Source organism: Prenolepis imparis, unplaced genomic scaffold (genome assembly GCF_030444845.1).
Source record: "Prenolepis imparis isolate NDT839.2.m4 unplaced genomic scaffold, iyPreImpa1.0 SCAF_7, whole genome shotgun sequence".
Taxonomy (NCBI): domain Eukaryota; kingdom Metazoa; phylum Arthropoda; class Insecta; order Hymenoptera; family Formicidae; genus Prenolepis; species Prenolepis imparis.
In genome coordinates this window covers 2,279,560-2,392,874 of record NW_028141165.1, presented here as the reverse complement: position 1 = coordinate 2,392,874, position 113,315 = coordinate 2,279,560, and the positions used below count along the sequence as shown (strand labels likewise).

Sequence of the window (113,315 nt, the reverse complement as noted above, 5' to 3'; positions counted from 1 at the left end):
CCTTATGCTGATAAAAAATTGTCTTTGTATAAATTGTTGCTCTTACTTTGCTAGAGAAATATATGTACATTATTATTCTTATTTATAGTCTTATAAATATGCTAAGTGTAGTGGTTCATTAGTATTATATAACGGAATGTAAAATAATGTAAATTTTAAATATCGAATAAATTACAAAAAATGTATAACGCTATTATTATTATACAAACATATATATTTGTTTAAAATACACAATTATAAATATATATATTTGTTCAAATATTTTTAAATAAAAAGATTTATCGCATTATGTTACATAAATTGTCAGAAAGATCTATTTTTTGAATCGGACATACTTCTTTTATACGAACTTTTTTATTTGTTAGATATATCCATATACATACATACATGCATACATACATACATACATACATACATACATACATACATACATATATATATATATAATATAATGCATATATTTTTATATGCTATTATTATTTATATATGTATATAATATATTTTTGTTAATTTTATATACATATATAATTTTTCAGTTTATATATATATTAATTATGCGATTTCTCACTGTATTAAAAGAAGTAGACAAATTCTGAAAATTGAAATACGTTTCGATTTGCGAAATATAGTCAGTATAAAATTCATATTTTGATATAAAAATATATGAATAAATTCACATTCTTTCTCAGCAACATTAAAAATGGCAATTGATACATTGTAAAATGTTCACGTCAAACGTTACCTTCCAACGTCATAAATAGTTATGAGCAATTTTCGTAATATTATGTGCAAAGTAATAAACATGATCCATCAGCTAGAAAATTACATGCAATTTTTTAAAATATAAAGAGTATGTCGAACTGTAGAAACTGAGAAAATAGAAAAAAAGAGAACGAAGATATGCACAGAAAATAATAATCTATTTTTTGACAATTACTAGATTATTGTTTTCCTTTTCTCCACTTCCCTTCTTATCTTCATTTTTTCTTCTTTTCTATCTTTATTATATGTTATTCTTTATAACGTACATTTAACGTAAATTTGATATGTATGTGCAAAATTTGTTAAAATGCATACGAAATTGTATACGATATATAGTTGAAAATATTGTTTGTTAATCTATGTACATACAAGGCTTTATAAATAAATATGTTTATATTTTATTTTATTGCTATCAGTTGTCAAAACTGTGCTTTGAATTTAAAAATAAATATATTTATTATAATAAAATAATTTATTGTCAAATGTCAAATTATAAAATGTCAAAACTGTGCTATAAATTTAAAAATAAATATATTTATTATAATAAAATAATTTATTATAATAAATATATTTATTTTTAAATTCAAAGCACAGTTTTGACAATTGATAGCAATAAAAGTCTGCGATCGATCATTTCTTTGCAGAAGCTCAAAGTACATGATTTTGAAATTTATTGTTTATTCTATAATGGCGACGAAGGTTCCGGTTCATTCATCGATTAACATTTCTTCCATTAAACATTTATCAGTAAAGGCATTAGAAATTTCTATGCTATGTCTCATTTCAAACTTTAGTAACCAAATTATATCGGCTTTTTTATTTATATTCCATATAGAAGGATATATTTTATTATGTTTTTTGGCATACTGATAAGCTAAAGTGGATAGGTATGTCAATGCGCATTTTTGACATTTGCACTTCTGCTCTTCAGTTTTTGTAACATTTTTTTGTAATTTTTTCAATAACTGAAATTCTTCAGGAAATGTAAAAACTCCATTATCTATTGTATGTGCTTCATACACATATACACCGCTTTCTGAATTTTGCCATTTTTTTAATTGCCAAGCTACAGTATATTCATTTACTTTATATTTTGCTGCAGCATCGGATACAGATATTTTATTATATATTATATTATTTACTGAATTTTCAAGTTTAGTTCTTTTTTCAAAATGCGTGTTTGTTAATTTTGATATATATACTTTTTGATGGAGGAGCCAAGGATCAAGTTTATAGTATTGTGCAATACTTACTATATCTTCGTTTTGATTTATAACTTTTTTGGCTGCTTTGTCGAGCTTTTTGCTCAATGGTAGATGTCGTTCAATCTTCAGTCTTATGCTGAGATCTTCCATTTCAGCAGGCTAACGAAATAAAACAAATAACTGAAGTATTCTATGTAATATGATAGAAAAAGGAGATATATATTGTAAGATAAAAATCGGAAAGTTTGTTATCACGATTTTCGTCTTACGATATTACGAATCGTTTTATTCACATCTTTATCTATCGATATTCAAGGCATATATTCTTTCTTGAAACATTTTTTCAGAACATTATATGAAATAACATTAATTTGCACATTGCTCAAAGTTAATCAGAATTTCTCTTTATTCTAAAAAATCTTTAAAATAATTCTGAAATATGATTTACACAAAATGATACTTACGTTGATATATTGCTCTGGTTCATAATCTTTTTGCACATAAACAGATGAAATACTTGGTTTTGAAGTACTTGGTTCTGAAGGACTTGGTTCTGAAGTGTCTTGTTTATTCAATGTTTTCGATGTTTCTTGAGTGACTTCGATTGCAGATTCATGCATACAAGGGCTCTTGTTTGCAGATTTGTTAATTTCGGCTGTATGTTTCATCTCGAAATCATACAGCCATATTTCGTCTGCTTTTTCATTGGTTTTCCATTGAAGAGGATATTCTCTTTTAAGTCTAATAGCGTACTCCAACGCTTTTTCTTGCAGGCATAATAATTTGCAAACTTTACAAGAGCATCCATTCTTTGTCCATGATGTTAAACTATCCAATAACACTCTATCCTCAGCAGATGTAAAAACTCCATAAGGTATTATACTTCTGTCGTACTGGTATGGATTGGCACGTATTTGTGAATATTTTGTATACTCTTTTTTTAATTTATCTTCATCAATGCCATAACTTGTTGCAATGTCGGATAAATTATCTGGTTGTTCCGAAACTTTATTTACGGCCTCGTTAAATTTAAATTGTAAAGACGAATAATCACGTTTCCACTGTAATATCTGTACTTTTCGATAGCAAATCCATAAATCAAGGTCAAATTCTGATGCAACATTTATTATATTTTTATTTGACTGTATAATTTGTTCCGCTGCCATTTCGAGCCGTTTGCTTATATTAATATGCTTTCTAATATTTTCTTTGATATCCGATCTTTTTTCAATCTAACGAAATAAAGCAAATAATTAAACAATTAAAACTTGCTATGTGATATAATCGATAAAAGAAGTACATTGTAAAATAAAAATTATAAGATTGTTTGCGCGATTTTTGATATTTTAAACGTTTTATTCAATTCTATTGACATTCAAGACTATATATTTTCTTGAAATAAGTTCTTCAAAACAATACGAAGTCTGTCAGAAAAGTATTTTGTAGCGCACTAATGTGCACTGAAAAACAATACTGAAAAAATCGTAATCACGCGAAATGTAAAGTTTTCGTTCGATTGTGTTAATGTTCTATTATCCCATTTTTCGTAAATACATATAATGAATAGACCTCGTTATTATACCTTTCTCGTTAGGAAACGACAATATATTGAACAAAGATGATTATGTTTCATTATGTGCTTATGTTTTTATCAGGATGCGATTCATCTTCAACACTTTCGCAACCTTCCGAAAACATTTTGTGTCGGAAAATGTAAGTATATGATTAAACATGATCACTAAATGTCTTTTTTAATTGTTATCATATATCTTTGTTCAATATTTTGTCGCTCCATGACGATCATGAAAACGGTGACGAGGTATACTAATACATACTTACGAGAAATATGTTGTGAACGCAACCGAATGAATTGAAACTTGTACTGCTTTTAAAGGAAAGATTATACTTTATATTCTGCGCGATTTTACGATTTTTCAGTATTTTCACTATGTGCTTTACAAATTTAATCTCATTATATTTCTGACAGATTTGGTAAATGGAATAACAGAAAACATTATACAGAATCTCATATCTGTATTTGAATTTCTCTTTCTAAAAAATTTTTAAATAATTATGAAATAATATGATTAACACAAAATAATAACTTACGCTGGAAGATTGCGCGCATGACGATGAAGATGCTCCGAAACCTATTTCGCAATTATTAGCAGTCTTGAGTTTAGAAATTTTGTCATGATATCTCATTTCAAATTCATAGATCCACTTTAAATCAGCTCTTTTTAAGTCGTGCCATGTATCAGGACACTTTGTTGGTTTTTTATTGTTAGCAAAATTGTAAGCATATGTAACTAAATGTGTCAATGCACATGCTTGACACTTGCATATAGATTTAAATCGTTTCCAATAAGATAAAAATTCGTCCAGTAATGAAGCTTCTTCTACAAAGGTAAAAATTTGTTCATCTTTGTTGTTGCTTGGATATATGTCGTACTCGTATGATTTGCCTATTTCTAATCGCTTATTAACTTCTTCTCGCAGTACATTCACGTCAATATCATATTTTTCAACAACGTCACTTTCATCTATATTATTCATTACATCTATAACTGCCTCATTAAGATTTATTTTTGATCGTTTATAACTTCTTTTTCTCTTTAAAATGTCTACATTTAACTTCAAATTATCTTGTAAATCAAAAATATCATGATTACGTGCAACAGTTTCTATATCTACTGTTTTTCTTTTCAAAATTTTATTCACCACAGGATGAATCTTATAGCTTATATTTAAATGCTTTTTAATTTCTTTTCTTATTTCATCCTCTGTTATGGACATGGTAACCTAACCTAACGAAATAAAGCAAATAATTAAAACATGCTATGTAATGTGATGGATAAATGCGATACATTGTAAGATAAAAATCACAATATTATTCTCGTGATTTTCACTTTACGACGTTTGAAACGTTTTGTTCAAACATACCTATCGAGGATATATGTATATTTTCTTAAAACAATATTTCTCAAAACAAATTATATAGAAGAGCATTAATATTATAGATTCTCACAGTGTATTTCAATTTTTATTTATTCTAAAAATTTTTTTAAATAATTATGAAATCATTAAAATTATCATTAAAATGATAGCTTTAAAATAATACAAAATAATGCTTATAAATAAATTCAAATTTTATTGGAAATATCAAGCAATTAACAGACTCTCTATTTAACTGAATAATAAACAAAAGCGGACGGACAATAAAGTACAATTTCACGAAAGTAAATAATTAAAATGTTTTATGTAATGTGATGGATAAAAGAGATATATTGTAATGTAAAAGATACATATACATAATATAAAGATACATATATGTATATTTTCTTAAATAAAGTTTTTCGAAATATTATATGGAAAAATTTAAATATTGCACAGAATTTGACAATATGTTAGAATTTTTCTTTATTCTAAAATTTTTAAATAATTATGAAATAATTAAAATATTAATTAACACAAAATAATTACAAATAAATTCAAATTTTATTGAAAATATCAAGCTGATTAACGGATCCTTCGTTTATTTGTCAGTAAATAGAATCGGACTAACAAAGAATACAATGTCACGAAAGCAAAATAACTAAAGCATGCTATGTGTGCGGTATGATGGATAACAGCAATACATTGTAATATGAAAGTCGTAAGATTATTCTCGCGATTTTCACCTTACGACGTTTGAAATATTTTGTCCGAATGCACCTATCGTCATACAAATATATATATATTTTTTAAATAATGTATTTTAATTACATTATAGGTACATACAAACATTATATGGAATAACATTAACATTGCACAGAGAATCTCACAGTACGTTAGAATTTCTCTTTCTTCTAAAAGTCTTTTAGATTATGAAATAATTAATTATAAAATAATATCATTAATAATAAATATTAAAATAATACTTACAAAATAATGCTTAATAAATTCAACTTTTACTGGAAATATCAAGCCAACTGACTAACGGACTCTCTATTTATCTGCCGGTAAATAGAAGCGAATTGACAATGAGGTACAATGTCACGAATCGACGAAACCAGAAAATTCCAAAATATTGGCAAAAGAGAGGGGGAGAGAGAGAGAGAGGGGGGGAGAGAGAGTGAGTGTGTGTGTGTGTTTGCAATTATTGTTTATGGAGTATTTAAATTATATTTTTCGTTTATACTTAATAATTTGTGTGTGATTACTAACATTTAAAATAATTTATTTCCAAAATATTTTTATAATACTTATGGCCTTTCAGTAAAACAAAATTAATAGTATTTGATAAAAAAAACTATGTGCAAGAGTCTTCGTTTTCTGATATTAATTGTAGTCACCTGTTTTTTATTCAGATTGAAAAATAATACATCGCATATCCTACGAAATATACATACATGCTTGTGTGCAGCCCGTAAACATTCAAATATCTGCCAGCAACATACATAATTGTATACTCGGTTTTAAGACTTTAAAGCGTCTTAAGAACATTTTATTTCCAGATAATATATATATCTTATTATTAAAATATGTACTTAATTAGAAAAATGAAAGAGATACCGTTTAAAAAGATTTTATATGTAATTGAGTGATTTATCACACAAATTTATCTGTGGCCATTCTCTTTTATTTTCTAAACTAAATAAGATAGATCATAACAAATATGTAGCTAAATATGTATCTAAAATGGTATAATCTGAATTATATTACGAGCTTTTAGTTTAACATGAATTTCAATTAAAAAATAACTTCTTTTAAACTATTTAGGTTAGATAATGGAAAAATTAACATAAATGAGTTACAGTAATGTGTATGTTTTGAAATGAGTACAATAATGTAAAATGAATTAAACTTAGTTAACAAATTATATATAAATTTTATCATTTTACAAATTATACAATTCTTAAAATTTTGCAACTTTGTGTTCTTTTCTCATTTTTGGTTTGTGATCTAAACAATTTTCCACTCCTATATTAATTAACTAATTTAATACAATTTGATCTCTTTCTCTTTTGGTTTTCTAACATTTATAGCTTGTATGAATTATGATTATATTTACAATAAAGTGCAGTTTGTTTCATTTAATTTGATATGTAGTTATTATACGGAATATCTATTTTAGCACAAAAAATAAAGGGGAATAATTATATTATTTATAGCGAGACATTTTGTACATTTAATATGTAAATTATAATTTTTATATGACATTACAACAAACATTTTATACAAAGAAATAGAATATTATATAAATGGATAATCAACATGACGAGTAAAACATGTAATCTATTATTTTGTTTTTAATAAAATTGGAAATATAAAATATGAATCTACTAATATTTGATATATTATAAAACTATGCATTCTAAAAAGATATAGTAGTATTATTTTACAGTAAATATATGTAAATATGTATGTATATTATATGTACGAGGGGGTACCCAAAAGAAACCGAACTTATTTTTTTTTAATTTATTTATTTAATTTTTAAACAACAAACCTTCAATCCCCTTCGAAGTACTCTCCACTGGCACTAATACACTTGTCTAATCTTTTATAGGGGGGATGGGGCACAGGGGTCATGCCATTTTTGGTAAAAAATTGTCCCAAAAAAGCTCGTCAAGTGAAATCAAACGTCAAAACAATGCTGATTTGTTTTTTTGATGTGAGAGGAGTCGTCCATTCAGAGTTTGTTCTACAGGGTCAGACAGTTAACCAGGCTTTCTACCTGGAAGTTTTGAAAAGATTGCGCAACAGTTTGCGGCGGAAGAGGCCTGATTTGTGGCAGTCGGGCGACTGATTTTTCCACCACGATAACGCCCCTGCTCACACAGCCCTGTCTGTGCGCCAATTTTTGACCAAAAATGGCATGACCCCTGTGCCCCATCCCCCCTATTCAACCGACCTTACCCCCTGCGACTTTTTTTTATTACCCCGAATGAAAAGGGACATGAAAGGAAAGCGTTTTGCCCACGTTGCTGAGGTGAAGAAAAAAACGACGGAGGAGCTGTCGAGCATTACAGAAGACGAATTTAAAAAATGTTTTGAACAATGGAATAACAGATTAGACAAGTGTATTAGTGCCAGTGGAGAGTATTTCGAAGGGGATTGAAGGTTTTTTGTTTAAAAATTAAATAAATAAATTTAAAAAAAATAAATTCGGTTTCTTTTGGGTACCCCCTCGTATATAAAATTATTCGAAAATTGGAAAATCGATATACGTTCAAATTCGCGAAATATAGTCGATATTTCGAAATACAAATACCTATATGAATAAGTTTACATTCTCATTCGGCGACATTAAAATTGGCCATTTATACATCGTAAAAAAATTTACATTAAACGTCACATTCGAATGTCACAATAGTTATGAGCAAGTTTTTGTAATATTATCTGCAAAGTTATAAGTGATCCATTTCAAGTAATAAAAGTTACATGCAATTTTTTAATAATACTAGAACACTACAAAGCGCGCGCTTCGCGCGCGCCATTTATTTCCTTCAATTATACAATATAAGCTGCGGTCGAGAATGTGCTACTAATATGGAACAAAGATAGAAAGATGTTTCGAATTATTCGTAGCGCATTCTCGATCCACAGCTTGTACGTTAATTACATATTATACAACAATTATAATATTTATCTTTTCATTTTTGGTACCATGCAGACACCAGCGTACAAATTTTTTAATATGATAAACATAAAATAAGGATGCGTCGACAGGGTCCGCGTCAAAAAAGTATCAATATCTAATATTTTAAGACGAGCCAAAAATTCATCGATTATACATTTTAATAGTACATTGATTACAGAATTTTTTGGTACCAAGCAGACAACAGCGTACAAACTTTTTCATTTGCTATACATAAATAAAGGATGCGTCGCATAGGGTCAGCGGTAAAAAGTATCGATTTACAATATTTTAAGGCGAGCCAAAAATTCATCGATTATACATTTTAATAGTACATTGATTACAGAATCATTTGGTACCAAACAGACACCAGCGTACAAATTTTTTAACTTGATATACATAAAATAAGCTTGCGTCGCATGTGGTCAGCGGTAAAAGAGTATCGATTTCTAATATTTAAAAACGAGCCAAAAATTCATCGATTATACATTTTAATAGTACATTGAATACAGAATCTTTTGGTACCATGCAGACATCAGCGTACAAATTTTTTAATACGATAAACATAAATTAAGGATGCGTCGCATAGGGTCAGCGGCATAAATGTATCAATTTCTAATATTTTAAGACGAGCCAAAAATTCATCGATTATACATTTTAATAGTACATTGAATACAGAATCTTTTGGTGCCATGCAGACACCAGCGTACAAATTTTTTAATACGATAAACATAAAATAAGGATGCGTCGCACAGGGTCCGCGTCAAAAAAGTATCAATTTCTAATATTTTAAGACGAGCCAAAAATTCATCGATTATACATTTTAATAGTACATTAATTACAGAATCTTTTGGTACCATGCAGACACCAGCGTACAAATTTTTTAATCTGATAAACATAAAATAAGGATGCGTCGACAGGGTCCGCGTCAAAAAAGTATCGATTTCTAATATTTTAAGACGAGCCAAAAATTCATCGATTATACATTTTAATAGTACATTGAATACAGAATCTTTTGGTACCATGCAGACATCAGCGTACAAATTTTTTAATACGATAAACATAAAATATATATGCCTCGCACAGGGTCCGCGTCAAAAAAGTATCAATTTCTAATATTTTAAGACGAGCCAAAAATTCATCGATTATACATTTTAATAGTACATTGAATACAGAATCTTTTGGTACCATGCAGACATCAGCGTACAAATTTTTTAATACGATAAACATAAAATAAGGATGCGTCGACAGGGTCCGCGTCAAAAAAGTATCAATATCTAATATTTTAAGACGAGCCAAAAATTCATCGATTATACATTTTAATAGTACATTGATTATAGAATCATTTGGTACCAAACAGACACCAGCGTACAAATTTTTTAACTTGATATACATAAAATAATGTTGCGTCGCATATGGTCAGCGGTAATAAAGTATCGATTTCTAATATTTTAAGACGAGCCAAAAATTCATCGATTATACATTTTAATAGTACATTGATTACAGAATCTTTTGGTACCAAACAGACACCAGCGTACAAATTTTTTAACTTGATATACATAAAATAAGCTTGCTCGCATGTGGTCAGCGGTAAAAGAGTATCGATTTCTAATATTTTAAGACGAGCCAAAAATTCATCGATTATACATTTTAATAGTACATTGATTACAAAATCTTTTGGTACCAAGCAGACAGCAGCGTACAAACTTTTTCATTTGCTATACATAAATTAAGGATGCGTCGCATAGGGTCAGCGGCATAAATGTATCAATTTCTAATATTTTAAGACGAGCCAAAAATTCATCGATTATACATTTTAATAGTACATTGATTACAGAATCTTTTGGTACCATGCAGACACCAGCGTACAAATTTTTTAACTTGATATACATAAAATAATGTTGCGTCGCATAGGGTCAGCGGTAATAAAGTATCAATTTCTAATATTTTAAGACGAGCCAAAAATTCATCGATTATACATTTTAATAGTACATTAATTACAGAATCTTTTGGTACCATGCAGACACCAGCGTACAAATTTTTTAATACGATAAACATAAAATAAGGATGCGTCGCACAGGGTCCGCGTCAAAAAAGTATCAATTTCTAATATTTTAAGAAGAGCCAAAAATTCATCGATTATACATTTTAATAGTACATTGAATACAGAATCTTTTGGTACCATGCAGACATCAGCGTACAAATTTTTTAATACGATAAACAAAAAATAAGGATGCCTCGCACAGGGTCCGCGTCAAAAAAGTATCGATTTCTAATATTTTAAGACGAGCCAAAAATTCATCGATTATACATTTTAATAGTACATTGATTACAGAATCTTTTGATACCAAGCAGACAACAGCGTACAAACTTTTTCGTTTGCTATACATAAATTAAGGATGCGTCGCATAGGGTCAGCGGTAAAAAAGTATAAATTTTTAATATTTTAAGACGAGCCAAAAATTCATCGATTATACATTTTAATAGTACATTGAATACAGAATCTTTTGGTACCATGCAGACATCAGCGTACAAATTTTTTAATACGATAAACATAAAATAAGGATGCCTCGCACAGGGTCCGCGTCAAAAAAGTATCGATTTCTAATATTTTAAGACGAGCCAAAAATTCATCGATTATACATTTTAATAGTACATTAATTACAGAATCTTTTGGTACCATGCAGACACCAGCGTACAAATTTTTTAATACGATAAACATAAAATAAGGATGCGTCGCACAGGGTCCGCGTCAAAAAAGTATCGATTTCTAATATTTTAAGACGAGCCAAAAATTCATCGATTATACATTTTAATAGTACATTGATTATAGAATCATTTGGTACCAAACAGACACCAGCGTACAAATTTTTTAACTTGATATACATAAAATAATGTTGCGTCGCATAGGGTCAGCGGTAATAAAGTATCAATTTCTAATATTTTAAGACGAGCCAAAAATTCATCGATTATACATTTTAATAGTACATTAATTACAGAATCTTTTGGTACCATGCAGACACCAGCGTACAAATTTTTTAATCTGATAAACATAAAATAAGGATGCGTCGACAGGGTCCGCGTCAAAAAAGTATCGATTTCTAATATTTTAAGACGAGCCAAAAATTCATCGATTATACATTTTAATAGTACATTGAATACAGAATCTTTTGGTACCATGCAGACATCAGCGTACAAATTTTTTAATACGATAAACATAAAATATATATGCCTCGCACAGGGTCCGCGTCAAAAAAGTATCAATTTCTAATATTTTAAGACGAGCCAAAAATTCATCGATTATACATTTTAATAGTACATTGAATACAGAATCTTTTGGTACCATGCAGACATCAGCGTACAAATTTTTTAATACGATAAACATAAAATAAGGATGCGTCGACAGGGTCCGCGTCAAAAAAGTATCAATATCTAATATTTTAAGACGAGCCAAAAATTCATCGATTATACATTTTAATAGTACATTGATTATAGAATCATTTGGTACCAAACAGACACCAGCGTACAAATTTTTTAACTTGATATACATAAAATAATGTTGCGTCGCATATGGTCAGCGGTAATAAAGTATCGATTTCTAATATTTTAAGACGAGCCAAAAATTCATCGATTATACATTTTAATAGTACATTGATTACAAAATCTTTTGGTACCAAGCAGACAGCAGCGTACAAACTTTTTCATTTGCTATACATAAATTAAGGATGCGTCGCATAGGGTCAGCGGCATAAATGTATCAATTTCTAATATTTTAAGACGAGCCAAAAATTCATCGATTATACATTTTAATAGTACATTGATTACAGAATCTTTTGGTACCATGCAGACACCAGCGTACAAATTTTTTAACTTGATATACATAAAATAATGTTACGTCGCATAGGGTCAGCGGTAATAAAGTATCAATTTCTAATATTTTAAGACGAGCCAAAAATTCATCGATTATACATTTTAATAGTACATTAATTACAGAATCTTTTGGTACCATGCAGACACCAGCGTACAAATTTTTTAATACGATAAACATAAAATAAGGATGCGTCGCACAGGGTCCGCGTCAAAAAAGTATCAATTTCTAATATTTTAAGAAGAGCCAAAAATTCATCGATTATACATTTTAATAGTACATTGAATACAGAATCTTTTGGTACCATGCAGACATCAGCGTACAAATTTTTTAATACGATAAACAAAAAATAAGGATGCCTCGCACAGGGTCCGCGTCAAAAAAGTATCGATTTCTAATATTTTAAGACGAGCCAAAAATTCATCGATTATACATTTTAATAGTACATTGATTACAGAATCTTTTGGTACCAAACAGACACCAGCGTACAAATTTTTTAACTTGATATACATAAAATAAGCTTGCTCGCATGTGGTCAGCGGTAAAAGAGTATCGATTTCTAATATTTTAAGACGAGCCAAAAATTCATCGATTATACATTTTAATAGTACATTGAATACAGAATCTTTTGGTACCATGCAGACATCAGCGTACAAATTTTTTAATACGATAAACATAAAATAAGTATGCCTCGCACAGGATCCGCGTCAAAAAAGTATCAATTTCTAATATTTTAAGACGAGCCAAAAATTCATCGATTATACATTTTAATAGTACATTGATTACAGAATCTTTTGGTACCAAACAGACACCAGCGTACAAATTTTTTAACTTGATATACATAAAATAAGCTTGCTCGCATGTGGTCAGCGGTAAAAGAGTATCGATTTCTAATATTTTAAGACGAGCCAAAAATTCATCGATTATACATTTTAATAGTACATTGATTACAAAATCTTTTGGTACCAAGCAGACAGCAGCGTACAAACTTTTTCATTTGCTATACATAAATTAAGGATGCGTCGCATAGGGTCAGCGGCATAAATGTATCAATTTCTAATATTTTAAGACGAGCCAAAAATTCATCGATTATACATTTTAATAGTACATTGATTACAGAATCTTTTGGTACCATGCAGACACCAGCGTACAAATTTTTTAACTTGATATACATAAAATAATGTTGCGTCGCATAGGGTCAGCGGTAATAAAGTATCAATTTCTAATATTTTAAGACGAGCCAAAAATTCATCGATTATACATTTTAATAGTACATTAATTACAGAATCTTTTGGTACCATGCAGACACCAGCGTACAAATTTTTTAATACGATAAACATAAAATAAGGATGCGTCGCACAGGGTCCGCGTCAAAAAAGTATCAATTTCTAATATTTTAAGAAGAGCCAAAAATTCATCGATTATACATTTTAATAGTACATTGATTACAGAATCTTTTGGTACCATGCAGACATCAGCGTACAAATTTTTTAATACGATAAACAAAAAATAAGGATGCCTCGCACAGGGTCCGCGTCAAAAAAGTATCGATTTCTAATATTTTAAGACGAGCCAAAAATTCATCGATTATACATTTTAATGGTACATTGATTATAGAATCATTTGGTACCAAACAGACACCAGCGTACAAATTTTTTAACTTGATATACATAAAATAATGTTGCGTCGCATAGGGTCAGCGGTAATAAAGTATCAATTTCTAATATTTTTAGACGAGCCAAAAATTCATCGATTATACATTTTAATAGTACATTAATTACAGAATCTTTTGGTACCATGCAGACACCAGCGTACAAATTTTTTAATCTGATAAACATAAAATAAGGATGCGTCGACAGGGTCCGCGTCAAAAAAGTATCGATTTCTAATATTTTAAGACGAGCCAAAAATTCATCGATTATACATTTTAATAGTACATTGATTACAAAATCTTTTGGTACCAAGCAGACAACAGCGTACAAACTTTTTCATTTGCTATACATAAATTAAGGATGCGTCGCATAGGGTCAGCGGCATAAATGTATCAATTTCTAATATTTTAAGACGAGCCAAAAATTCATCGATTATACATTTTAATAGTACATTAATTACAGAATCTTTTGGTACCATGCAGACACCAGCGTACAAATTTTTTAATACGATAAACATAAAATAACGATGCGTCGCACAGGGTCCGCGTCAAAAAAGTATTAATTTCTAATATTTTAAGACGAGCCAAAAATTCATCGATTATACATTTTAGTAGTACATTAATTACAGAATCTTTTGGTACCATGCAGACACCAGCGTACAAATTTTTTAACTTGATATACATAAAATAATGTTGCGTCGCATAGGGTCAGCGGTAATAAAGTATTAATTTCTAATATTTTAAGACGAGCCAAAAATTCATCGATTATACATTTTAATAGTACATTAATTACAGAATCTTTTGGTACCATGCAGACATCAGCGTACAAATTTTTTAATACGATAAACATAAAATAAGTATGCCTCGCACAGGATCCGCGTCAAAAAAGTATCAATTTCTAATATTTTAAGACGAGCCAAAAATTCATCGATTATACATTTTAATAGTACATTGATTACAGAATCTTTTGGTACCAAACAGACACCAGCGTACAAATTTTTTAACTTGATATACATAAAATAAGCTTGCTCGCATGTGGTCAGCGGTAAAAGAGTATCGATTTCTAATATTTTAAGACGAGCCAAAAATTCATCGATTATACATTTTAATAGTACATTGAATACAGAATCTTTTGGTACCATGCAGACATCAGCGTACAAATTTTTTAATACGATAAACATAAAATAAGTATGCCTCGCACAGGGTCCGCGTCAAAAAAGTATCGATTTCTAATATTTTAAGACGAGCCAAAAATTCATCGATTATACATTTTAATAGTACATTGATTACAAAATCTTTTGGTACCAAGCAGACAGCAGCGTACAAACTTTTTCATTTGCTATACATAAATTAAGGATGCGTCGCATAGGGTCAGCGGCATAAATGTATCAATTTCTAATATTTTAAGACGAGCCAAAAATTCATCGATTATACATTTTAATAGTACATTGATTACAGAATCTTTTGGTACCATGCAGACACCAGCGTACAAATTTTTTAACTTGATATACATAAAATAATGTTACGTCGCATAGGGTCAGCGGTAATAAAGTATCAATTTCTAATATTTTAAGACGAGCCAAAAATTCATCGATTATACATTTTAATAGTACATTAATTACAGAATCTTTTGGTACCATGCAGACACCAGCGTACAAATTTTTTAATACGATAAACATAAAATAAGGATGCGTCGCACAGGGTCCGCGTCAAAAAAGTATCAATTTCTAATATTTTAAGAAGAGCCAAAAATTCATCGATTATACATTTTAATAGTACATTGAATACAGAATCTTTTGGTACCATGCAGACATCAGCGTACAAATTTTTTAATACGATAAACAAAAAATAAGGATGCCTCGCACAGGGTCCGCGTCTAAAAAGTATCGATTTCTAATATTTTAAGACGAGCCAAAAATTCATCGATTATACATTTTAATAGTACATTGATTACAGAATCTTTTGGTACCAAACAGACACCAGCGTACAAATTTTTTAACTTGATATACATAAAATAAGCTTGCTCGCATGTGGTCAGCGGTAAAAGAGTATCGATTTCTAATATTTTAAGACGAGCCAAAAATTCATCGATTATACATTTTAATAGTACATTGATTACAGAATCTTTTGGTACCAAACAGACACCAGCGTACAAATTTTTTAACTTGATATACATAAAATAAGCTTGCGTCGCATGTGGTCAGCGGTAAAAGAGTATCGATTTCTAATATTTAAAAACGAGCCAAAAATTCATCTATTATACATTTTAATAGTACATTGATTACAGAATCTTTTGGTACCATGCAGACACCAGCGTACAAATTTTTTAATATGATAAACATAAAATAAGGATGCGTCGACAGGGTCCGCGATATACATAAAATAAGCTTGCGTCGCATGTGGTCAGCGGTAAAAAAGTATCAATATCTAATATTTTAAGACGAGCCAAAAATTTATCGATTATACATTTTAATAGTACATTGATTACAAAATCTTTTGGTACCAAGCAGACAACAGCGTACAAACTTTTTCATTTGCTATACATAAATTAAGGATGCGTCGCATAGGGTCAGCGGCATAAATGTATCAATTTCTAATATTTTAAGACGAGCCAAAAATTCATCGATTATACATTTTAATAGTACATTGAATACAGAATCTTTTGGTGCCATGCAGACACCAGCGTACAAATTTTTTAATACGATAAACATAAAATAAGGATGCGTCGCACAGGGTCCGCGTCAAAAAAGTATCAATTTCTAATATTTTAAGACGAGCCAAAAATTCATCGATTATACATTTTAATAGTACATTGAATACAGAATCTTTTGGTACCATGCAGACATCAGCGTACAAATTTTTTAATACGATAAACATAAAATAAGGATGCCTCGCACAGGGTCCGCGTCAAAAAAGTATCGATTTCTAATATTTTAAGACGAGCCAAAAATTCATCGATTATACATTTTAATAGTACATTAATTACAGAATCTTTTGGTACCATGCAGACACCAGCGTACAAATTTTTTAATACGATAAACATAAAATAAGGATGCGTCGCACAGGGTCCGCGTCAAAAAAGTATCGATTTCTAATATTTTAAGACGAGCCAAAAATTCATCGATTATACATTTTAATAGTACATTGATTATAGAATCATTTGGTACCAAACAGACACCAGCGTACAAATTTTTTAACTTGATATACATAAAATAATGTTGCGTCGCATAGGGTCAGCGGTAATAAAGTATCAATTTCTAATATTTTAAGACGAGCCAAAAATTCATCGATTATACATTTTAATAGTACATTAATTACAGAATCTTTTGGTACCATGCAGACACCAGCGTACAAATTTTTTAATCTGATAAACATAAAATAAGGATGCGTCGACAGGGTCCGCGTCAAAAAAGTATCGATTTCTAATATTTTAAGACGAGCCAAAAATTCATCGATTATACATTTTAATAGTACATTGAATACAGAATCTTTTGGTACCATGCAGACATCAGCGTACAAATTTTTTAATACGATAAACATAAAATATATATGCCTCGCACAGGGTCCGCGTCAAAAAAGTATCAATTTCTAATATTTTAAGACGAGCCAAAAATTCATCGATTATACATTTTAATAGTACATTGAATACAGAATCTTTTGGTACCATGCAGACATCAGCGTACAAATTTTTTAATACGATAAACATAAAATAAGGATGCGTCGACAGGGTCCGCGTCAAAAAAGTATCAATATCTAATATTTTAAGACGAGCCAAAAATTCATCGATTATACATTTTAATAGTACATTGATTATAGAATCATTTGGTACCAAACAGACACCAGCGTACAAATTTTTTAACTTGATATACATAAAATAATGTTGCGTCGCATATGGTCAGCGGTAATAAAGTATCAATTTCTAATATTTTAAGACGAGCCAAAAATTCATCGATTATACATTTTAATAGTACATTAATTACAGAATCTTTTGGTACCATGCAGACACCAGCGTACAAATTTTTTAATACGATAAACATAAAATAAGGATGCGTCGCACAGGGTCCGCGTCAAAAAAGTATCAATTTCTAATATTTTAAGAAGAGCCAAAAATTCATCGATTATACATTTTAATAGTACATTGAATACAGAATCTTTTGGTACCATGCAGACATCAGCGTACAAATTTTTTAATACGATAAACAAAAAATAAGGATGCCTCGCACAGGGTCCGCGTCAAAAAAGTATCGATTTCTAATATTTTAAGACGAGCCAAAAATTCATCGATTATACATTTTAATAGTACATTGATTACAGAATCTTTTGATACCAAGCAGACAACAGCGTACAAACTTTTTCGTTTGCTATACATAAATTAAGGATGCGTCGCATAGGGTCAGCGGTAAAAAAGTATAAATTTTTAATATTTTAAGACGAGCCAAAAATTCATCGATTATACATTTTAATAGTACATTGATTATAGAATCATTTGGTACCAAACAGACACCAGCGTACAAATTTTTTAACTTGATATACATAAAATAAGCTTGCTCGCATGTGGTCAGCGGTAAAAGAGTATCGATTTCTAATATTTTAAGACGAGCCAAAAATTCATCGATTATACATTTTAATAGTACATTGAATCTTTTGGTACCATGCAGACATCAGCGTACAAATTTTTTAATACGATAAACATAAAATAAGTATGCCTCGCACAGGGTCCGCGTCAAAAAAGTATCGATTTCTAATATTTTAAGACGAGCCAAAAATTCATCGATTATACATTTTAATAGTACATTGATTACAAAATCTTTTGGTACCAAGCAGACAGCAGCGTACAAACTTTTTCATTTGCTATACATAAATTAAGGATGCGTCGTATAGGGTCAGCGGCATAAATGTATCAATTTCTAATATTTTAAGACGAGCCAAAAATTCATCGATTATACATTTTAATAGTACATTGATTACAGAATCTTTTGGTACCATGCAGACACCAGCGTACAAATTTTTTAACTTGATATACATAAAATAATGTTGCGTCGCATAGGGTCAGCGGTAATAAAGTATCAATTTCTAATATTTTAAGACGAGCCAAAAATTCATCGATTATACATTTTAATAGTACATTAATTACAGAATCTTTTGGTACCATGCAGACACCAGCGTACAAATTTTTTAATACGATAAACATAAAATAAGGATGCGTCGCACAGGGTCCGCGTCAAAAAAGTATCAATTTCTAATATTTTAAGAAGAGCCAAAAATTCATCGATTATACATTTTAATAGTACATTGAATACAGAATCTTTTGGTACCATGCAGACATCAGCGTACAAATTTTTTAATACGATAAACAAAAAATATGGATGCCTCGCACAGGGTCCGCGTCAAAAAAGTATCGATTTCTAATATTTTAAGACGAGCCAAAAATTCATCGATTATACATTTTAATAGTACATTGATTACAGAATCTTTTGGTACCAAACAGACACCAGCGTACAAATTTTTTAACTTGATATATATAAAATAAGCTTGCTCGCATGTGGTCAGCGGTAAAAGAGTATCGATTTCTAATATTTTAAGACGAGCCAAAAATTCATCGATTATACATTTTAATAGTACATTGAATACAGAATCTTTTGGTACCATGCAGACATCAGCGTACAAATTTTTTAATACGATAAACATAAAATAAGTATGCCTCGCACAGGATCCGCGTCAAAAAAGTATCAATTTCTAATATTTTAAGACGAGCCAAAAATTCATCGATTATACATTTTAATAGTACATTGATTACAGAATCTTTTGGTACCATGCAGACACCAGCGTACAAATTTTTTAACTTGATATACATAAAATAATGTTGCGTCGCATAGGGTCAGCGGTAATAAAGTATCAATTTCTAATATTTTAAGACGAGCCAAAAATTCATCGATTATACATTTTAATAGTACATTAATTACAGAATCTTTTGGTACCATGCAGACACCAGCGTACAAATTTTTTAATACGATAAACATAAAATAAGGATGCGTCGCACAGGGTCCGCGTCAAAAAAGTATCAATTTCTAATATTTTAAGAAGAGCCAAAAATTCATCGATTATACATTTTAATAGTACATTGAATACAGAATCTTTTGGTACCATGCAGACATCAGCGTACAAATTTTTTAATACGATAAACAAAAAATAAGGATGCCTCGCACAGGGTCCGCGTCAAAAAAGTATCGATTTCTAATATTTTAAGACGAGCCAAAAATTCATCGATTATACATTTTAATAGTACATTGATTACAGAATCTTTTGATACCAAGCAGACAACAGCGTACAAACTTTTTCGTTTGCTATACATAAATTAAGGATGCGTCGCATAGGGTCAGCGGTAAAAAAGTATAAATTTTTAATATTTTAAGACGAGCCAAAAATTCATCGATTATACATTTTAATAGTACATTGATTATAGAATCATTTGGTACCAAACAGACACCAGCGTACAAATTTTTTAACTTGATATACATAAAATAATGTTGCGTCGCATAGGGTCAGCGGTAATAAAGTATCAATTTCTAATATTTTTAGACGAGCCAAAAATTCATCGATTATACATTTTAATAGTACATTAATTACAGAATCTTTTGGTACCATGCAGACACCAGCGTACAAATTTTTTAATCTGATAAACATAAAATAAGGATGCGTCGACAGGGTCCGCGTCAAAAAAGTATCGATTTCTAATATTTTAAGACGAGCCAAAAATTCATCGATTATACATTTTAATAGTACATTGATTACAAAATCTTTTGGTACCAAGCAGACAACAGCGTACAAACTTTTTCATTTGCTATACATAAATTAAGGATGCGTCGCATAGGGTCAGCGGCATAAATGTATCAATTTCTAATATTTTAAGACGAGCCAAAAATTCATCGATTATACATTTTAATAGTACATTAATTACAGAATCTTTTGGTACCATGCAGACACCAGCGTACAAATTTTTTAATACGATAAACATAAAATAACGATGCGTCGCACAGGGTCCGCGTCAAAAAAGTATTAATTTCTAATATTTTAAGACGAGCCAAAAATTCATCGATTATACATTTTAGTAGTACATTAATTACAGAATCTTTTGGTACCATGCAGACACCAGCGTACAAATTTTTTAACTTGATATACATAAAATAATGTTGCGTCGCATAGGGTCAGCGGTAATAAAGTATCAATTTCTAATATTTTAAGACGAGCCAAAAATTCATCGATTATACATTTTAATAGTACATTAATTACAGAATCTTTTGGTACCATGCAGACATCAGCGTACAAATTTTTTAATACGATAAACATAAAATAAGTATGCCTCGCACAGGATCCGCGTCAAAAAAGTATCAATTTCTAATATTTTAAGACGAGCCAAAAATTCATCGATTATACATTTTAATAGTACATTGATTACAGAATCTTTTGGTACCAAACAGACACCAGCGTACAAATTTTTTAACTTGATATACATAAAATAAGCTTGCTCGCATGTGGTCAGCGGTAAAAGAGTATCGATTTCTAATATTTTAAGACGAGCCAAAAATTCATCGATTATACATTTTAATAGTACATTGAATACAGAATCTTTTGGTACCATGCAGACATCAGCGTACAAATTTTTTAATACGATAAACATAAAATAAGTATGCCTCGCACAGGGTCCGCGTCAAAAAAGTATCGATTTCTAATATTTTAAGACGAGCCAAAAATTCATCGATTATACATTTTAATAGTACATTGATTACAAAATCTTTTGGTACCAAGCAGACAGCAGCGTACAAACTTTTTCATTTGCTATACATAAATTAAGGATGCGTCGCATAGGGTCAGCGGCATAAATGTATCAATTTCTAATATTTTAAGACGAGCCAAAAATTCATCGATTATACATTTTAATAGTACATTGATTACAGAATCTTTTGGTACCATGCAGACACCAGCGTACAAATTTTTTAACTTGATATACATAAAATAATGTTACGTCGCATAGGGTCAGCGGTAATAAAGTATCAATTTCTAATATTTTAAGACGAGCCAAAAATTCATCGATTATACATTTTAATAGTACATTAATTACAGAATCTTTTGGTACCATGCAGACACCAGCGTACAAATTTTTTAATACGATAAACATAAAATAAGGATGCGTCGCACAGGGTCCGCGTCAAAAAAGTATCAATTTCTAATATTTTAAGAAGAGCCAAAAATTCATCGATTATACATTTTAATAGTACATTGAATACAGAATCTTTTGGTACCATGCAGACATCAGCGTACAAATTTTTTAATACGATAAACAAAAAATAAGGATGCCTCGCACAGGGTCCGCGTCAAAAAAGTATCGATTTCTAATATTTTAAGACGAGCCAAAAATTCATCGATTATACATTTTAATAGTACATTGATTACAGAATCTTTTGGTACCAAACAGACACCAGCGTACAAATTTTTTAACTTGATATACATAAAATAAGCTTGCTCGCATGTGGTCAGCGGTAAAAGAGTATCGATTTCTAATATTTTAAGACGAGCCAAAAATTCATCGATTATACATTTTAATAGTACATTGAATACAGAATCTTTTGGTACCATGCAGACATCAGCGTACAAATTTTTTAATACGATAAACATAAAATAAGTATGCCTCGCACAGGATCCGCGTCAAAAAAGTATCAATTTCTAATATTTTAAGACGAGCCAAAAATTCATCGATTATACATTTTAATAGTACATTGATTACAGAATCTTTTGGTACCAAACAGACACCAGCGTACAAATTTTTTAACTTGATATACATAAAATAAGCTTGCTCGCATGTGGTCAGCGGTAAAAGAGTATCGATTTCTAATATTTTAAGACGAGCCAAAAATTCATCGATTATACATTTTAATAGTACATTGATTACAAAATCTTTTGGTACCAAGCAGACAGCAGCGTACAAACTTTTTCATTTGCTATACATAAATTAAGGATGCGTCGCATAGGGTCAGCGGCATAAATGTATCAATTTCTAATATTTTAAGACGAGCCAAAAATTCATCGATTATACATTTTAATAGTACATTGATTACAGAATCTTTTGGTACCATGCAGACACCAGCGTACAAATTTTTTAACTTGATATACATAAAATAATGTTGCGTCGCATAGGGTCAGCGGTAATAAAGTATCAATTTCTAATATTTTAAGACGAGCCAAAAATTCATCGATTATACATTTTAATAGTACATTAATTACAGAATCTTTTGGTACCATGCAGACACCAGCGTACAAATTTTTTAATACGATAAACATAAAATAAGGATGCGTCGCACAGGGTCCGCGTCAAAAAAGTATCAATTTCTAATATTTTAAGAAGAGCCAAAAATTCATCGATTATACATTTTAATAGTACATTGAATACAGAATCTTTTGGTACCATGCAGACATCAGCGTACAAATTTTTTAATACGATAAACAAAAAATAAGGATGCCTCGCACAGGGTCCGCGTCAAAAAAGTATCGATTTCTAATATTTTAAGACGAGCCAAAAATTCATCGATTATACATTTTAATAGTACATTGATTACAGAATCTTTTGATACCAAGCAGACAACAGCGTACAAACTTTTTCGTTTGCTATACATAAATTAAGGATGCGTCGCATAGGGTCAGCGGTAAAAAAGTATAAATTGCTAATATTTTAAGACGAGCCAAAAATTCATCGATTATACATTTTAATAGTACATTGATTACAGAATCTTTTGGTACCATGCAGACACCAGCGTACAAATTTTTTAACTTGATATACATAAAATAATGTTGCGTCGCATAGGGTCAGCGGTAATAAAGTATCAATTTCTAATATTTTAAGACGAGCCAAAAATTCATCGATTATACATTTTAATAGTACATTAATTACAGAATCTTTTGGTACCATGCAGACACCAGCGTACAAATTTTTTAATACGATAAACATAAAATAAAGATGCGTCGCACAGGGTCCGCGTCAAAAAAGTATCAATTTCTAATATTTTAAGAAGAGCCAAAAATTCATCGATTATACATTTTAATAGTACATTGAATACAGAATCTTTTGGTACCATGCAGACATCAGCGTACAAATTTTTTAATACGATAAACAAAAAATAAGGATGCCTCGCACAGGGTCCGCGTCAAAAAAGTATCGATTTCTAATATTTTAAGACGAGCCAAAAATTCATCGATTATACATTTTAATAGTACATTGATTACAGAATCTTTTGGTACCAAACAGACACCAGCGTACAAATTTTTTAACTTGATATACATAAAATAAGCTTGCTCGCATGTGGTCAGCGGTAAAAGAGTATCGATTTCTAATATTTTAAGACGAGCCAAAAATTCATCGATTATACATTTTAATAGAACATTGAATACAGAATCTTTTGGTACCATGCAGACATCAGCGTACAAATTTTTTAATACGATAAACATAAAATAAGTATGCCTCGCACAGGATCTGCGTCAAAAAAGTATCAATTTCTAATATTTTAAGACGAGCCAAAAATTCATCGATTATACATTTTAATAGTACATTGATTACAGAATCTTTTGGTACCAAACAGACACCAGCGTACAAATTTTTTAACTTGATATACATAAAATAAGCTTGCTCGCATGTGGTCAGCGGTAAAAGAGTATCGATTTCTAATATTTTAAGACGAGCCAAAAATTCATCGATTATACATTTTAATAGTACATTGATTACAAAATCTTTTGGTACCAAGCAGACAGCAGCGTACAAACTTTTTCATTTGCTATACATAAATTAAGGATGCGTCGCATAGGGTCAGCGGCATAAATGTATCCATTTCTAATATTTTAAGACGAGCCAAAAATTCATCGATTATACATTTTAATAGTACATTGATTACAGAATCTTTTGGTACCATGCAGACACCAGCGTACAAATTTTTTAACTTGATATACATAAAATAATGTTGCGTCGCATAGGGTCAGCGGTAATAAAGTATCAATTTCTAATATTTTAAGACGAGCCAAAAATTCATCGATTATACATTTTAATAGTACATTAATTACAGAATCTTTTGGTACCATGCAGACACCAGCGTACAAATTTTTTAATACGATAAACATAAAATAAGGATGCGTCGCACAGGGTCCGCGTCAAAAAAGTATCGATTTCTAATATTTTAAGACGAGCCAAAAATTCATCGATTATACATTTTAATAGTACATTGATTACAGAATCTTTTGATACCAAGCAGACAACAGCGTACAAACTTTTTCGTTTGCTATACATAAATTAAGGATGCGTCGCATAGGGTCAGCGGTAAAAAAGTATAAATTTTTAATATTTTAAGACGAGCCAAAAATTCATCGATTATACATGTTAATAGTACATTGATTATAGAATCATTTGGTACCAAACAGACACCAGCGTACAAATTTTTTAACTTGATATACATAAAATAATGTTGCGTCGCATAGGGTCAGCGGTAATAAAGTATCAATTTCTAATATTTTTAGACGAGCCAAAAATTCATCGATTATACATTTTAATAGTACATTAATTACAGAATCTTTTGGTACCATGCAGACACCAGCGTACAAATTTTTTAATCTGATAAACATAAAATAAGGATGCGTCGACAGGGTCCGCGTCAAAAAAGTATCGATTTCTAATATTTTAAGACGAGCCAAAAATTCATCGATTATACATTTTAATAGTACATTGATTACAAAATCTTTTGGTACCAAGCAGACAACAGCGTACAAACTTTTTCATTTGCTATACATAAATTAAGGATGCGTCGCATAGGGTCAGCGGCATAAATGTATCAATTTCTAATATTTTAAGACGAGCCAAAAATTCATCGATTATACATTTTAATAGTACATTAATTACAGAATCTTTTGGTACCATGCAGACACCAGCGTACAAATTTTTTAATACGATAAACATAAAATAACGATGCGTCGCACAGGGTCCGCGTCAAAAAAGTATTAATTTCTAATATTTTAAGACGAGCCAAAAATTCATCGATTATACATTTTAGTAGTACATTAATTACAGAATCTTTTGGTACCATGCAGACACCAGCGTACAAATTTTTTAACTTGATATACATAAAATAATGTTGCGTCGCATAGGGTCAGCGGTAATAAAGTATCAATTTCTAATATTTTAAGACGAGCCAAAAATTCATCGATTATACATTTTAATAGTACATTAATTACAGAATCTTTTGGTACCATGCAGACATCAGCGTACAAATTTTTTAATACGATAAACATAAAATAAGTATGCCTCGCACAGGATCCGCGTCAAAAAAGTATCAATTTCTAATATTTTAAGACGAGCCAAAAATTCATCGATTATACATTTTAATAGTACATTGATTACAGAATCTTTTGGTACCAAACAGACACCAGCGTACAAATTTTTTAACTTGATATACATAAAATAAGCTTGCTCGCATGTGGTCAGCGGTAAAAGAGTATCGATTTCTAATATTTTAAGACGAGCCAAAAATTCATCGATTATACATTTTAATAGTACATTGAATACAGAATCTTTTGGTACCATGCAGACATCAGCGTACAAATTTTTTAATACGATAAACATAAAATAAGTATGCCTCGCACAGGGTCCGCGTCAAAAAAGTATCGATTTCTAATATTTTAAGACGAGCCAAAAATTCATCGATTATACATTTTAATAGTACATTGATTACAAAATCTTTTGGTACCAAGCAGACAGCAGCGTACAAACTTTTTCATTTGCTATACATAAATTAAGGATGCGTCGCATAGGGTCAGCGGCATAAATGTATCAATTTCTAATATTTTAAGACGAGCCAAAAATTCATCGATTATACATTTTAATAGTACATTGATTACAGAATCTTTTGGTACCATGCAGACACCAGCGTACAAATTTTTTAACTTGATATACATAAAATAATGTTGCGTCGCATAGGGTCAGCGGTAATAAAGTATCAATTTCTAATATTTTAAGACGAGCCAAAAATTCATCGATTATACATTTTAATAGTACATTAATTACAGAATCTTTTGGTACCATGCAGACACCAGCGTACAAATTTTTTAATACGATAAACATAAAATAAGGATGCGTCGCACAGGGTCCGCGTCAAAAAAGTATCAATTTCTAATATTTTAAGAAGAGCCAAAAATTCATCGATTATACATTTTAATAGTACATTGATTACAGAATCTTTTGGTACCATGCAGACATCAGCGTACAAATTTTTTAATACGATAAACATAAAATAAGGATGCGTCGCACAGGGTCCGCGTCAAAAAAGTATCAATTTCTAATATTTTAAGACGAGCCAAAAATTCATCGATTATACATTTTAATAGTACATTGATTATAGAATCATTTGGTACCAAACAGACACCAGCGTACAAATTTTTTAACTTGATATACATAAAATAAGCTTGCTCGCATGTGGTCAGCGGTAAAAGAGTATCGATTTCTAATATTTTAAGACGAGCCAAAAATTCATCGATTATACATTTTAATAGTACATTGAATCTTTTGGTACCATGCAGACATCAGCGTACAAATTTTTTAATACGATAAACATAAAATAAGTATGCCTCGCACAGGGTCCGCGTCAAAAAAGTATCGATTTCTAATATTTTAAGACGAGCCAAAAATTCATCGATTATACATTTTAATAGTACATTGATTACAAAATCTTTTGGTACCAAGCAGACAGCAGCGTACAAACTTTTTCATTTGCTATACATAAATTAAGGATGCGTCGCATAGGGTCAGCGGCATAAATGTATCAATTTCTAATATTTTAAGACGAGCCAAAAATTCATCGATTATACATTTTAATAGTACATTGATTACAGAATCTTTTGGTACCATGCAGACACCAGCGTACAAATTTTTTAACTTGATATACATAAAATAATGTTGCGTCGCATAGGGTCAGCGGTAATAAAGTATCAATTTCTCATATTTTAAGACGAGCCAAAAATTCATCGATTATACATTTTAATAGTACATTAATTACAGAATCTTTTGGTACCATGCAGACACCAGCGTACAAATTTTTTAATACGATAAACATAAAATAAGGATGCGTCGCACAGGGTCCGCGTCAAAAAAGTATCAATTTCTAATATTTTAAGAAGAGCCAAAAATTCATCGATTATACATTTTAATAGTACATTGAATACAGAATCTTTTGGTACCATGCAGACATCAGCGTACAAATTTTTTAATACGATAAACAAAAAATAAGGATGCCTCGCACAGGGTCCGCGTCAAAAAAGTATCGATTTCTAATATTTTAAGACGAGCCAAAAATTCATCGATTATACATTTTAATAGTACATTGATTACAGAATCTTTTGGTACCAAACAGACACCAGCGTACAAATTTTTTAACTTGATATACATAAAATAAGCTTGCTCGCATGTGGTCAGCGGTAAAAGAGTATCGATTTCTAATATTTTAAGACGAGCCAAAAATTCATCGATTATACATTTTAATAGTACATTGAATACAGAATCTTTTGGTACCATGCAGACATCAGCGTACAAATTTTTTAATACGATAAACATAAAATAAGTATGCCTCGCACAGGATCCGCGTCAAAAAAGTATCAATTTCTAATATTTTAAGACGAGCCAAAAATTCATCGATTATACATTTTAATAGTACATTGATTACAGAATCTTTTGGTACCAAACAGACACCAGCGTACAAATTTTTTAACTTGATATACATAAAATAAGCTTGCTCGCATGTGGTCAGCGGTAAAAGAGTATCGATTTCTAATATTTTAAGACGAGCCAAAAATTCATCGATTATACATTTTAATAGTACATTGATTACAAAATCTTTTGGTACCAAGCAGACAGCAGCGTACAAACTTTTTCATTTGCTATACATAAATTAAGGATGCGTCGCATAGGGTCAGCGGCATAAATGTATCAATTTCTAATATTTTAAGACGAGCCAAAAATTCATCGATTATACATTTTAATAGTACATTGATTACAGAATCTTTTGGTACCATGCAGACACCAGCGTACAAATTTTTTAACTTGATATACATAAAATAATGTTGCGTCGCATAGGGTCAGCGGTAATAAAGTATCAATTTCTAATATTTTAAGACGAGCCAAAAATTCATCGATTATACATTTTAATAGTACATTAATTACAGAATCTTTTGGTACCATGCAGACACCAGCGTACAAATTTTTTAATACGATAAACAAAATAAGGATGCGTCGCACAGGGTCCGCGTCAAAAAAGTATCAATTTCTAATATTTTAAGAAGAGCCAAAAATTCATCGATTATACATTTTAATAGTACATTGAATACAGAATCTTTTGGTACCATGCAGATATCAGCGTACAAATTTTTTAATACGATAAACAAAAAATAAGGATGCCTCGCACAGGGTCCGCGTCAAAAAAGTATCGATTTCTAATATTTTAAGACGAGCCAAAAATTCATCGATTATACATTTTAATAGTACATTGATTACAGAATCTTTTGATACCAAGCAGACAACAGCGTACAAACTTTTTCGTTTGCTATACATAAATTAAGGATGCGTCGCATAGGGTCAGCGGTAAAAAAGTATAAATTTTTAATATTTTAAGACGAGCCAAAAATTCATCGATTATACATTTTAATAGTACATTGATTATAGAATCATTTGGTACCAAACAGACACCAGCGTACAAATTTTTTAACTTGATATACATAAAATAATGTTGCGTCGCATAGGGTCAGCGGTAATAAAGTATCAATTTCTAATATTTTTAGACGAGCCAAAAATTCATCGATTATACATTTTAATAGTACATTAATTACAGAATCTTTTGGTACCATGCAGACACCAGCGTACAAATTTTTTAATCTGATAAACATAAAATAAGGATGCGTCGACAGGGTCCGCGTCAAAAAAGTATCGATTTCTAATATTTTAAGACGAGCCAAAAATTCATCGATTATACATTTTAATAGTACATTGATTACAAAATCTTTTGGTACCAAGCAGACAACAGCGTACAAACTTTTTCATTTGCTATACATAAATTAAGGATGCGTCGCATAGGGTCAGCGGCATAAATGTATCAATTTCTAATATTTTAAGACGAGCCAAAAATTCATCGATTATACATTTTAATAGTACATTAATTACAGAATCTTTTGGTACCATGCAGACACCAGCGTACAAATTTTTTAATACGATAAACATAAAATAACGATGCGTCGCACAGGGTCCGCGTCAAAAAAGTATTAATTTCTAATATTTTAAGACGAGCCAAAAATTCATCGATTATACATTTTAGTAGTACATTAATTACAGAATCTTTTGGTACCATGCAGACACCAGCGTACAAATTTTTTAACTTGATATACTTAAAATAATGTTGCGTCGCATAGGGTCAGCGGTAATAAAGTATCAATTTCTAATATTTTAAGACGAGCCAAAAATTCATCGATTATACATTTTAATAGTACATTAATTACAGAATCTTTTGGTACCATGCAGACATCAGCGTACAAATTTGTTAATACGATAAACATAAAATAAGTATGCCTCGCACAGGATCCGCGTCAAAAAAGTATCAATTTCTAATATTTTAAGACGAGCCAAAAATTCATCGATTATACATTTTAATAGTACATTGATTACAGAATCTTTTGGTACCAAACAGACACCAGCGTACAAATTTTTTAACTTGATATACATAAAATAAGCTTGCTCGCATGTGGTCAGCGGTAAAAGAGTATCGATTTCTAATATTTTAAGACGAGCCAAAAATTCATCGATTATACATTTTAATAGTACATTGAATACAGAATCTTTTGGTACCATGCAGACATCAGCGTACAAATTTTTTAATACGATAAACATAAAATAAGTATGCCTCGCACAGGGTCCGCGTCAAAAAAGTATCGATTTCTAATATTTTAAGACGAGCCAAAAATTCATCGATTATACATTTTAATAGTACATTGATTACAGAATCTTTTGGTACCATGCAGACACCAGCGTACAAATTTTTTAATATGATAAACATAAAATAAGGATGCGTCGACAGGGTCCGCGATATTCATAAAATAAGCTTGCGTCGCATGTGGTCAGCGGTAAAAAAGTATCAATATCTAATATTTTAAGACGAGCCAAAAATTATCGATTATACATTTTAATAGTACATTGATTACAAAATCTTTTGGTACCAAGCAGACAACAGCGTACAAACTTTTTCATTTGCTATACATAAATTAAGGATGCGTCGCATAGGGTCAGCGGCATAAATGTATCAATTTCTAATATTTTAAGACGAGCCAAAAATTCATCGATTATACATTTTAATAGTACATTGAATACAGAATCTTTTGGTGCCATGCAGACACCAGCGTACAAATTTTTTAATACGATAAACATAAAATAAGGATGCGTCGCACAGGGTCCGCGTCAAAAAAGTATCAATTTCTAATATTTTAAGACGAGCCAAAAATTCATCGATTATACATTTTAATAGTACATTGAATACAGAATCTTTTGGTACCATGCAGACATCAGCGTACAAATTTTTTAATACGATAAACATAAAATAAGGATGCCTCGCACAGGGTCCGCGTCAAAAAAGTATCGATTTCTAATATTTTAAGACGAGCCAAAAATTCATCGATTATACATTTTAATAGTACATTAATTACAGAATCTTTTGGTACCATGCAGACACCAGCGTACAAATTTTTTAATACGATAAACATAAAATAAGGATGCGTCGCACAGGGTCCGCGTCAAAAAAGTATCGATTTCTAATATTTTAAGACGAGCCAAAAATTCATCGATTATACATTTTAATAGTACATTGATTACAGAATCTTTTGATACCAAGCAGACAACAGCGTACAAACTTTTTCGTTTGCTATACATAAATTAAGGATGCGTCGCATAGGGTCAGCGGTAAAAAAGTATAAATTTTTAATATTTTAAGACGAGCCAAAAATTCATCGATTATACATTTTAATAGTACATTGATTATAGAATCATTTGGTACCAAACAGACACCAGCGTACAAATTTTTTAACTTGATATACATAAAATAATGTTGCGTCGCATAGGGTCAGCGGTAATAAAGTATCAATTTCTAATATTTTTAGACGAGCCAAAAATTCATCGATTATACATTTTAATAGTACATTAATTACAGAATCTTTTGGTACCATGCAGACATCAGCGTACAAATTTTTTAATACGATAAACATAAAATAAGTATGCCTCGCACAGGATCCGCGTCAAAAAAGTATCAATTTCTAATATTTTAAGACGAGCCAAAAATTCATCGATTATACATTTTAATAGTACATTGATTACAGAATCTTTTGGTACCAAACAGACACCAGCGTACAAATTTTTTAACTTGATATACATAAAATAAGCTTGCTCGCATGTGGTCAGCGGTAAAAGAGTATCGATTTCTAATATTTTAAGACGAGCCAAAAATTCATCGATTATACATTTTAATAGTACATTGAATACAGAATCTTTTGGTACCATGCAGACATCAGCGTACAAATTTTTTAATACGATAAACATAAAATAAGTATGCCTCGCACAGGGTCCGCGTCAAAAAAGTATCGATTTCTAATATTTTAAGACGAGCCAAAAATTCATCGATTATACATTTTAATAGTACATTGATTACAAAATCTTTTGGTACCAAGCAGACAGCAGCGTACAAACTTTTTCATTTGCTATACATAAATTAAGGATGCGTCGCATAGGGTCAGCGGCATAAATGTATCAATTTCTAATATTTTAAGACGAGCCAAAAATTCATCGATTATACATTTTAATAGTACATTGAATACAGAATCTTTTGGTACCATGCAGACATCAGCGTACAAATTTTTTAATACGATAAACATAAAATAAGTATGCCTCGCACAGGATCCGCGTCAAAAAAGTATCAATTTCTAATATTTTAAGACGAGCCAAAAATTCATCGATTATACATTTTAATAGTACATTGATTACAGAATCTTTTGGTACCAAACAGACACCAGCGTACAAATTTTTTAACTTGATATACATAAAATAAGCTTGCTCGCATGTGGTCAGCGGTAAAAGAGTATCGATTTCTAATATTTTAAGACGAGCCAAAAATTCATCGATTATACATTTTAATAGTACATTGATTACAAAATCTTTTGGTACCAAGCAGACAGCAGCGTACAAACTTTTTCATTTGCTATACATAAATTAAGGATGCGTCGCATAGGGTCAGCGGCATAAATGTATCAATTTCTAATATTTTAAGACGAGCCAAAAATTCATCGATTATACATTTTAATAGTACATTGATTACAGAATCTTTTGGTACCATGCAGACACCAGCGTACAAATTTTTTAACTTGATATACATAAAATAATGTTGCGTCGCATAGGGTCAGCGGTAATAAAGTATCAATTTCTAATATTTTAAGACGAGCCAAAAATTCATCGATTATACATTTTAATAGTACATTAATTACAGAATCTTTTGGTACCATGCAGACACCAGCGTACAAATTTTTTAATACGATAAACATAAAATAAAGATGCGTCGCACAGGGTCCGCGTCAAAAAAGTATCAATTTCTAATATTTTAAGAAGAGCCAAAAATTCATCGATTATACATTTTAATAGTACATTGAATCCAGAATCTTTTGGTACCATGCAGACATCAGCGTACAAATTTTTTAATACGATAAACAAAAAATAAGGATGCCTCGCACAGGGTCCGCGTCAAAAAAGTATCGATTTCTAATATTTTAAGACGAGCCAAAAATTCATCGATTATACATTTTAATAGTACATTGATTACAGAATCTTTTGGTACCAAACAGACACCAGCGTACAAATTTTTTAACTTGATATACATAAAATAAGCTTGCTCGCATGTGGTCAGCGGTAAAAGAGTATCGATTTCTAATATTTTAAGACGAGCCAAAAATTCATCGATTATACATTTTAATAGTACATTGAATACAGAATCTTTTGGTACCATGCAGACATCAGCGTACAAATTTTTTAATACGATAAACTTAAAATAAGTATGCCTCGCACAGGATCCGCGTCAAAAAAGTATCAATTTCTAATATTTTAAGACGAGCCAAAAATTCATCGATTATACATTTTAATAGTACATTGATTACAGAATCTTTTGGTACCAAACAGACATTAGCGTACAAATTTTTTAACTTGATATACATAAAATAAGCTTGCTCGCATGTGGTCAGCGGTAAAAGAGTATCGATTTCTAATATTTTAAGACGAGCCAAAAATTCATCGATTATACATTTTAATAGTACATTGATTACAAAATCTTTTGGTACCAAGCAGACAGCAGCGTACAAACTTTTTCATTTGCTATACATAAATTAAGGATGCGTCGCATAGGGTCAGCGGCATAAATGTATCCATTTCTAATATTTTAAGACGAGCCAAAAATTCATCGATTATACATTTTAATAGTACATTGATTACAGAATCTTTTGGTACCATGCAGACACCAGCGTACAAATTTTTTAACTTGATATACATAAAATAATGTTGCGTCGCATAGGGTCAGCGGTAATAAAGTATCAATTTCTAATATTTTAAGACGAGCCAAAAATTCATCGATTATACATTTTAATAGTACATTAATTACAGAATCTTTTGGTACCATGCAGACACCAGCGTACAAATTTTTTAATACGATAAACATAAAATAAGGATGCGTCGCACAGGGTCCGCGTCAAAAAAGTATCAATTTCTAATATTTTAAGAAGAGCCAAAAATTCATCGATTATACATTTTAATAGTACATTGATTACAGAATCTTTTGGTACCATGCAGACATCAGCGTACAAATTTTTTAATACGATAAACAAAAAATAAGGATGCCTCGCACAGGGTCCGCGTCAAAAAAGTATCGATTTCTAATATTTTAAGACGAGCCAAAAATTCATCGATTATACATTTTAATAGTACATTGATTACAGAATCTTTTGATACCAAGCAGACAACAGCGTACAAACTTTTTCGTTTGCTATACATAAATTAAGGATGCGTCGCATAGGGTCAGCGGTAAAAAAGTATAAATTTTTAATATTTTAAGACGAGCCAAAAATTCATCGATTATACATTTTAATAGTACATTGATTATAGAATCATTTGGTACCAAACAGACACCAGCGTACAAATTTTTTAACTTGATATACATAAAATAATGTTGCGTCGCATAGGGTCAGCGGTAATAAAGTATCAATTTCTAATATTTTTAGACGAGCCAAAAATTCATCGATTATACATTTTAATAGTACATTAATTACAGAATCTTTTGGTACCATGCAGACACCAGCGTACAAATTTTTTAATCTGATAAACATAAAATAAGGATGCGTCGACAGGGTCCGCGTCAAAAAAGTATCGATTTCTAATATTTTAAGACGAGCCAAAAATTCATCGATTATACATTTTAATAGTACATTGATTACAAAATCTTTTGGTACCAAGCAGACAACAGCGTACAAACTTTTTCATTTGCTATACATAAATTAAGGATGCGTCGCATAGGGTCAGCGGCATAAATGTATCAATTTCTAATATTTTAAGACGAGCCAAAAATTCATCGATTATACATTTTAATAGTACATTAATTACAGAATCTTTTGGTACCATGCAGACACCAGCGTACAAATTTTTTAATACGATAAACATAAAATAACGATGCGTCGCACAGGGTCCGCGTCAAAAAAGTATTAATTTCTAATATTTTAAGACGAGCCAAAAATTCATCGATTATACATTTTAGTAGTACATTAATTACAGAATCTTTTGGTACCATGCAGACACCAGCGTACAAATTTTTTAACTTGATATACATAAAATAATGTTGCGTCGCATAGGGTCAGCGGTAATAAAGTATCAATTTCTAATATTTTAAGACGAGCCAAAAATTCATCGATTATACATTTTAATAGTACATTAATTACAGAATCTTTTGGTACCATGCAGACATCAGCGTACAAATTTTTTAATACGATAAACATAAAATAAGTATGCCTCGCACAGGATCCGCGTCAAAAAAGTATCAATTTCTAATATTTTAAGACGAGCCAAAAATTCATCGATTATACATTTTAATAGTACATTGATTACAGAATCTTTTGGTACCAAACAGACACCAGCGTACAAATTTTTTAACTTGATATACATAAAATAAGCTTGCTCGCATGTGGTCAGCGGTAAAAGAGTATCGATTTCTAATATTTTAAGACGAGCCAAAAATTCATCGATTATACATTTTAATAGTACATTGAATACAGAATCTTTTGGTACCATGCAGACATCAGCGTACAAATTTTTTAATACGATAAACATAAAATAAGTATGCCTCGCACAGGGTCCGCGTCAAAAAAGTATCGATTTCTAATATTTTAAGACGAGCCAAAAATTCATCGATTATACATTTTAATAGTACATTGATTACAAAATCTTTTGGTACCAAGCAGACAGCAGCGTACAAACTTTTTCATTTGCTATACATAAATTAAGGATGCGTCGCATAGGGTCAGCGGCATAAATGTATCAATTTCTAATATTTTAAGACGAGCCAAAAATTCATCGATTATACATTTTAATAGTACATTGATTACAGAATCTTTTGGTAGCATGCAGACACCAGCGTACAAATTTTTTAACTTGATATACATAAAATAATGTTACGTCGCATAGGGTCAGCGGTAATAAAGTATCAATTTCTAATATTTTAAGACGAGCCAAAAATTCATCGATTATACATTTTAATAGTACATTAATTACAGAATCTTTTGGTACCATGCAGACACCAGCGTACAAATTTTTTAATACGATAAACATAAAATAAGGATGCGTCGCACAGGGTCCGCGTCAAAAAAGTATCAATTTCTAATATTTTAAGAAGAGCCAAAAATTCATCGATTATACATTTTAATAGTACATTGAATACAGAATCTTTTGGTACCATGCAGACATCAGCGTACAAATTTTTTAATACGATAAACAAAAAATAAGGATGCCTCGCACAGGGTCCGCGTCAAAAAAGTATCGATTTCTAATATTTTAAGACGAGCCAAAAATTCATCGATTATACATTTTAATAGTACATTGATTACAGAATCTTTTGGTACCAAACAGACACCAGCGTACAAATTTTTTAACTTGATATACATAAAATAAGCTTGCTCGCATGTGGTCAGCGGTAAAAGAGTATCGATTTCTAATATTTTAAGACGAGCCAAAAATTCATCGATTATACATTTTAATAGTACATTGATTATAGAATCATTTGGTACCAAACAGACACCAGCGTACAAATTTTTTAACTTGATATACATAAAATAATGTTGCGTCGCATAGGGTCAGCGGTAATAAAGTATCAATTTCTAATATTTTTAGACGAGCCAAAAATTCATCGATTATACATTTTAATAGTACATTAATTACAGAATCTTTTGGTACCATGCAGACACCAGCGTACAAATTTTTTAATCTGATAAACATAAAATAAGGATGCGTCGACAGGGTCCGCGTCAAAAAAGTATCGATTTCTAATATTTTAAGACGAGCCAAAAATTCATCGATTATACATTTTAATAGTACATTGATTACAAAATCTTTTGGTACCAAGCAGACAACAGCGTACAAACTTTTTCATTTGCTATACATAAATTAAGGATGCGTCGCATAGGGTCAGCGGCATAAATGTATCAATTTCTAATATTTTAAGACGAGCCAAAAATTCATCGATTATACATTTTAATAGTACATTAATTACAGAATCTTTTGGTACCATGCAGACACCAGCGTACAAATTTTTTAATACGATAAACATAAAATAACGATGCGTCGCACAGGGTCCGCGTCAAAAAAGTATTAATTTCTAATATTTTAAGACGAGCCAAAAATTCATCGATTATACATTTTAGTAGTACATTAATTACAGAATCTTTTGGTACCATGCAGACACCAGCGTACAAATTTTTTAACTTGATATACATAAAATAATGTTGCGTCGCATAGGGTCAGCGGTAATAAAGTATTAATTTCTAATATTTTAAGACGAGCCAAAAATTCATCGATTATACATTTTAATAGTACATTAATTACAGAATCTTTTGGTACCATGCAGACATCAGCGTACAAATTTTTTAATACGATAAACATAAAATAAGTATGCCTCGCACAGGATCCGCGTCAAAAAAGTATCAATTTCTAATATTTTAAGACGAGCCAAAAATTCATCGATTATACATTTTAATAGTACATTGATTACAGAATCTTTTGGTACCAAACAGACACCAGCGTACAAATTTTTTAACTTGATATACATAAAATAAGCTTGCTCGCATGTGGTCAGCGGTAAAAGAGTATCGATTTCTAATATTTTAAGACGAGCCAAAAATTCATCGATTATACATTTTAATAGTACATTGAATACAGAATCTTTTGGTACCATGCAGACATCAGCGTACAAATTTTTTAATACGATAAACATAAAATAAGTATGCCTCGCACAGGGTCCGCGTCAAAAAAGTATCGATTTCTAATATTTTAAGACGAGCCAAAAATTCATCGATTATACATTTTAATAGTACATTGATTACAAAATCTTTTGGTACCAAGCAGACAGCAGCGTACAAACTTTTTCATTTGCTATACATAAATTAAGGATGCGTCGCATAGGGTCAGCGGCATAAATGTATCAATTTCTAATATTTTAAGACGAGCCAAAAATTCATCGATTATACATTTTAATAGTACATTGATTACAGAATCTTTTGGTACCATGCAGACACCAGCGTACAAATTTTTTAACTTGATATACATAAAATAATGTTACGTCGCATAGGGTCAGCGGTAATAAAGTATCAATTTCTAATATTTTAAGACGAGCCAAAAATTCATCGATTATACATTTTAATAGTACATTAATTACAGAATCTTTTGGTACCATGCAGACACCAGCGTACAAATTTTTTAATACGATAAACATAAAATAAGGATGCGTCGCACAGGGTCCGCGTCAAAAAAGTATCAATTTCTAATATTTTAAGAAGAGCCAAAAATTCATCGATTATACATTTTAATAGTACATTGAATACAGAATCTTTTGGTACCATGCAGACATCAGCGTACAAATTTTTTAATACGATAAACAAAAAATAAGGATGCCTCGCACAGGGTCCGCGTCAAAAAAGTATCGATTTCTAATATTTTAAGACGAGCCAAAAATTCATCGATTATACATTTTAATAGTACATTAATTACAGAATCTTTTGGTACCATGCAGACACCAGCGTACAAATTTTTTAATACGATAAACATAAAATAAGGATGCGTCGCACAGGGTCCGCGTCAAAAAAGTATCAATTTCTAATATTTTAAGAAGAGCCAAAAATTCATCGATTATACATTTTAATAGTACATTGAATACAGAATCTTTTGGTACCATGCAGACATCAGCGTACAAATTTTTTAATACGATAAACAAAAAATAAGGATGCCTCGCACAGGGTCCGCGTCAAAAAAGTATCGATTTCTAATATTTTAAGACGAGCCAAAAATTCATCGATTATACATTTTAATAGTACATTGATTACAGAATCTTTTGGTACCAAACAGACACCAGCGTACAAATTTTTTAACTTGATATACATAAAATAAGCTTGCTCGCATGTGGTCAGCGGTAAAAGAGTATCGATTTCTAATATTTTAAGACGAGCCAAAAATTCATCGATTATACATTTTAATAGTACATTGAATACAGAATCTTTTGGTACCATGCAGACATCAGCGTACAAATTTTTTAATACGATAAACATAAAATAAGTATGCCTCGCACAGGATCCGCGTCAAAAAAGTATCAATTTCTAATATTTTAAGACGAGCCAAAAATTCATCGATTATACATTTTAATAGTACATTGATTACAGAATCTTTTGGTACCAAACAGACACCAGCGTACAAATTTTTTAACTTGATATATAAATAAAATAAGCTTGCTCGCATGTGGTCAGCGGTAAAAGAGTATCGATTTCCAATATTTTAAGACGAGCCAAAAATTCATCGATTATACATTTTAATAGTACATTGATTACAAAATCTTTTGGTACCAAGCAGACAGCAGCGTACAAACTTTTTCATTTGCTATACATAAATTAAGGATGCGTCGCATAGGGTCAGCGGCATAAATGTATCAATTTCTAATATTTTAAGACGAGCCAAAAATTCATCGATTATACATTTTAATAGTACATTGATTACAGAATCTTTTGGTACCATGCAGACACCAGCGTACAAATTTTTTAATACGATAAACATAAAATAAAGATGCGTCGCACAGGGTCCGCGTCAAAAAAGTATCAATTTCTAATATTTTAAGAAGAGCCAAAAATTCATCGATTATACATTTTAATAGTACATTGAATACAGAATCTTTTGGTACCATGCAGACACCAGCGTACAAATTTTTTAATACGATAAACATAAAATAAGGATGCGTCGCACAGGGTCCGCGTCAAAAAAGTATCAATTTCTAATATTTTAAGAAGAGCCAAAAATTCATCGATTATACATTTTAATAGTACATTGATTACAGAATCTTTTGGTACCATGCAGACATCAGCGTACAAATTTTTTAATACGATAAACAAAAAATAAGGATGCCTCGCACAGGGTCCGCGTCAAAAAAGTATCGATTTCTAATATTTTAAGACGAGCCAAAAATTCATCGATTATACATTTTAATAGTACATTGATTACAGAATCTTTTGATACCAAGCAGACAACAGCGTACAAACTTTTTCGTTTGCTATACATAAATTAAGGATGCGTCGCATAGGGTCAGCGGTAAAAATGTATCAATTTCTAATATTTTAAGACGAGCCAAAAATTCATCGATTATACATTTTAATAGTACATTGATTACAGAATCTTTTGGTACCATGCAGACACCAGCGTACAAATTTTTTAACTTGATATACATAAAATAATGTTGCGTCGCATAGGGTCAGCGGTAATAAAGTATCAATTTCTAATATTTTAAGACGAGCCAAAAATTCATCGATTATACATTTTAATAGTACATTGATTACAGAATCTTTTGATACCAAGCAGACAACAGCGTACAAACTTTTTCGTTTGCTATACATAAATTAAGGATGCGTCGCATAGGGTCAGCGGTAAAAAAGTATAAATTTTTAATATTTTAAGACGAGCCAAAAATTCATCGATTATACATTTTAATAGTACATTGATTATAGAATCATTTGGTACCAAACAGACACCAGCGTACAAATTTTTTAACTTGATATACATAAAATAAGCTTGCTCGCATGTGGTCAGCGGTAAAAGAGTATCGATTTCTAATATTTTAAGACGAGCCAAAAATTCATCGATTATACATTTTAATAGTACATTGAATCTTTTGGTACCATGCAGACATCAGCGTACAAATTTTTTAATACGATAAACATAAAATAAGTATGCCTCGCACAGGGTCCGCGTCAAAAAAGTATCGATTTCTAATATTTTAAGACGAGCCAAAAATTCATCGATTATACATTTTAATAGTACATTGATTACAAAATCTTTTGGTACCAAGCAGACAGCAGCGTACAAACTTTTTCATTTGCTATACATAAATTAAGGATGCGTCGCATAGGGTCAGCGGCATAAATGTATCAATTTCTAATATTTTAAGACGAGCCAAAAATTCATCGATTATACATTTTAATAGTACATTGATTACAGAATCTTTTGGTACCATGCAGACACCAGCGTACAAATTTTTTAACTTGATATAAAATAATGTTGCGTCGCATAGGGTCAGCGGTAATAAAGTATCAATTTCTAATATTTTAAGACGAGCCAAAAATTCATCGATTATACATTTTAATAGTACATTAATTACAGAATCTTTTGGTACCATGCAGACACCAGCGTACAAATTTTTTAATACGATAAACATAAAATAAAGATGCGTCGCACAGGGTCCGCGTCAAAAAAGTATCAATTTCTAATATTTTAAGAAGAGCCAAAAATTCATCGATTATACATTTTAATAGTACATTGAATACAGAATCTTTTGGTACCATGCAGACATCAGCGTACAAATTTTTTAATACGATAAACAAAAAATAAGGATGCCTCGCACAGGGTCCGCGTCAAAATAGTATCGATTTCTAATATTTTAAGACGAGCCAAAAATTCATCGATTATACATTTTAATAGTACATTGATTACAGAATCTTTTGGTACCAAACAGACACCAGCGTACAAATTTTTTAACTTGATATACATAAAATAAGCTTGCTCGCATGTGGTCAGCGGTAAAAGAGTATCGATTTCTAATATTTTAAGACGAGCCAAAAATTCATCGATTATACATTTTAATAGTACATTGAATACAGAATCTTTTGGTACCATGCAGACATCAGCGTACAAATTTTTTAATACGATAAACATAAAATAAGTATGCCTCGCACAGGATCCGCGTCAAAAAAGTATCAATTTCTAATATTTTAAGACGAGCCAAAAATTCATCGATTATACATTTTAATAGTACATTGATTACAGAATCTTTTGGTACCAAACAGACACCAGCGTACAAATTTTTTAACTTGATATACATAAAATAAGCTTGCTCGCATGTGGTCAGCGGTAAAAGAGTATCGATTTCTAATATTTTAAGACGAGCCAAAAATTCATCGATTATACATTTTAATAGTACATTGATTACAAAATCTTTTGGTACCAAGCAGACAGCAGCGTACAAACTTTTTCATTTGCTATACATAAATTAAGGATGCGTCGCATAGGGTCAGCGGCATAAATGTATCCATTTCTAATATTTTAAGACGAGCCAAAAATTCATCGATTATACATTTTAATAGTACATTGATTACAGAATCTTTTGGTACCATGCAGACACCAGCGTACAAATTTTTTAACTTGATATACATAAAATAATGTTGCGTCGCATAGGGTCAGCGGTAATAAAGTATCAATTTCTAATATTTTAAGACGAGCCAAAAATTCATCGATTATACATTTTAATAGTACATTAATTACAGAATCTTTTGGTACCATGCAGACACCAGCGTACAAATTTTTTAATACGATAAACATAAAATAAGGATGCGTCGCACAGGGTCCGCGTCAAAAAAGTATCAATTTCTAATATTTTAAGAAGAGCCAAAAATTCATCGATTATACATTTTAATAGTACATTGATTACAGAATCTTTTGGTACCATGCAGACATCAGCGTACAAATTTTTTAATACGATAAACAAAAAATAAGGATGCCTCGCACAGGGTCCGCGTCAAAAAAGTATCGATTTCTAATATTTTAAGACGAGCCAAAAATTCATCGATTATACATTTTAATAGTACATTGATTACAGAATCTTTTGATACCAAGCAGACAACAGCGTACAAACTTTTTCGTTTGCTATACATAAATTAAGGATGCGTCGCATAGGGTCAGCGGTAAAAAAGTATAATAAAATTTTTAATATTTTAAGACGAGCCAAAAATTCATCGATTATACATTTTAATAGTACATTGATTATAGAATCATTTGGTACCAAACAGACACCAGCGTACAAATTTTTTAACTTGATATACATAAAATAATGTTGCGTCGCATAGGGTCAGCGGTAATAAAGTATCAATTTCTAATATTTTAAGACGAGCCAAAAATTCATCGATTATACATTTTAATAGTACATTAATTACAGAATCTTTTGGTACCATGCAGACACCAGCGTACAAATTTTTTAATCTGATAAACATAAAATAAGGATGCGTCGACAGGGTCCGCGTCAAAAAAGTATCAATATCTAATATTTTAAGACGAGCCAAAAATTCATCGATTATACATTATAATAGTACATTGATTACAAAATCTTTTGGTACCAAGCAGACAACAGCGTACAAATTTTTTAACTTGATATACATAAAATAAGGTTGCGTCGCATAGGGTCAGCGATAAAAAGTATCGATTTCCAATATTTTAAGACGAGCCAAAAATTCATCGATTATACATTTTAATAGTACATTGATTACAAAATCTTTTGGTACCAAGCAGACAACAGCGTACAAACTTTTTCATTTGCTATACATAAATTAAGGATGCGTCGCATAGGGTCAGCGGCATAAATGTATCAATTTCTAATATTTTAAGACGAGCCAAAAATTCATCGATTATACATTTTAATAGTACATTGATTATAGAATCATTTGGTACCAAACAGACACCAGCGTACAAACTTTTTTATTTGCTATACATAAATTAAGGATGCGTCGCATAGGGTCAGCGGCATAAATGTATCAATTTCTAATATTTTAAGACGAGCCAAAAATTCATCGATTATACATTTTAATAGTACATTGATTACAGAATCTTTTGGTACCAAGCAGACAACAGCGTACAAACTTTTTTATTTGCTATACATAAATTAAGGATGCGTCGCATAGGGTCAGCGGTAAAAAAGTATCAATTACTAATATTTTGAGACGAGCCAAAAATTCATCGATTATACATTTTAATAGTACATTGATTATAGAATCATTTGGTACCAAACAGACACCAGCGTACAAATTTTTTAACTTGATATACATAAAATAATGTTGCGTCGCATAGGGTCAGCGGTAAAAAAGTATCGATTTCTAATATTTTAAGACGAGCCAAAAATTCATCGATTATACATTTTAATAGTACATTGATTACAGAATCATTTGGTACCACACAGACACCAGCGTACAAATTTTTTAACTTGATATACATAAAATAAGGTTGCGTCGCATAGGGTCAGCGGTAAAAAGTATCGATTTCCAATATTTTAAGACGAGCCAAAAATTCATCGATTATACATTTTAATAGTACATTGATTACAAAATCTTTTGGTACCAAGCAGACAACAGCGTACAAACTTTTTCATTTGCTATACATAAATTAAGGATGCGTCGCATAGGGTCAGCGGCATAAATGTATCAATTTCTAATATTTTAAGACGAGCCAAAAATTCATCGATTATACATTTTAATAGTGCATTGATTACAGAATCTTTTGGTACCATGCAGACACCAGCGTACAAATTTTTTAATATGATAAACATAAAATAAGGATGCGTCGACAGGCTCCGCGTCAAAAAAGTATCAATTTCTAATATTTTAAGACGAGCCAAAAATTCATCGATTATACATTTAAATAGTACATTGATTACAAAATCTTTTGGTACCAAGCAAACAACAGCGTACCAATTTTTTCATTTGCTATACATAAATTAAGGATGCGTCGCAGTGGGTCAGCGGCATAAATGTATCAATTTCTAATATTTTAAGACGAGCCAAAAATTCATCGATTATACATTTTAATAGTACATTCATTACAGAATCTTTTGGTACCATGCAGACACCAGCGTACAAATTTTTTAATACGATAAACATAAAATAAGGATGCGTCGCACAGAGTCCGCGTCAAAAAAGTATGATTTTCTAATATTTTAAGACGAGCCAAAAATTCATCGATTATACATTTTAATAGTACATTAATTACAGAATCTTTTGGTACCATGCAGACACCAGCGTACAAATTTTTTAATACGATAAACATAAAATAAGGATGCGTCGCACAGGGTCCGCGTCAAAAAAGTATCAATTTCTAATATTTTAAGACGAGCCAAAAATTCATCGATTATACATTTTAATAGTACATTGATTATAGAATCATTTGGTACCAAACAGACACCAGCGTACAAATTTTTTAACTTGATATACATAAAATAATGTTGCGTCGCATAGGGTCAGCGGTAATAAAGTATCAATTTCTAATATTTTAAGACGAGCCAAAAATTCATCGATTATACATTTTAATAGTACATTGATTACAGAATCTTTTGGTACCATGCAGACACCAGCGTACAAATTTTTTAATATGATATACATAAAATAAGGATGCGTCGACAGGGTCCGCGTCAAAACAGTATCAATTTCTGATATTTTAAGACGAGCCAAAAATTCATCGATTATACATTTTAATAGTACATTGATTACAAAATCTGCACAACCATGCAGAGCATGCTCTGCAAGAAGACTTTGTATCATTGCAATCTTTCAGCGTAAGTTATTATTTTGTGTTAATCATATTATTTCGTAATTATTTAAAAATTTTTTAGATAGAAAAATTCAAATATAAAGTATAAATCAAGAATATAAAGTATAAATCCTTCCTTTAAAAACTGTTCAAAACTTGTTCGATTGTGTTGATGTTCTATTATAACAATTTTCGTAAATGTATATTAGTATATAGATTTCGTTATCTTCTTCATTACGGAACGACAATATATTGTACAAAAATGATTGTTTATGTGTTTAGTTTTTTATTAGGATGCGGTTCATCTTCAAATCTTTCGCAACCTTTCGAAAATATTTTGTCCCCTAAAAATCTTCCGATTGACATAGTCAATGTCAATGGATGAAATAAGAGAAGAAATTAAAAATCATTTAAAATTAAGATAAAGAGTAACCTAGCGAAATAAAGCAAATAATTAAAACATGCTATGTAATTTGTTGAATAAAAGGGTTGGAGGGAATAGAGGCGAATTGTCAAGAAAGTATTGTACACGAACAGATGATACCGAAAATTTCAAAATATAGACAAATATAGATAAAAGTTAAGCCTAATTTAAATTTATATAAATTACCTATGAATATTATATGAATGACATTTGCTATCACTGTTCACAGATTATTATTTGAACTATATATAGTATTTTCGTTTATACTTACTAATGATATAAATAATTATTAATTATTAATAATTGAACGTAAGTATGTACTCTCGATGAAATTATGCTTTCATCATGAAAGGAAGCCTCGTACAATAAAGTATCACACAATTTTTTCACTGTCGTAATTCAAGATCTGGAGTGCGTTCAGTTGGCTTACGAGTTTCTTATTTATCACATTTATTTATATCATTAGTATTAATAATTGGAAGTATTATAATTAAACGTAAGTATGTACTCCTGATGAAAGCTAATCGCACAATGATTTGCGATGAGCCAGATATTTCGTTCTACCTACAATAAGCACAGACAGTCCGTGATCCGTGACCAATAACAATCCAAGTGTCGAGCGTTCGATTTCGACAACCAATCAGAAATCGACACTGAGTCAGGAATTTGACTGTCAATATATGAAATAATATCAGAAAAACTACAGAAAAACTTGAAGCCTTGTTGTTCGAACGTCTCACTTGGGAATATTCGAGAGGCTGAAATAATAATAGAAATAACGGATATATACTTTCTCGAACATAATTAACAACTTCAGTTAAATAAATTTTCTAATAAAAAAATTTTTTTTTATATTCGTACACTATTATTTTGAAAGGAAACAAATCTTTAAATAGTATCATGCATACATATCTTATTTAAATAAAGCGCTTATTGTTACTTAAACATAATTTCTTTCAAGGAGAAGAGAGAAAGAAAAGAGAAAAAAAGAAGAAGAGAGAGAAGAAAGAAGAAGGAACGCAAAGTCGAAAAGAAGAAAAATAGTTTGCATTCTTAAAATGTATACACTTTTTTCGCGCCATCGTCGCGTGTTGTTTGACGTACGCACAATACGCGGGATCCAGCTTGTGGTATCAGCGCCGAAAGGCGTCAGAGGTCCTCAGGAGATCAGAAAGCAACCGCGGGCCATCGCTGCGTCTCTCTTTCTCTTTCTCTCTCTTTCTCTCTCTCGCCGTCATAATATCCTAATATCCGCGATGTCTATTCGTTTCTGTCCGTGCGACAAACCTGGATAATTTACGAGGCCATCGACCGACCTGACATTGCCCTGTTGAGCACCTTGTGCCTGATGGAGGATCCGATGAGCGAAACGAGATAGCGCAATAACACTTTTATTATCTTAGAGAGAAGTCGCAACTGTGCGAATTTCTGCGAGGCGAAATGACAAAGGGAAGACAGAACAATTCAGGTTTAAATGAATCAGTGATAGATCAGGAGAGATTCGTAAATATTTATGTATCTCACAGAATATACTATAATCCACGTTTTTCATATATACAAATATACGTTTTGTAGAATGTGAACACTAATGTTTATCAGCTTTCTCGAATATAAAGTCCGAGTATTAATGAGTTAATTAATTGTTAGAGAGAATTTAGGAGATGATGAGAAAAAGATCCGGTCAAGATGAACGAAGACTCTTTTCGACCGGTCTCGGCCGGAAATGTGGGACGATCGGATCATGATTTCCTGATACCGTTGACATCCTTGCCACGAGGCAAACGCAATTTCATGGTAGGGTTTATGTAGGCCCGCAAGGCCAATCAGGACGATTCGGTGAGCCCGGTAAGGGAATTTCTCACGATGAAGCTTCCATGGTTTCCTGATTCCGCGTTCTTCCGTAGTCGAGAAAAAAAAACGCACTTTTCCACGATTTTTCGATGTTCGCATTCGTGAAAGAGACGCTCGTCAGAGCTCGACCGGTCCTGACACAGGTAATCATCATTTAATCCTTATGTTAATGAACAGATACTCGGGTACCCAAAGCAACTTTAAATGTTAAAAATGTGGCGGAACTTTTCTTCGCCCGAAACAAAATGCAAAGAGCCTTTGTATTCGGAACCCTCTTGAAATACGAAGAAAAGGAATGTTCAATGCCCAGTAGCTATAAAGAAATTATCGCAATGCAATGTGCGGAGAACACACATTTGGTATAGCTATAAATTATAAATGAAAAATGTAAAATTATGAATTGACAGAAGGATTAATATAGGAATGAAAATGAGAGAAGTTTATGCGATCCAAACAATTTTGCTTTTCTTTCTTCTTGTAGAAAAATATATATGTATATTAAAATGCAGATAACAGAAATAATTTCATGTTAATTACGTGCGTGCATCGAAAAAAAATTGTATTTTCGAAGTAAGGAAACTGTATACTATAAACTCCTTCTTAAGAGAGAGATATTCTTAAGCATTTCTAGAATTGTCCTTTAAAATTAAGAATATATTATTTGTTAATAACAAATAATATGTTTCTTTTATGCAGACTTTATTTGATGTTATATGATTATATTGTTGCAGCAACGTATATAGTTATATAGTTTTGCAATTTATAGTGCAGTCCAAATGTTTGTCACTGAATAGTTTTAGTTTATTAAAAGAATAGATGAAGTTAATAACAAGTGCCTTAAAAAAGAAGACTTGAGCGATTTTAGTGTTCACTAATAAATAACGTGTAATTTAATTTACTCATTCAGGACCCAGCATTCGTGTTTCATGTTCAGTTTATATGTATTATGTCAATGTTTTTTTAATGATCTTTCTTTGCCTGTATGCTGTAAAATAATGTACTTTTTTGTTAATGTAAAAATAAATTAATTATTTCAGTGCGTTATTTTACTATTGTAAAATAATGGAAAAATATTTATAGGTTTGCATCTCGTTTTATAAAAAGAGACTATTAAATTTGCAAACATTTGCGAAGCGAAAGATATCGAACGCAAATTGAAATTTTTCGTAAATCAATACACGTAACAAACACCATGACAAATCGCGTTCTGTCTCGCTTTTCATGCTAGTCGCGAAACTGCGATCATGCCATAATTTCCTGATCGAGTCATCCGGAAATTGATAAAAAACGCAAAATATTCGATGACAATTTAAAATTTCGAACTTATTCATTCAGTCATACATTGAAAAAATTGTGTTCTCATTTTAAAAATTTCCAACTTATTTTTGGAATATTCTGTTCTAAAATAGACACCAAAAGAATCCTCTTATCTTAAAAGAGGAATCCTATAAAGATTAACATCAGGTATTCCTAATTTATAAATCGAATGTATAAAGACGAGACCTCTCTCTGGGTCCTGAACAATTAAATTAAATTATATATAACAATTAAATTAAATTATTATTCGTAAACACTTCTCTAAAGTCGCTCAAGTCTTCTTTTTCTGTCATTTATTAATTTTATCAATTTTTCTAACAAACTAAAAGCATTCACTATACACTGCACTATAACTTGCAACACTATATATGTATAGTAAATAGTAGATCAAATAAATTGCAATTAAGATAGATCGAGCCATATATAATTCTTCGTCCCGATAAATCTCGAGAATAGGAATCAAATCGATTTAAACCGTGACTTCTACTTACATCTTTCCGATGCATCAATTTTACAGATTCATAATTCATATATATTGTATACATAGGCGTTCTCGCGCCCTACGGCTCCGCTTTAGGGCCCGTAATCACCCTAATCGCTCCTCGTGCACGCGGTATCCTCCACGCGGAGATGATTGCCTAATTCCATCTTCCTCGATGCCAATTAGTATTCATGCGCAGTCGTGCACGCTCCCTGGCACGGAGAGGAGAGCCACTTTCGTTCTCACCGAACGTCGGACGCGGACGACCGACCCTTTTGTCGGCGACGAGACGGTATAAACAAGGGATTACGGGCGAGGCGCTTAACGCTGATTTAAAGATAAACTAACGCAACAGGAATCCATGAGTCGCGAGGGGCAACCCGGGTGGCTGCGAAAATTCCGCGGGACACCCTCTTGCAGTCTCGAGAGAGCCCCTCGAGAGAGAGCCCTTTTATGGGGAATTCACGACTCTTAATCCCTAAAGGGCATACGCCTACGCACTTTTACTAGGGAACCATGAAGAAAGGACTGGTCGAAACACGTGCGGAAGCCCTTCGGCAATCCTGAGAAAGAGATCCGCCCTCCTGTAACGGCCCTCCTGTATTATATGGCGTATTTGCGAACTTTCCGGAACAACGTTAATGTAATATAACCGCGGCGAGGAAACCGCCAATGTGCAGCGCGACATGGATGCACCGAGCGAATGCAACAATTCTCGGTTCACCAGGATTCCTCAGCGAATTTGGCATATGTTTGCATTAATATAAAAATATTATAATGTATACATATACGTGTGTTTATAATACATATATCGTTAATATGATATTGTACGATGCCGTAAAAATGGTCTTGAAACAGCAAGCAATAAAGCTTTGCAAACTTGATCACATATTTAAAGATCGTGTAATAATTTGCAGCGCAAGATTATGCGATTAAATGGAATTTGACTTAAAAATTTAATTGGAAAATGAAATTTGTAGTCTTGAAAAATTTAATTAGCAACAGCAGCGATAGCGCGTTGTGTTATAGGTGAAAGGGATACTTTCGATGTATATAGGATCTCGCGCTCGACTCTCTCAGCGACGAAGGATAGCTTATCTCCATAGCAGTTTTGCCAAGGGCTTCGAGAAGTGAAAGTCAAACCAACGTTGAAGTTTAACAGGATACCATGAACCGGTCGACAAATTTTTGAGATCGCGATCTCTCGATAGTCGGTTTCCCGCGAGCATATCACAAACAAACTCGCTAACAGAAGATGATTTATCACGGCATCTTCAATTTATATCTTCAATTTTTATCGCGGTTAAATTATTAATACAAGAATGAGAGGGGAAAAAACGCGTAAGAAACTATGCTACTTTCTATGCGTATTTATAAACTTGCATTGTATTAAAATTGGGGAGAAGAATAAAATAGCCATAGCGGGTAAAATCAAACTTCACTTTAATAAAATTGATTTTTTCGATCCGTAAAACATTCTATTTTTTCCTCCGGATGCGGAAATAATCATAACATCTCGCAGATTGCACTAAGGATTGCTTTGCATTCCAAAATTTCGAAAATTCGCGTATATTTTTTTTATATCTTCAGCGACGCAAATCTAATTAATAATCTTCGATAATTGAAAGAAGAAACAAGAGAGAGAGAGAGGAAGAAGCAGCGATCTCTGTATTAAGCTTCGCTTCTCTCACGATCGATATCTTACATGATGTAAAATATATATATATATATATATATATATATATATATATATAAAGAAGAATTATCTCTCTCTCTGGATTTCTACAGAATGCAGCCTATCTAGAGAGCATTCTCCGGGATATGCTCTCCTAATCGATGTCACCAACCGACTTCCCTTCGACGGCGACACGTTCGTTGTCGACGAAGGCGCGTTCCGGACGCGCCTTGGAATTACAAACGAGTCGCACGTTGACCCCTTTAGGGCCGTCACGCGAAGGGCCGTGTTCACAGGGTCTTAGAACACGCATGTAAGTATTTTGGGGACTCTTCGGCCCTGTTACATCGTAATCCCTACCGAAAGGGCGATGGCGCAACTCGGCGTCGAGAGCCTAATCGCATGCTTGAGCAATCGTGTGAAATTGTCCATCTGGCACTATCGTCTTCCTTGGTGGGAATAGAAAGAACAGGCGACTTTTCCATATGCAATGTTCGTTTATCGCGTTAATATATATAATTATAAACTTGCTAAATATATTCTATTATATATTATACACAAAGAGAATTTTCTCTTCGAATTTACCCTGAAAATCATGGTAATCGTGGAACAATATGGTATGGAAAGAATTTTATGAAACTGCATAGTAAAATTAGTCAAACATATTTTATATTTTATTGTGATAGATATAGATATTATTATTTTTATTGTGATAAATATTAATCAGAGAAATTCTCATAAAATTCTTTCCATACCATATTGTCCCACAATTACCATAATTTTCAGAGTAAATTCTAAGAGAAAATTCTCTCAGAAAGTTCTCTCAGTATATATTGCAGCAGTATCAAGATTATCTATTAGATATATTTGTAATATAATATAATTATATATATAAGATATATAATTGTAATATCAATTATATAAATATAATAAGATATATGTATATAGATATTGATTATAATAATATATATAATTATAATATCAAGATATTGTAATTTCACTTTGCAAGAAAGTAATTTTATCTCTAGTTTGATTACGCAAATCGGCATTTGCAAAAACACGTTATGAAAACTGGAAATGATAAAGAAATAGTCGATACTAATATCATTTAATCATCAGTTTTTTTTTAATCCGAATTTTTCATCTCGTTTCCTCGCACATTGCATCTCGTTTTCTATTCAAATATTGTATCTTCGTATAATTAATTAATTAATTCCTTATTACGACCGCGATTGAATGAAATTTCACGAAAGCATCCTCGATCGCAAAGTTTCCACGTCTCTTTGCTTTTTTGACGTTCGATGTTAAATTTAAAAAAAAATGTTACTCTATACAACTGGTCCTTAAAACTAACTGCAGCTTAAAAGTTGATCCATTTGGATTTCGAAACTCTAATCTGATGAAAAATATCTCCTTAAATTGCTAATAAATTCAAGTTTTTTTATCGAGAGAAAATCCGAATCGAAGCACAATTTTCTGGTTCACAGTCCACGCGCGGGCCGGAAATGAAATTTCACCTTGGTTAACGATGCGGAACGCACTATACACGCACAAAGCCGGCGTCGCGACGCCTCGCTTCAGTGTATTCATGTTCGCCTAGTGAAAAAATGAAGGATTCGTGCCGTGCCATTGAATTTTGCATGACGATCCCACGGAATTGGCGCTTGATATACGACTTTAATCGAGCGGCGCGCGGTTATTAATAAATAAACTTGTCGCGTCCGGGTTCTTGCACGTCGGGCACCCATCGCACGTTCAAAGGGTTACGCAACCCCAGACGGACACGTGTCGGCGAGTGGAACAGGGTTCCATGAAGACGAACGAGGTGTTTGGATCGAAGTGCGCGACCCTACAAAGGCTCTCGCGCGTTTGACAAGCGAAGGGCGAGAGGACGAGGGAGGAACGCGAAGGGATGAATAAGAGCGAGAGAAAATCCGGCAAAACAAAAACTGAATTTGTTATTCTCTTTTCAATATTTTTCTATTCGATGTAACGAGGTTTATACACGAAGCGTTTAGCTTTAAGTCATTGTCAATGTTATAAATTCTCTGTCTCTTGTTGCGCTGTCAGATTTCGATGAAGACGTTCGATACAGACCGCGAACTTTGTCAATGTACAAAGTGCATTCGCGATCGATTGCGAAATTTTGGAGAGATACTTTTGTCGCGTATCGCCCATCTCGTTCATGTCGGATTCCAATAGTTTGATCGATAACCCTCGTTTTAGCAGCATTATTATTTACTGTTTGCACTCGATAAGTTATTTTTTTCACGAAGCCAAATTTTACTGTTATTCCACTCGGGATAACAGTATCGATTTAAAGCAATTAGAATGTTTATATATAAATGATTATATTAATCTTTTCTGCTTTTTGCGTGAAATTGACAGTTTTATCTACTTTTGCGCGAAAGAAAAAAACAAATATTGTCGCTCAATCGACCTACGTCCCGACAACGCAATAATATACGTTATCTGATGTACATTGCCCGGAATAAGCATATATAAGTGCGAACGATGGTAGATCAACGGTGCAAAGTACAAGTCTTCACCGAAACGCATTTGACGCACGTTTCATTGAATAACAAATTTTGACGCAAAAAAAAATAGAGGGAGATAGAGGGAAAAGAAAACAATTAACGTCTATATATATTAAGTTTACACACGTTATCGTCGTATTAATAAATATTCATTTAATTTCGCATCGCGAAATTAAACGTGCTTAAGTAAACTGTCCTTTAACCATAGAAGCGACTTTTAACAATCGTGCTAACAAATAAAATCAGGGAAAACATGCAAAGAGTAACAACTAGCTACTGTTTAAATTTTAAATAAAAGATAGTAAATGAAGAAAAAAAATAATAGAAACTCTCTCTTTTAAGAAAGATTATAAATAGAAAAATAATTATACATCTCATAATAAGCGAGAAATAAGATACACTATAATTATATAATGGCACGCGGTATATAGCGTCGTTGCTTCATAAACGTTACGCAAAGTGCAACGTTGGTTAGTTGCGGCCGAGCTCCGATAGATAATTAGCAATTTAGCTGAACGGGCGCTTCGTATGTGTACGTACGTATGTGAACAAATGTATGGGTCGCTTTACGTTGCGACGTAAATCACTTTACACGGCTCGGCCGAGCCCGAAGGACACCTTGCACGGTGGCGCATGAATGAATAAATGGATGGGGATTGGATAGGGCAATGTAACAGGGTAGCAAGGGTTGGCAAGAGCGTTTCAAGGGCTCCCTCAAGGTCAAAGGGGGGCGGCGATCTGTCGTTCCGTATCATTAAAGAGCCGCGGTTATGCTGCCCACGCGCTTGAGAAAACAACGCCTTTGCATTTCGAGCCCCTCTGGCCTCCCTTTCTCGCCATTCATCATCTCGCCGTTTACTTTCGCGCGTGCAATAACATATATATGTATGTTATTCATGTGGTTAATCGACCGATGAAACGAGACGAGAAACACGTTTTTTTCTGTAAATCGACGAGTCCGTCAGACATAATAATAGCGTCTTTTATCGTACATTTGATATATTAAAATTGTACATAATCTCGGATGTGACTTGATACACCCACACACACAATTCTAATAACTTTGCACTTGAAATATATGCGTGAAGTAAATACACTTTGCGTCGTGAATTTTAAAACTCACTATGGGATACACAGTCGCGGGAGAATCGGGATCCCTCTCTTGTAGCGCTCGGGGGTTGCAACCCTTCCTCCGGAACGCGATCCGCGCCGCGGCTGTCATTCATACTTTTCGCGGTAATCACGATGCAACAGTCGTACGATTCGGCTATCAAGTCCGCAGAAACGGCCAGGAGTCCCCATAGGAGTGTCTATTAGACCGCGTCTCGTATTTCGCGAGAGACGTTTCCCGGGGCAACGCGGCGAGAGACATTTCCTGGGTAACACGCGAGACGTCTCGGGGGTGCGCGGTATTAGGGATTCACGATCGGCCAGGAGGCCGATTTTCAACCCGGGGGTGACTCTCGCGAAGGGGGATGTTTGGGGGAATACGCGGGGCTTCGTTTACGCACAAACAGCCAGCCAGCAGCAGCCCCATCGACGGGTCGACGGCACCCCATAGGGCGGCGCGCCAATTCTATGGCTCTCGACCCAACCCGTATATCGATCGGTTCGATATACCTTTTCACACCGGAAAGGGGCTCTTGTGTTGTCCCAGTCCTTGATGTGCCAGACTCGCTCCGTATTCTCTTTCTCGCCGGACTTTGTACAATGGAGTTTGTGTTTCGTTTAATCGTCGAGAGAAACATTTGCGCGAGAATCTCTCCCTCAGCTAAGAATTTCCTTGAAAATTTTCATATATTTCTCTTTATATATATTTTATTTAAATAAAATTTATTAATTTAATATATATGTATTATAAATAAAATTTAAATAAAATTAAATTTATAATTATAAAATATATTATATATAATAATTCTAGTCGTAAATACATCTTCTTCCAACGTCAACAGTTTATTTTCCACGTTGCATACGTTTTTCTAGAAGAATGTGCTCTAAAATTCCAACAAAGCCAGAAAAATCTAGATTGTAGTCCCCGCATAAATCATTCTCGTCTATACCTTTGACGAATAAAGATCGAACCCGATGCAACCCGAAGCTCTCTTCCGCTTGTTGCTCCTACAAAAATTCTTCGATGAAAGCTTTTTTGCACCTTAACGATGTGGAGAACGCTCGTCGCGCTATTTGAGACAAGCAGAAAATGAGGACGACTTAACGAACACTTTAAGTGACTTTGATCCGGTTTAATTAGCCGCTGGACCACCGGCGGATTTATCGTCTCGCATTGTCCGGGAAGAGACGCGCTTCCACGAACAAGGCGGCCGCCACAAAAAGGGCGGTCCTTTTGAAGGGTCTCTCAACGACATCCCGTGGGATTCTGTGAAAATGGTATTTCGTTTAATGACTCGTCTTTCAGGCCGCTCTTAGTTAGTCGAAAACCAGCCAACACGTCGACAAGAGCTCCAAATGTTCGACGGTGGTTTCGGAGCAGAAAATTCAGGAATTTCACGGAATTAATCAAACTTTTGGGAAATATTCTTGAGATAGTGTATAAACTGCTTTAAAGTATTAATAGTGAATATATCGTATCACACAGTTCCCAATACTCTTGCAATTGTGCACAATACATAGAAATCTTTTTTAAAAACATTAATAGAGAGACGTAAAATAAAATTTCTCGCGATAATTTTTTTTCGCGACGTTGTTTTGTAAATATACCACACACAAAAAATTTTGGAAGAACTTATTACTGAAATGGCCACCTCCTGTTTCCGTCTTGAAACCGGATAAGAGCGCTCTCCGGGAAAGAGAACAGCTGAGCGCTCCTCCGGGAGTGGGGCGAAAACGCATGAAGTTCACTTGAGTCAGCAGAAATTTGAGTGATTAGTGTCGATCAGTGGACCCGGGATCATCGAGGACGCTTGACCGTGACCGTGTCGTCGCTTCTACGAGTGTCTGTCGATATTTCTCTAGACGTAACCGGGCCGGTTCGAACTGGAGAACCGGACAAGAGTTGTTTTCAGCGCGATTCGAAAATTATCCGACGACGAAGACGGATATTCTTTTTTAAAGAACTATCTTTAATTAAATCTAAATATTGTTTAGATTAAATCTAAATTTATATGTAACACAGTTTTAAAAGTCGTGTAAATAAATATAATTTTTTATTAATTACGTGCGCGCGCTTCAAGATTTTTAAGAAGAATATCGACGAGATATATATATTAACAATTCGAGATAACGCTGTCAATTGGTGTGTGGCGCGATATAAAATTTCGTTTATTCCGAGAGACGGATGGTTTAATGTCGGGACCGTCGCCGGCACGAGTACTATCACGAGCCGCCTTTACGTCAATCGATTTTTCATTATTATTACTGATATCGCGCGCGACTTACTTACAGTAGCCGGCAGTGACGAATCGTCCCGCCGATGAGACAGAGAGACATTTAGAGTGCTCACGAGATCTTTGAACACAGTCAACAACCAAGGACGTCCCGACAACGTTTCTTTCTATACGAGTCTGGAGCGAAAAAGTGTGTTTTCTCTCGTCTTCAATCGACCGATAATCCGGGATCCTCGGTTGTTTATGTGTATCGCATCGATATTCCTCGCGAGAGACTACAGTAAAGCGGAATAAAGAGAAAAGTGTTCTTAATCATCTGTAACTCTTAATCTCGCGGAAGAAACGTTAAGGCAGATAACTGTGATAAATCTAATTTACTTTATACATATTTTTCATCGAGACGAGAGTTTGATTCTTCATTCACTTCCATGCCGATTGTTATGTCAAGTACAAATCGAACATTCGGCATGTAATATCTATCGTATAATACATAACAAAGACGAGATAAAAACCGTGAAAACCGCGCAGGTTTACCAAAACCAACCGAGATATACATATATAGTGAACGCTCTCGTCAACCCGAAGAATATTTCAACATGTTCCTCAACGAAACTCTGTTCGTGCTGGCCTACACAGCCAACATAATGGCCACCTTGCCCGAAAAAACGGACGTGAAAAACGTCAGTGCAGCCGAGAATATCACCACCACGACCTTGTCGCCGGAAGAGAAGGAGAATAAATTCGATCTGGACGATCGTAAGTGTCAGCTTCGCTTTTGAAAAATCTTCTGTTTGATCTGTCAGATAAAAAAAGAATATTTTTTTTTGCGCTAATAAAATGATACAAAAATTGCATTAAATATGCGTGTGAATAGATAAGAAAATAAACTCGAACTCTCTTTTGTCGGAAGGGAATCACCCTAATAAAGAAAATGAAGTTTACTGTCACGTGCGATCGCGTTAATTGCTGATCCAATAGGGAGACAAAACATGATTTTCGAGGAACTGATAGAGCGGCGCGTGAAGATATATCGTGAACGCGTCTGATAACCCCTGAAAGAATAATTCGTAATATAATGTTTTCTCGAAACTCTTGTTGGTCGATATATAGTAAAGGACGGCGGACACAAATCAGTTAGATACGTATGTTTATTTGTGTCAGTGACGCACTATCTGTCGAAATTGTATATAGGGTGGCACGAAATTCCTAACAAGAAGTCTTGGCCGATTCTTTTCGATCGGTTTCTTCGAGACTTATGTAAAACACACACACTCTACATTTCTATCCTTTCTTATTTATGACGGATTTTTCAATGTAGTTGATTGAAATGCAAATGACTCGCAAAGCTTTAAAATGCGTTGGATAGCATTTTAAGTTACAGTTTCTTTACAAAATCTTTTTTGAAAGTTGTGCGTGTTGAAATTTATAAAAATGATTAAGAATAAAAAAAATTAAAAATTTTTTATACATAAAAATATAAAAATCATTTCGAGTAATCCAACTATAGGTATATATGGGTGCATATTATTTAATCCACAAGTGCTATTAAAAACATGTTCGTATTTGTAATTATATTATAAATATTTTTTGCATAATATTGAATTAATTTTAAAAGTATGAATAATTATCTTTTATTTATATACAGGTTCCAAAGATTTCAAAACAATAGTTATCTACCCTATTTTAAGAACTTGAAAATCAATTTTCGAGTTAAATAAATTAAATTAATATATTAATAAATTAAATAAATTAAATTCAGATCTCACTCAATCCTTCGTTATGTAGCCATAAATAAAGAGTAAAAATATTTAATTAGAATGGTACATGTGGCGATGCTTCGATCCGTACGGTTGCTTCTATATCGGGGCACCCTGGTCCGGAGAAAACCGACCAGTGTCCACGTTTCCGGCACGCCCGGACAGCATCAATCCCCGTTACACCCTTCACACGCGCAAACAAGCCGATCGGACCTACGAGTTTAAGATTGATGACTTCGAAACTATCCAGGAAATGCCCTTGAACAAGAAGAACAATTTTTATTTCATCATTCATGGCTTCCTTGACAACGGCGACAAGACTTGGGTCCTGGTGAGTATGTCGCGAGATCATTTCAAATTTTATAGAGATGAAATAAAACATATTTATAAAGAATATTAGAGAGGAGAGAGAGAGAGAGAGAGAGAGAGAGAGAGAGAGAGAGAGAGAGAGAGAGAGAGAGAGAAATTAATGAAATATTAACAAACAATTAGAAAGGTTTTAATTTTAATTTCGTAAAATCTTGTTACCTCCAGAAACTTACCTCTGATTTTTCCTTCTACTATGATCGTACATTTATTATTAATGAACATCTTAATCGGTCAGAGAACGATGAAGGAACTACTGACACGAGAGGACTGTAATGTCGTGATCGTAAATTGGCTCACCGGTGCTGGACCACCCTACACGCAGGCTGTGGCCAACACGCGGCTCGTGGGCGCGATGACAGCTCGTCTGGCGTATCAGCTGATCGAGATCGGCGGGATACCGTCCTCGAAGATGCATTGCATCGGACACAGTCTGGGTGCCCACACTTGCGGCTACGTCGGCTACACCTTGAGCAACCGATACGACTATAAGCTCGGTCGGATCACAGGTACTAATTAAATAATTGTGGTTTCTCGAGAGAGAAACACGAGAAAGCTTTCGTATCTCCGATTCTTACCTCTGTCAATTGTTTCTGAACTCTCCGAGAACTTGATTAAATAATCTCCTCGAGGATTACGCGCGCAATAAGAAATGTTTTCACGCGAGATTGAAGGAGCGATTGCGACAGAAGGAGATGTCGAGAGCCTCTTTACGCGGAGGGGACGCTTTAAGAAGAAGCGTTCGTAACGCAGGAAAGTGTGAGATGAGGAAGAAGGCAAACGCAGGAGTGAAATGAGTGACAGAGGTATGCAAATTTGCAAAAGAAATGCGTACGTAACCGCGTGTGCGCACAAACACACGCGTATCTTTCTTTTTCTCCTTTCTCTCATTTTTCTGACGATCAATGTCGGAGCCGGTCGTTTGTCCCCTCCTGCGGTTGCAAACAGCTCGGAGCATTACGGAGATAGCCGATTGAATCGCGGATGATCAGGCTAGTAGTTGTCGCAGGAGTATCTCGCTCGAAAAAGTCGGATGGGCCAGTCCTGACGTTTTATATAAATCTTGAAAAAATTGTTAATTAGTAGGAATAATAATGAGAAACTTGATATCGCACTCTATAACTTATCGAAACTTTTTCGCTCATTCTATCTATACCCTTATCTTTTAATTCTCTTCGAACCTCAGGTCGAAGAAGATGTCACGTCATTTTATTTTTATAGATCGTATATAAAAATGACAACAGCCAAGATTGGCGAAAATATATGAATGCGTAAAGAGAGGTGAGGGATAAGAAAAATATTTACCTATTTCATTATATCGCGTACGCGTATATGATATTCAACAGAACGTTCGTTTCAACTTTCTATAAGAGACTCCGTTACACGAGTTTATCATTTAAAGGATCGGTGAAATTTTCGCGAACGTAACGAGCCGAAGACTTGGAGAGGACGAGCTACAATACTATTCGCTGCAAGAGGCAAATAGAGGATCGGACGATCGTAAAAGCACCGATCGTAAAATACTTTCGTAAAATACCTTCCTGCGTGATTCGTGCCATCGATGGATTTATGTAACGACGTGCCGATATATAGCACCCGAGATATTCGCTCCGAGCCCGATTTACGATTCGCCATAACATCACGGAAATTGGGAGAATATCGCAAGTCCGGAGTACAAATAGCCATCAGCTGGAACGATTATTCCCATTCTCTCCCATTCTTTACGCGTGACTCCGACTAGGTACGTACTTTATTACATAAAATTGACAGGAAAACGCGAAGGCGCGTGAAGTTCAGGGAAGGAGCTTCTTCGCGAAATTCCTCCCCATTCCTCCCCCGTCTCGCAATCGATGGAATCGAACGTGCCCGATTGGAGGTGGACGGGTTTGGTCGTTACGTAAGCTATCGATCCCATCGGGAACTACCAGGATAACAGAAGGAGACGCGAAGTGTGTTAACAAGGACGACGGCGGGGTTTAATAATGGCCGCGAAAGCGAGGCCGCAGAATTCGCCGAGGGTTGACGAATCGACGTTCTCTCTCCGCCTCGGTGTTTACCCTTCGGCGAGGAAGAACGTCCCCCTAACGAGGGTGAGAAACGAGGGGTTAATACCTAACTCGGTATACAGAAGCAGGACGCTCTCAGCGAAGATGGAGACGAAGAAAGACGTGCTTCTGGACGTGCGTCCGGAGACGAGATTGCGGTAAACAACCGGAATAAGAGAGCACGTTGTCCCAAGAAGTGGCAGGAGGATAGCAGGAGAATAGGCCTCGGTGTCTCCGAACAAGGACGAGGAAGATAATGGGATATTATCAGCCGCGGGCGAGGGAAGATTAACGAAACCTTCACCTTCGAGTCTCTCGTTGCGTATAAATGAATACGCCTTTTATACGCCCAAGTATCCTCGATAAAGTTCACGTGTAAATTTGTAGGAACATTCGGAAGTAACGCACTGACGCGAGAGTAATGCGAGTGTAACGAACGACTTTCTTTCGCGAACTTATTATTAATTTATTGTCTCTCGGTAAACCGCAAAATAACTTCCGTCTTTACGCAATACGATAATATCAGTGTTATACGGCGGAACGTTTGGTAACCCTTACGTGAGACGAACCGCGTGCGTACGTTTTGCAAGTCGACCGAGACGCGTATGGCTATTTAAAAAAAATTGTAGAGAGGTAACCCTAAGAACGACATAGTCCTTGATAGCCTTCGACTTGACATTTTCACTCGAGACATTGATTCAGAATTCTTGTCGTGACAGTTACGCAACGACTGTTATTGCCGAGTTATAGCATTTTCGTTCGTTAGGAATATACAGGGTGATTTACAACGAGTGTAAAAAACTTCGATAGCTTGTTCAGGATGAGATCATTGTTATTTTTCAATAATAATTGTTAATTTATAAATAGAATATATTTTGTTTTTTGGATTGTAAATAGATATTAAATATAAAACTTTGATCTCTTGTAGTTCTATAACTAATTGAAATAGAGGACCTAAGTTCATATAACATTTTTTACTTAAAGTGACCTCTCGAACAAGCTGTCTAAGTTTTTCACTCTCGTTATAGATCATCCTGTATTGATATTTAATTAAAGACACAAAAAGATGCAAGACATAAGGATCTTTCACTAATCTTCTCGTATATATCGTGAAATTTGTTTGAAAGAGAAAGAATATGTAGCTCGAGATAAAATTGTCTCTATTAGGAAAAGCCTTAGATTGTCCTTATCTTTGAATATTATATTTGCACTTTCTCGACGCAGAGTTGGTTTTCTCCTTGTTACATATTTATTTGAAATTCTTATCTAAATCTTTGCATTGAACGATCGATGTTCGCTAATGTTTACTCACAAGGCCTCGATCCGGCGGAACCACACTTCAGCAACACCTCGCCGATGGTCAGACTGGACCCGACGGATGCGGCATTCGTGACAGCAATTCACACGGATTGCAATCCTTTTATCAGCGGCGGCCTCGGCATTACGCAACCGGTAGCGCACATCGATTTCTATCCAAATGGTGGCCGCAATCAGCCGGGCTGTAACGAAGGTGTACTCAATTCCATCACCTTGGAACGCGGTAGTTTCTTTCGAGGTAGATCTTCGATTTAATTCATATATACGATATTATATGAAAAGGGAGAGAAATTAATGCGGGATTAAAACGTTTCATTCAGGAATCAAGAGATTTTTAGGATGCAATCATATCCGCAGTTACGAGTACTTTATCGAAAGCATAAACAGCCCCTGTCCGTTCTTAGCTGTGCCGTGTAACTCTTGGGACAAGTTCCAGGAGGGCAGTTGTTTCGACTGTGTAAACCAATATTGTCCAAGATTTGGACTGGACGCTCAGCCCGGAAACTATCACGCGGCCGTATATCTCATGACCGGACGTGACAGACCGTTTTGCAGTTAGTATAATGACTCGTTTTTATTATAGATCACACACGTACGCGAATCATACAATCGCTTAATCTTTGGTCGCGTCGAGCTAAATGAATATCACAAAATTAATTATGCGTTTCCCTAAAAGTTTGCAATATATCATGAAAAGAAGAGAATATTAAGATTTCTCGTAGCTATATATCGGAGAAAAAATAGAGATATGTATAATATATTTATCTCTAAATAATTTCCGATAATAGAGGGCCACTACAAGGTGACGATAAATATCTCGAACACGGACGAGAGCTTGTCATACGGCGGGGAGGTCGGAATGTTTGTCGTTCGCGCGATCGGCGCGAACGGCAAGAAGACCGAGAAGATGCAGTTGAGCTCAGCTTCGAAATATTACGAGCCCGGTAGTACGCACACGATCGTCCTGTCCGGAGACATCGTGGGCAGGCCGAACTCGGTCGAGATCACCTGGGAGTATCAGACCTCGGTCTTCAATCCGCTCACGTGGAGGCTGCTTCACACACCGCGGGCCTACATCGATTCGTTGACCATCAGAAATCTGGAGACTAATCATGAGTAAGAATTTTGTATATTTCTTATCTCGCGATTCTTATTTCTCTGTCGATGATGTAATATCTCTAAAAGATCTGATTACCCGAGGTCCCTGAACACGCGATATATCCGGATGCACGCGATGTCCTTGCTGCGAGCTTTAGAAAGTCATTAATATTCTGATTATACATCATTTCTCGTCGCTGGTGATAAGCATATGTCACGCGTAGGCTGTTACTAATGCTCGTTTAAATAGGGTTTTGTTTAAAGAGAAAACATTATGTGCAAATGCATAGAAAAACTTGTACAAAAATTGATATTGCCAAATTGATTAAGATAATGATTTCTAGCACGATTTAATAATCGTGAACCAAAATTTAAGAGATGTAAATCGTAAACAGAGAAATAAATTAAATAAGTAAAAATTTGTAAAAATAATATAGATTTTACGCGGTTGACGAGAAAAATAATTACTTTGATTTCAAGTCTGCAAAAAGAATAAATTATTCGACATCTGTAAAAGAATTTTTGCACATTAATATACCATTTATAATCTAGTAGAAGAAATATAGCATAAATATTTTTATTTTCCACTTCAAATGTTATTTCGCATATCTCTTTCTGCTCACTCGTATCTTTATAATTCGTTGTGACTTTATGAGCTTCTCGTAGTTCGTTCGTTTGCTATGCAACCCGCGCACTGTACATTCGAGTGTTTCGACAGCGACATTTGAAAAGAAAAGAGTGTACTTACTGATCAGTACGAATGGACGAGCGAGCCGTTGACATTTAAAGAGACATAGACGTAAAGAGGCGCACATATATCACAAATAATTATACAATAGTTAAGTAATCGGGCTCTTACATGCATTGCGTAAACTCATCCTCTGATTTTCCCCTTTTTTTTTTCCAGAATCACCCTGTGTCCGGATGTTACGAAAACGCTGATCGCGAACCAGCCGAAGATCCTGACCGCGGAAAACTGCCGCGACGCGGAACACAACGCAATCTCCACGTAAAGGATCAATCCCCACATCTGTGTGCCTTGCCTTCTCGTAATCAAGGATTAGATCTCGCTCTGCTTGAAACCGGTAAAATTTTCTATATATACAAGTACAGGTTTCGACGTTACAGAACGAAAGTGATCTCTATACTTATCCGCGAAAAATGTATTTTGCCTTGTCCATGTGACAAGAAAGTTCAAAGTTCACCGAAATTATAATAATTTCGAAATTGCAATCCCTCGCAACGAAAATCGATGACAAAGGCTGATGACCTGCTCGTTACCACGAAATATAATAATAATAATCACTCGTCAACTGTCATTCGCGTAAAGGAATTTTTGAAAGTTCTATAGAGTCGCTTGGCCGCTTTTTGTACAAAATTATAGAGAATAAAAAAAGATATCTCCTTTCCACATTCCACGCGCGATGTTTCGATATCGCGACCGAAAGCTCGTTGTATAACACGGAATTGTAGAAATAATAATCAGGGTAATTTGGACGACGCCTACGCTTTTCACGGAGAGACTTTTTACTTTCATACGAATGACAGTTAATCTGCGGAAACTCCGGAAACTTCCGATTCGATCCAAGTTGTTCATTTTGCGACTGTCATAGGTGAACAGCCGATCGTCGAGCGAGGCGAACGAGCGCGAATCACGCATAATAGCGCCGGTTTCCCTCGCAACCAATGGCAAAGTCACGATCCTTTCACTATCATTATGTGCCTGAGGTCTCTTTCTCCCTCTTTCTCTCTCTTTCTCTTTCTCTCTTTCTCTTCGACATTCGCTTTCGTGCGCTGTCGTCGTCGTCGCACCAGTAAATTATCACTGACCCCGTAATTTATGTTCATAAGTTTATTCGATTCCACTTTGTTCGGCTGTGAGGGACTCATCTAATAACAATAATGGCGTAACTAATGACACTTTAATGACGCGATGAACATTCCGACGTTCATGTGGCACAAAGAGAGGAAAGGGAAAGGAATTAAACTTTCGAGTGCAAAAAGGAATGCATCGTACACGTCGCGAATTCGACGACGGACGGGATGTAATATTATGCAACGAGTGTTTGTTTGTTCCGTTACAATGAGCCGTTATAAAATTCTGGTAATTTCGCAACTTCACTTGCTGCACAGCGAATTGCGAAAGACGCAGAAGTGGACCTGTAAACGCGATTTCTGTGTGTCCCAAATGAGTCACGGAAAGTCTTGCGAATCAGCTGATTCGACCCCTTCGAGTCCTTTGGACTTGGATTTAACTTTAGAGAGAGAGATAGAGAGAGAGAGAGAAATATTTCATAATCGATAGATTTAACCCAGCGTTTTCCCCGTGATGTAAGAAGTAAGATCCGAGGATTTCTAAGTTAAGCTCAATGAGCTAAGTTCGAGAGTTTTTAATGCGATATAAGAATATATAAGAATTATTTAATTTTTAACCAGCATATATTTATACACGAATAATCCATTACTCGATATATCTATATGATAAAAAATCATAAGCGATTCAGTTAAGAGAGTTGTTTTTAATTACGAATGTACATACAAATACAATTCTTTAACGTGACACTTATGCATATATTATTATTGGACCTAAGTATCTAGTTTATCAAGCACGTGTCGATATATTCTCTAAATGAGCTATCAGAACAGGGGGATGGAAACTTTATACATATTTCTATACCGATCCTTTCACACACGTAATTGAACGCCTGTCGAAAACTTAAAATAAGAGAGAGAGAGCCCGTGTATGTGTGTGTGTCAAAAAATCATAAAACGAAATTAATGACCGGAAAAGTATACGTTACATATGCGGAAAATATCATTTCCGAACATTTCAACGTCACTATTACGACGCTCGCGGTTCCGCATTCATTTCACGTTTTCCGTTGCTCCGTCATCTACGTCCGACCTTCGTTTTGCCTCTGATTAATCCTTCAGAGCTCCGAAACTAACGGGGATTAACCTTGCGACACGGAGCCAATCGTTGGCTTAGATCAAGAATCAACGGAATCCCAACACGAATCCCCCGAATCGAATCCACCACCGCGAGCAGGTACACACTCCGTTTCTAGCAGATACACAGTCCGTCTCTAGAACCCGGGGAACGACGACAGTGGTGGGCATTGCAGGTATTCCGGAGCAAGCGGAATCCGACGTGTGCATTCGAAGCAGTCGAGCGCCGGCCTCTCACCGCGACACATTTCGTTCCCTCCTCTCTCGGTTCGGCTCTCTCTCCTCGTCTCTCTCGCGAGAGAGAGAGTACGGTTCACGAAAACGTCTGCAACGAAGACGACTCGCCAACGTTTTTTGCAGCGCGCAAAACGAATCCTCCGCAGAGGCGAGGTCGCATCGTTCATTCGAGAGGATCCGCTTGGAGGGTGCATCTCGCGAATCTCGGGTGCACGTCGAGGGAATCACGTGGATATATGCGCGACGGATCAACAGCTGCGTGAGAAATTCTAGGATGGATCGGGGATAGACGGCGGGACGGGTAGCCACGTGACATGAGAGAGCGGCTTCGAAAATGTGAGTCTTGGTCGCGCGATGCACCGTCCGATGCATCGCGTGAGCATAGAAATTGAATACACTGAACGATGAATAGAGAACTTGACCTTCGAGTCAGATTAAACGACAATAATGTGCACGAGGTAGATGATTTAAATTATTCTTCAACTAGCTATAAGATTTTGCAAAAAAAAAAGAGAAGGAATGCAAATTTTAGCGCCGCGATCTTACGTTTGTTTGTGCGATTTAATTGCAAATTAAATACGATGACAAGAGAACTTGACCTTTGTGTTATATTAAATGACAATAGTGCACGAAGTAGATGATTTAAATAATTTTTCAATTAACTATAAAAGTTGATAACTAAAAGAGGAAATGCAAATTTTAATGCCGCGATCTCTATGTTTATTCGTGCGATTTAATTGAAAATTCAATACGATGACAAGAGAACTTGACCTTCATTTCAGATTAAACGACACTAGTGCTCGAAGTAGATGATTTAAATTATTCTTTAACTAGCTACGAGACTTGTTAAGAAAAATGTTTTGATAAGAAAAAAGAGAGAGACTGCTCTACGTTTAATCGTGCGATTTAATTGAAAATTAAATATGATGAAAAGAGAACTTGATTTTTATATCAGATTAAACGACAACACTGCACGAAGTAGGTGATTTAAATTATTCTTTAATTATAAAAGCTATGAGATTTGATAAGAAAAATAGAGAGAATGCAAATTTTAATGCTACGATCTCTACGTTTAATCGTGTGATTTAATTGAAAATTAAATACGATGAGGAGAGAACTTTATGTCAGATTAAACAATAATAGTGCATGAAGTAGAAGTAGATGATTTAAATTGTTCTTTAACTAGCTATGAGATTTGATAAGAAAAAAAAAGAAAGAATCCAAGTTTCAACGCCATTGATCTCTAGGTTTATTCGTGCGATTTAATTATAATAAAAAAAAGAGAATAAAGAGAACATTTTTTTTTAAATTACATATACTACATATTCTTCGCCTGACATAATCTAGAAATCCACAGGAATGTTTTTTAACTGGCTGTGCGCATCCGACCGATGCAAAACCAGACACTATGTCACTACTCTCACGACCTTGATAAAATAATGTGCGCAATCACAACGCGAGAGACGTGAAATCGAGTTAAAAGTCTGACTCATTTGCGAAAGAAAAATTATCGTAATTCTTCGTAGCGCGACGCAATGTATTCACTTTTGCTTTTTCTTGGCGTTTAATCACCGCGTTAGAAAACGCCGTCGAGTCGCTCGCAATATATCGCGATTCTCGATTCAAGCCACGTGCTCGAAATCACGACACGTTCGATTCACGATTCATTCGCTTTTCGAGCCGCAATTGTCGCCGATGTTGCGTTATCCTCGAAAATTTCCCTCCTTTCGACACTTTTCTCTCATCGTTAAAGTTTATATTTTCCGTGATGTACACAAAACACTATAGAATTATTTTTCTTTTTCTAGACAAAGACTTGACAGTCCATTTTCTAATTTCGACACAGAAGCGTTCGATTCTCATACTATTATAGCTTCTTATTATAGCGCGAATCACATTAAATGTGTCTCGAAAAATATATAAATAAATTCGAGGCAGCAACTTTATGGAATAAAAATATATCTCGAATTGCGAGGAGCGTGCATTTCTGACGCAAATGTTAGTAGATTTCGAAAATACACGCGCGCGGCGGGGAAAAAGAAAACAGGCGGCTGTATAGAGAGACGAGTTATAGACGCGCCGACTTTCTCCGGAGACAAGCCCGCGTATAGCCTACGTAGGCGTGCGCTCTATAACGCGGTCTGCCGCCGTTTTACTAAACCGTGTTCGAGATCGTAAATTAACGACCAGGCGGTTCCCGACAAGGAAATTCGAGGTCATGTGGAAATCCCGATCGAATGTACCATCGATCAACCGGCTGTCTTTAATCATTTGCCTCGCAAAAACGTGCCGCGCTTTATATATGTATATATAAATATATATAATATATATTTAGATATATGTATTTTATATATATATATTATATATAAAATTGCAAATAACTTATTAATAATATATATTAATATATTATAATAATATATAAATTATTAATAATATATATGTATACATATATATAATTATATATACCTATTTATATTGCCTCCTTTTTTTCTGAGCTTGAAAAATAATTGCGCAACCCGCGCGAAATATCATTTAATTAATATCATTTAATTATCGTTAAACGTTTCGCTGCACCTCCGCATTTACAAGAACTCGTTGATCCGTTACTTTCATCGTCGCTAGCTCCGCGATGAAAGTTCTAGAGAGAATCTGAAAAAATCTCTTATACCTGAAATATTTTGATATGATACGATACAAAAATATTTTAATACGATATAATAGAAAAAAAATATGCGAACGAAAATATCTATGACGATGCTTGAGAATTCCTGGAAGAGGGAAGCTGCATCGCGTTCAATAACAATTATTCGTGCTTGTAATTTCGGCGTTGCATGCACTTTCGCGACGCGGGATTATCTTTCAGAAAAGAGGAAGAGTTTCCCGAAAATAAAAATACAGCAGCACGAAGAAGGAAGTCGACGGTAAAGAATGCAGGCGCGAGATGCACGCTTCGGTGCATCTGAGGAGAGCGCCGTTATAAAGAGAGAGACCCCGATCATTTAGGGAGATTATCTATCCCCGTTATCTGGGAAAATAATCGCGGCCTTTCTGCGAGAACGTTGCTTCCTCATCAGGTAGAACTACACGGAGTCGACCTTGCTGTTTCATCGCGAGGAGACTACAATTTCGCAGCTACTTGATTATTGCTATTTGCAATTCAATATTCAGTGGTTCTCGGAAAGAAATAGAATTTCTAGTGGGTGAACTCATTTTCTAAGAACAATTGGAAACTACTATTTTTTTATCGGATATCAAGTGCGTGCCGAAAATAATTAAAGTCTCTACTTTAGACGATCTATGATTCGTGACAAAAATTTATTTCTAGTTTTATGTGTTGTATAATATAATACGGAAAAAAAAATGCACATATTTTTATCGAAATATATCAAGATATATACGCATATATTAGAATATAAAAAAATTATATAAAATATATATAAATTATATAAACTATATGAAATTATGAATTGATTTTTCAGTCTCGAATTATAGAGAAACGCGTATAAAATTTTAATTTAAAAACGCGCGGACAGATGAATCTTATCGCAAGAGAGGCTGCACGAGCGGTGCTGTAAACGCGAAAAAACGAATGCATCACTTCGCACCGCCGTTGCATAACACGGTGCAACCGCGAATGTTGCATGCAACAGATTTTTCCATAAGTCCGAAAACATCGATACGTTATCTGTCATCGCGTCATCACAAAGGGCATTTGTGCGAACCGTACTTATGCAACAAACGAAAACGCGTGCGTGCATATGCACATATATGCACGCAGTCTTTCGTACTCGACGAGTACTTCCGCAAGGAAACGTGATCACCTCATGAAATCGCGCAAAAGCGACCTGGGTTCGAACCACGTGGCACGAAACGAGCGTTGCTCGAAAACCGTGAAAACGGTGATACCGGTATACGGCTATATTAACGACTTGGCTCGCGGCACTCGAGAAACGTGTTTGTGTGATGTTATAAATTATCACTTGACCGCTTATATAGCGGACTCGTCGGAAAAATGCAACCGGAAAATAAGCTGGCACGCGAACGATTCGATCGGATCGTTTTCTTCGCGCAAAGAAATTTGTGGATTTTTTCGAAAGCTCTCTCAGCGAAAAAAGGAGGAGATATTACGTACAAGAATTTTTCAAACAAAAATCGTAGATTTTGTAAAAAATGTATGTGCTCTTTTAAATTTTAAACTTTTATATTAAATAAATATAAGTTGAATTATTAAATTGAATTCATTAAATAAATCGATGTAAATTGAAACATACGTATATATACGCGCGACTAGGAATCAGAGTGTGAAATTGCATTTCCTCCCGCTGTCTCCTTTCACGTTAGGCCGATTTCGCGTTACCTTCCTTCTCTCATCTCTCACACCGGTTCCTCTCTCAGCCTAATCATCTTAACAACCGGTTATTTACTTCTCACGAAGAACCTATATGCACCGTGTTACTTCGTCTCACTCCTTCCCGTTCACATTCAACGTTCTCGCGACATTGAAGAGTGTAAAATCAAAATAATCACCGTGAGAGGCGGAGAAACGTTGGGATTGAAAAAAAAATTCACGCGCGCGAAACGAGCACATGGCTCGCGCGCGAGTCATTACGTATAGAAACTCGACGGCCGGGTCGGCGCTGCAACTTTCGCGATCGCATCGCCTCGGTGCATCTGCATTCCCGTTGCAGAAGAGAGCCGCATCTCTCGCTTCCGCGTCCGGTCGCGGATCTGCTTGGCGCGCGCCTGCCGCAATTAGAGGCGCATCGGCGAAACGATACATCATTCGTTTCATTCAAGAACCTCGGAGTTCTTACAACAAGTAAATTCCGTCGTCTTTACATCGTTAACGCGATAAACGATTTCGATTTCGCGCTAATTGCGAACTAACGGAGCAATAGGATTAATTTGCCGCTCTCTTCCGGCCAGATTATCCTCTGTTATCCTCTGTTATCTTCTGTTATGCGTCTTTAAAGCGTAATAGTATAGTCAGACGTGAGCAAATGAGTATTTCAAATGAAAAATAAAAATGTCTACACATTAAATATCTCTCCTATTAAATTATAAATAGATTGTGTTGAATAAAAAATTTACTTTTATATTAATTGAAATTCTATTTGAAGTATTATTTACTTAAGTTTACAAATCGATAGTAAAATATATATTCAATATATATACCTATTTCAAATATATATTTCTATATAGGTATTTATTTTCTTTTAGAACTTTAAACACACAGTTAAAAAATTTGTGTTAAATTTAACAAATATCACATGTCCCAAACGGTCCACAGAAATTTTTGTGTTAATTTAACATAATACGGATATGTTAAATGATGACACGAATATTGTGTTAATATTTTAACATAAAATAAATGCAAACTTCAAGTAAACTTAAAATAAATTTTGTGTTAAATTAACATAGTTTTAATGTAAAAATTAACTAATAAAATTGTTAATTTTACATTTTATCATCCCTACTTATATTATAAAGTAAAATTAACATCTTTTTTCTGTAAATTTTAACAGATAAATCTTGTCACTAATAATACCGAACATATTTATTGTGTAAAATTAAAAGTAAATACACATTGTGTTATTTTTACACTTTTTCAGTTATTTTAATAATTTAACATTTGAGTTCAATTAACACAACAGCAATATGTTAATTTAACACATGAATGTGTTAAATATCTAACACAAAAATTTTAACGGGGACCGTTTTTAACAAGAAAACAAAAATTTTCCAACTGTGCAATGATGATAATTTTTGTCATCAGATGAGCAGTAAAATACTTGAATATTTTCACAATTTATATTTTTTCCTTTAATTTTTTTATTCGGGTTTTATTAAATGATATTAAATATCTTCCTAAAATAAGATTAAAAAATAGATATATTAATTTTGCGTATTAATTTTGTCATTTTGTCTCATTTAAAATAAGTAATGTCAACTTATATGAAATAAGTAAGTCGAATATAATACGAGAAATAATAATTGTAATAATTAAAATGTAAATTTAAAAACTTATTGTTAGTATCATTTTAGAATTTTTATTGATTGTCTTAAAATTATTTCAATTTTAAATTCTAATTATAAAATTAATTTAATTTTATATATTTCAAATAAATATTTTTACGTATCAGTACCTCTATTATTCTAAGGAAAAACAAAAATATTAAAAAAATATATTTTATTTAAATATGGATCTCTCTATTTATTAAATAATGATTTTCAACAGTATGCACTTGAAATATCCCCATCGCTGGTAATGATATACGACAGAATGTTACGTAGTTAAAACGGCATTGCAGCGTCTCATCATCTCGCTAATTGTCGAGGAAATTACCTTAAGCATTCGCAGAGAATTAGCTATTATATTGGACGTTTTACAGACTTCCGCTAAACCGCAGATGTTGAAACCGCAAACTATAGGAAAATAAAGCGATTGCTCAATTCCGACACTTCTATCGTCCAAGTGCTCCAAGCACGCGAATGTCACGACATTGAATTTCCGCCGTATATCACACACGGGGGGGGGTCACAGGTGAAATTGTGATGGAACGATCGCGGCGCGTTGATTTATCGATGAAATTGAGAGAGACGTCAGGAGGAAATCGCGATGTATCTCGCCATGACCTCTCGAATTAGAAAGTAATTAGTCTGATGGGAAAACTGGTTTACGACGTATAGATCACGGCGTGCTTAATTGCAATTATTGCCGGAGAAAATTTCACGTCAAAAGCGAAAGATTTATTTACCGGATTTAATTCACGTCTGTAAAAATGTGTGTCCTTTCCAAAATATAAAATTCATTAAATCTCAGCATTTATTTTATCCTCGCAATTTAAAATTCAGCCTCTTTGAGCGGATTCTTATAAAATTAAACTTCTTTCCACTCTTTGCAGATCTTCCATCTTGCAAATTTCGAAAATAAGTGAGGTGAACTTTCACGAAAATTGTCCAATTACGCGAAAAATGCACTTTTTGAACGTGCTAGATCTGTGTGATTGCAAGAGAGAAGAAAAACTTCTCTGCCGCAAACTTCTAAATCCAAATAAATCGCGCGAAGCGAAATGTCAACCTCTCTCTCTCGTGTTTGTAACTAGGAAACACGACGATTATCTAATTAGACCAATATAACGAAAACGAATTCTTGGCGTGAAACTTGTAACTACGATCCGACTCAACATTGTCGCGGAAACTCGACAGAGAAGTCCGAATCCGAGCGACTTTAATTTCTCGCGACTTAATTAGATGGCTTGGAATGACTTTTCCTCGGAAAATATCGCGAAAACTTGTACTTGTCGTTAAAAATAATATATCGAAAATATATAAATATCTCCATTGCACATATACTTATATTCAAAGAATGTCAAAGAGAATGGTTTATTGCGTAATATTATTCAAATTATGTAATAATGTAATATATAAGAGTGTGCGGTGCGGCTCTCTCATTATTATATATTATCTATTATTCAATAATTTAGATACCAGACTTACACTCGTCGCAACATCTTCGTGTAACACGCGTAACGTTGCGAGAGAGGTGTCCCGGTGTATTAAACGTGTTGCGCGTCTCTCGGGCGGAATTTCTCCGTGAGAGGTTTCTTCTCGCGACATACCGGGGGTAAATGGCTACCTATACCGCTACGTCGTCGGTGTATTATTTTATTTCAGTGTTTGTGCAACGGAACCTCACCGCAAAGTGCCATCCGTTGCGAATCATCTTCGCGAAGTGAAGTCGTCGAGTAAGGGCCGACACGAGAATACACGCGCGATTGCGGCCGGTTTCGCGGACGCGCGAGTGACTCCGCCGAGTACATTCGTCGAGTACTGTTATGCCAGGTATGTAGGTCAGTGTAAAGGCCGATCGTTGTGTGGAAAGCTATCAATCGTGGCGGCGAGCGAGCGCGCGCACACGCGTGAAGGAACGGGAGAAAATATAATGAGGAAAGAGAAGGGGAGAAGATCACTTTCGGAAGCACTTCGAGGGAACAACAAAAGTTATAGGTATATAGACATGTATAATAAATATAAATAAACAGTTTTTTAAATATCAGTATAAAAGTTAAATATTAATCATTTAAATATTATAAATAAAAATTATATTTTTGATGGTAAAAGAAAATAAAACATATTATCAATTTATCTTCTAGTATATTTAAGCTTAGAATATTTAATTAGAGTGGCTTCAGTTTCCAAACCTTCTTTAGATATCGTAAGTAAAAGGAGATAATGAACAGCTGATCGCTGTCAAGTAATGATACACACGTTTATGTGCACGTCAATAAAAATTATCTTGAATACATACTAATGTTATCTAAATAAATCGTATTCAACATCTAGTCAAGATATTTTTGTTATCCATTGCTATCTACGACAATAAACTAATATTTGTACCGTTGGCGCGATGCGAGAAAAGAATCTCTGTATTCCGGATTAAACGAATTCTCGAAAAGAGGATAAATACCATGGTGTAACGAGATTTGGTTTCACGATTTGACACGAAAAAAAGGATCTAATTAAGCCGCGCGATTAAGCGCAAGTCGCGAAGAAGCGACACGTAATTGAATTCGCCAAGATGATAGTAAACCGCTGCCTGTATAGAAGTAATTTGGGAACGCATTTCAACATTGTAAGAGATTTCAACATTTTTTAGTAATTGTGAAAGCTGGTATCTCGTAAAGGCTAACAACTATGGTCTGACATTTTTATCATGATAGTGTGACTAAACTGAATGTTTTGTAGATGTTAAACACGATTCTACGAAAATTGTGCATTTGTATGCGTGCAGGAGAATTTAACTTGCTAAAATTTAGAATAGCTTAATTTATCCATACGATAATATTTTCATGTAATTTCGAGAGATATACTTTCGAAAAAAAAGATTACATTATTTTAGCATTACGCGAAATAAATGTTCAGATTTCTTTTAATGTAATCAAGAGAAAGAAATTTATATATACTTTCATGCTTATCAAGCTTTATTTTTCTAAATGTTTTATTTTATCTTTTTATTTTTTTAAGGTGGTCTACATTAACTTTATCTACTCGAAATATTTCTCCGCTATTTTAAATAATAGAAAAGAATTGAAGTTAAAGGTTTTCAAGATGCGTCATGTTGCAATAATAATTTGGACATCTAAATAAATAATCTCCTTTCATCTATAACAAAATTATTGCCACCATATGACCTTAAAAGTGTGCAGCCTTTTATAGTTTTAATTTTTTCCTATTATTTAAAATAATATATACCTATATATTTTTTCGGATGGACAGAGTTAATAAAACATTCTGTAAAGAATTAAAGAATCCATTTTCAAATGCAAAACATTGAAATGCTAATCGGTTAATAAACAACAATGTTATTTTATCTTAGCATGATGAGATGTTTTTAAATTAGCTTCTATTTACCTCCGTGTGCACCCACGTGTTTCGAACCGTTAAAAACATTTCCTTATTGATACGTCGCAAAGTCTTTTTGATTTATCGCTAAGGACGAACGAGATAAGTGATGCGGATGGTGATTGCGGTATCATCACCCAAAAGATATTACGTCGGTGAAATTCATGCGCCCATAAAACTCAATTTCCACCGGACGCGAACGAGCGTCCTCCCTTTTGCAGCAGTGGTCACATGCACGCAAAGCTGCGGTTTCCGACAAACGCACAGACACAAAGACGCAATTATACGTGACTCTCTCATAATTATGCCGTACAGCGAGGAAATCCATATAACTGCAATAACTCATCATTTTGTTTTTTTTTTTTTTTTTAGAACAGATTAAGACAATTATATTTTTCGCGATTAAAAACTCTGCAACTGTCAAAATACGTAACGCTTTATGTGTGACTAAACCGACTTTCGCGATTTTATCCGTGGGTGCAAGAGAGTCGTCTTTTTAAAGTTACAGGAAATTTTTATTGTATACCGCGTATATATAATTGCGAGCTTCTCTCACGCGGGGAGGAAGAGCCTCGTACATTAATTAATTGCCAACGACGAGTATATTTCGAATTATGCGATATCTCGGATTACGTCGGACGTGACGGCGCGACACGGATGGAAATTGTTGTCCTCCGATGATGATGCTGCTGGCGCTCGGAGACCGGAGAGTGCCGAGAAAGACGGTGAAATTTATGCCGGACCTCGCGCGAATTTGTGGCGTGTATGTTGCGCAACGCGTTGAAAACAAGAGTGAACCGAAGGCGAGAGAGAGAAAGGTGCGATTACGTCGCGCGTGTGTAAAGCAAAAGATCGGAAGAAGAATTTCTCCTGTCTCGGGGATTGGATTAGGTCATGTCGATGACGCCGACGTATTGCCTATAGTATAATAGAGCCGGCTCTCGCGATTTCCTCCGGCGATAACTTTCGTTCGGATGTCGTAGAAACGACCTTCGGCGAATCGTCGTCATCGTCGCGATATATCTAGTTGACCGGAATTCAAAAGAGTTTGTTGTTCTGTGAATTATTCATTAGAGCTATTGAACACGAGACACGAGTGTTGCGGCACAGTTATCCTTTTTTATTAGAATATTTAATCGATGACTAATCATGTTGATCGACCTAAAAGTAACTGTTCACTGAATAGAAGCGTGCTTTGCTGTGTATACGTACGTCTCTTTGTTTATTTTAGGATTATTCAGCCTTTTAGCATTCCAATATATTTATGCAATTTAAAATAAAGTCATTCGAATTCATTCGAATGCTAAATTATGGAATAATCAATTAGTTAATAATAAACGTAAAGCAATTAAGATAAAACGTTGGACAAAATATTGTACTATTTGAAATAGAAAGTGTTTATGTAAAATATTTCTTCTGTCGAATTACAAATAATGATTAATATGAAATTTAAAATAATTCATTTATTAATCAAAATTTTATTCGAAATATCTAATTGATTTTGTGAGAATTAAAAATAAATATTTTACATATATTTCTTTCTCAGAGAGTCCAAATTTTATTGAATCATTGTTTTTGTAAATCAGAACATCATTAAATCAAATCATTACATAAACAATGATTAGTCTTGAAATAAATATGTATTTGTCTGATATAATATTATGTCTGATCACTTTATTTTATTTAGCAGATAATATCTAAAATAATATTAAAAATAATCGATTGTTTGAAAACTTTGAAAAAAAATTATTTCTGATAATAGAACTTTGTTCATTCATTTTTATATTAATCTGTATTTAAAGCGCTTCTATCGTCGTACGAGGAAACTCTCTACGCTTTTAGAAAAATTGCATTTAAATGTGTGAAATGATGATGCATTTCTTTTAATTGGAATCCTAATGAAGCGTTTCAACGTGATCAAACTTTTCACAGAGAAGATTTCGCGCGTCGCGCTTTCTCATATACAATCTGTACGGATTAAAATCAACAAATTTGCACAGAGTTGATGCCAGTACATGTCGCAAGAAAAAAAAAAGCTCGGTGATGAAGAGGACACTGAAAAATGTGTTTTCGCGGGACAACAGTACATACTTCCTATAGAATTAGTCACGGCAAAGCGCGATCCAACGACGCGTAAGAGAGAAAAACTACGCAATATTGGCACCGGTTAAAAAAAAGAAGAAAAAATAGCTTTCGTAAAGTGTACCAAAAAAAATCGCGTACGTTTTATTAAATCATATTAATTGTTTTTGTGAATTACCAAAGGTATCTTTCAAAGATTCCTTCGAGGCAGGCGCATTTTAGCGTAAAATATAACTTGTTTTCACGAATCGAGACCCAAGATCGAGTCCGAAGATACATAAAAGGACGGGCTCTGCGTTCCTGAGCAGTTTGCATTGCGGACAAATGATGGTAGAGAGATAGAAAAAGGCGGTGAGAGAAGGAACGGCAGAGAGAGAGAGCGCGAGAATATACAGGAAGTGGTACAGCATTGCCGCAGGGAAGGACGCCGAATCTGGGCCACACTAACACGGAGGCGCCTTCCTCGACTTGGGACTTGGCGCCGCGCGGTTACACACCGCGCGCGATTACTCTCGCTTTCGAAATAATAATTATTTAATACCCGAAGCACAAACAACGCAGACAACCCGGGTGAAATGCGGGGCCCGGAGACCGGTGGAAAGAGAGAAGGACCGGTTCCCTTTCGGTTCCCATCTCGTGACGCCTTCCGCGAGCCTTCCGAGAGCGATAAGAAAACGCAAAAGCAGCTTCCCTCGCTTGCAATTTTCGTATGAAGTATCAAGAGCAAGACTGTTCGATCGAAAGGTATCGATCATTTTCTTAAATTATCCTATGTTACAAAAATAAGCAAAAAATAGCATTTCGAAACAGGAAATATTTGTTCTTTCTACTGAATCACATAAATGTAAAATGTCTAGTTTCGCGAGAAAACAAAATTTTTCATTTAAAAATAAAATTATGTAAATGATTGTTCTAAATCTAAATAATCTGTGCGTTTTTTAAATGTGTTACTACCACAGTACACATATTGGACTTGAATATACGTACGAATGATTAGTGAAATACTGAGGGAATGTGGCAGGAAAAAAATAATAACATCGCGAGCCTCGTAAATTTCAGCAATCAACGTCAATTAAATACGCCCGATACGAAAAACTGAAAATAATTACGGGCACGACGCACATTTGAGAGATTCTGCCTCTAGGATATATTCATTACAGAAATTCATTAGGGGAAAGTGGTAGAGCACAAAAACAGAAAGCCCGAGAGCGCTTGATCAGGCGGCTCCTGTCTTCGGGCGCAAAACTCGAAAATGGTATACATGACGATTCGGAAATAACAGCGCAATCGCGCCGCGAAAAACAGATATAATAAACCATTCTGCGGGAAACGCGTGACTCATTAAAACGGTCTATCGATGATCGCGAGAAAAGCTGGGATATGCAGCTGCTCGCTGCTGTGGGAATGCAGAAAATATCGCGTGCGACATTCCACGGAGCCGCTGCCCATATTCGTCGCAAAACAAGTCTTGACTTATCCTTCCGTTTCCCAAATACATTTCGCCTCATTTTGTTAAAAAAAAAAATAATAATAAAAAATTAAAATAATTAAATTTGAATCACTTATCGCGAATAAAAAATTAGGATACTCATAATTCAATCGGTTCTCAAATCTTTTATCTCAAATGCCCTAACACTCTGCGACAATATATCTTCGCGCAATTAAATCATAATAAAAAAAATAATTAAATTCGAATAATTTATAACAAACGAAAAAATAGGAAATTCATAATTCAATCAGTTCTTAAAGCTTTTTCTCAAACGCCTTAGCTCTCTGCCACAATATATTTTCACGCAATAAAATCGTAAACATACCAATTGTCAAGTCGAGAATATTCACGCGAGTTTCACCAAATCAATCGCTTTCGAAACGAGACATTGGCATTCCTAAAGTTTTCTTAACAAGCATATATAATTAGTAATTAGACGCTATATATACATCTTTGGAGCAATATTTTAATATTTATTTTCCTCTACAATTAACTTTTTAATTAAAATCTTTTTAAAGCAAGATCTTTAAAATTAATTAAAGAATAGAGTTTTACTATCTAATCGTGTTTCTGTAGCGCTTAATTTAGCAAAATTGCTTAATTTCAAAATATTAAGCGACCTAATTAATTCCGTATAATTTTGGTGAGAAAAGTGTCAATTAGAAATATTTTTATCTGTCTACAAAAAAGAACTTGAAAGAAAAATAATTTTTAAAGGAAAAAGAATTAAATTTCTTTTCCTCTACATATAAATAATATCGCGCATTCTGCGAAGATATGGTCTATCTGTTTCACGCAACAAAGATGTTCTTCCTGCTTTGCGGAAATAAAACATAAGACCGCACTCTCCCGTAGTTTATCAACAATTAAAATTTCAAAATTACTATATATTAGAGAGGCGACCTATCCGTTCACCAGAAAGTGCACTTAAACCGATCAATTGTCTCGGAGCGTCGCATGTTCGTATACGACGTTTCCTGTCACGAACAAACACCAGCGGCCTGGTGAAAGCGCGACTATCAATGACAACTTTTTTAGCGCGATAACGACGCATTCGAGAATATACATATACTCGCAGCCGATGTCCCTGCACTCGTGAACCTTCTTCACGTAAGTGCGATACGCGTGTGACATAATCCAGGTTCGATGAGGCGCGATGACATAACGTCTGCTCCTCATCGTTGCGTAAGATAACGAGGGATGAGGAACTAGAACAATGCGTTTTCTCGATATTTAAGAGTCCTGTGATGGAAAAAACTCCTCCTCGAGGCGAGTTCGCGGAGTTGTCATTAATTGTATCGCGTAATGCAGTTAATGGCATTTTTCGTTATTGCGCCAAGTAGAAAAGTGACGACTCCGAGACTCCAACGAACAGTAATTATGTAATTGAGATGTCCAGCGAAGCTTTGTCTTCCTGTTCCTCATTCTATTGTCGCGACCACCAACGTATCATTACATGCTGGCCATACGCCGTGGAAATAGTGGTACTACATACATATCGGGCAATTATGGTAACGATGATCCCGGGCAGATAAAGGCTCTTCTCTCTCTGGCAAGAAATATTAATGCCGGATTTATCTTGAGCATTGTCAGAAATACAACGCGTTATGTAAAGCTTGGGGAAGGGGAGAAGAGGGAGCAAAAAATGCGCATTATCCTTAATTCGCTTTGCACTATTGAAATTCAATCTATGCTCAACGACGTTTCGTCAGAACATCTCTCGATGTAGTAAAAAGTTCGATAAAATCACTCGTGCGAAACTGTGTCGTTCCAGAAGAGACGCGAGACGAGTGTTACTTTTTTCTTCGCGAACTTTTTTTCGTCGACTTTTCAAGGTGATCATAGCGTGTGGACGGCCTTCTCTGATTTAGTCTTCTTTTTTCTTTCTTAAAAACGATATAATTGAAACCTTCCATCACCTCTCCGAGAGAGCTCGAAAGCCCCCACCAATATCGCGCTCGGCTATTTCAAATTCGGCGGTCGTCCTCCTTCGGGCATATTTTAGTGACTGTTCAACCCTCGTGTGCGAAAGATTCGGCAAATCGTCAATGACAACTATATAAGCGTCAAATCGCTTCAACGAATCTTCAGTCTTTTCATGTCTGTTTATCTCGTCATAACGACCTTCTGATTTTGAAAAGAGCCGCTCAATCGTGATAGAAGAAAAGAGGGTATATAAGAATCAGCTGACCCAAGTGTCACGTGTAATACGAGTTTAATTAAGTCGACGTCGTCGTCCTTGTGAACATACAATGACAATCGACCCATTCTATGCTTCTTCGCAGGATGAGGAGGAGCGGCATGAACGGACGAGGAGACGGTGAAGGAGTGCTAGTCCTGCTCCTCGTTGCATTCGCTCCTGTTATCTGCTCCGCTGGAATCCTGGACCCTTGGCAGTGGGCGCGCAGCGATCGGATCGAAGTCAACATACCTTGGCTGCCTTGTAATTATCATCTCATCAAGTGATTGTAGAAATGTCAATTGCGGAGTGAACAGTCGAGACAATGCTTTATAAGAATATTTTTCAATTCTTTTTTTTTTTAACTCTAACTCTTGACTTGTCTAAGAATAATAGCATCGATTCTCAGATCGCAAGATAGACGAACGCGATTCAGATGAGAATGTCGAGTAAAAAACTTGACAAGTACAGATCAAAGTCAACATACCTTGGCTGCCTTATAAATTATCATCTCATCAAGTGATTGTAGAAGTGTCAATCGCAGAGTGAACAGTTATAACGAGTACTATAATTTTTTTAGCTCTTTTTTTGACGCTCTTTACATTTTTCTATTATGTATTAATGTCACGTGTGTTTACATCTCTCCGAGATTTGTCTATAAAAATAATCGTGTCAAGTCTCTCAGACGAACGCGAGAAACTTGACAAGAACTTAACGCATCGTTGCAAAAGATTGGGTATTTTTCTAGTCGAGAACGAGACGCGATGCTACGACGAGCTAGGCTGCCTGAACATCACCAGGAGCTGGTACCACCTGATTCATCGACCCCTCAACGTTTTCCCATTGCCGCGGGATGTCATCAACACCAGATTCATCCTCTACACGAATCAGAATCCCTTTGACGTAAGTGGAGGGAAAAAAATTTTGACGAAAATTTTGACGAAAATATCGAAAAAGCTAGCCGGTACCTTTCTTTTGCATCGGGCATATACATATATATAATGCAGCAAAAGTGAAACCGGGGGATAGATTGAAATTCTTCTACGACTTACGGATTTCTCGAAAAATATCCGATACGGTGTAAATACTTCCGCATACGTAACCGCTTATATACATCTATAAATTGTATTAGCGGCCTGTCGGATTTCATCTTGCGGGAATAATTGGACGCATATAGAGAAATGAAATCGAGAAACTCTTTCCTTTCTTCTGAGAAGAAAAGAGAAAGAGAAAGAGAAAGAGAAACAAATATATCCGACTCTTATCGTATCCATTCGATCGCGAGCGGTGCTTAATCCGGGTGGAGAGATATCTTAATTAACTCAATTAATTAAACAAAATCATGCAGCTGGCGAACACGTGGCAGCGCATACGTGCGCGCGAAGTTCGTTATTCTCTCGTGTATATATATCCGTAAAAGATAAGATCTCTGATTTGTAATTTAATGGGTATTGTAGGAGGAAACCCGCTGTGAAAGATAAGTATCGAATATGATATCAAAGCGGCGGTGAAAATTTCTTTGCACGCTTTTGTCGTATAAAGTATCTACACTCGACAAATGTATCGCATAAAATCGCTAAATCGTGAAATTAAAAATAAAATACTTTTACTAAAATAATACTTCAAGATTAATAGACGCGGCAACAAAATGATTAATAAATGCAGCTTTAAGAAATTTATATGTGGTAAAAAAAAGATTCTTATTAATACTATTTCCTTGATTATATATATATGCATTTCTGAGAGATCGGAAATAATTCTCTTATTATTATTATTTTTAGCAATAGATTAATAAAAATAAAACTCATATATTTCGAAATCAGACGTTTCGAGGCAAACTTATGTTTGAGGGTGATGCACTTGAATACCTTGAAATGATCGATTCTTCTTTTAATAGGCTATCAGATTACGAAGGATTACTCAATAACCCGTTTCGATTCTTTCAGGGTCAAATATTAAAAGTGGCCAAGGATAAATCCATTGAAAACTCAAACTTTAATCCTAAGCGAAAAACCAAATTCATCATACACGGTTTTATAGATACGCCACTTAGCAATTGGGTCAAGGTGAGTTTGTCTTTTATTTATATTTAACTTATTTTAATACTTTATATATATATACGATTTTTCCTCAGCGAAAATGTCGAGACACCAATAATTTTCGAGTTATAAGCGATTGAAAATAAAGGGTTTTTCGCAAACTAAGGGGGGCTTGTGGAAATAAAATATTAACAAAAATCACATTCTTTATTTAATTTCAAGTAGAGTTTACTTTAATAGAATTTTTATTTAAGGCTTAGTTACAAAGATACATGATTGCAAAAATTGGGAACATGCAAAAAATGATGGCCTCCCTCGACATTTTCGCTAAAGAAAAATCGTCTCCAAATGATCCCAGGAATCTACCCTTAAGCGGTGATCACTCAGTAATCGGACACCCTGTGTATATATATATATATATATATATATATATATATATATATATATGTATATATATATATATATATGTATATATATGCATACGTAATATATGTATATGCAATCAAATAATCAGATATATCGTACAATAATAATCATCAGCATATACCTTCGGTTCAATATCACATCATTTAGCGCGAGCTGGATAAATTGCTAAATAAGCAAAGCACATATTGCGTTAACTGTTGCGAATAAATTTATGCAACCTAATGACATAGTTACATCCGATAACATAGCTCTTAACCAATTGGCGAAAATGATTACCCGCATTACCCATTATTATTCTCGAAATATGCATCACCCGCAGGAGATGAGGGGCGAGTTGTTGGTGCATGGCGATTATAACGTTATCGTGGTCGATTGGGCAGGCGGGAGTCTACCTTTGTACACCCAAGCGACAGCGAACACGAGATTGGTTGGACTCGAGTTAGCTCATCTCATTAAGCACTTGCAAGTAAGAAACGCGCACGTTTTCAGCTGAATTAGATCTATACATTTCTTTTTAGGCAACACGATATATTTTCAACACGACTGTGAAATCAAATGCCAAGAGCGTACCTAATATTATAAAGAAAAAATGTAAGATATGTTACGTTTTCTCTCGCTCTCTCTTTCTCCATATGATTAATCGACGATAATTGCAAAAATTCGAGATACTGGTATGCAGAGAAATTTCTTCATTTTAATTAACGTACGTAAGTGTAATTTTCAAGTCTTTTGTTCTTATTCTTGTGAAAATGTCAGACAAACTACGGCGTGGATCCGAACGACGTGCACTTGATCGGACACAGCCTCGGTGCCCACACGGCTGGTTACGCGGGTGAAAAATTGGGCGGCAATATCGGACGCATCACCGGTTTGGATCCCGCGGAACCGTACTTTCAAGGAATGTCGAACCACGTTCGCCTGGATCCCACGGACGCTCGACTGGTGGACGTGATTCATACCGATGGGAAGAGCATCTTTTTCTTAGGTAAACGCATCATGCTGTTGTCTCTCAAACAGTAATTCTCGTTCTCTCATTTCATTCAATCGCACGTAAAACGAAAAAAAAAATTAGGACAGGAGAGCAATAGAACTCCATTTGAAAGCTAATAATATATAGAAAGTATGAAAATTTTTATAACTTTTTTTATTAACTGCAATACGCGTTCAAACAATTTATTGAGTTAAAAAAAGCAAATCTGTCAGTTCGTAAAAGTTTCAGAAAATATCAATTCAATACTTTTTTTAATTTAAAAATTATTAATATTTAGAATAAAATAATTTAACAAAAATTATACAATTATTAATAAATTTTAGGTCGAGTAAAATTGCAATTATTATTTTTAATAATAAAAATAAATAATAGACGTATTTAAATAAATTTGTATAAAAAATTAAATACACTTAATAACTCAAATAAATTTAAATATACATATACAAATTAAAACCAGATATGTTCGAATATTACATTCACCGATTAAAAGAAAAAAATTATCGTTTTAATAAATCCTGTCGAATAACTGGAGTTCCACTTCTCTCTCCACCATGAATGACAAATTGTCCGAACTAACGTATAGTACACGACAAGGGCTTCCAGGGTACGGAATGAGCCAGCCGTGCGGGCACTTGGACTTCTATCCTAACAACGGCAAGGAGCAACCGGGCTGCACGGATCTAAGCGAGACCACCCCGTCATTACCCCTGACCTTGATACGCGAGGGCCTTGAAGAGGCCTCGCGCGTCCTGGTCGCCTGCAATCATGTGCGCGCGCTCAAGCTCTTCATCGAGAGCATCAACTCCAAGTGCCAGTACGTGGCGCACGAGTGCTCGAACTACGCGAGCTTCCTACGCGGCGAGTGCTTCTCCTGCAAGAGCAACAACAGCCTGAGTTGTGGTGTGATGGGCTATCACGCCGACACCAGTCCGGCGCTGGTCAAACGTCAGGCGATGGGACAGGACGTCTCGTCCTTGCTCGGCTCCAAGTTCTTCTTCATGACCGGCAAGGAGGATCCGTACTGTAGTAAGTACAAGGTCTGCGCGTTAAACGCGATCTCGATCATCTTCTCGAGAATCACATGTATGACAGCTGTTACAGCTGTTTTTTCAGATTTATTATGCTTATAATTAATATATATTATATATGCATAATAAGCACTCTATTAGAAATAAATCGGCATTACGACATCGTAAAACGTATCGTACGAGAAATGTAAGCGTTTTAAAAACGCTTTCCATATTATAATATGCAAACGTTAATACAAATTGACGTTTATTCAATCTACCGTTCACATTCTTCATTAATCCTACGCTATCAACGCGAGGAGAAAAAAACAGAAGAAAATACCGTTACGACGAGAACCGCTGTATTATTTTACTACATACCAGACGACGAGCAAGGCAGCTTTCCTCTATCGCGACTTTCTCTGCGAGCGCGCGAGATAAAAGGCGGCGACATCTCTCCGATCTCTCTATCCGAAAAATACTCTCCTCCTCTTCTCGATATCCATATCTCTGTAATCGTTCTTCTAGGGAGACATTACAGAATCACCGTCAACCTTGCGCGACCGCCGACCGCGGAGAGCTGGGTGCAAGGCTTCATGAAGGTCACCGTCCACGCCGACAAGGGCGTGATACGCAACATGGATCTTACGCCCAGGTAAGTAATGACAATCGACTCAACGAGGCATGTTATCTCTCGAGAATCCACATACGATCTCGCGAACGAGATGACAGGTCGGCATACTTTGTAAACTACCAATTACAACCACCGCGACCCACATCTGACGACTCCTCCCTCTTTCCGGCGAGACGCCCTAACGCTGTTGTAATGTCTCCCACAGCGGTTACATGAAGCTGGAGCACGGAACGACCACGCGGATAGTCGTGGCCCATCCGACTGGTTCCATCGGCAACATCGGCAAGGTCAAGCGGATCGAGCTCTCCTGGGTATACGACATGGACGTGCTGCAGCCTAGATCCCTGTGCTTCTTCTGGTGCAACGATCGCCTATACGTCAACAGCGTCAGCGTGGACGCCATGGACCTTCCGGGCAGAGGGTGAGGAAGAAACACGTGCAAAAAGAGTGTCAAGAAGAATGACGGTCCGCAAGTTCCAAACATGCATGTTTATAAATTATAATGCCCATATATCAGCGCTCCAAGTCTTCGGTGACCGTCATTGTTCTGTCATTCATCGGGATCGCGTCGATTTCCTTCGGCGAGAGAGCGAGATGTGATCTTCTTCCTGGTACATATATATTCTAATCTTGTTTCTCGCTTTTGTGTGTTTAGAAAACGGGAGGCGGATTTCTCCAGCAAGCTCTGCTCGGCCGGCAGACAGGAATACGCGGAGATCGCGAGCGGATCCACGGCCATGTTTGTCGACAATTGTTGATCCGCGTATAGTAATAAAAAAAAAAAAAAAAAAAACGTCGACAGGTGCGTCCACCCGGAGGCAGATGACTCTCGAAAGTCGCGGGCGATGATGAAGCGAAATAGGAAAAAAAAACACGCGAGAAGAAGGGGTTCCCTCCGTCACAATCACGTAATTTCTTTCGCCGATGATACACGGATGGGGGGGGAGGGAGAGGCGTTTTATGTCGTTGTTTGACTTGCTTTCTTTCTATTTTATCGCGACCGATCCCGCTCGCTTTCTTCAAACACGCTACTAATAAACATACGCTTCGGACTCGAGAATCTCTTCAGACGACTGACGCAATAGATTCGCCGCTTAATCGAGTTCTTAGAGATTTATCATCGCCATCGGCGACGCGTAAATGAGACTCGAGTACGCGAGTACCTATCATAGGAGGTGAAATTCTTACAGCTCGCTTAAACGCGACATTTTTGCACGCGAGCGTGTGCTTTTGACGGAAAAGTCTCTGACTTTTCGCAATTCTTTTTTTTCTGATAACACAAAATGTTTTTTTCAGTATTAGTATTGATCAATTATGTCGTAAGCCGGCAATGTTAGATATTATAAATTATTATCATAAATTGTCGAAATATTAGAATTGTGATAAGTTGGAAAGTAGCTAATAATCAGAGTCGATCAAAAACTCGACAGTGAATTGTTTTCTAGTTTATCACAACTTATTTTTTAATAATTTATAATAATAATTTATATTATGTTTAATATATTGTCGGATTACACAATTACTATGTGTACATGTTGTATATATCTATATATAACGTTAAAAGTAAAGCTAATCTCTCTTTTAGGAGTTTTGCTACTGTAAGGCTCTTACTAAAGCCGTCGATCTATGTATTATGTACATTAATTCTTGTACGATGGGGGGGGGGGGGGTTGTCATTATTATCATATTATCTTTCGCGATACGAATATGGTAATAGCTTGTGATATTCTCTTATAACTTTAGGAACCGTGAGAAACGCGCAGAATGCAGTTACTCAAGGACGACAAACTGTTCTGAGTAGAGAGTTTTGCCCATAGTCTTTATAAATGAATTGTACAAAACATATAATGGAAGGCAATTTTTGTTAGTAAATAAGAGTACTTTTTTGTGAACTCTGTTTTATATCTGTTGCAATGTAAAAAATAAAGGTTATATTAATTATAAGTATGTGGATGTTGTGTTGCGTAATATAAATAAAATAGGGATATTTTTTTTTATAAAATATGTATGTTTTTTTATATGGAACTTTTTTTTCGAGCAGAGTGTGTGTGCCTTTTTTTTAAGGAGATCTCTTGGGGGAAAATCGAAGAAACACCCTTACGACTACAGCTTGCTAATCTTTCGCAGTGTTTACTCCTCGATAAAACGCTTTACACGTTAATCCGTCGCTTATACAAAAAGATCGCGGAGCGCAGCTATACACGGTAACACATGATTTCTTTTTTTTTTTCTTTTATCTTACACGAGATTCAACAATGATCGAGTAAAAAAGCCGTCCACGTTGTTCGACGCGGTAACAAGGGATTGGTAAAATATATATGATATATATAGCGATATACATAATATAATCTAATAATCTCTAATCTGTCGTATAACATAGAATCTGCATATAAATAATAAATAGGAAATAAAGGGAGCGGGTTGGTTGATTAGCTTGGTTGGTAAGACTTTAGCACTAAATTACCGTTACGAAGAACATTTATATAGAGGACTATGGGAGAAATCGGTGACGCGATGGACAAACAAGAAGAGTGAAGATAAATTGAGAACAGTGAGAGAAAGAGATAGAGAGAGAAAGACGTAACTAACAATAGACGTGACTATACAGCTGATTCATTTGGCATAATAGTCTAGAGCGGACTTTTTTTCTAGCGCGATAGGATGCGGTCAGTGAAGGTCATCGACCCAAGTGGTATCTAGTGACTCGATGAGAGTACGGACGAAGGCCATCTCCTTCCGTGCGTTCTCTAAGATCACCCGAGGGTCTTGGGACGTGCACCGCAATACATTCGGCGCCATCACCATCGCAAGATTATTGGCGTCCATTTTAGTGCGCGCGACCACTTCGGATCTAGCGAATATCTGGAAAATTGTTATAATATTCGTGACGAACGGATTCATCGAAAGAGACGTTCACTCGATTTAATTCAACGGTGTCTCGAATGCATGCTGCTCTTGAACTCTCGTGCATTTTCATATCATCGTGCGTTATTAGCTTCGCTAAATTCTTCTACATATAATTCTAGACTTGAATGATAAACTTTGATAGAAGCTCACTGTGCATTTAGCACTAAATATTGCTGCATATAGTTTTAGACTTTTTTCAAAACGTGTATGATTTTTGGTTTTACGCAAAGAAAAATTTAAAATCACAGTCACTGAACGTATTCTCTTATCGAATAAAAAAGGGTTTCTTACCTGGAGGAAATGTATTAGATGACACAGCACACGTCGATTAAGATCCGGCAAACGGTCGACAAGCGCGGCCACAATCGCCGCCGAGGCTTTCGCATCATCATGCCGCATAGACACGCATTCCACATAAAAGGAGTCCGGTATCAGCGGCTCGTATAACTCGCGTACCCACAATTTCAGCAGGGAGGCGGGCGCGTGAGCATCCTGAGAAACTGCCAGTATCGCTCCGTCTTCGAACCTGTCCAAGCAGGATTTCAACGCGCTGACTTCGTCGGCGTCCGCAGACACCCGGAAGATACCCTCGGTCACTGTGCCACCGCGCACCAACACCTGATGCGTCAGCGTAGTCTGTATCCATGGTAACTCTCTAAGTGGAAAGCGGTCTCTTTGTAAAGCCATGACTTCCGAGAGCGTCGCACCAAACATGGACGCGCGAAAGATTTGTATCTGTGAGAAGAGCAGAGAATTTTAGGTCACTCTTCAAGAATTACAAAAAAAATTGTAAATTATTGATGCAATTAATTACCCTTGCTTGGTCGATATCCTCCACTGTAGCCTTGCGAGGTTGTCGTTTGCCGTGCACGCCAATCCGTTGCAAGCGCCTACAAGCCACGGTCGCATAATGACTGACTTGTACGTGTATCGGCCACTTGGCGACCTCGGGGAACTGGAAGTTGGGATCACGATGCCTGTTCATATAACCCTCTAGATAGGGTTCGAACGTGGCGCTAGGCGGCACAAAAGCCAGACACACAGCCATCAATTCCCATCCGCGTCGCAGACTCTCCTTCCGCGGATTTTCCGTCGTTTGCCTACAGATCTGTACGTACAACTCGTCCCGCAGGGGCGGTTTCGTAAATGCGGTATTCACGATATCCATAGCGACACCGTCCAACGTCATGCCGACGTTGGCCTTGCGATCGCCCATGTACACTTGCACCAATCGGAACAGATTGCAAGCCTCCCTCTTGAGCGCCTTTTCACCGTCCACCATCGCGAGCATGGGCTGAGGTATCGGGTCTTTCGTCCAGCTGAGAATATCCCGTACGCTAAATTTCTTTCGAAACAACAGTCTAAGTCCTTTCGGCCTACCGCAGTTCAGATTGAGATTGTCCTGCGCGTACTTCTCTATATCGCCGCCGCCCGTACTATCTTCTCTTCGCGCTTCCTCCAAGTCAGTATTATCGACATTCGTTGTACAGATACTCGGAGTTGAACTTACGGTGGGCATTGAGATCTGTCTTGTGGTCACTACGCTGTCTCTAGCTTCCGTCTGAGACACAATATTCGGTGGCGAGGGCGGTCGTGCTTGCGGCCTCGTCAACGTGTCGGCCGTGGTGTAATAAGTCGCTAATCCGGCGGTGTCGTAATTCCCTAAATCTAACGTGAGATGGAACACATTATTAAATTCTATGTTCGATAAACATGTATTACATATTCTATGTTCTTAGAAAGCATTCCTCACCCGCGTAATGATCTTCGAGATATTCTTGACTGGAAGAATCGCCTTGATTGCTAGCGGCTTCGTCGTCAGCAAATTGATCATCGGAATCGTCATCACCTCTTCCGCCGATACCTTCGCCCCTACCACCTTCCTCGTCCAGAGAATCTTCCCCTTCCTCTACTAATAAGGGATCTCCAAACTTGTAACAACCTACGCATTGTGAGAGAAAGAAAAAGAATAGTGAGACACAAGCTCCACCATAAATCTATCAATATTTGAATTCTCGGTTTTCATTACCTGATAACTTTGCCTGTTGAAGGATATAATGTTGCAGTGGTAATAGGTGATCGGCATCAGCCAGAATATTGCCGTAAAACGGCGACGGTGGCGGACTGGGATTTCCGTTACTTCTCTTCTTCTTACTGTCGTCTCCCTCGGCGTGACCTTCAGTCTCCTCACCCGCAGCGCTATTGCTACTACTGTTGCTGCTGTTACTACTGCTAGTATTACTGCTAAGTCTCTGTCTTGATTGTTCGTGGGTTTGACTTATCATCAAATAACGTTCGTGCATAGCATCGTCGTCTCGTTCTCTTCTTCTAACCTGCTGCTGCTGTTGCTGTTGATGTAACTGTTGCTGCATCAATTTTTGTTGCTGCTTTTGCTGTTGCACGAAACTGTAACTGCGACCCAATGGTTGCGGCACACCTTGCAAAATAATAATCAACCATATATTACAAAAGACGCATGCACATACAGGAAGATGGCGAAAGAAGCTGATAGATTATCTCGCTTACAGTCCAGTGAATTATTGCACGCTGTGTTTCGCCTATACTCCTTCTCTCTGTCGCGGTCCCGCTCTCTCTCGCGCTCCACCACCTCCAGACCGCCTCTCTGCTTCGTTGAATTACCACCACTGTGTATGCCGGCAGCCCTGCTGAGGCTTTTGGCGGGATCGTTCCTCTCGGACAACATTGCACCGTACACGTCCCTGACATTCGCCTCCGAGAGAGACGCAGAACATCCGTGATGTCTCCTACCTATGCTACCTGTGCCATCCTGCGGCTGCTTATTCATATTTCTCGAATGCATGGAACTCTGATAAAAGGCTGACGGGTTCGTCTTATCGAGACTATTGACCCGTTCTCGTTGCTGCTGCTGCTGTTGCTGTTGCATCTCCCTCTCTCTATGGTAACGATTGCCACTGTCCATTAAGGAACCATACTTTTCGCTCTGCGACTTGTAACTATGGCTAAGTTGAACTTCCGGCGGACGATACGGCGGCATTTCCTGCCTAAAGACCCGAGACTCCATAAGAGAATCGCGATATGGCGAGGTACTCGGTTCGGGACCATACGAGCCTCTACTACTTTCTCTACCTGAAAATCGAAAAATGTCGATTTGTACACAAACAAGGATGTTGTACATGCCCAAAACTTGTATACAACAAATAAATAATTACAGTGCAGCGTACAAGATATACACCCTTACCATTTTTACTTTTGTCCAGGTCAAAGTTTCCCGTCCTACCTTCGCGTTGCGGATCGCTGAATGTCTTCTTCTTGAAGAGGGGTGTGCTAGTCGAAAGTGATAAGCCCAACGGCGGTGGTTCTCCCATCGAGACGGACTTTTGATTCTTCACGCTTTCCAAAGTTCCGCTCTTGTGGCACCTGGCCTCCAAGGTACCGCTGCTACTGTGCTGCCTAGGGGAAGATTGTGCGGTGCTCGCCGGTGTCTGGGTGGCCGAACGATGATGATGCCGGTGCGGCGAATCCAATAAACGATAACCGGTCGACTCCAAAGAGGTCCTACTGTGCGAGACGGAACTGTCGCTGGATCTACCAGAGTCCTGCGAGTGATTGTGCTGCCTGGTACGTGTCGCAGGTACCTCATGGTGCCTGTGATGCCTGTTATTGTGATGATGATGATGATGATGATGTCGCCTCGCTGACGGAGACGGGGAAGGAGGAGAAGTCTGAAGATCTACGCCGACCGTAGAAGTCCGCGTTTTGTTCGCGTTACCGAGAGAAAGAGCTTGCTACGAGAGAAAACGTAGCTATGCAGACTCTCGAAAGACTTATCTCGTACCGCGTCAAGATAATAATTGTAGAAAAATTAAATTTACCAAAGGCGGGGCCAAGTTTGTATTCTCCTGGTGATTAAATCGCGTCGACCGGCTAACCGAGGGAGTTTGCGTCTGCGTAGAAACGGATTCCTTTTTCCTCTGTTCGGCTGTTTTCGATGTATCGGACGTGCTACCACTTGCCGGTTCCGTATTTTGTTTTAACGTCTACAATACGAATATAAAATGTATCTATGGATAAATTAATGAATGAAAAATGATAACTACACACTAATGCTAAAATGTCATCTTTTTATAGACAATTGATTAATGTGATAGCAATATTATATCTCCATAAAAAATAAGAAAGATAATAAATATTATGTAAAATATTATGAAAAAAATATTTATGTATAAAACATATGAGAAAAATCATAATTTAAATTACTTAGGTATAACGTGCGTATATGTGTGAATTAAGTATTATCTCATATAAAAATTGTACAGTCCGTTATATTTCGGCGTACAGGTGGCACAATACTCCATAGAGTACGCGGATATCGCCCTCGGACATCTGGCACTCGTATTCTCGTCAAATTTTAATTGAAGGAATAACATTATCGCGAAAGAAGTCTTACGGCAGTATATAGCATGGTATAATGTAAACCGGAGTTTTTTCTCCCTGCTACAAACGTCTATTTATAGCCGAAGAGAGAAGAGAGCAGACGCGCTTGCACACACTCTTACACATCTACTATGCCACTTTAAGATACACGAGTTCTATGTAATGTGCGTTTTACCCGGAGAAACTCACAAATCATTTTACGTACACACATCGTGGCCGCATCATCACGCAAGAGCGTAATGCCGAATACTCGACAGATTTTATTCGTTCCATAAGCGTGAGTACGAAGATTCTGAACTCAACTCCCCGAATTGGAGTACGATCTTTTATCTGCATTCTAACGCTCGATACCTTAACTTATGTCATACGATTCACACACGTACACACATATGCGCACGCCCAACTTTGACGTTATGTAGAAATAAATCGTATCGGGAACGTATCAGCGATATGGGGGACACATCGTATAAATGTATCCTTTACCTGAAGTTTCGCCAATGGTATGATGTCACAGTCGGTCGGACGATGCCACACAGTTTTCTGAGACGTCGCGTTGTAATAATAAAATCGCGAGGTGTTCTGATCGAATAACTCCCACCACTGATTGTTGTCCGTCTTTTTTCTATAAATTATTAAACGGGATATGCGTTATGTACTTATGTATCGTGATGTAGAAGAGGTGACTCGGTACTTTCTCTCTAACATAACTTTCTCTAAAATAATTATACAATGGAACTATATATGATATACTTTGAGATTTATTTATTAATATATGTAATCAAACTTAAACATGCCGAGCGTAACCGAGATTATATACTATCTTATTCCAATTAGATTTCAACTCTAGCTTTTAAAATAATTAAACATGTATCATCTGTCAAAGAGATTTTGAGAAATAATATAAATCTATTATAAAAAACACGTTTAGAAGACTTAAATTTTTATAAATTAATTTTATAATAAAAATTAATTTAATATATATAATTAATATAATAAAAATTAATTTAATAAGTAATAGTAATAGAGAAAAGTACTTTGACAGAAGCTCCGAGAGAAAGGACACTTTGACAGTAGCTGCTACTGAAGAAGAGATATCAAAAGTAGCTTACACAGGTACACCCGGTGGAGGATCCCATACGCATTCTCCGGTGGTCAGGTTGGCGTACATATGTTCCTTCGTGCGCGGTTCTATGATCTCCACCCATTCCATCCTACTGTAATTGTTATCCATTAATAATACATCCATCTAACATCTTTTGTATTCGCGAATCTCTATCCTAAAGTAATCAGGGACAAACTGTATCAGACCTTACGCAACTAAATCGCTCTTTTCCCCTTAAAAACTTTCACTTCTTACATCGGGCTACTCGCGGACTCCTCGAGACGGTCGTCTTATCACTCGGAAAAAATGGCGTATAAATATTATTTATGCACTTTAAGCGATAATATATCGGGATAAGGCGGGATCGATATGTCAAAATGTATCTCGCGGACAGAAATATCGTCGCGATAGTCCACCCCTTTTTTTTAATCATTTATACTCTTCCACTACACCGACCTCGCGATTCCTCCGGAAAACTCGGAACTTTAGGGTGAAGGAGGAAGACGTATCGTAAAGTACGTATAGTACACAAGCGTTAAAACAAGCGCTATTTATCGGTCAACTAATTGGAACAACGAACTCTCTCTTTCTCGAGAGGGAGGGAAAAAATCACCCTCACCACACAAACACAAGCAGGCAGATTGACAGAAGGGAGGCTGGAAAACAGAGGGTAGAGAGAGGGGAATCGCCGTTCGAGATTCGCGACGATACTCTCGTACGTCCGGAGGCCAACGGAGGGCGATGATGATAATAATCGGGGCGCGCGAGAAAGGAGGGTGTTTCGCCCGTCCACCCGCCTCGCCCCACTTCCTCGACCTGAATGACGGATCCCGCAAATTGATAGGAATGCTGGGCCGCGGTACAACGAGAGAGGATCAGCCGTCCGTTCTGATGTCATGCTGGCCGTTTAATTGGCTGAAATAGGCCGCGGTAATCCATTCGCGCGTAAATCGAGCGAGCGCGCGCGAAGAAAGGAAAAAAGAGAACGGAGAGAGAGAGGAAAAAGGATACACGAAGCCGCGATATCGAGAGGAATATAAATAATAAAAAAAAGAAAACCGACGAAAGGTGGAAATACGCGCTTTTGACAGCGAACGAGAGGCCTCTAACAATAAGCGTGGACTGCGAAAATGTGCGAGCGAGAGAGACCCGCCCAATCGCTAACTTCACCGCGAAAGCGCCGCGAAGGAGGAGGAAATCGCTCGGTTATCATCGAGAAAGACGATGCCGCGGTGTCTTCTTTCTCTTTGCATGTACGTACGTAGGTACGGGGGGAAAAAGAACGGGTAGAACATACACAGAGAGGAAGAGAGAAAAAGAGAGAAAGAGAGAGAGAGAAAGAGAGAGAGAGAGAGAGAGAGAGAGAGAGAGAGAGAGAGAGAGAGAGAGAGAGAGAGAGAGAGCGCGCAGAGTAGAGACGGACGAAGACGGAGAGAGGGAGAAAACTGGGACGGGTGACTAAAAAAAAATTCACTATCGATCTGCGAACACCGTCGGTCCCGCGACGACGGCCGCGTTTTCCCTAGAACAACGAGTGTCGCTGCACCTCGGGTGCAGCCGAGTCGCGAGACAAGTGCAGTTTGACGAGGCAGGCATGTTTCTCCCTTTCTCCCTTTCTCTCTCTCTCTCTCTCTTTCTCTCTCCTCAGCCTCTTTCTTAGCCGAACCGTCCTTACCCATCGGATGCCATCTCCGGGCGTATCTCCGGCTGACTCGCCGTCGACTGGTCTGACGTTTTCTTCGTCGTCGTCGTCGTCGTCGTCGTCGTCTCCGTCGTCGTCGCGACGAGGTGCGCACTTGGCCTCGTCACTGCACTTCACCACCTTCTTCTCTTCCTCACCCTCGGCACGCGTCACCCTCGCCCCGACGCCACGGTGTATCACCACCACCTCGCTTGACACTTCCTTCACTGAGACGACGATGACACTCGGTTGTCGCAACGTCCCATTTCCGCGAGCGCGAGCAGCGACGCGGCCCCTTCATGGCAACCTCGCGGCGGCCATCTTTTTTTCTACTTCGCTTAGTTCGTGCTTTTAGCTCTCGCCGCCGCCGCCAGCACTACCCGCGGAGGATAGTGACAAAAATTCGCTCTCGCATGGTCGCGTGCCCCCCCCCTACCCCCTCTTCTTCATCTTCACCCTTCCCTCTCCCTTCGCACTCGCGATAAACTTATGCGCGATTATTAATTAAGATCGACATAAGTTGCCAATTATTGGAAACTATAGAGCCGATTTCGCGTAATTGCGAACTCTTATCGACTATAATTAACAATTATGACGATTATTACGTATGACGCGATTGTTCGATAATGAATTCATTTGCTAAAGAAAGTGAAAACTCCAATTGCACCTATAATCGTTATTCTCTCTTTAATATATCATTAATATCGATATAATATATTATTGCGAACTTCTCGTTACCTTTAATAACGTATGCTTCACCGTTAATTAACGAAACTTGCAAATTAAATGGAAGATTTCCACGAGTCTCTCGATATCGATGTTTCCCGCAATTTAGGAGAATGGCAGCGCCACCTGTCAGACTCCGAGGAAAATTGTTTCCCCCACTCCCTCCCCTCGCGATGCTCCGGTCATCGTATTCCTGCAGATTCGTGCGCCTATCATGCTTCACAACGTATTTTTTGTTGATAGCGAGTGCACTGAATCTGAATCACTCACTCAGTGTCAATGAATGTAAATTGACGACGTTGGTTAAAGAGGAGAAAAAATTGTATTCTGTCCAAAGTGTTTTCCCAGCTTTAATATCGTCGAGAGGGAATCGGTAATTGCGTCATTATGGATCAGGAGGATGTTCTAACGATACTGAAAATTCTCATGATAGGTGAATCTAATGTGGGAAAGTCGAGGTATCTATAACAAAACGCGTTCTTCTTCGTTCCGCTTTTTTTACGCCGTTACTCGAGATTAATCAAGGGCGATTATTATTTCCAGCATACTCCTGAGATTCACCGAGGATGAATTCTGCGAGAACATGCAAAGCACAGTCGGAATGGATTACAAAACCAAGCACATAGTCATCGATGGCAATACTGTGAAACTTGCAATTTGGGTTTGTTATTGCATTATTTTTCGCGGAGGAAAGATAATGTAATCTATGCTTCGTATTGCGTATATCTTGGATTTAACTGAAGCGTGTTATTTTTGCTTTTACAGGATACCGCAGGCCAAGAACGATTCCGCACTTTGACACCCAGTTACTACAGAGATGGTCAGGGTGCTATTTTAATGTACGATGTTACGGATCGAAATACTTTTGTAAAATTAGAGACATGGCTTAACGAATTGAATACGTACTGCAATAGAACGGATATCGTCAAGATGGTAGTAGGTAATAAAATAGATCTGCCACATAGGGAAGTGAGCACCGAAGAAGGTCTGCAGTTTGCCAGAAGGCATCAGACCTTGTATATCGAGAGTAGTGCAAAAACAGCGGGTGGCGTGAAGTGCTGCTTCGAAGAACTTGTACAAAAGGTTAGAACCTATTTACTGAAAAAGAAAAAAATACAATTATATAGTTTTATTAATTACACAATGTAATATTGTATGGGTACAGATAATACAAACACCTGGCCTTTGGGATACTTACTCTACACGATTATATGACAACGGCAACATGGGTGGTCCAAGGCATCGAATGGGAAAAAGAGGAATGCAGTTGACAGTTGGCGATCAATCACCGCAAGATACAGCCTCAAATTGTTATTGCAGTTTGCTGTAATCGTGGTGTTATGAGAAAGTGCATATGTTTGTTACAACAAATGTATAATGTGTTAAGAATGAGACTGCACAAAAAATTAAATTCAGAGAAACAATGCGGAAGAGATCACATGGTATATCATCGCTTCATATGTGCTATACACTTGAATCTTACAAAGCTTATTAAAAAATAGTTTTGTAAGATGCACTTACACTTACATTCACATACTCACACAGACTATTGTCAGAAACTAAATCTTGAATCTGGTGTAAAAATCTATGGTGTAAAAAATTTAATGAAACTTTGTGTTATATATATTCCATAAATATTCTGTTAATCACATTTTTGTACAAGTAAAACTCGACAATTTTTATCATCTTTAGTTGTGTTTACCGTTTTATATTGTGCACAGTACGTGCGCTTGACGCATATTGTTACATTTGAAAAACATGTATTATACTGTAAAAATGTATTTAAAAATCCTGCTTTGTTACTACATCTATATTGTGCTAATTTTTAGATTATAATCTCGTTATAAATATATACTGTTCTGAAAAATGGGAGTACTTCATAAAAATTTCATTATATAATTGCATGATGGTGATATTATATATAAATTGATACATTAATTCTATAATTTATTCTCTGTTTGTAAATAAAAAATTTTCTGGATATGTGTTGTATATATCATTGTTTTAATATAAAAAACAAATTTCTATCACACACCAATTTATAACAATTGCCTAAATAATTAGCTCATATTTTGACATTTGATATAGATACGATATCTTTATAAAATGATTCAAACTTATATTTTTATTTGACCCACATCTTTCTAAAAATGTCAGATTCACAAAATATAATAGATGAAGACACATTGCATGAAACGAAACTGCATATAAAATTAACAAATAAAGGGATGTTTATTCATGGTAAATGGAGCAAGGAGAAGTTGCTCAGTTTGCTCAAAGACAAACTTGTACAACGTGACAAAATTAAATCTTTACCTGTGTATACCAATGCGCAATATAATGTATCGTTTAATAAATTGTTAAACTTTATTATTCACAGTGGAATATATAACGAGTCTGTCTTACTGAAACTGAAAGAAAAAGGTATTGCGACGTCTTTTTCCTTTGATATTTTTCATTTCTTCATTATTTTGCACATTGAACGATAAATTTTAGGCATGTCGCCGCACAGCATTATAAAGGCAATCAAATACGGTCTTCTTAGTCTCACTTCTGAAGAACTGAAATATTTTCAAGATTTTGGAGTAGAGACAAAAGATACAGGGACGAAAAACAAACTTGACGAGAAACTGATTTGGAATCTGGTTGTTACTGGATTAACTGAAACTCAATGTTGGAATATCATTATGTGCGGGCTAGTGTCTCAGGATAAAAATATATTGTATCAACTTTTATCAAGCGGCATTGATGTCCCAGGAATCTTGAGCTGGACGGGGAAATCCAAGCCGGTTACACCAACAATGATAAGTTTCTTAAAAGAGCTTGGAATAGATGAAGATACTCTTTATTATGTAAAAGAGAATGGAATTAATGACGAGGTTGAAAATATGCTAATTGATCTCGGATATGACGAATACAAAGAAAAGAAAGTTTTACAAGTAACTGAGGTATCCTTTCCTAAGTGATTTCAAAGAATATAAAACGTATTGCATACACATAAAAATAATACATATATCAAAAGTTAAAATAATTTACAGGAAATATTGTGCGAATGCAATCTGACTATATTGGAATCGCATTCTATTCCCCTGGAAACACAAACAGCATTTGACACCGCATCCAATAGTCCTTCGTTAAAGTCGTTTTCTTCTTGCCTAAATAAAGCAGCTCCTTTATTGAGTGTTCCTTCCATTACACAATACAATTCTGCCGCTTGCACCTGTTATTTGAATTTATTGCCAAGGGGAGAGGATGATGAAACTCTGAAGAGAAATGATTATTTAAGGTATTTTGTAATCTTTTAAAATAAATGATAAAAATCTAAAATATAATAAATAAATTTAAAATATAATTTAAAATACAATATGTGTGATGAATTAATAATTCATAGACAAAATGTGATGGTGCCACTATCGTGGGCAATAGGTAGAGCTTTAAGATATCAGCCTTCAGATCCTATTCATTATATAGTTCAACAATTGTTACGTTGGAAATATGGTAATGTTCCAGAAGAGGAAGTACATAATGCTCAACAATTTGTCGCTTCTGCTACGATAATAATGGATCGAAGACTTGTGGTAAAAAAATAGATACTTAACATTAATAATTTAACATTACCGATATAATTTTGAGAAAGCTTTTAATTCATTACATTTACATTAATTAGGAAAAACGTAAACGCGAAGAAGAAGATGCCATTAGACGCCTAAATGAAGCTGCCATGAAAGATATCATTTGCGACGTGTGTTTAGAGCGACAAAAATTGCATCGCATTAAAGAGCGTTGTTGGAAATGTACAAGAGTGCCAATATCGGTGCGAGCAAAATAAATGTACAAAAAAAAATGATATTGAGCAGTGAAAAAAAAAAAAAAAAAAAAAAAAAAAAAATTTTAACAGCTGTTTTGAAAATTGTTAAAGATTGTTGAACAAACATTTCTTCTAAAAGTTGCTAAAGAAGACAATTTCTTAAAAAATTTGTTTATTTCGTATTTGGACTTGTACATTTATCGCAAGTTTATCAGAACAATATTTCAATGCGAAGATCGCACGAGAGTATTACGTGGAACGGAATGGAATGAATCTGGTCTGGCATCACAATGAAAGATATTCTTAATACAGTCTGGCAGTGATCGGTGTTGCAAGTTCATTGGTACAAGAAGGTACTGAACGCACTTTCTGATTCGTTTAATTTCTTAGTGTGTACTCGACCAAACGCGTTTTCTACGACAATGTGGTATACAAGAAATGTGTGTTATACGACTTATCTTGAACAAAACAATATCCTAAAATGCGAGATACATATATGTCAATCGCCTGAATTCGTTACTTAATACAGCAAAAGAAACTTCCACAGCTCTCTTGTATCACTTTATAACATACAAAACGTTCGTTAAAATTAATATTTTTTAATAATAGATTATATATATAATTATATATAGAATCTATTATTATAATAGATTACATATAAAATTTATTATTATTAATAAAATTAAATGATACATGTACCTTCGTATAAATGACGTTTTACATAAAGAAAAGAAAATTATTAAATTATTTTCCTGAAATTTTAACGAAATACATATAAAAGATGTAAAATTCATATAGATTTGTTAAAATATTATCTACGTGGATTATAGCTCACTCGCGTTATTATGTACAAGGATTATTCTTGTACATGGTTTGTAAAAACGATTCCTGCAGATGTAATGATTCAGGTACTACTGTGATGAATCAATGATATAAACTATTTGAATATCGATTAAGAAAGGCAAATCGATAAAAGTAAAGGCAGTCACTGCTAAATTCTATAACGTTCTCTTTCCAATGTTCTCTTCCCTAGCTTCTTCATACAAATAACTATTTCCATTCTGGTGAAAATTACGACAAACTTCAATAAAATAGCAACGTATCAAAATATATCTTTTTGCATCTATCTTGTTTGGTCTATATCCTGAGCTGCTAACAGAATGGGTCTCAAATGTTACACACAGATCGACTTTCATTCGCGCGCGTTAAGTAAAAACTGGAAGTACAAAGTAGAGTAATAGCTAATCCTATATGTATATCTTTCCTGGACGTTTCGTCTGGCGATCTACTGTTATCATTCCCGAATACTCCGTTAAAAGTGGTCACAGCGGTGGCTGTGATTCTCGTTGAAAACGAGAATCCTTCCTTTCGATTCGATTCATCTGTATAGTGTTGCGAATAGAAATTCGTTTGCGCAAATACACTTTTCATACCTTAAACAGAGTACACCTCCAGCTTATTAATCTTGGCCCTTTCCTCCTCGGCATCGTCTCGGCAGATCATAAGCGTATGAGATAAACCGCATGTGACAGCGGTAACGTATAAACCTTCCAAGGCTTTCACTTCCATCGGGGTCGTCGATGACTTTCGCATTTCACCGAAACCCTAGGAAACAACGAGTCGTAAATTATATCGGGAAACAATTAGAGAATATTCTCGCTTATGCAATTTGAATATATAATTCTAAAGATATCCTCTAAGTATTTGAACCTTACCAATTCTCCGAATGTAGGACTGGCGCCCCATGCGATAACGGAATCATCGGCCGCGACCACCACGCTGGTTTGCGAGCAACCGACGCATCGAATCTCCCAGCCGGATAAATCCTGAATGGGTTTGGGATACATGTTGGCCTCACCCGTGCGCTTGGTCTGGCCGAACATCAGGGCGGAGCCGTGCACGTTGATCGCGATGCTGTACGTGCTACCGCAATAAACCGCGCGGACACCGCGACTGGGCGGCTCCAGAAACTTGATCAGACGCGGTACCATCTCGTCGCGTTGCTCGTTGTGGCCGAGACGGCCGATCCCGCCGAATCCCCAGGAGAACGCGCGATTCTTGCTGTCGGTGGCGACGGTGTGATAATGTCCGCAGCTAAAGTCCGTGATCTCGACGCGATCCAACGGTATCGCGTGGCCGTCCTTGCCTCTCTCGATGTACAAAACGATACGCTTAGGCATTTTTTCGTAATGAAATGCCATCTTGGTGTTCGTGACAAAGTATTTGCCGTCCGTGTTGTGGCCCAGGGCGCCGTACTCCGGGCATCCAAACGAGTGCAGGCCGCCCTTGATGTCCAGGATCATCGAAAACTCCGCGCCGCATCCCACTTTCACTATCGGCGGTCCGGAATACTTCACCTTGCTGGCGGTCACGATACAGGCGTCATTTTTGCCGACTCCGCATTGACCCAGTTTATTGTCGCCAGCCGCGAAAACTATACCTCGGCTCGTCAAAAATAAGGTATGATTGCGACCGCATGACGCCCCTATAACTGTGTGTCCCTTTAAGGCTTCGACCTCGGTTGGCTCGTCGCGACGTTTCATATCCCCGACGCCCAATTGACCTATTATAAATTATTGTTATAACATGTGTAAGCAAAGTACAATTGGATGTTTGACGTATGTCAAATTTAGACTGTTTTTAATATACTGAATGTAAAATTTTAAATAAAATGTATGCATCTAGATCTAATTATTTTTATAGCATTGTAAAATTTACCTTTATTATTTCTACCAAAGGCCAAGCATTTGTCGTCCTCGGTAACAATAATGCTGTGGGAAGCGGCAGGACCAGATGCAATCAGTCGGACTCTTGTGTTATTCAAGTTTTTGAAGGTATGCGGCGTCCACAGGCTGCGTCCTACATTCGCCTTTACTCCTTTAGGCGGTGCTTTGCGACCAGCCATTTCCCAATTAGTAAGGCCACACATGAGCAATGTTCCAGGCTTGCCCCAGCCACCCTAATAAGAAAATAGATTTAGTTATTTTTGCGGATATACATTTAGCAGACATTTTATCAAATATATATATATATACACTTTTGTATAAGTGATTTAATAACACAAGTTTTTATATATTAATAATACCTAAACGAAATTTATATAAAACACAAGAATGCATCTGGTCTGTTTAACTTGCAATTTGCAAAAATTATATGCTAATTAAACATCTTTTCCTCTTGCAGCTTACAAAGTAAACAATTCCGAAGAATTTATAAAATTCTCAACTTTGACAATCAATGCAATTCTAAAATATCAAGCATTGCCCCTTCGATATAACTACATATGAATTATTCTACTTGAATAATTTTCGATAATTCTCAAAGAGTCGACAATAAATGAACTCGTAACGCAATTAATTGCCGTTCGAAGTAACGCGAACCGCTTTCCGCGTCGCGTCGCCAGGTGGGAGGCGCCTATAGAAAATCTCACAAAAAGGCACAAGAGAAGAGGCGATTCTCTCACTCTCACCTCCGGGGCCGGCAACTCCGGTATACTGGACACATCGGCGAGGGTGTCCTCGGGGACGGCGTCCTCGCCGTCGACGTTGGAGCCGGCCTCGGCGTCGTCGACCTCCGATTCGTGCTCGCTCGAAATGTCCTCCTCGTCGTACTCGACTTTGCGCGACTTGGGACGGTTCTTGGACTTGCCGCCCGACGTGCTCTTCCGCTTGGTCGACATCGCCGGCGTCTCGGTCGTGGTTCTTCCTCCAGGGGTGATTGCGAGCGACGACGACGACGATGACGACGACGACGACGACGACGAGAAGGGGGAGGGTCGCGACTCGGGCGAAGGGTAAACTCGGCGGCGGTCTCTCTCTCGACGGCGTTCACGCTCACGGTGACATTTATCGATGTAATGGCGCTGAGGGAGTCGTGCATTTGCCGCGCCGCCGACAGCGGCAAATCGACTACAAAAACGTCGGCCACCTGGCGCTCAAAAATCATAATAAAACCACGCTCCCGCGGATAAGTACGTACCACACATGTCTATACGCGTATACGTGTACGTGCACACATACGCACGGAGCGAACCCGTGTGTAGTTTATGATTGTAAATCGTCGGGGGCCGGGCGTTCCGCGATCCACGTCATTCCACGCGCTCGCGTCCTGTCAAAATGGAACGTCGCGGAATCGGACCGCGGGCGGGAAAATTCAAACGCGCGACGCGCCTTCGAGTCCGCGAGAGTTTTCAATATCGAATGAGAGAATTTTTTTCTCGCGGTATATTTCATACACGTCGACGAGGATGCGAATCCGGCGAGATGAGAAACGGGGGAAAAAATTTAAACGCGGAGAGTCAGAGTCACTTGAACACGTGCGATACGCGTTTAGGTTCGACAATGCGCAACAGGTTACTTTGCATTATTATGCGCGAACGCGCATAGGTGACTATACTTTGGCGCAGCACGCTTTAGATATTAGAAAAATAGATTTGAATCGAGCGGGGAAGGGGATTATTATTACGCTTTTAAATGCGGCTGTATTTTTTTCAGAAATTATAATAAAATATATTATTCAATCTTGTCTAAATCTTCTTTAAATATATATTATTATATTAATATATTGTAGTTATTATTATATTGTTATAATATTATTATTTCATTATGTAAGGGATTATAATGATACTATGATTATTATTATTATTAATATTATATCGTGAATATATGAAAGTATACATAATAAGAATAATGCAAATTTTTATAGACGTACTCCTATAAATTCTCGATTTGTTATCGATGCATTTGGTAACACTTTTATCCATTCAAATGATCGTCAGATACATATTTGCATGATATGATTAAAGAATGAGAAATTTAATAAATAAAGAAAAAGATAAATAGAATCATCGATAAGATCGGTGAATAAGTCTCTTATCGGGATTCCGATTAGCATTTCGTCATTTATGTTGCAACCGAATTTCGCGGCCAAAGGTCACTGACATAATACAAAGAAAGGATATATTACATATGTATATTGATACACGAGGAAGATTATTATCTCGAGAATGAGAATTGAAAAATTTCCATTGCATTATCGATTGTATATCGCACTGATAATCTATCAAAGTATAAAAGAAACTACGACTAAAATTGCATCGTGGAAGATGAAGTAAGATAAGCGAAGGTACCTAACAACAATAAAAGAGATTATATAGGACAAGTACATATAAATCTTACATGTGCAGTAATCTTTTCTATTTGAAAAAATACTAAATAAACAATATGACATAATCAGATTTATAAAAAAAAATGCAAGGATAGTTGCAAATTTCGCAAATAATCGTTCTTTTTTTACACATATTCATATATACAATAGTAGTAAGTTATAAAAGTCTATTCGAAAATAAAAAATATTAGATACTCTTGATTTTATATGCACATTTTCTGAAAAATTTAACAACATTTTTTATAAAATTTTCAAATATCGCAAAAATTTTATTTTAAATTTTATTTTAGAAATCTTTTATGTACCTTCGAAATATTTTGTTATTCGCTAACACACAGTCAGTCTACGAATAACGTTGTTTTGCACGTTGAGAATTACATATTAAAAATGTTACATGTTACACTGAATGTCGCGATTTAATTAATCGTGTCAACGATTTTTTCCTTACCGGGTCATTATTCTTATCGCGTTCTCATTAATGAAAGAAACAGAGAGAGGGAGAGATGCAAAAAAGTGATACGAGCAATTTATTGTTATCGAATCGCATATTTCCATAGATTGTTTGTCTTGTGCGACGTTGAATTTATTTGTGTGTTTGTATTTATGTCCATTAATCGTGTTTGTGTTTGTGACGGCGTCTGGCTGGTTAGAGAGACTATAATCCCGCTGTCGCCAAATGCCAAACAAAAGCTGTCGAGCAAATAAATAAACTCAATGATTATTGTGCGCGATGATAAGGTAGCAATAATATCGTCGTAGATTGTTTTGGGATGCGCATCGTGTCTAATGAGCCAATTTCGGTTCTTAACAATTAATTAATTAGTTACCGCTATATTTCGCAATATGTCGCCGCATTTTTTCGCACAAATAATTTATGATTTATTTATGCTGACGCATGCATATATTTTGGCAAGAAAAAGAAACTTTCCAATTTATTCAGATGTAAACCTATATAACAATGCCATGAAATAATAAACTTGTTCGAATGAAACAAAAAGCCTAAGCATTTCAATAAAATATAGTTATATTTAATTTAAGTTTGTTATTGATAATAAAAAAATTGAATTACTATTTCTTATGAACAGAAAAATATTACCACGCTACAATATTAATTATAATACAATTGTAATTAAGTACATTGATATTTTTTTTCATTATTATCCGCGTTGTTATCGATAGTTTTTTACACATATCGCATCAAATAAATACAAACAGGAACTAATAGATATTTATCATTTCGTAAAAATCAACAGACAATAGATGCCGGATCGTGCGATAAGGAATCGAAACGGGAAGATACAGCAATCTTACTTGGAAACTTTTTTTGATAAACATTTTATTGCATATATATTGTTACGTATTATAATTAATAATAATAAACATTTATACATTTATAACACATGCTTCGCAACTATTACTTTCTTCGTTCAGACTAGCCTCATGAGATTTTTCTTTCTCTTATCGTTCAAAATGAGCATCCTATACATGAAATGAGAATATATAATTTTTTTTACAATTTCCATAATATCACGATAAAGAAAAGCATGTACAAAGAAAAGAAAAACTTACATATTTCATATAAGATAAAAAAATATCATAGACCATCGTCATAGCATTCGTGTAAAGTACTCGATAACGCAAGGGCACAAAGAGAAAGTTGATGCATTGTGTAGGAGGCCAAAAACAACAGTCAACCTTTTAACACAGATAACACACAGTATTTCAAAATTACTTATATACACATTATTACGTATAAGAAAATATTTTTAGTAATGATTTCCCCATTTTAATTATTATTTAATAATTATAGATATATTGGCTCTTTTTTTAATGAAATTATTAAAATATTTATTAAAACACACAGGCAGTTTCCTTTTACATACTTTCCACGTGTCGTAGAACTTCAGTCTCAGCTCCTTGCAGATCTCCTCGATTTTGCGATGCTCCAGAATTCCGAGGCCGACGAAGAATATTGTTAAGCACGTAGGACTCGCGATCGATTGATCGAGAAGCATCTTCTTAATTATCGATTTTGCGCTTCTGCCCGGCAAAACTCTGTCTAAGATCGTGTAGAACCAATGATGAAACGGGCCTTGAATCAGCCCGACAACTGTCATGTTCCTGGTCCTCGCGTAATCGTGTCCGTACGCAAACGTGCTGGAAATTGCCGTCGTCTCTTCGTCCTCCGGCGAAGCTGCCATTACTCTAGTTGGAAAGTATTTCTGAGAATACTTTTTCCAATGTTCACTGCGCTGTTGGATTACATCTCCTGCTGCCATCATTAAGCCGCAACTCACGGTATTGGTTATTAACAGATATTTACCTAGATAGTGCGAGATATATAAAACGATTAAAAAATAGCTACACTATATTTTTTTTTAATGCAAAATTATAAATTTATACTAATAAAAATACACATTTATATAATAACATTATTATATATATAATAACTTACCAAACAATAGCTGACGGAAAATACCCATTTGTAAAGAATTGTATGTTATAAAAGTCTCTGTAATTTGCTGTGTAAACTTAATTGCTTTTTCGTTATTATAACAGATAATCGGACTGTTCAAAACGTAAAACTTCTGTAATTAAATATTCTTTAGGGATTATATGTATGTAAAAGGAAATATTATTTGAAACCTCTGTTCTCTGAATCGAATTAATTTTTTTCGAGTTGCCATATACGTTACAGAAATAACGCATCGATAGGACAACGCTCGATCCTTGATTACTTTCGTTTTCCTTTTTTTTTTTAAATTTATTGCTATTTAATCGAGCGGTTCTTCTTAATTCTTCGGTGCTTGTGAAGACAGAATCTTCGCTGGATACTATTGCGTGGCATAACTCTCGGACTGGCTGACTGAAGATTAATCGTCTTCAGGTGCAGTGCTGTCGGCGGACGCCCCTAGATGCACGATGAAGTTGCACCGATCACCCGAGTTATCATCGTGCATCCAACTGTACTGTTTAGCGAGGTCGCGAGTCCGTTAAATATATGGGACGTCGCGGCAATTAAAAATTCCGCAGAGGTTGCGCAGTACAAACGACGCGCTTTATCTCTTCCCGATCGCGCATTTCTTCAAATTTTCTCTCTTGTCAGATATGATATAACACACAAAGATACAGACTTATCAGAAGCTCATCTCATGTGTTTATAAACGCTACTCGATGCATTGATATAGAAAAACGGAACTATGATAACAACAGCCTCTCTTTTTCTATGTATATATATACTCTTAAGCTACGTCTTATTCAAATATAACATTATTAGCATATATAGAATTTCTCAAATTTCATTTGTATAAGATCTACAGAGAGTCGAAAATTTAGATGATATAATAAAAGAGCTCATAAAATTCGAGATTTAATACTAATGCAGGATTTGCAATAACATTGTAATTACGAATATCTCATGGAACTAAACGTTTTACTGATAAATGCAACAATCCATTCTATCCATTGATATAATTACAAGGAATTTTCATTGAGATAATAATGCAATTGCATTTAAAACATTTTTTTATTGGTGGCCGAAATTTTACAACTTAATTAGGGATATTCGTGAATTACTTAGCCGCAACAGCTTTGGGTTTTGGCAAACCTTCCCTGAATCCATTCCTACAGATATATACAAAATAATTATAAATATATACTCAAATATACACCAATTATTATAAATTAAATAATACAGAACATATTTCCCATTTAGCTACGATTAGAAAATAACAAAACAGAAAATAGCCCAACAACTTCTACAAAAAATGTAATCTTCTTTAATTATTTTAATATTCAGTAATTATTGTTTGGGCTTTAATAATTTAATCAGTATGACTCACTTGAATTTGCGGCGAACAATCTTAAGATAACGCATACGGCCAGTACCAGTGGTCTTCCTCCTCTTTGCTTTGACCGACCAGTTGTCTGCAAAGTCGTCCATTAAGGATTCAATTAATATCACTGATTCAATTAATGTCATTGAATGCATTAAATATGTTCAATATCCGAATGCACATAACAAACAGTTCTCTATGTAAATTTATACTTACACGAACGCATTTTTTTAGCTGGGTAACCACACTGAGCACATTGCGACTTTTGGATGTGATAAGAACTACGTCCACATCTCCTGCACAATGTGTGCGTCTTATTACGCCGCTTACCAAAACTGGATGTACCCTTCGTCTGTGAACATCAAAGAGAAACGCACAGTTTATAATCTGCAATTTGCACTCGATGTCGAAATTTAACTTAAAAAAAAATACGAATGACGAACGAGATGATGGACAGAAATTTATTTCTTTAATAATAAACGAATAAGGGAAAAATGTATTCTACAATGATTTAAACGTGTTTGTATAAAAACATTGTCATAACCTATAACTTTGATATCGTGATGGTATCGACAAAAATATCAAGATTTTTCTCGACTAATACTATTCAGTTATGTCGATTCTATTAAAATTCAGGACATCTTTTCCACAACGATAAATCAGTTGATTATTAAGATGACTGCGAAATAAAGCGATTTAAAATGATATAAATTCATCCTCACCATTTTCAGCGAAAGACCTACAAGAAGAGTCCGAGCCCGAGCCCGAGCAAGTCCAAGCCCGAGCGTTCCTTCGGTCAGATTTTGACCAATAGAAACGACGAAAACGACCTCTGCACAGTGTTGCCAATTTCAGGTCGCACAACCATAGAATATATAATATTAGAGCGCGTGTCGATGTGCGCGGCGCGTTCGACTTTCGACTTTCGACTGAATCGATTTAACCTTCAAGTGGCGCGGCGTCACGCGGCGTCGGAATTCGGTGCGCGGAGTGGGGGCTGGGTGGTGGGGGGATGCGCGCGCCACCCAGCCGCCCGGCCCCCACCACGCTGCCCCCACTCCGCGCACCGAATTCCGACCGTCGACGCAGGCGACGCAGCGCCACTTGAAGGTTAAATCGATTCAGTCGAAAGTCGAAAGTCGAACGCGCCGCGCACATCGACACGCGCTCTAATATTATATATTATTTATTCTATGGTTGCGCGACCTGAAATTGGCAACACTGCCTCTGCACTTGCCAATCGTAACTAATTGCGTTAATTAATATAAAATCTTGGTTCAAATAAAAAACGTATTAATTCGATCGCCATAAAGTTATGCTTAATTGATTGCCCAGTGAATTTTGTATGTTTTAAAGTGTGCATCACAAAATGGAATTTTCATTATTGTAAGTATGCAGTAATAAAATTAAAACAAAAAATTTTATTCTCAATTTTATATCTATTATTCGAATTATAATACAGTTATTAATTAATTAGTAAATATTTTGAATAAGATCTTATAGTAAGGCTCTCAATGTGAAATACATATTTAAATTTCAATGAGAAAAAACTAGACGAATTTGTATAGGCTCATCATATATTTGTTTGGTATAAAAATAATCTTTTTACAATATATATGCTAACCTATATCTCATATATTTTAAAAGATAAAAGAGAATAGATATGATGGAACGCTCAATATATATATATATAT

The 113,315-nt window shown here is 35.3% G+C and overlaps 9 protein-coding genes across 17 annotated transcripts; 4 read left to right on the top strand and 5 right to left on the bottom strand.

The window, feature by feature from the left end:
- Nucleotides 1–1,469: 1,469 nt before the first annotated feature.
- Nucleotides 1,470–5,963, bottom strand: LOC145938149 (uncharacterized). Its single transcript, XM_083041559.1, has 4 exons — nt 5,892–5,963; nt 4,077–4,774; nt 2,432–3,199; nt 1,470–2,126 (listed from the first exon to the last, which is right to left on the bottom strand). The coding sequence occupies exons 2-4, from the start codon at nt 4,761–4,763 to the stop codon at nt 1,470–1,472; spliced, it is 2,112 nt and encodes a 703-aa protein (XP_082897685.1). The 5' UTR covers nt 4,764–4,774; nt 5,892–5,963.
- Nucleotides 5,964–56,906: 50,943 nt separating this feature from the next.
- LOC145938925 (pancreatic lipase-related protein 2) lies at nt 56,907–67,101 on the top strand. The gene is made up of 7 exons (XM_083042835.1): nt 56,907–58,714; nt 59,775–60,046; nt 60,320–60,590; nt 63,442–63,681; nt 63,764–63,997; nt 64,232–64,559; nt 65,449–67,101. Exons 1-7 carry the CDS (start codon nt 58,555–58,557, stop codon nt 65,552–65,554), a joined length of 1,611 nt encoding a protein of 536 aa, XP_082898961.1. The 5' UTR covers nt 56,907–58,554; the 3' UTR covers nt 65,555–67,101.
- A 145-nt stretch (nt 67,102–67,246) lies between these two features.
- Nucleotides 67,247–88,771, top strand: LOC145938924 (pancreatic triacylglycerol lipase). 5 transcript variants are annotated; one of them, XM_083042831.1, is made up of 11 exons: nt 67,247–68,063; nt 75,405–75,737; nt 82,989–83,146; nt 83,631–83,785; nt 84,829–84,948; nt 85,667–85,813; nt 86,104–86,332; nt 86,942–87,364; nt 87,874–88,000; nt 88,185–88,400; nt 88,635–88,771. In XM_083042831.1, exons 2-11 carry the CDS (start codon nt 75,673–75,675, stop codon nt 88,735–88,737), a joined length of 1,743 nt encoding a protein of 580 aa, XP_082898957.1. In that variant the 5' UTR covers nt 67,247–68,063; nt 75,405–75,672; the 3' UTR covers nt 88,738–88,771. The 5 variants fall into 5 exon arrangements, with proteins under 5 accessions (XP_082898957.1, XP_082898956.1, XP_082898959.1 ...); XM_083042830.1 differs by having other exon boundaries at nt 86,933–87,364; XM_083042833.1 differs by lacking the exon at nt 75,405–75,737 and having other exon boundaries at nt 86,933–87,364.
- On the bottom strand, nt 86,940–98,454 carry Rhogap93b (MyTH4 and RhoGAP_KIAA1688 domain-containing protein RhoGAP93B). 5 transcript variants are annotated; one of them, XM_083042825.1, is made up of 11 exons: nt 98,080–98,454; nt 96,412–96,516; nt 95,786–95,924; nt 94,741–94,905; nt 94,107–94,653; nt 93,413–93,994; nt 92,916–93,323; nt 92,640–92,828; nt 91,701–92,554; nt 91,178–91,621; nt 86,940–90,841 (listed from the first exon to the last, which is right to left on the bottom strand). In XM_083042825.1, the coding sequence occupies exons 1-11, from the start codon at nt 98,091–98,093 to the stop codon at nt 90,647–90,649; spliced, it is 3,642 nt and encodes a 1,213-aa protein (XP_082898951.1). In that variant the 5' UTR covers nt 98,094–98,454; the 3' UTR covers nt 86,940–90,646. The 5 variants fall into 5 exon arrangements, with proteins under 5 accessions (XP_082898951.1, XP_082898953.1, XP_082898954.1 ...); XM_083042827.1 differs by lacking the exon at nt 98,080–98,454 and adding an exon at nt 96,611–97,663; XM_083042828.1 differs by lacking the exon at nt 98,080–98,454 and adding an exon at nt 96,616–97,663.
- A 508-nt stretch (nt 98,455–98,962) lies between these two features.
- Nucleotides 98,963–100,803, top strand: LOC145938927 (ras-related protein Rab-18). The gene is made up of 4 exons (XM_083042836.1): nt 98,963–99,269; nt 99,355–99,472; nt 99,577–99,894; nt 99,977–100,803. The coding sequence occupies exons 1-4, from the start codon at nt 99,199–99,201 to the stop codon at nt 100,139–100,141; spliced, it is 672 nt and encodes a 223-aa protein (XP_082898962.1). The 5' UTR covers nt 98,963–99,198; the 3' UTR covers nt 100,142–100,803.
- Nucleotides 100,804–100,914: 111 nt separating this feature from the next.
- On the top strand, nt 100,915–102,660 carry LOC145938527 (uncharacterized). Its single transcript, XM_083042230.1, has 5 exons — nt 100,915–101,235; nt 101,308–101,759; nt 101,850–102,097; nt 102,203–102,389; nt 102,479–102,660. Exons 1-5 carry the CDS (start codon nt 100,962–100,964, stop codon nt 102,638–102,640), a joined length of 1,323 nt encoding a protein of 440 aa, XP_082898356.1. The 5' UTR covers nt 100,915–100,961; the 3' UTR covers nt 102,641–102,660.
- On the bottom strand, nt 102,659–106,596 carry LOC145938526 (protein RCC2 homolog). Its single transcript, XM_083042229.1, has 4 exons — nt 106,089–106,596; nt 105,338–105,578; nt 104,335–105,182; nt 102,659–104,224 (listed from the first exon to the last, which is right to left on the bottom strand). Exons 1-4 carry the CDS (start codon nt 106,296–106,298, stop codon nt 104,054–104,056), a joined length of 1,470 nt encoding a protein of 489 aa, XP_082898355.1. The 5' UTR covers nt 106,299–106,596; the 3' UTR covers nt 102,659–104,053.
- Nucleotides 106,597–109,107: 2,511 nt separating this feature from the next.
- On the bottom strand, nt 109,108–110,890 carry LOC145938533 (mpv17-like protein 2). The gene is made up of 4 exons (XM_083042238.1): nt 110,241–110,890; nt 109,669–110,108; nt 109,355–109,480; nt 109,108–109,264 (listed from the first exon to the last, which is right to left on the bottom strand). Exons 1-4 carry the CDS (start codon nt 110,266–110,268, stop codon nt 109,244–109,246), a joined length of 615 nt encoding a protein of 204 aa, XP_082898364.1. The 5' UTR covers nt 110,269–110,890; the 3' UTR covers nt 109,108–109,243.
- A 402-nt stretch (nt 110,891–111,292) lies between these two features.
- On the bottom strand, nt 111,293–112,500 carry Rpl37-1 (ribosomal protein L37-1). The gene is made up of 4 exons (XM_083042239.1): nt 112,344–112,500; nt 111,838–111,973; nt 111,628–111,712; nt 111,293–111,409 (listed from the first exon to the last, which is right to left on the bottom strand). Exons 1-4 carry the CDS (start codon nt 112,344–112,346, stop codon nt 111,358–111,360), a joined length of 276 nt encoding a protein of 91 aa, XP_082898365.1. The 5' UTR covers nt 112,347–112,500; the 3' UTR covers nt 111,293–111,357.
- Nucleotides 112,501–113,315: the final 815 nt, after the last annotated feature.

Bases quoted from the DNA above. Each gene is read 5' to 3' on its own strand.
- LOC145938149 (XM_083041559.1), bottom strand. From the start codon at position 4,763: ATGTCCATAACAGAGGATGAAATAAGAAAAGAAATTAAAAAGCATTTA. The intron at 3,200-4,076 runs GTAAGTTATTAT...TTATTTCGTTAG, and splicing joins CATGCGCGCAATCTTCCAGC to ATTGAAAAAAGATCGGATAT. The intron at 2,127-2,431 runs GTAAGTATCATT...TTATTTCGTTAG, and splicing joins AACCAGAGCAATATATCAAC to CCTGCTGAAATGGAAGATCT.
- LOC145938925 (XM_083042835.1), top strand. From the start codon at position 58,555: ATGTTCCTCAACGAAACTCTGTTCGTGCTGGCCTACACAGCCAACATA. The intron at 58,715-59,774 runs GTAAGTGTCAGC...ATATTTAATTAG, and splicing joins TAAATTCGATCTGGACGATC to AATGGTACATGTGGCGATGC. The intron at 60,591-63,441 runs GTACTAATTAAA...TTTACTCACAAG, and splicing joins TAAGCTCGGTCGGATCACAG to GCCTCGATCCGGCGGAACCA.
- LOC145938924 (XM_083042830.1), top strand. From the start codon at position 75,673: ATGAGGAAAGAGAAGGGGAGAAGATCACTTTCGGAAGCACTTCGAGGG. The intron at 86,333-86,932 runs GTAAACGCATCA...GTACACGACAAG, and splicing joins GAAGAGCATCTTTTTCTTAG to GGCTTCCAGGGTACGGAATG. The intron at 88,401-88,634 runs GTGAGGAAGAAA...TTGTGTGTTTAG, and splicing joins ATGGACCTTCCGGGCAGAGG to AAAACGGGAGGCGGATTTCT.
- Rhogap93b (XM_083042824.1), bottom strand. From the start codon at position 96,533: ATGGATAACAATTACAGTAGGATGGAATGGGTGGAGATCATAGAACCG. The intron at 93,995-94,106 runs GTAAGGGTGTAT...TTCGATTTTCAG, and splicing joins CCTGGACAAAAGTAAAAATG to GTAGAGAAAGTAGTAGAGGC. The intron at 92,555-92,639 runs GTGAGGAATGCT...ATCTCACGTTAG, and splicing joins TCTCGAAGATCATTACGCGG to ATTTAGGGAATTACGACACC.
- LOC145938927 (XM_083042836.1), top strand. From the start codon at position 99,199: ATGGATCAGGAGGATGTTCTAACGATACTGAAAATTCTCATGATAGGT. The intron at 99,270-99,354 runs GTATCTATAACA...TATTATTTCCAG, and splicing joins TCTAATGTGGGAAAGTCGAG to CATACTCCTGAGATTCACCG. The intron at 99,473-99,576 runs GTTTGTTATTGC...TTGCTTTTACAG, and splicing joins CTGTGAAACTTGCAATTTGG to GATACCGCAGGCCAAGAACG.
- LOC145938527 (XM_083042230.1), top strand. From the start codon at position 100,962: ATGTCAGATTCACAAAATATAATAGATGAAGACACATTGCATGAAACG. The intron at 101,236-101,307 runs GTATTGCGACGT...GATAAATTTTAG, and splicing joins ACTGAAACTGAAAGAAAAAG to GCATGTCGCCGCACAGCATT. The intron at 102,390-102,478 runs GTAAAAAAATAG...TACATTAATTAG, and splicing joins TAATGGATCGAAGACTTGTG to GAAAAACGTAAACGCGAAGA.
- LOC145938526 (XM_083042229.1), bottom strand. From the start codon at position 106,298: ATGTCGACCAAGCGGAAGAGCACGTCGGGCGGCAAGTCCAAGAACCGT. The intron at 105,183-105,337 runs GTAAATTTTACA...AATTTATAATAG, and splicing joins CTTTGGTAGAAATAATAAAG to GTCAATTGGGCGTCGGGGAT. The intron at 104,225-104,334 runs GTAAGGTTCAAA...GTTGTTTCCTAG, and splicing joins GTCCTACATTCGGAGAATTG to GGTTTCGGTGAAATGCGAAA.
- LOC145938533 (XM_083042238.1), bottom strand. From the start codon at position 110,268: ATGGGTATTTTCCGTCAGCTATTGTTTG. The intron at 109,481-109,668 runs GTATGTAAAAGG...CTGTGTTAAAAG, and splicing joins AGTTCTACGACACGTGGAAA to GTTGACTGTTGTTTTTGGCC. The intron at 109,265-109,354 runs GTAAGTTTTTCT...TTTCATGTATAG, and splicing joins TTTTATCTTATATGAAATAT to GATGCTCATTTTGAACGATA.
- Rpl37-1 (XM_083042239.1), bottom strand. The intron at 111,713-111,837 runs GTAAGTATAAAT...ACGACTTTGCAG, and splicing joins AGCTAAAAAAATGCGTTCGT to ACAACTGGTCGGTCAAAGCA. The intron at 111,410-111,627 runs GTGAGTCATACT...ATATATCTGTAG, and splicing joins ATTGTTCGCCGCAAATTCAA to GAATGGATTCAGGGAAGGTT.